The sequence below is a fragment of the Canis aureus genome, chromosome 28 (genome assembly GCF_053574225.1).
Source record: "Canis aureus isolate CA01 chromosome 28, VMU_Caureus_v.1.0, whole genome shotgun sequence".
NCBI classification, from domain to species: Eukaryota; Metazoa; Chordata; class Mammalia; order Carnivora; family Canidae; genus Canis; species Canis aureus.
The window spans coordinates 2,866,740-3,010,918 of record NC_135638.1 but is presented as its reverse complement, the minus strand read 5'-3'; the positions used below and the strand labels follow the sequence as shown (position 1 = coordinate 3,010,918).

Below are 144,179 nucleotides of genomic sequence, written 5' to 3'. Positions count from 1 at the left end.
AGCCCTAGAGGTTCACAACTAGACAAGGATCCAAGACCCTCAAGGTTCACAACAAGGCGAGGCCCCAAGACCCTCGAGGTTCACAACTAGACGAGGCCCCAAGACCCTCGAGGTTCACAACGAGACAAGGCCCCAAGACCCTCAAGGTTCACAACTAGACGAGGCTCCAAGACTCTCGAGGTTCACAATAAGATGAAGCTCCAAGACCCTCGAGGTTCACAACGAGACGAGGCCCCAAGACCCTCGAGGTTCACAACTAGACGAGGCCCCAAGACCCTCGAGGTTCACAACTAGACGAGGCCCCAAGACCCTCGAGGTTCACAACTAGACGAGGCTCCAAGACCCTCGAGGTTCACAACCAGATGAGGCTCCAAGACACTTCCCAGAGGATGCGACATCAAAGCTGAGTCCTGAGACAAGGGCCGGTTGAGGAGAGGGCTTGGGTGAGGCGGGCACAGGCAGATGCAGGCTGCAGGTGGGGGAGCCCCTCGATGGGAGCACTCAGAGCAGCAGGCGTGGCTTCGGGGAGCCCAACGGGAGGCTGGGGAGAGCAGGCAGGCAGCCACAGAGGACCTGGGTGCTGCCAGAGGAGCCCTGGCTTCCTTCTGAGAACCACGGGGACCTGAGCGGGTGTAAGCAGAGGGCGACACCCCAGCAACCTGGCCCTGGCTGGACGACCAAGCACCCAGAGCGCTTTCACCCCCACGGAGCTCGCCTTCTATCGGAGAGGGGGCAGGTGGGGGGGCGGCAAAGGTGGCACCCCGCTTCCCCAGGCAGGTGCCCGGGTGGCCGGCGGTGACGTCTTGTCGTTGTGGGGAACAAGGGAAGAGGAAATACATTTGTGAAACACATTTTTAAGGACAGTGTTGTGCTTTTACTAAAGGGAAGGCTCGCGAGCTACCTTGGGAGGGCCCCCGGGGCCCGATTCCCCATTCTCCCAGAAGAGCAGGCCCTCTGCCCCTCAGCCGGCACCGCTGCCCCGAGAAGCAGCAGAGGACACTCGGGAGGGTCCAGACTTGCCTGGACGCCGGCTGTGGCCCCTTGAGCAGGTTCCAGCCAGAGGTGTGTAGGTGCGAGCGACAGGTGCGAGTGACAGGTGCCACTCTGGGGCTGGTCCCAAGAGCGACAGCGGGCAGGGCCCGGGGCAGGGCCTGGGCGGGACAGCTCCACCGGGGATGAGGCCCTCGGCTCGGGCTTGGCGCAGGGGGTGGCGAGGGCCATCCGAGCAGCCTGGTCCCCCTGACTCCTGCAGCGGACCCGTCAGCCCCCCCCCGGCCGCGACAGGGACAACCCCGGGAGCTGCCTCTCCCTCTCCCACCCCCACAATGGTGGGACCCGGCCCCGGGGTCGCCAGGATCCCCCCAGTGCCCCCTGGCTGCCTGTAGCTTGGCCCGGGTCCCCGGCCCCGTCACCCCCTCACCGAGGCCGGCCGTGATCACCCGCACCCCCGGCCTTCCTGCCTCCCAGCCTCCGGGGCCGGAGGACCTTAACCGCAACCCCGAAATGCCAATGGCTAATTCCACCTCCATCGGGGAGCTACAGCCCGAGGACGAGTCAGGCGGCGGCTGAACGGGGGTGGTGGGGGATGCTATTGCCTGGGTGCGACCTCCTGGCCTCAGCCCCATTCATCAGATGGCAACAGACCTCGCACTGGCTTTCCCAGGATGCTTGTAAGCATAAAATAAGATAGGGGCGCCCGGGGGCTCAGCGGTGGAGCGGCTGCCATCAGCCCAGGGCGTGACCCCGGGTCCCGGGATCGAGTCCTGCCTCAGGCTCCCTGCAGGGCCTGCTCTCCCTCTGCCTGGGTCTGCCTCTCTCTCTGTGCGTCTCTCATGAATAAATAAAATCATAAATAAATAAAATCATAAATAAATAAAATCATAAATAAATAAATAAATAAATAAATAAATAAATAAATAAATCAAGATAGAACATAGCATTTAGCGCAGTTCCTGGAGGAGAGTGAAGGTCAAATCACTAGCATTGCTTCCAGAAAGCTGTATTTTCATCCAGGTGCAAGTCGTCCGGGGGAGCTGGTCGTGGATCCTTCTTTTCGAGACCTGCGGGGATGCGATTTCCACGGGCTCCCACGCTGTGAGCTTGCACACGTTTCCTTCTGCCCACCGAGCCTGCTCCGGGGCCACCGGGCCTCGGCCATCAGCCGTGAGGACACGTGGTCGGCTTCATCTTGGCGATTCTTTGACCTCGTCCTCTGCAGGTAAGAAGCTTCGAGCTCCTTATGGTTATACCGTGAGACCCCTCATCTATTTCTGTGATTATTTAGTAATTTCTCTTTTGAGGAGTCACAGTAAGGCTTCGGAGGTACTCAGCTGGGTGCTCGGAAACACACAATTTGGTTCTTTCGTTTGTTTTTTAGGATTTTATGTATTCATTTGAGAGAGAGAAAGGGAGAGAGAAAGGGAGAGAGGGAAGGAGAGAGAGAGGGAGAGAGAGAGGGAGGGAGGGAGGGAGGGAGAGCACAAGCACAAGCACAAGTGGGGGGAGCAGCAGAGGGAGAGGGAGAAGCAGGCTCCCCGCTGAGCAGGGGCCCAGGGAGGCTCCACCCCAGGACCCCGGGATCATGACCTGAGTCGAAGGCAGACACTTCACCGACTGAGCCCCCCAGGCGTCCCCGAAACACGCAATTTGTAAAAGAAAGCAAAATACGGCTGCATCACAAGCTGGGCTTCTGTCTGTGAAACGCTAGGCCAGTGATTTCCAGTGATACAGGGTTGCAGGCCCAGCAGTGTCAGCATCCCCTGGGAACTCATTAGAAATGCAGATTCTTTCTTTTTTTTAACATTTTATTTATTTATCCATGAGGGACACAGCGAGAGGGACAGAGACCCAGGCAGAGGGAGAAGCAGGCTCCATGCAGGGAGCCGGATGCGGGACTCGATCCCGGGACCCCGGGGTCACGCCTTGAGCCAAAGGCACGTGCTCAACCGCTGAGTCCCCAGGGGCCCAGAAATGCAGATTCTCAGGTCCCCCTCCTCCCGACCCATTGAATCACTCTGTCCCCCGCCCCCCCAAGCACATAATCTGTGTTTCAACAAGTCCCCTGGCGATTCTGATGCCGTTGGAGGGAGGGAAGCACCGTGTGCAGGGTGACAGAGAAAGGCTTGGAGAGAGCGGCCAACACCCGAGTCCTGGGGGAGTCCCTTCGTTTCCTCGGAAGTGCAAGCCCACATCTCAGGTCCCCCCTCCTCCTAGCTGGCTGCACGGCCCCACGGCCCCTAGGGGAGGGCGGGGGAGAGAGGTGCCCAGTCCCCCCTGAGCTGGCCACGACCCCAGGGCTCTCCCCGAGGACGGATGGGCAGGCCGACTGCTTCACACGGGGAGGGGGACACTGACTCCCTGCACCCTCGTCTCTGGGTGACCCCGTGGTCCGTGTCCTGGGACCTGAGCAGCCCGAGGAGCACCTCCCAGGGAGCGAGGGAGGGGGAGCCAACGGAAGGGCTTCCCCAACGGGGCAGGACGCGCCACCCGGCCCTGCCCTTCCGGGGAACCAGCGCTCGCTGCTTTCTCCCCCTGTCACTTTACCAGGTCCATTGGTTGTTTTTAATTAGTTTATTTATTTTTGGTAGGGTGAACTGAAGCACCCTAAGTTGTGTGGGGGGCTGGGTATGATGTGTGCTGGGAACTCCTGACCCATAGATGTAAACATTTTTCCATATCAAAACTTGGGTGTATTTTTTTTAGAGATTTTATTTCTTTATTCATGAGAAACACAGAGACACAGGCAGAGGGAGGAGCAGGCTCTTTGGGGGGACCTGATGCGGGACTCGATCCCAGGACCCCGGGGTCACACCCTGGGCTGAAGGCAGATGCTCAACTGCTGACCCCCCCAGGCGCCCCTTGGGTGTATTTCCAAGAGCAGAACTTTCCAGAGCAAAGCTTCATCTGTTTTCAGATTACTCTAGAGGTCGGAGGAAACCGGGTGGAGGACAGTTCGGAGGCAGCAGCACAGGCAGGTCGGGGCTGGCCTGGCGCCCGGGCCTCCAGCAGTGGTACAGGCCACGCTGGGGGCCTGCACCCCCAGATTTTAGGAAAATCCGCCAGTAAGGACCCTCCCTGTCTCATGTTCCCTCCCCGGCCCTCAGTTTCTTTCACAAGCCAGGAATATCCCAGGTTTGGGATATTTAGCTCTGTCTCCCCAGTGGCCGGAGGCCCTGCGTCCTGCACCTCCCCACGCAAAGCCATCGTGAGCGCACGAGCCGAAAACCACCTGCGTCGTCTAAGAGAGCGGTGAATATTATTCGTGTTGTTTTGAGGGGGGTGAGGGGAGCAAAACTCTGCCCTTTAAAATGCAGGCGGCATTAGTGAGAGGCCACACAGGGCCCTGGGCCAGGGAACCGCAGGCCGGGAGCCCCCCCGTTTTGTCACAGGACGTGCCTGTTCCTACACGACGTCCTCCAACCCCGCAGCAGCCTGAGTGCTGCAAACTAGCTACATTTTGAGGGACCTTTATGAACATGTGCTTCTTGTAAATCATGCCCCATCTTCCTGCTGGATTTGATGCCCACTGGCTCGTGGTGGCTCAGTGAGAGGGGCTGAGCCCCAGGAACGTGCCGGGCTGGAGCGGGGCGGGGCAGTGTCTGCCTTCTGGTTTGGGGCCTTTTTTTTTTTTTAGGATTTTGTTTGTTTATTTATTTATTTATTTATTTATTTATTTATTTACTTATTTAACAGAGAGAGAGAGAGAGAGAGAGAGAGAGATTGAGCACACAGGGGGAGCAGCAGAGGCAGAGGGAGAAGCAGGCTCCGTGCTGAGCCGGGAGCCCGGAGGCAGGACTTGATCCCAGGACCCTGAGATCACGGCCTGGGCCTGAGGCAGACACTGCACCCACGGAGCCACCCAGGCACCCCCATTTTCTGTTTTTAGAAAGGAATCCAAAGCACCAACCCTCACACTAGTCTCACCAGTGATGAAGGCCCCTGGCAGGTGCCACGGGCTCTGGGGACAAAGGCCAGAGAGCAGGAAGTCCCACTAACAGAGGCCTAGCCCTGAGCCGTCCCACGCAGGCATTCTGGATCAGCTCGAGTTCCCTGGGTATTTGGGCAGAGGCATCCTCCCACTGGGCTCCAGTGACGGTCGCCAGCTCTGACTCACGCTGAAGGGACCTGAGAGGTCACCAAGTGCAGACTGAACATTTCACAGATGAAGACAAGCCCAGAGAGGAGGAGAACCTGCTGACAGTAGATTCAGCTGACTGTTGGCTCAGAAGGAACTTCTAGCTCAGATGTCTCTCCTGCTGCGTCCCTCCCCCAGAAGCTTCTAGAAGACCTTTCATGTCATCTCAGCCTGTTTCCCTCTGGAAGAGATAAAGTTGCTTCTACCGAGGCACGTGGCCAGGACAAAAGTCCCCAGCACTCGCTCGACGGTCAGATGGGAATCCACAACTTTTCCCCAAATTTCTCTCAGTGAGGCTAAGAGACCCCAGTAGGCCAGGGGATGTTCTGGAGTCAGTTTCCAGGAAAAAGGAATGACCTTGTAAGCCACAGAGTAGGAATTCGATGTCCTGGTGAACCCACTCCCTTCTAAGTCCTGGGGAAGGTGAGGTCAAGCAGGCCCTATTCTATTTTATTTTATTTTATTTTATTTTATTTTATTTTATTTTATTTTATTTTATTTTTTATTTATTTATTTTTTTTAAGCAGGCCCTATTCTTAAAAGCAAAGAGTCTAGTCTAGGGGTGTCTGGGTGGCTCAGTCGGTTAGGCATCTGCCTTCGGCTCAGGTCATGATCCAGGGTCTTGGGATCGAGCCCCCTGCCTTCCAGTTCCCTGCTCAGCAGGGAGTCTGCTTCTCCCTCTCCCTTTGCCCCTCCTCTTGCTCTTTCTCTCTCTCTCTTGCTGTCACTCTCAAATAAATAAATAAACTCATTAAAAAAAAAATGAAGAAAGAGCTGAGTCTAGTGTGGGAGGCAAGAAAGGAGACGGTGACACTCTGCCCGGGAGAACACGCACAGCACTTCGGGGCCCCCGGGGGAAAGGCACCTTTCTTATTCCCCAAGGGCATCAGGTGCTCTGGATTCAGGCAGCAGCTTCCAGGGGGCCTGTGTGAGCTGGACAGGCAGGAGGAGGGGAGAGCAATTCAGACCAGCAAAGACACGCAACCAGTTGGAATTCCGGACAATTTCCAAGGTCATCGGAAATTGGAAAAAGAGTAATAAACACAGTCTTGGATTGGCCCAGATAGGAACCTACTCTTAGCTTCTGATACAGGGTGTGCAAGCCTACACGCTTCTCTCAGAGTGAGCCGACCACCAAAGGCTAGAGGAACTCACCGCAGACAGAACTCCAGCTTCTGCAGACTGTGTTCTGATTTCAGAAATAGGGTCCGTGGTGAGGATGGCCGCGCAGTTCACATAGCACTACCTGTAGGGAAGATCTCACCACGTCATGTTCATTGAACAGACAAATCACTTCTCCAGAATTCCTTTTTTTTTTTTTTTTTTTTTTGCTAAAATGTCATTTGGGAATTTTTGTTGTTCATTTTTGCTAAAAACTTAAAAAAAAAAAAAGATAATCGAAAAAGTCAAAATGACCTATGATCCCAATACCCAGACATACCTACCGTTACCTGTTGGTGTTTTATCATTGAGGTCGTACGATCTGACTTCTGCTTTACTTGTGTAGCAACGCGCCATAACCATCTGCAGGGTAATTGCAAATGCGTCGCGAAAACCATTTTCACGTCTAATAATATCCTATGACCTCTACAGCAATCCTTTGCTGCTGTACTTTTGGTTCTTTCTAAAACTTTGCTATTACACATATCGCTGGCATAAGACATGGAGGGTGATGTGTCAGGATGTCGGCAACTCACTTCCAAACAGGGCAAAATGTTACCAGTAGTTGAGTCCAGGTAGACGGCGTATGGGAGTGCGTTGTACTTTTCTTTCAACTTTTCTGTGTTTGGAATTTTTCATAAGAAAACATTGTCAACAATAGTGCGGTGATGAAAACTCTCATATGTGATTTTCTTTTTGAGCATTTCTCTGATCTAATCCTTTGATTTTTTGTGTTTCCGATGAGTTTTTAAAATCAAGCCATTGGATCCAAAGTCGTAAATATCTTTAAGGACACGACACATTCTCAAGCTGCCATCTTGGAGGGTTGCACCAACAATGCATGAAACTATTCATGCCATCCTCAAATTATATGAATTTTTATTAACATCTACTATTTTCATAGAAAAAAAACAACATCTCGTTGGATTTCTTTGGTGAGTTAGCTTTTTGTAGTTCTTTCTTGAATCATAACCTTGACCTCTTTTTCCATTGAAAGCTTAATGTTAAAAAAAAAAAGAAAAGCTTAATGTTGACTCATGTTCTTGAATGAATATTTTATTTTATTTTATTTTTGAATGAATATTTTAAATTTAGTTTATTTTTTCTGGGTAATATATAACCATAAATTAACATTTAATAGTTGATTGTAATATGAAGTCCTACTTCCTGTCCACCCCCCCATCATAACCACAGAATGCCTCTTTAAGAGATTTCTTTAAAGAGCCATTTAAAAAAAATAATAATAAAAATAAAAAAATAAAGAGCCATTTCTTCTAGTTTTCTCTAAGTACCATATTTTTTTTCTGCCTCTTTCAAATTCATAAAGCTATAATTTAAACACAATAAAATGCATATATTTTAACTGTACTGTTAAATTTTAACTGTTCAATGAGGTTTTTTTACTGGAGCAAAAAAATATATAAAATTTACCTTCTTAACCATTTTTTTAAAGATGTTATTTATTTATTCATGAGATACAGAGAGAGGCAGAGACACAGGCAGAGGGAGAAGCAGGCTCCATGCAGGGAGCCGGGTGCGGGGGACTCGATCCCAGGACCCCGGGGTCACGCCCTGAGCCAAATGCAGACACTCAACCGCTGAACCCCCCAGGCATCACCTTCTTAACCATTTTTAAGCACAGTTCAGTGATGTTAACTACATTTACATGCTGTGCGACGGATCTCTAGAACTTTTTCATCTTGCAAAACTTTAACTGTGTACCCCTTGAACAAGCCTCCATCTCTCCCTCTCCCCCATCAGCCCCTGGCAACCACAATTCTACTTCTGTTTCTATGACTTTGACTAATATCTTAAAAAGTAGAATCATAAAGATTTGTCTTTTTGTAACCAGTTTATCTCACTTAGCATAATGTCCTGCAGGCTCATCCGTGTTGATGCAAATGGCAATTTCCTTCCTTTTTTAAGGCCACGTCACATTCCACTGTATGTACACGCCACCTTTCCTTTATCCATCCATTCATTGAGAGACATTCGGTTTGTTTCCATGTCTTGGCTTGTGAATTGTGAATAACGCTGCAGTGAACGTGGGTGTGCAAATATCTTTTCGAGATCCTGCTTTCAATTCTTTTGAATATATACCCAGAAGTGGATTTGCTGGGTCATATGCTAACTCTATTTTTATTTTTGAGGAACCTTCATAATGTCAAATAACATGCTTTTACAAATATTTCTTATTTTTTCTTCTTCCAATTTTATAGACCTTATCTACTGACTTCATACTTTGGAAAATAAACTTTATTATACTTCTCTCCCATCTCAATTTCCCTTAACTACTGTCTTCCAAGTATATTTATATCCTACATTTTGGTTAAGTTATTATTTTGTGTTTATACTTTTTATGACTATGCAAGCGTTGTTTATTTAATTTCTTATAGAACTTCTTGTTTTTCCTGGAGTTGACAATCGTGCTATTTTTTTATTCCCTTAGGGCTTTTTTAAAAGTACTTATCAGGGATGCCTGCGCGGCTCAGAGGTTGGGCGCCTGCCTTCAGCTCAGGTCGTGATCCCAGGAATCTAGGATCAAGTCCCACATCGAGCTCCCTGCATGGAGCCTGCTTCCCCTCTGCCTGTGTCTCTGCCTCTCTCTCTGTGTCTCTCATGAATAAATAAATAAAATCTTTTAAAAAAAGTACTTATCATTCATTTATAACCAGATCCACTAACAAAACTGTAAAATCCCCTCGATATGGCCAAACACATCTTGACCTATTAATTACACTTTTCCTTTGGAGATGAGCCCTGTTCTTTTGCTGCATCTCCTCCAGTTTCTTTTAGGCAGAGCTGTTGTCCTGGAACTAACTGCTACCATCATGCTGGCTATTTCCTTCATTTCTTTCCTGTGTTGGAGGAAAGCCTGGAGCCCATGACTTAGCTCTCCTCTAGTCTGATGATCCTTGGCTGCCTATTTATATTCAAGAGTAGAAGCCGAATGTTTACAAAAGGATTGACAGTGAAAAGACTGATCATGTATCTTATCCCAGGAGCTATGGAGCCTGTGGGGCTTGAAAGGGCAATAAAACCCCAAAAGGAAATAAATACAAACACACAATGATAAATTGAGAACTGCTGATGTAACTACAGTATATATACAAGGATTAGTAGTTGCACAAAGGAAGGAGTAATCCGCCTGTCTCAGGCAGCTTTCCCTTCTCAAATACACTAACAACGATAACAACAGTGGCAGTGGCAATGCCTAACATTTGGTAAACGCCTACCCTTGTACAGGTTCCACCGAATATCTATTGAAGACCAAAACTTCCTTTGGTTTTAAAGTGATGACTTCTTCTGAATTTGCTGGACAGAATTTTATCACCTTGTGAAGAGTGAGTCATATATCAATAATATTTCAGGAATCAGCACAGGTTGACAAGTGGTATTTTGAATGTCTGTTTCTCCTTCAATCTGCATTCATCTTCTAAAATGAAACAAAAAAAATAAAATAAAAATAAAATGAAACAAAGTTACAACCTCATTTTAAAAAGTGCCTTTGGGGGACCTGGGTAGCTCAGTCTGTTAGGCGTCTGACTCTTAATTTTGGCTCAGGGTCATGAGATCAAGCCCCGTGGCAGGCTCTGAGCTAGGTGTGGAGTCTGCTTGGGGTTCTCCCTCTCCCTCCTCGCCTCCCACCCCCTGCCTCATGCTCTCGGTTCCTCAATTGCTCTAAGAAGAGAAAGAAGAAAGAAAAAGAGAAAGAAAGAAAGAAAGAAAAAGAAAGAAAGAAAGAAAGAAAGAAAGAAAGAAAGAAAGAAAGAAAGAAAGAAAGAAAAAGAATTGCCCTTATGCAGGGTAATACGTGTAAAAAGGGATGTATAATACATATTTTTGCATAAATTGCATGTTCGGCAAACTTTTCTCTAGAAGGACACACAATAGAACATGGTCAGCTCCCCGGAAGGACAGGCTATGCATGTATTCGTAAGTTGGAGGAGAGTTTTTCAATAACTTTTCTGTGCATCTGATCAGTGTGAACTTTAGATCATGTATGTTTATGTCGCTCTTATAATCAAAAACTAATTGAAAGTGAAATAATCATCTCATGTAAATATGTAACCATCACATGGTAGTAGAAGAATGATCCCAGCAGAAAACCCTCCACTAGCATAATTCTTGTGGGTGCTGTTTTCAGGTCCAAAGGGCTCACGCCATCGACCAAGAGCAGCGAGGAACACTGCCTTGTGGGGGGCGGGGAGGGCAGTGAGAGAAAAGGTGGGCGATGCCAGGAGGGCAGGGTTGGGGGGTCTCCACGTGGTGACCTGCCTGTCAGCTGTCCGGCCTGCACTGACTGCAGCCCACGGCGGGTGAGTCTCGGGTCTTAGCTTGAGTCAGTCCAGGCGGCCTGACCATCACCTCCCTCCCCCCCCTTTCCTCTGGAGCAGTGCTCACAATCTGGACTCGGGCCAGGGCTAGCTCACTTGAGCTTTGGGACTGGAAACGGGGTCAGGGGTGGAAAATAAAAACATCGTGGGCTGACCAGGCCACCGTGAAGCAACTGGCGGCAAGTCAGTTGCTCACAGCAGGAAGTCAGCAGCAGTTAAAGCCGAGGCCCCGGCCCCACTGGGGACGCGGGGATCCACGCAAGGGCCAGCAGCGAGGAGAAGCAATGGCATGAACCCCTCCTAAGGGTTCCTTAATCACCCCGACAGCTCTGGCACTGGTACCAGCCCAACCCTTGCTTTGCAGACGCAGGCTTACAGGGATGCGGTGATTCACCGGGTCATGCGGTGGTAGGTGCTCCAGGTAGGGCTTAAATCCTAGTAGTTCAGGGATCCCTGGCTGGCTCAGCAGTTGAGTGTCTGCCTTTGGCCCAGGTTGTGACCCCGGGGTCCTGGGATTGAGCCCCACATGGGGCTCCCCACATGGAGCCTGCTGTGTCTCTACCTGTGTCTCTGCATCTCCCATGAATAAATAAATAAAACCTTTAAAAAAATAATCAGGGGATCCCTGGGTGGCGCAGCGGTTTAGCGCCTGCCTTTGGCCCAGGGTGCGATCCTGGAGACCCGGGATCGAATCCCACATCGGGCTCCCGGTGTATGGAGCCTGCTTCTCCCTCTGCCTGTGTCTCTGCCTCTCTCTCTCTCTCTCTCTCTCTCTCTGACTATCATAAATAAATAAATTAATTAAAAAAAATCAATCCTAGCAGTTCAGCTATGAGCCAGGAACTAGGCTAATGTTAGAGATAAAACACTACATTAACTACCTACTTACCACCAATGAACATGTGATCACAAACTGTGGTGTGAAGAGAAGAAATGCCACCCGAAACTAAAAGACGTGACCTACGCCTCAGAGTAACATAAGGCTCTTCTGGTGCGGATGACGTGAGCACAGATCTAAATACTGAGTGACTTAAAAGGCTGGAGGGTGAGGAGTCACCAGGAGCGTTCCAGGTAATGCAAACAGCATGTGCAAAGGTCCTGTGGCAAGAGGGAAGAGCGCCGACCTTGAGGACAGCCAACCTAACAAGTGCTGACCAGTCTTGGGGACAGCGCGAGGCGGTGACGGCAGATCCTGGAGGTTTATGGAGATTGATTGAAACCTGGCCATCGCCTTCCCACCGGGGGCTTGAGGTTGAGAAGAGCCCTGGCACAAAGAACCCAGGCTTTCCGTGGGAGGTGACCGCGATGGTGTGGGTCGGCGTCAGGCACCCTGCTTGCCTGGGCTCCCATCCAGGAGCTCCATCCGCCCTCGCTCGGGCCCAGTCCTCCCTTTGGCTCCATCCTGGCTCTGAGGCTCTGACAGCAGCAGCCGGTTTGCACAGAGATCCGGGGTGCAGTGACCCCAGGCGGGAGGAGGGTGACTCGGCAGCGTGGACAGGCGACAGCTGAAGCGCACCCGGCGAAGAGCAGGAGCGCCCTGTGCCGGACGCCATGGGCTTCCCCAGGCCGAGCTTTCCAGAGCAGCTCCAGGAAGAGGGGGGCCGGGGGCCGGGGCACCAGCCAGCGTCTGCTTGACGAGGAGGGGGCGGCTGTGTCCCCGCTGGGCCCTTTCCAAGACGGGCCCAGGAGGGCGACAGAGCCGCCGCCGCCACCGTCCCCCTGGTGGCCTCGGGCTGTGCCTGGCCTTCAGGGCACGTTTCCCATCTTCAGGAGCAGGTGCTGCCCCTTGGCACCCAGAGGGCCACGCTTATGCAGGCACGTCCCACAGGTTCCCGGTGCAGCCCCCCACCCCGGGGACAAGAGGGGTGACGCTCCAGCTTGGGGGCCGCGGGGAAAAGCGGGCTGTCCGAGGGGCCGTCCCACACCCCCTGGGAGCCGGAGCTCAGGGCTGTCGACGGCAGAGCTCTTCCTCACCTGCGGGGACCCCAGACCCCAAAACGGAGGCGAGAGCAGTGGGTCCTGGGATCCCAGAAGGACGGGCTCCCGAGGCAATGAGGACCGATGGTGACGGTGACCTCAGAGTACCTGCAAAGACGCCCCTGGGGGCTGGCACAAAGCAGGGGGACACAGGCCCGAAGCCAGCCCGTTGCCTGGAGAGGTGGGAGCCGACCCCAGCGGGCGGCCATGGGGTCCTTACCCCCTCCTCCGAGGCTCCTCCTTGGGCTTCCCACTTCGGGGAGGCACGTTATGATTTGGGGTTCCCTCCTCGACCTCGGGAGCTGTCATCGCCGTTTCTGCCTGGGCCCCAGCTCCCCGAGCTAACCAGGAGCCAGTGAGGCCCGTGTCACTCGTCGTAGAACGAGCCCGGGGACAGCGCTTATGTCCAACCCCACCTGCGGGTATGAAATCCAAGACTGGGGGGGTTAAGGAGGACGCCCACCGCCGAGTGGGAGGCCCAGAGCAGAGGCCCAGAGCAGAGGCCCAGAGCAGAGGCCGGCTCTAGCCCGAGGGGCCGCCAACTCTGCTGCTGGGCCACCCGCGGCCCCTGCTTGTTCACTGAAATGAAGCCGTAAGTCTGTTTGCTGCTGGGACTATTGCGTGTCGCTGTCCTCGTGCTGCAGAGGCGGAGCTGAGTAGCTGGGACAGAGACCCGAAGGCCCAGAAAGCCTAAAATGTTTACTTTCTGACCCTTCAAAGTTTGCTGCTCTCGATCCCTGTGCTAAACAACCTACCTTCCGATCAAATCAAAGCCTCCCAGAGGCCACAGGCCGCCTCGTTCCTCCCGGGTGGCCCCTCCGCCTCCAACCTGGGAGATTCCATTATGGATGGTTATACTTCAGCAGACCTTAAAATGCTTGCTCAATGAGACCGATTTAATCTCTATTTAAGCAATCTTAAACCTCCTTCTAAAAATGTAAAAGTTCAGGCAAAAGTCCCATTTGCGGCAGCCTTCATCAGGTGAGACAAATCCCGGAGGTCCAGACAGATGGCTCTAAAGGCACAACAAGGACACCCCTAAATTAAAGTGCACGCTACACCTGCAGCAATCTCTTCGTAAGATGTGTTATTCCGTGAGTAGCTCTGCAAAAGGCTGCCCGGTTTGGGGAAAAAAAAAAAAAAAAGACAATATATCTCTCAGCATTTTAGAAACTGCAAAGTACACATAAGCAAAACCTCAAGGAGACAAGAATAAATAAAACCTAGACTAAGGCGCGGGTGTCTTGCAGGCAGCCCGGGAAAAAAGATGCCAAGGCTGAGGGATGAAGCGAGCGCTCCTTGCCGGCCCTGGGCAGGGGACGTGGCCAGGCCGACCTGGAAAGGGTCACCTGCGTTGGGGTGGTGCCTCTGAACCAGCTGGGACCACAGCCCTACTCAGAGTTTCCCATGGGGTTTGCTGGGTTTGGGGTCACCTGGGCAGCCGGGGTGGGAGGAAGAGCATCAAGCTGGCGTGGGCGACCTGGGGTCCCCGCAAGCCTACCCCCTGGCCACTTTCTGACCCAGAACCTGACCCCGAGCACATCGGTCATGGGTGCATGTTGGGTTCAGCGAGATGAGTGGGGCTCTGCAGCCGGAGAGCTCCCCATTTAAGTCCCCACCCTGCCTCTGCTTCCGGCACCTTCTATGAGTGGCTTCCTACTAGGCTAAAAATTCTTTGAAAAAGAGTCCTGCATCCTCGTGTTCCTGGCACCTAGAGAACGACTCATGCTCAACCCCGAATGGATGAGTCGCTTTGAGCCTCAGAGCTCCCGTGGACACGAAATGAGGTGGTGAATGTCAAGGCTAAGCCCTTCGCCAGCGTCAACAGGAGCACGGAGATGACGGTGGGAGTGACGACAGTGATGTGAGTCAGCCTTCCTCCTGCCTCCGTGGCCTCGACTCCAAAATGGAATAATACTACTTGTTTGATGGGATCACAAGTTTAGGAAGGATCGAGGGAGGAAGGATGCAGGAGCAGAGTCTCCCTCTCACAGCAGCTACACGACAATCACCCGTGGCCAGTTGTTTTCTCAGCACGGGAACTGGAAAATAGTAGGTGCTTAATAAACGCAAGCGAGGTTGATCATTTCTGCAATCGAGAGCCGCATAATCTCGAAAAATAGCTTCCAATTTCCACTGTACTGCACATTCCAGTAATGCTGTGAGGAAGCTTTATAAGCAGAAAGCAAGCGGCTTGCAAATTACCGATTTAATGCCAATGCACACATTTATTAGCATTCTCCCGTCCCTGCCAGTTTCTGGGGTTTTTCCCCACCTACGGAGTCAGCATCCTAGATCCGTGTGCCTTCCAGATATTGGTTCATATCTCTCCTGAAGTTGAAAATAATTTTTGTTTTGTTTTTTTTTTTTTTTTAATTTTTGGTTTTTATCCAACATTCTTCTTTCTCTGATATTATTTGAATTATTTCACCTTTGTCACCACCATCTCCAAAGGGGGTTAACTTCCTAACTCAGCGCGCTGACCTGCCAGGCCATAAGTGAAGGGGTTTCCCTCACTCGCACCTACTGAGCAGCTCGAGGCAGTTAAGACACGGCCGCCCATCGCCCTCACCTGCCCCCCTCCAACTGGTCGTCAGGTCCCATCACGTTTTTAGCTGAACCAGTTTTAGGAGCAAACGGATTCCAAGAATCCGTCTGGAACAAGATACCGCTCACTCAGAGCCTTCGTAAATTTTGCCAAAAAGTGTAACAGTTAAGGTCCTGCCACTGACAATAAAAGGTAGACATTTTAAGGACTGAGACTGGGGTGCCTGGGTGGCTCAGTCGATTAAGGGTCTGCCTTCGGTTCAGGTCATGATCTCCCCGTCCTGGGATGATCCAGCCCCGCCTCGGGCTCCCTGCTCAGGGGAGAGCCCGCTTCTCCCTCTCCCTCTGCATCGCCCCCCCCCCCATTCTCTCTCTCTCTGTCTCATAAATAAATAAAATCTTAAACAAAAAATAAAGGAATAAGACTGTACCAGACCTGCAGAAAATGACGGGCATGCTCTGGCGTGGATCAGCTCAGGGTCCAGGAGACCGAGGCCGAGCTTCCCGCCTCATTGCTGGTAGATCAATCGATTGATTGGTAGATGTCAATCAGTCCGACCAGACCAAAGCTCTGAGTTTCTGTATTTTCTAGGTGACACGAAACAGCGTGCGATTCCAGTTGCAATCTCTACAGCTCCACTGTTCCCCAACACCACCCCCCACCATCATCCTCCACCCCGCCACCACTCCTGAAGGTACTTCCAAATGCAATGGGTGAGAATAGCCGTTCTGCTGGGAGAACCTGGAGACCACTGTGGTTGACAAGCAGGCCCCGGCTGTATTAGTGCGCACTAGCAACAAGCCGCTAGGAGCTCATCACTCACCATCCATCCTGCCCTCAGTCGCAACCCACCAAGGTGTCATTACTCTGTACGAATCTTCCAGAAATGTTGAGATAATGGAATAGAGTTGACAGGCGCCTGGAGTGCTCAGCCTGCAGCCAGGCCATGGCACCTGGAGGCTGGATATTCATTTCCTCTAGGGAACTTGTTTGTCTGTTTTAACCCAGCGTGTAGTTTAAATTAGTGGTTTTGAAAATCCATCCGCCTTGCATTTTGTTTTGCAACCTAACCGCACTAGCGACCTCGGTGTGCATCCTTTTACTTGGTTTTTCAGGATCATCACAAGATATTATCATAAGCGGGAGGGAGTCAAGAAACTGAACCTACTCTATAACGTGAGTTTGCACGCCCCCGTGCCCCAAAAATCTTTAAATTGTATGACTTAGCTCTTGTTATGTAACGGACCACCCCCAAATTTGGTGGATTCGAAGAGCAAATATTTATTATTCCTCAAATATTTATCACCGGTTGAGTGGTTCTGGTCGTGGGGGCTGGCTCCACCGGACTTGATGGTCCAAGACAGCTTGACTCACGTCTGGGATCTCAGCTGGGAGGCCGAGGGTTGCGGGACAGCATGGGGTCTACCAGAAGGAAACAAAGCCAGACTTGGTTAAAAGCGCTGAAGCAGATTCCATTCAGTAACTCCGGCGGCGGGGAAAAGAGCAGAGCTTTCAGCTTAGGTTTGCACAGGGGTGACGGGGCATGTAAGAGGGAAAATGAGGGAGTCGGGAGGGGGAGCAAGTAGGGCCTAACCCAGAGCCAGGGGCGTGAAAGATCACCACAGGTGGGTAGGAGGGGTGGTCGGCGTAAACGTGATACACCCGGGTGTCTGCTGACCTAACGGAGACAGAGGTCCCCTCCTTCCTGGGGACTTCATGAGAGAGGAATGACTTTCAGGTCCTTGAGAAAGCTGCGCTCCAGTGGATGAGGTGCCTGCCCATCCGAAAGGGAGGGTGACTCACAGTCCCAGCTGTCTTAAATGAATGCTCTGAGAAAGGGCAGTCAGGGACCCATCCCCAGGTGTTGGCTGGAGCAAAGGGTCCCTTCTCTTGGCGGCCTTGAGCTTTTCCAGGCAGGAACTCCAGGGGACAGGGCGCCGCTGGAAGCCGTGCTGCTGCTTGGTCTCCGCCCCTGGTACCGGGGGTGGGACTGGGTGGGTTGTGTGGAGAGTTTCTGCAGCGGTCAGGTGACTCGGCACCTAGCACCCCATCCTCCAACGGGCTCAGCTGGCTTGCTCACGTGGCGTCAGAGGTCCCCAGGTGAGCGCAAAGGCACAGTTTAAGCTTCTGCTTGCTTCGTGTCTGCTGACGTCACTGGGCCAAAGTAAGCCACGTGGCCAAACCCAGATTCAAGGGGTGAAGAAATAGGTTCCTTCTCTAATGGGACGAGAAGCAAAGTCACAAGGCAGAGGGGCATCCATGCCGGGTGTGTCGGGGGGAGTCTTTGCAAACTATCTACCGAAGATTTTAGTGTATCACCAGCCTGATTCTCCCCCGAAGTTCCTACTCTTTTTTTTTTTTAATTTCTTTTTTTTATTTATTTATGATAGTCACAGAGAGAGAGAGAGAGAGGCAGAGACACAGGCAGAGGGAGAAGCAGGCTCCATGCACCGGGAGCCCGACGTGGGATTCGATCCCGGGTCTCCAGGATCACGCCCTGGGCCAAAGGCAGACGCCAAACCGCTGCACCACCCAGGGATCCCAGTTCCTACTCTTTAAGCAGGAGCAATAAAACACGTAATCATACGGTTACCCCAGCTTAAAGCTGAGTGCATTCTGGCCGCTGAAATAGTCCGGGGAGGGAGATTGAGTCTCTCTGCAATCATAATGCTTATAGATAGCCCAACTCTTCCTAATTCTAAGACGGTATCTGAGGAGAGGGATGCGGCACAGAAGAGGCGCAGGGTGGCTGCTGTGGTTGGTCCGCTTGGGTCTTGAACAGGGTGGGGTCTCATTCCAGCCCACGCCCTGCTTGCCAAGCCATGACCTGGCTGGAGCCACATCAGAGGAGGCACCTCTTTCCAATCGATCATCCCAGGGCTACCCTTAGTCTTCCCTCTGCCCGCAAAGACACCTTCTTCTACTGTCACCACATACGCTAACGAGGCCCAGGGTGTTCTCTATCTCCTCTAGTCCCTTGGGTGGCATCCTGCCCCCTTGGCTCTTATGGAAGCCCTCGCCGGAGAGCCCATGTGGTCATGACAAGGCCTCCCACAGCTTGCTGGGATGCAATGGCATGTGCCAGGCCGACCAGTCCCCCTCACCTCCTACATCACTGGAAACCTCACGGAGGCCTGGCTGTGATCCCCAATTAAACCTGCCCGGGCAGCTGCTCAAGGAAGTAATTCTGGGTAGTATTCTTGGACAAGCCATCTTGACCCGCTACAGGGCCAGTCCCTCATATATCTCTGGGTCCCGTCTACACCCTAGCAGAGCCACAGATGTGAGTACACGCCCCTAAGTCGATGCAGCTGCTCCTCCGACTATTCAGGGCAGGGCCCTACAGGTAGGTTCTTCCCAGGATCCCTTAAAAGCAAGATTCCTTGCCTTGGCCCCTTCTCTCCCTTTATCCTACACCTGAGGCTGGAGCTCTCAGCAAGGCACAATCAGGGACACACGTTTCTCTCATCTTCCATCTTCTTCCCACAACCCCTGGGCCTGGAAACAGGCAAGGCTTCCCTCTATCCTATCATCATTGCCCTGTGTTCCATCTGAGTCTCAGTGGCAGGCAGGGCAATTCCCTCTACCCTGTAAACAGGCAGCTCTGCTAAGTGCCTTTTATGTGCTAAAAGAAGAGACAAATTTCCAGATGTGGAAGATTCTTTCTTTCTTTCTTTCTTTTTTTTTAAGATTTTATTTATTTATTCATGAGACACACAGAGAGAGGCAGAGACACAAGCGGAGGGAGAAGCAGGCTCCATGCAGGGAGCCCGATGTGGGACTCGACCCCTAAACCGGGATCACGCCCGGAGCTGAAAGCAGACGCTCAACCACTGAGCCACCCAGGAGGCCCTGGAAGATTATTTCTTAAGCCCGCAGTATGGCTCGTAGGACTGCTTGCTGTCTTATCGCATACTTGTACTTCGCGTGGTGGGAGCTGACTGTAATCTTCCTCCAGTTTAATCTCTACTACCTTCCTCCTGGGAGACAGACGGGGGCTGGAGGAGCACTTCCCTAAGCGAGGTCCAGCGCCATCTGGGTCGCCTACAAACTTGTAAAAATGCAAATTTGCAAGTGCCACCCCAGACCTACTGAGTAAGAATCTTTGGGGATGGGGCCCAGGCATCTGTGTTTTAACAATTCTTTGGGGAGATTTTGATGCTCACTAAAGTTGGAGAAACACTAGGGCTTGTACTATACTCAAAAATGCAAATGAGAAAAAATGCATTAATCATGCAAATCAGGAGAGGCTGGCCACTCTTGTGGCGGCGGCGAGCCACCACTGCTCATAGTTATTCCGCAACTTCCCGGCCTCTTCCACTTAATGGAAGGAGCTTCTCCCCGGAAATCCAGGTCCCCCGAACCCTGGGCCCTCCAGTTGCCACTCTGCGCGTCTTGGGCAAGTGGCATGACCTTTCCAAATCCTGTTTTCACACCTAGAAAACCAGCATTTGGAGGAAATGTGAGAGCTCTCCAAACGTGACTGTTCCTTTTCAGGGCTGATGACAAACATATGAGGCTGAAGTTGTTGACTGACTTCCCTTCTGGTCGGTACCTCTTGACAATTCAGGAGAGCCTGAGAGGTTGGTGCCACAAGAGTGGAGTCAGGACGGCTGCCCCCGCCGTTGGCCATGGAACAGTTGGCCAGAGCGCTGAGCCTGACCAAGGGCTATAACATTCAGGAGTCAAGTCCAACCACCAAATGTCAGCGTTTTCAATCCAGTGACTCTGATACAAGACCCCCCCAAAAAAGCTTTATTCTGTATCCGCCTGCTTACCCTTCTTGGTCTTTCACAGTTGGAGTTGGGGAAATAACCGTCTTGAATTCCATGCCAGTAAGGGGTGCTCATCTCCGCTCCCGAGCTCGAAAGTCTTTAAAACTTTACACATTGCCGACCTATGGTTTACCCAAGCCATGCCACGCTCTGTGCTGCCAAAAGATCCTCAGAGACCTGAGAATGAAATAGGTGCTAGATGACAGAAGAGTGCCCCTCCCCCCCGCCCCAAGACCTCCCGTCCCAGTCTCTGGAACCTATGATTTTGTTACCTTCCATGCAAAAGAGACTCTGCAGGTCTGACTGAATCAAGGATTTTGAGATGGGAGATTATCCGGGATTATCCGGGTGGACCCAATGTAGTCACCAGGGTTCTTCTCGGTGAAGGAGGGAGAAAGAGTCAGAGAGGAGAGGAGAGGATGGAAGCAGAGTCAGTACAACGTCGGGCCCGGAGGAGGAACACGGGAAGCCTCTGGAAGCTGTAAGCGGCACGGAAATCAATTGTCCCCTAGAACTTCCAGAAGAACATCTTGATTTTAAGCCTTCTGGCCTCCAGAACTACAAGATAATACATTTGTGTTGGTTGAAGCCATCGTTTGGAGCAACGATAGGAAACTAATATAGTTGCCTCAACTCATTCTTGGTTGAGGGCCGACTGTGCCCCCAGTGTCTCCCGTGCTCGCTTCACACACATTATTCCTTTTCATTCTTAACAAGATGTCATAGCTGCCCAAGTCAACCACTAATCGTGTAGTCGGACCCAGAATCTGAGCCCAAGACCATTTATATATCACTCGTTTGCTAAAATAAATGCTTTTTGGGGGTGGCAAGCTTATGTTTTTTTTAAAAAAATTACTTTAAAGATAATTTTGTGAATAACTGAAAGTGAGCTCATCATAACATCTGCCATAGCACACGGAGAACGGAACACCTCTTAGACTTTCCATGTCCTTCACCCACGGTAATAGAGAACAAAATGAAATGCAAATTTGTCCAGGAAGGGCTACTTCTCTCTGGCTGATGTAATTAAGTGGATAATTTCCTTATTATCAGTGGAACCGGGGATTTGTTCATTTTCATTGAGATTATACATGGAGCCTCATTTCAGTTTGGTGCCTTAAAGAATCTCAAAAAAAAAAAAAAAAAAAAGAATCTCGTGCTCTTCTCATGGAAAATTCTGGATCATTTGCGATGCAGATCACTACAGTGCTGCTTGTTAGCGACTATCCCTTCAAGAGCTGTACCGATAATTGATTTCACATGGCACAGGCAATAAACAAAGGATCTTTCTCTCCCTTCTGGGTAATGGTTTCCTTCAGGATAAAAGCTGATACAGGAAAAGGAGGTCAGACATAATCCAGGGGATTTCAGTTTTCAGAGAGCAGATTATGCTCCCATGGTTATTCATTTGCCCTCCTACCCTTCTGTTTCTGTCCTACAGAATCCCGGGTGGGAGAGGGACAGGGGTTGGGGGTCATCAGGCCTTACCCAGTGCTTACCCAGAGCGTGTGTAAAGAAAAGCCCCAGGCCGAGCGGTGCAGCTGTCTCAGACCAGGGTGCTGCTTTTAAGCAAACCTAGTGGGCTTTTACCTGGATCCTGGTAGGTCTTTCAAAGGGGCGGGGGCGGGGGGGTGTGTCCCACCCCACCCACCAGAAGTTAGTTCTGCATCCAGCTGCTGCAATTCCATTTGGGATGACTAGAGAGCAGCAGAGAATCGGATGTCCCACAGATGCTAGGAGGTGAAGGACCACCCAGCGAGCAGGGAGTCACAGGCCAAGGTGGCAAGGTCAAGAAAGGTGACAGTGACAAACACGCCGAATATGACACAATAAAAACACAAGAATGAGTCAAGGACTGTTGCTGAAATATTTCTTGGAGGAAATTTTAGAGTCCAGAGGAAAAGCCTCTGAGTTAAGCAAAGGAGGTTAGACGCAGAGAGAGAAGATGAGAATCATCAGCTGGAAGGAGGCCAGGCCTGAAATAACAAGAGAAAAGTTAGAGAAGGAGACAAACTGTAAGAGACCCCTAACTCTGGGAAACAAACAAAGGGTTGCGGAGGGGGAGGTGGGCGGGGACGGGGTGACTGGGTGATGGGCACGGAGGACGCACTTGATGGGATGAGCACTGGGTGTTATACTATATGTTGGCAAATTGAATTTAAACAAAAAAAAAAGTAAAACAAAACAAAACAAAACAAAGACAGAGCAATCTAATTCTGATCCCTGGTGCTCGGCAGCGAGTGCTAGGGGAGGGACTTGGGGAAACCTAGCTGTAAGAGCATGTCCACTTCCTCACCTGGCCTCTGTCTCTGAGTTTATCCACCAGTTTTGCCCCTGACAGTCAGCTCTGTGCCCACTGCCAACTGGTCTACTGCACCACAGGAAGGCTAAAGACGAGTGCGGCCCCTCAGCAGGTGTGAAGTGGAGGTTCCACATTGGACGGAGGCTGTTCTGCGCCCAGAGGTACCAACATGGGGGCTGTCTTTGGGATTAGAGGAGAGACACCCAGGGAAGCTGTAGCTCTGCCATTTGAGAGGCACCCTCCGGGAAGGTGGCCCAGGGCCTACAGGACACACTCGCAAGGCTGGGGCGAAGACTCACAAAGTGCATCCCCTGCATAGCTGCGTTGCTGCAGTGTAGGGTAACGGGTTCTGAAGCTGTCTGTCCCAGGGCTGTGAGCACCGGCCTTCTCCATCTCCTTAAAAGGAAGGTGATCGTTCTTGTGCCAAAAGCTCTAGCAAACCCCATCTCCTGCTTTCTTTCCCACCCCCCCTCAACAGCCTAAGAATATTGTGGCAAGCAAGGGAACGTTGTTATCTTACACGCTGCGTAATAACACAGGGAGAGAACCCAGGAAGACGTCACCGCTAAATATTCCTGCCAGGAAGTCTCCTTACAAATGGCAAGAAGTTATTTCAGTGACAAGATCAAGGCTGTTCAGGGAGAGAGCCCTCTGAAGAGCAGCAGGCTGTGCGTGCGGCTCCACTCCAGCTCACCTCCCTCCCCCATCCAATGACATCACGCCGAGGCTGGAACTGGGAACAGGGCCCCAGGGTCCCCGTCAGTACCAGCCACGCCAGAGGGGAGGGGTGCAGGCAGGGAGATCTACACCAAATGTTTATCTAACGTTTTTGTTTAGCTTTTCTGGGACATTTCGGATCTATACACAGAACCTCAGAGCTCCTAACCAATGAAGTTAATGCTGGGAGAAAAAAAGCATTGGTCTCAGGGGCAAAGTAACCAAACCAACAACATTTATTTATTTATTTATTTATTTATTTATTTATTTATTCATTCATTCATTTATTTTAGTTTTTCCAACCAAGAGTTTGAATGTCTGTTTTGGTATGAAATTATCAGAACATACGGCACCTACCAAATTCCCCTCATTTTACATAAATCTGAAAGTAGCTGTAGCCACAAGTGGAATCCCAAGCTGTTATATCCACGAGTTCTAGTAGTGTATTTGCAGACATGGGAAAACTCCTAGCTGAATATTACTAAATGCAAAGAGAAAAATCACAAAGCAGTTTGCATCGTATGGACCCCGTGTAGGAAAACACAAAAAGATTTAGAAGGATCTGAACTCGTCTATTCATTAGGCGGGTGGGACTGCTCTTCTTGTTTTCTTCCTTCCACTTGTGGACTTCTAATTTTAATAAAATGACTGCGTATCCTTTTGTAAAGTTAAAAAAAATAATAATCATTTTTTAAATAGTCACACTATCAGGGAAAGGGCCGCTGTTACAGAATTTTCCAGTCTTGACATAGTCCAACATTGCTTCACAGACCAAGTCTCAACCATTAGCAGACACTTAGATATAAAGAATTATTTCTGGAATAGCAGGAATGCTTCTTGTTCTAAGCCAGAAGCTCAAGGATCCCTGAGAAGCCTTTGAGAGAGAGCGTATGTTTCGAAAGAAGTCAGACAGGAAGCATGCGCTCTGAGAAATATCTTCTGGAACCCACAGAAGGACACCTGAAGGACACCAGCCCAGCTTGTGTCCTGTCACTCTCTGGAGCCAACAGGGACTGGGTTCCCAGGACATGCCCTCGGAGAGCGTCTTCATTTTCAGTCTGTTCCTGATTCACGGTGGCAGTTCACTCTGTTGTTCTTACGAGAATTTTCCAAGACCAGGGCACTGGAAGCGCAGACAAAAGTGGTAATGCAATAGGTGGGGAGGCAGCAAAAGGGCCTAAGGTGGACCGAGCACCTCTCCGTGCTAGGTTAGGCCCTGGATGGGGCTCCTTTCCATATACACATTATTGAGGTCCATCCTTTTATGATCCTTTTATGGATTGTGTGGAGCCAACTGGCTTTTGCTTCCCCTTTCTATACTCCAAGAACGCTAGAGATGGAATTTGAAAATTGTTGTGTTAAAAAAAGCATACCTCGGAAACCGCTGAATGGACAATCCTAGAAGTATCTCAGAGAGGGTATGAGTACCTGCCTTGCAGGGATGTTGAGAATATTAACTACGTAAAATAAAGCATTTAGCATAGTGCCTGGCATAGAAGCCATATTATCGTAGATGTTAGCTGCTGTTAAACTTTGTTTAAAAGACAACTTAGGTGTTACAAACGCATTCTACTGAACACCTCATGAAGCGGTCAGTCTCATTTCCTAAGGGTTCAGAGAACTGCAAAATGGGGTGGGAAGCAGGACACTTTTATAGGATAAAGAATAAGAAACAAGAAAGAGAAAAATAGAAAATGAAGGAACAAGGAACTAAGGATAGAGCCCCGAGCTGGCTTGGCATTCAGGGATTGGCTGACCGGATGTATACGCTGAGTTTCTGGTCAAACAGAGTATGGACAAGGGCACAGAAATTATCTGAGTTTTGGTTTGTTGATGCAGTACCCCGGGGCAGGCATGTCTCCATCCTGAGCCTAGAAATTTATTTCAATGCTCTAATAGTGTCTATAACTCAATTTTTTTCTTTTTGTTTTTTGAACACAAAATACATTTTCTTAGATTCTAAATCATGCTTATTTTGAAGAGTTAAAATCTTAGTTTCATGGACTCTTGTCCTACGGAGACGGAAAGAAAATTCTCAGTCATCAAAGAGATGATGACTGAGCATCTCATTTGTGCTTAATTTGATTGCCCAGGCATAGATCCCTTTCTGTTTCAAACCATCACCCTACCTGATTTCATCCAGGGCTCAGAAGTTTGGAGAGTCCCTGCAATGCTACCTGGCTCTGCGAATCTTAAAGTGGGTCTTTGTGGGCTCAGAACGCACGAGATTCAATCCTACTGCTTTATTCCTTTCAATTGCCATTAGTGTCTTTCTTCCTTTTGAGATCCCGTAGTTGTAACCTGCTTCGATTTTGGATAGGTTAGCTCAGGACAGTTTGCTCCAGAAAAAGACCATTGTCGACGGTCTACTTTCTCCTACCTGCTGAATGATAGAGGAATGAAACTTCTAGCGACAACCAGGGAAGTCTATAAACAAGAAGGCTGGGCAATTACCAGCAGTGGCATCCCATTCCAAAGATGACTCCAAATGACAGCTTGGGCAAGTGATGGATATGGTTTTGTTGTTGTTGTTTGCGGAGGTCTCTTGGGAGAAACAACCCTCCCCATTCTCAATTCTTGTGGTTCAGCGACCCATGACTCGGGCCTGTCCAGAGTTCTCCACTCCCCTGGTCACAGTAATCGTTACCCAAGCAGGATAAATCAGAGCACACTGGGCTTTTTCTGGAACTAGTTACAAAAGAAGCGCTCCTTTCTTTTTTCATTAGGATCACTAACTGTGAGAATTATGTAAGCCTAGAACCGCAGGTGGCTCTCCTGGCCTTTACAAGGAGAGATGGGGGAGACCTATCCCAGAATGAAGCTAACACAGAACTGAGAAATGGTAAGACAGTCCCCTCAGAGAAACTTATGAGCCCCCAGGTCTGGCCCTACAGAAACAACCTCTGGCCCAATCTTCACAGTTATATGAGTCCGTCAAAGTAAGTCTGAGTTTCTGTTGCTTGACAACTGAAAGACACCTAATTACTACCAAGTTTATTGAGTAATATTTATTGAAAGCCATCTCTGTGCCAGGCATTGTGTCGGGCTCTATCTTGAGAAACCTCCATTCCGCTCAGAGGCAAATGAAACAGAAAGTTTTCAACAGTAATGAGTCAGCTTCCAAGAGTTCATGGAACACAGAAATACAGCTTGACCTAATCCCCGGATATTCAGTGAATCTTGAAATATCAAGGACGTACTTTTCCATGACACACTATCATATTATTCGGCTTAACCGAAAAAAGAAAATCGTATCTGAAGCATTGCTACTGCCACTGCAGAGCCTCTACATCAGTGCAGCTAGTGTGGTACCTTTTAGAATTCTCAGCTGAACCTTCTCCGTCGCCTTGATGTGGAGTTGTCCGGGAAACCATCTGTATTAGCTTCCTAGGGCTGCCATAACAAAGCAGCACAAACTGGGTGACTTGAGACAATGGAAATTTCATCTCTCACAGCTCTGAAGTCTAGAAGTCTGAAATGAAGGTGTCTGCAAGGCCACGTTCCCTCTGAAGGCTCTAGGGAAGTATCCTTCCTTGCCTCTTCCTAGCTTCTGGTGGCTCCCAGGAATCCTTGGTGTTCCTTGGCCTGCAGCTGCATCTTCATGTGGCCTTCTTTCCCCTCTGTATGCTTCTGGGTCTCACATGGCCTTCTTATAGACATACCCAGCATTGGATTTAGAGTCCATCTTAAATTGGTATATCCTCATCTTAACTAATTATATCCTCAAAGACACTATTTCCAAATAAGGTCACATTCTGAGCTTCTAGAGAGTCAAGGACTTTAAGGTGGAACTATACAACCCAGGCTACCATCCTACAAAAGCTCTCTGTCGAACCATTCTTTCCGATATAATGGCACAAGGAAAATCCCTTCTGGTGAGATTATTTGTTTACATGTCACAGAAATTAAAGGTAAAGCTTCTAATAGAAATGCTGTGCTCACAGAAATTAAAGGTAAAGCTTCTAATAGAAATGCCCTGGGTGGTGCAGCGGTTTGGCGCCTGCCTTTGGCCCAGGGCGCGATCCTAGAGACCCAGGATCGAATCCCACGTCGGGCTCCCGGTGCATGGAGCCTGCTTCTCCCTCTGCCTATGTCTCTGCGCCTCTCTCTCTCTCTCTGTGTAACTATCATAAATAAATAAAAAAAAAAAAAAAAAAAAGAAATGCTGTGCTCTTAGAGTGAACAAAGAACTCCCACAAACTGGGCCAGCAGAACCTAAGAAATATAAACTCTATTAGATATGTACTTATATTTGGTCAAAACTAGTTTCTGCTCAATGAATAAATAGTTCAGTTTGCAGATTGTGGAGAGAAAGGATAACCGGAGAGCGATTTTCATTCAACATAATTACTCATCATGGAATACGCACTGGAACCCCAATGAGATACCACTGTACGCCAAACAGAATGGCTAAAACCAAAAAAGAATGACAACACCAAGTGCTGACAAGGATGTGGAGCAACTAGAACCCTCAGTTGCTGCTGGGGGAAGTGTGTAATGCATAGCTACCTTGGGAAACTGCTGAGCAGTATGTACAGAGTCATACACATGCCAACCCTATGACCCAGCATGTCTACCCTAGACGTATACCACAGAGGAATGAATGTGTACATCACAAAAAGACTTCTCCAAGACTTTTCATAGCAGCTTTATTCATTGTAGCTAGAACTAGAAATGACTCCAAAGTTTATCAACAGGAGAATGGTACATATATTGTGATATTTTAGTATAATGGAATATTAAATACTAGTAAGGAAAAAAAAGCTAAAGACACAAAAAAGATATGAATGAAGCTCAAAAACATTTATGAGTAAATTAAAAAAGCCAGACATGAGAGAGTATACATACTGTATTTTTCCATTTATATAAAATTCAAGAACAGGCAAAATTAATCCATAGTGATACGAAATAGAAATATTACCTGGGAAGTGGCATAAAAGAGCTTTCTGGAGCAGTGAAAATGGCCTATATCTTAACTTTGGTAGTAGATATGTGGGTATATACCACATAAAAATTTCTATCGAACAAAAAAATTTCTATCGACCTACTTAAGGCTTGTGTATATTTATATGGGTAAGTAATACTTCACAAATAATAACACCAATGGTGAAGGATATGATTCTTGCCCTCTTGGGGCTTCCTGGTGGGCAGGGGAGATGAACAATAGCAAATTAGAGATTCAAGCATGTTATTAAAATTAGTATAAGTGCTATGATAGAAAAGATGGTGTACTTTGAAAAAGAGTAACAGAATACAATTTGGATTGGGGAATTATTTTCCAAATAACTCCACATGCCGCTATGTCTTCCTCAGGGCTCTCTTGCGATCTCAGATAGTATCAGTGATTTGCCAGTATACCAGGTAGTTGTTGAAATCCAACTGACCCCTGACTCTTTATTGGGCCCCAGGAACCCTGGATCGAAACACATGATCACTCCCAACAGTCAGTCAGCATTTCATTCTAGAAAGTTTAAGAAACTCGCAAATAAAGATATACCAATCGTCACTGGGACCTCTCCTTTCCTTGAGCCAAGATGAGACAAGAGGGAAAGGTCACTTGCCTGAGGGTTGCTATGTGGACTTCTGGAGAGAACTGGATGAAATGATGTGCATTCTTCTCTTATTAAACATGCTCATCTTTGCTCAACAAAAGGATTAATTTTCATGGAATTATTCATGGAACAAGCTTTTAAGATATAACTACTTAACAAGAATTTATAGTGGAGGTGATGAAGTGGTCACTGACTTACCTAATAGGAAGTTATTGATTATTAATTACATTAAGTGCTTAAAGAAATGAAAAGCATTACAGAATTGAAATTTTTAAAAAATAGTTCCTCTGAGGACCTGGCTGGCTCAGTCCTACTCTTTTTTTTTTTTTTTTTAATTTTTATTTATTTATGATAGTCACACACAGAGAGAGAGAGAGAGAGAGAGAGAGGCAGAGACACAGGCAGAGGGAGAAGCAGGCTCCATGCACCGGGAGCCCGACGTGGGATTCAATCCCGGGTCTCCAGGATCATGCCCTGGGCCAAAGGCAGGCGCCAAACCGCTGCGCCACCCAGGGATCCCTCAGTCCTACTCTTGATTTCAGCTCCAATCATAATCTCAGGGTGGTGGTATCAGCCTGGGTAGGGCTCCCACTCAGCAGGGAGTCTGCTTCTCTCCCTTTCTTTCTCTCAGATAAATAAATAAAAAAAAATACCTCCTCATAAAAGGTATATGAAACTAAAATGCTAAAACTTGAGAAGGTCATATCCTTGTAAAGGGTTTGGTTAAAAGAAAAGGAAACTTAAAATATCAGATAAAAAGTCCCAGCAGATGGGAGAAGTTTTGGAAAATCCTGTAGGCAGGACAGATGAAGTCTGTCTAGGAGAAAGGACCCAATCCAAAAATGCTAGTCTGATTACTAATGTCTGCGATGGAAGCAGTGTTGAACCTCAAAGGCCTATTATCTGCTAATTCAGCATCTCTGTAATCTCAGCTGTTCCAAGGCACCCCTCCGCCTCTTGGATTTGGTGAGTAAATCCTGTGAATTAACCAATTCAATATAACATATCTTCACTACTTGCTTTAGAAATGGGTGGTGGCTTGTTTTAATTTTGTGGAATCTGTAATTTGGTGGAATTTTTGCAAAGATTGAAAAGATTGGGTAATTGGAATGCACATGTATGTACATATATGTCTGATTATATTTATTGAGTTAAAAATGTTCATTAGCTACATCTAAGTGGACACCCTAAAGGGAAGCTACTGAATCTGTCACAGGGACTTTTGGGGCCAAGAAAGATGCATTCTGGGTGCTGTCTTGCCTATAAGATACTGTTTTTTTTCTCCTACAGGTATGAGGGCTTGTCCTTAACCATAGAGGTAGGTAAGAAAGAGGATCCTTGCCTCTGCAACCAATACTCCTGGCTAGTATTATGCAAGGTCAGAACACTGATGAGGATGTGTATCACCATAATGATCAACATCAAAGGCCGCAGAGACCTGCCCACAAGGGACCCCCTGGAAGCAGTGTATCTTGCTGGAATGTCAGTTAGTTGGTTGGTAGGTTTTGTTACATTTCAAAAGGAAGCCATAAATTTTTGAATACCTCTTCTCTCTCACCTGATACTTCTGTACTCCCTAGCATACCATCTACATAATTAGAATGAAATGTCCAATTAATAAGATTGGTTGCGCCTACATTCTTTTCTATTGCGTGTACAATCACTGTATTGTTGTCTTGGGAATAGATACATACGGCAGAACTAAACAACTGCACAACTAACGTCTTTCAGACTTCCCTTGAGCTCACCAGCTCTCACATCTCGAGAATATACTTTTATTTTAATGAACTTCCCTGCTTGCAGTGTTCCTCCACAGTGTCTGGTCTATCCTCAAATTCTCTCTTGCAACGAGACCAGGAGCCCCCAGTGACATCCCTAAGATCTAGGGTGCGGTGGAGGTCTCAGGGCCCAGGGTCTCCCCAATTCACCTGGGAAAAAAAAGATGCTGTATAACTCAAGACTGTTCAAGAAAGATTTCCCTAAGATGCATTTTGAGCTGCATCTTGAAGGAAGGGTGAAAAAAATGGTAGACAAAGAGAAAGCAAGGCAGGTGGAGAGAATGAAGAAACAATGAGACCAAGAAAAGAGTGAAGGAATCTACTGGGGTGGGTAAGAGGAGCTGCATCAGGAACTTATTATGGGATGCTGTTTTCCTTTACCCCCAACTGGGAAACATGAGGAATGTGTCTTAAGAGCAGGCATTTGGGCCAGATGGCCTTGTAAAAAATAACCCATTCTATGCTTTGGAATGTTCTAAAGTGGAAACCCATACCCAAGAATGGATTATGAAAAACAGTATTTTGCTATTTTTAGAGGCTAACGCCCTCTTTCTCTGAGTAATAAGCCTAATGCTCAGACTTATGAGTCAAGAACCACAGGCAAATGAAAACTGTATCAGATTAATATTTCCAAAATATTGTTCCTATTGCATTCGAAGTTCTGCTCGGGATGACCTTGCCAAAAAGGACATTGTGAATCATAAGCACACGATTCCATTTGCTGGATTTAGCAAAGAAAGAGGAGCAAGGGCCTTGGGGGTGGTGATGAAGGTAGAGAGAGCTCACCAGCTGCTGGGCCAAGCTCTTGCAGCTAGAGAACGACCTCTGAGGGCTGGTGCCAGACCCTCTGCTTCCCAAACACAGCAAGGACAGTGAGAGGCCCCTGGGCTGCTTCAAGGACACCTGTGCCTAATGAAGGTCCTGAGGAGAATTCGGGGTGGTTATGGTGAAGGGTTTTTGCCCCCTCTTGTCCCACAGTGCTGCCTGATACCAGAAATTGCCACATTTTTAGAATGTCCACATGATCACACATCTGGATCTTGAGGCAGCTAGATTCAGAATAAAGAGAGTTTGATGGGAAAAGACAATAAGAGAGCAGTAATACTAACGGGTGCCATTACTTAAGCACTCAATACCCGTGCTCTTGTGATACAATAAGAAATATGTATTTCTGGAAAAGAGCTCCTAAAAACTCTCAAAATTTCCTAAGTGGTAAGTGCTATAAAGGCTAGAGGGGAACTTTTTGTTATACATAACAAGCCCCTCTCAACTACATCTGAGTTTATGTTAATCAAGTGATTCTTGGAAAGCCCAAGAGAAGGGGGCCGGTTGCCAAGGAAACCAACCTTGTGATTAGAGGGTTGGAACTTTGAGCCCCACATGATCCCCCCACTTCCTAGAAGGGGAGAGGAGCTGGAGATTGAGCTTAATCACCAATGGCCGGCGATTTCATCAAGCCTGCCTGTGTAATGAAGCCTTTGTTAAAATCCCTAAAGTACAGGGTGCAGAGAGCTTCCAGTTTGCCGACCATGGAGGTGCTGGGAGGGTGGTGAGCCCTGAGTGCATGGAAGCTCCACAACCCTTCCCTCATACCCTACCCTGTGCATCCCTTCCATCTGCCTGAGTTATATGCTTCTATAATAAGCCAATAATCTAGTTTTTCTGAGTTCACTGAGCCACTCTAACAAATTATCAAATCCAAGAAGGCCATCATAGGACTCTCAGATTCATAGCCCAAAGGCACAGATGATAACCTGTGCTGGTGACTGGCATTCCAAGTGGAGGCTAAGGGCAGTCTTGTGGGACTGAGCCCTTCACCTGTGAGATCTGACGCTGTCTCCAGGTAGATAGTGCCAAAAGACTGGAACTGAGTTAAATTTGTAGGACACCCAGGGGGTGTCCACTAAGAATTAGAGACTTGCTTGGTATGGGGTAGGGAGGGAACCACACTTAATGAAAAAAATGAGCAAAGCTCTTTGCTCTCCACTAGTACCCTTAGGCCACGGAAGAAGATATTCCCAGCGTCTACCTCTCTGAGTAACTGGCAAAGGACCCATGCTGAGAAACCCTGTGTCATTAACCAGTGGAGAAATTCAAACTGTTGGTCCCCTAATATCCCTGGCTGAGGGTTCTCTTTGGTTGTTTATAAAGATGATTATAAATTGGGTTTCCTCAAGTAAGTACCCACCTACCCAGAACCATTCTGTTGTCTTCACTAGCAGCCATGTGCATTGGGGGATTCTGTGTAGAGCCCCTCCCTGACGTTGCCGTGGGATGGCGCTAACTCTGTCACCAGCCTATGTGACAAGGGTAGCAAGAGCCGATTTCATGGCAGATCTTGTTTATGAGCCACCAGCTATGCATCCATATTATGTCAGCACTCGGCAGAACCAGAGTTGTCAAAGACCTGATTGTCGAAGACCAGATCATCAGGGAGCTTCCAGTCCAGCAGAGACAGCCATTATGGCAGAGACTTCTGGTTGAAGTCCAGTATTCATTCTTCCCTCCTTGTAGAGAGAGAGAAGTTGTAAGTTGGTACATGACTACCAAGGTAAACACTATTTCTCAGTCTCCCCCGCAGCTAGAGATGGCCCTGTAACAAGGTTCTGGCCAACAGGATATAAGAAATGATCTGTGCAACTTCCTTGTTGGGCCTTTAAAAAGAATCAATGTCCTTACCCTTTCCCCTTCTCTTCCCTCCCACTGCTTGGAATGCAGACATGATGGCAGGAGTGGGAGGTGCCATCCAGAACCATGAGGTGAAAGCCACATAGTAAGGATGGCAGGGCAGGGGTGCCTGGCTGGCTCAGTTGGTGGAGGCTACATCTCTGGATCTCACTTTTGTGGATTTGAGCTCCACATTGGGTGTAGAGATCACTTAAAAATGAAATCTTTGGGGGAAAAAAAGTATGGGAGAGCAACAGCGTAGGAGGACTTAAGACCCTGATGATTACTGAGCTGCCATACCAGCCTTGGACCATCTCCCTGAACTTTTACCCATAAGAGAAATCAACTTTTCATTTACATCGCTGTTATTTATGTCTCTTTGTGGAAGAGGCCAATTTTATTTCCCAGTGACTATAGGTATGAACACAAATACACGTAAGCCAGTGTCTAATAAGACAGTAGCCCTGTCTGTGTAATAGGAGGACCTCAGCAAGATGCTCTCCATTTACTCCTGGGAGCCCTCAGAAGGGCTTCATAGGGGACCCACAATCAATTTGTTGATATGCATCCGTGGTCTGCTCTTCCCTTTCTGCTCCCTGTCATCCACTCTGCCTTCTGGGGGGCAAGCCTTGCCACAGTCACAGCCCATCACAAGAAGGCCACCACCCAGGTCAAGAGTAGTGTCTCATCCACTTCCAAACCCTTCAGGCCTCTGCGTGAAGAGAAGTCCAGAAGTTCTTTGCAGAGGCCAGAAGGGACTCTTATAATTCTGGCCACTCTGTGTCTCCTGGGAAGCTCCACCCAGAACCCCCTCCACACACTCATATTAGCTTTGGATCCTCCCTCTTCCCCATAGTGCACCCTCAGTCCACAGGGCCAGCCCTAGAGGAACAGATACCATAGTATCCTTTCCAAACTTCTCCTCCTCTTCTCCCTGCCCTCAGCAAGGCTCTCCCTCCTCCATTGCTCACTGACCAAAAGCTCACAACCATATGAATAAAGGCAAATAGACCCCAAGATGCATTGAGGGTGTGTGTAGGGGAAACACTGACAATGGGCAGCTGAAGTGAAACCATATATAAAGCCAAGATGTGTGTGTGTGTGTGTGTGTGTGTGTGTGTTGGGGTTGGGGATTTTGTATCAACAGGAGTAATCATGGAAGGTTTCATGAAGGAAGCATCATTTATCATTTCTGATTCAGGCCAGTAAAGGGGCCTCAGAGAAACTTCCAATTTCCATCCTCTCTAAATTGGTTTTGTTTTTTGTTTTTTGTTTTTTTTAGATTTTATTTATTTATTTGAAAGAGGAAGAGAGTGAGAAAGAGCATGAGTAGGACAGAGAGGGAGAAACAGGCTCCTCGCTAAGCAGGGAGGCCAATGTGGGGCTTGATCCCAGGACCCTTGGACCATGACCCGAGCCAAAGGCAGATACTTAACTGACTGAGCCCCCCAGAAGCCTGATCCTCTCCAAATTCGTAACAGGTATCCAGGTAACAGAGCCAGTAGATAAGTTGATGAACAAACTGAAGAGTCTGTGTTTCCTTAATCCAGTTGTTTTGGTTCATTTGTCACGAGTTCATAAAATTAAAGTGTCTAGAGGCACCATAAAGAAAATTTCAATGAGTAAAACATAAAACTGGGACACATGTGTCCCACCCAAGGGGACACTGGATGCTCAAATCCTGTTATTACCATGTAGGAACGGGGACCCAGACCAGATTAAATCAGAGCTATCAAAGAAAATGACCAAGAAATCTTAGTTTTTCATGTGAAGTATCCCAATTTTTAAAAATTGTTTGAAATATCCCAGTTTTTAAATGCTGATCATTAAAAAAAAAAAAAGAAAAGTAAATAAATGCTGATCATTAACTCAAATCTTTTTAAGTCACCAAGTGGGCTAAATTAAATTCATCTTCGGGCTGTAATCAGCCTGCATTCTGAGCTGAGACCATGTTTATATCTGCATTTAATGTTTGCTAAATATTGTCTTGAGCAGGGCACTGTGTCAGCTCCAGGTTGCGTGTGTATCTATGTGTGTGGGGAGAGGTATAAAAACAAGGTCTCTGGTCTCAAGGAATTTATACTCTCTAGATGGTCATTTATCATCTATCAGGACAGACGTGAAGATGTGACACAGGCCTATGGAATTGTGGGGAGGAGGAAGTCACGTGGTATTTTGGGAAATCAGAGAGAGCTGCCCGGAGGAAGCTCCACTTCCAGGAAGGGAAGGCATTCTGAAAGGGTGAGGGGGGTCACCAATACCAAATGTGGCCCAGAGATTAAGGAGGACAAATCAAGGAAGTGTATTGACTTTGACAATCAGGAGACCGCAGGTCACCAAGAGTAGCGTTTTCAGAGGGTAATAGGACCGAGGCGGTGGCACTACCAGCAACACCACTTGTTGGAGAGACTCGACGGCTGCAGGAAGGAAAGAGGAAGGCAGCTCAGGGGCAGCAAGACCAGAAGAGACAGGAAGTCAGTGAGATTGCGGGAGGGGACACTGGAGAGGGAGTCATGGGTGGGGATGAACGGAAGGCAAAGAGCGGACTCGACACGAAGGAGAGGATGGAGCCAAGGGCATGGGAAGGGGGTTAACCTTGGTCCGAGGAAGAAGGCGTCTGTGAAAGGAAGGAGGCTTTGCTCTGGGGACATCACAGGCGGCGAGACAGTCCCCAAACGTCCCGTTTCTGAAAACCATCAGAACAGAAATCCGTGCAGAAGAGTTTGTAGAGAAGAACCAGTGGGGGGGGGGGGGCTTGAAATGATCTCCACGGGGTTCAGTGAAAGACCACATCTTTTTGATCGCAGGAAACATCCTTGAGAAAATGGAAACTCAGTGACCAGTCTTAAGCAGAGTCGGAGGCAACACAAGTAGAGACGCGAAAACTTGGGCTGGGCCGCAGGACAGGTGCGGAGCGTCGGGCAGGCCCTGCGGACGGAGGCCCTGCTCGGGCCTGTGAACAGAGGGCGGCGGCGGCGGCGGCTCTCGGGCTCGGCCGGGCACACAGGAGGCCCCGGGCCTTAGGATGCTTTCGAAGGATGCGCGGCCGCCCCTCGCCCTCCCCTGAGGCCCCTGCCTGGCCCTGGGCGCTGGGCACCTTCCCGGCCCCGGAGCCCCCGCAGGTCCCGGCGCTGTTTGCGACCTGCTGCCCGGGCGAGGGTGGCCTGGCGGGCGGGGTGGCGGGCACAGGCCTCCCCTGCCCCCGGCGGGCCCGGCCCTCGGCCCCCCTGTCCCTGGGCGCGGTGGCACCGCGGGAAGGGCCCGGGCCCCTCTTCAGCTCCTTTCTCATCAAGTGCAGGAGCAACAAGAGCCCACGAGGGCCGCCGTCTCCAGGGGACTGGCCCGTGCGGTGGCCCGGGTCGGGGTCTCCGGGTCACGGGCTGCAGGCCGGGCTGGCGGGGCTCGGGTTGCCGTGTCTCGCCCGCTGCTCGCTCTCTTTCTCTCTTCAACAGATAAACTCTATTTTTTTCAATACTGTGTGGTGCGCGGGAAGCTGCCAGGGAGGGTTCGCGGTCGTCGCTCCTGAGGAGGCGCCGTGATCAGCCCTCATGCCCGTGAGGGACCCGGGGCGCGGCTGCTGCACTTCCCTGCCTGCGCCCACGGCGTCGCGGTGAGGCCAGCGGCCAGCGTCTGTGGACGGCAGCCCCGACGGAGGCCAGGCCGGGTGCCCAGGGCGCCGCCAGGCCCGGGTGAGCGGTGAGTGAGACCGACGGGGTGGCCCGAGAGGAGGCCACCAAGTTCCGGTCACTCGGTGTCAGCGGGGACGTCCACGCTGCGGCCGGCCAAGGTCCCCAGGACGCTCGGGGCGCGGGCCACACGGGCCCCGAGTGCCAGGAGCCGGGGACACCCTCCCCACCCGGCGCCGCTCCTCCACAGACGCTGACGACCGCCCTCCAGATGCCCGCGACCCAGCGGCCTGGCCTCCAAGGACCTGGCGACACCTTGTCGAGGCCCACTCCCCGTCACGCCTCCCCTCTAGGCAGGCCGTGGTCGCGCTGCGTGGGGCGGCCCCTCAGAGCCCCCTCACGGGTCCCCGCTCCGCGGCCACACGTCGGGCGCCGGCCTGTTCTCCTCACCGGTCCCCGGGGCCTGCGTGTGGCCCAGGGGACGGTTCCGGGCACCCCCGGTGTCCACGCCCTCGCTGGCAGGCGGTTTGCAGACTAGACGCTGCGGCTCTGGCGGGCCCGCGGTCACGGTCACGGCGTGGCCCAGGCGCCCCCGCCCCGGCTCCGGGCTCCACTTCCCGGCGGTGGGCCGCGGCCCGCGGGAGCAGCTGGGGGAGGAACCGCGCCCGGCTCGCTCTCCTCGTCCCCTTGGCTTTTGGAACATACGAGGGAGTTTACAAGTTGGCGACGTTCGTCCTAAATCTGCGGCCGGAGCGCGATTCCAGTCAGTGATCGCGGGCCTGGAACATGTCGGAGCTTCTTCCAGGGCACGACGCTTGCCCGCCCGCGGCTCCCGCACACGCTGGCCGGTCCCCGGGCCGGAGCCCCGACCGAGTCTCTCTGGAAAACTCCACACATCGCCAAGGGGTTCACAGGCCTTTTGTTCTCTTCAGACGTTTTCCACCTGCTCTTAGGATCTGGCCTGGTCATGGTAACGTCGCAGAGACGGCCGTGATCCCGGGTGGGGAGACGGTCCCGCCAACATCTGCTGAGTGATCATCTGGCGGGAGAGCCTGGGCCTGGAGTCGGGCAACGTCCAACATTCCTTCTGAAGACCTGACGGGGTTCTGTGGAGAAGAGGATTCATGGAGGGGAAGCCACATGGGCGACGGCGGTGGTGGACGTCACCGCTACCTCCCGCCGGCTCCTCAGGAATCAAGAAATGAAAAAAAACAAAAGCAAACAACAACAACAACAACAAAAAGGAATCAAGAAACGATAGGTAGTCCTTTGTGAATGATTCATGAACCTGAAGAAGACGGTTCTTGGCTAAGGCCAGAGCGTCTCGATTCTGGAGTAAACGTCACGTCGGCCACCAAGCTGACGCCTCCTATGAGCGTCTCGTTAGCACAGCAGGCTTTCCCGGGTAGGCCCAGGGTGGGCGCCCCCTCGCCCTCAACAAACGCCTTCCTCCTGCTTCTCTCCCCCTCCCCCTGAGCATTTGCCGTGCTTCTTTCACACGCTGCACAGGATTTTATCTCCAAAGCTATGAGCATTACTGACGTTAAGTTGTTTTAAAGAGCTGGACGCATGTCAAGAAGAAAACTATTCGGGGGAAGGGTTCCAGAAAATACATACCCAAGTGATTTCATTCCTAGCTCTGTCACATGGTGTTGTCCTTGGCCGAAACGTGGCGATTAATATTCCCCTCAAATTCCGAAATAGCTAGAAGCTTCTCAAAGGGTTGAGGTTTGTGGCGAAGAGTTTTGCTTAGATTTTTAAGTTGTTGTTCCATTATGGCAGAAAGTTATTTTTAGCTCATTCTTCTGTATTCTTGTTCAAGAACGTCTAACGCTGAGCAAGGAGAGGCTCCCCCAAAGGAAGTCACAGGTCGGTTAAGGCTAAAATGAGATTTCTAGGCCCTTTAATAGTCTTTGACAAGGAGGACATGGACCTTGGTTTGTACGGTTAACCGGTGACAACCTTGGGCTCGGGTGAATTGAGGCAAATGGCTCTGCTGAAAAGAGCAGAGAACTAAACTTCCAGAAGGTCTTGGAACTCCTCAGTTTAATTCCACTTTTACCAAGAAGTTATTTGATTGAAGATTCTTTGCTGTCAGCACAAATACGACAATAATAAGACACGGTCTGTTGCTCTAAAGGATCTGAGAGTGTGTGCTGGGTGGGGTGGGGTGGGGGGAGGCAAACACATGAGGCGATAATAAAAACAAGACTTGATACTCCAGAGACATCCTTCTGGGCAAGTAAGATAAATAGGCGTCTGCTGAGCATCAGGCACAGCATGCATAAAATGGTAGCAAGTCTGGTTATTTTTATTTATTTTTATTTTTATTTTTTAAGTCTTTTTTAAAATTATACTTTCTCTTTATTTTTCCCTTTATTTTCACACATAATATCATAATCTTATTTCCACCTTACTTTTTCTATTGTTCCTTCTAGCTTCCATGAATTCTATCTATACAGTCTTTTTTTTTTAAGTTTTTTATTTTAATTCTAGTTAGTTTGCGTACAGTGTTGTATTAAATTTTTTTTTTAATTTATTTATTTATTTATTTATGATAGTCACAGAGAGAGAGAGAGGCGCAGAGACACAGGCAGAGGGAGAAGCAGGCTCCATGCACCGGGAGCCCGATGTGGGATTCGATCCCAGGTCTCCAGGATCGCGCCCTAGGCCAAAGGCAGGCGCCAAACCGCTGCGCCACCCAGGGATCCCCCGTACAGTGTTGTATTAATCCCAGGCGAACAGTGTAGTGACTCAGCACTTCCGTCCATCACCTGGCGCTCATCACAAGTGCCCTCCTCAGGCCCCATCGCCTGTCCCATCCATCCCCCACCCACCTCCGCCCTGGTGACCATCAGTTGGTTCTCTGTAGTTAAGAGTCTATTTCTCAGTTTCCTTTTCTTTATCTTTTTTTCCTCCTTTGCTCATTTGTTTTGCTTCTTAAATTCCAGTGAATGAATATGATGAGTGAAGTCATATGGTATTTATCTTTCTCTGACTGACTTATTTTGCTTAGCATCATACCCTCTACTTCATCCCCATCTTTGCAAATGGCAAGATTCCATTCTTTTTCATGGCTGGTAAATATATATATTTTTTCTTTATCCATTCATCAGTCAGTGGACACCTGGACTGTTTCCTTAGTTTGGTTACTGTAGGTGTAATGCTGCTATAAACGTTGGGGTGCACGCATCCCTTTGAATTGATATTTTTGTATTCTTTGGGTAAAATGCCTAGTAGTGCACTTGCTGGGTCACAGGGTAGTTCTATTTTAACTTTCTGAGGAAACTCCACACTGTTTTCCAGAGTGGCTGCCCCGCTTGCATTCCCACCAGCAGTGTACGAGGGCTCCCCCCTTTCTCTGCATCCTCGTCAACACCTGTTCTTTCTGTGTTACTGATTTTAGCCATCCTGACGGATATGAGGGGACGTCTCATTGTAGTTTGATTTGTATTTCTCCGATGATGAGTGATGATGAGCATCTTTTCATGTGTCTGGTGGCCACCTTGATGTCTTCTTTGGAAAAATGTCTATTCGTGTCTTCTGCCCATTTTTAAAAATGGATTTTTGGGTGTTGAGTTTTATAAGTTCTTTATATATTTTGGATACTAGCCCTTTACCTGATATGTCATTTGCAAATATCTTCTCCCATTCTATAGGTTGCCTTTTAGTTTTGTTGACTGTTCCCTTCACTGTGCAAAAGCTTTTTATTTTGATGAGGTCCCAAGAGTTCATTTTTGCTTTTGTTTCCCTTGCCTCGGGAGTTAATATCTAGAAAGCAGTTGCTACAGCCAATGTCAAAGAGGCTACTGCATGTGTTCTTCTCTAGGATTTTTACGGTTTCAGGTATCAAATGTAGGTCTTTAATCCATAAGATGGTAACGAGTCTTGGCTTTAAAATGTATGGTATAAAAAATAAAATAAATAAATAAAATGCATGGTATGGAAATCAATGAAATTCAAAGTTCTGCAAGTACGTAATTTAGTGAGTGAATCAAGTTATGTACTCTATTATATCTACGTGTGGGGAAAAAAACAACCAGGAATAGCCGACTGAAGACACTGCAGTTGGTGGGATCTAGCTCTACTTCTAAAATTCTCAAAAGAATTCTAAGATATGGGCATTTGAGGTCTTTTCTGGATACTGGGAATCATTTGGTCCATGACATACAGTAAAAATGAGGACTGCATTGATGGTTTCCCTAAAACATCCCCAATCCTAGGCTGAGAAGCCATATGAGAGTTCAGTCCCAATATTGTGTTCAGTCTCCCAAGGGATCCCATAAAACCCCAAGGAATGAAGCCTGGACAACTGGCCATTGGGGCCTTAGCCTGTGTTCCAATAAGTAGAAGAAAGCCCAAGGGGTAAGGAAAGCTAGGATGATTCCAGATACTGAAAATGAAGGTGCTGCAAACCTGCAGGGAAGAGAAAACTATTTTTTGTTCTCCCACAGACTGGATTTTCTTCCCTCTGCCCACGGGTATTTCCTCCGGCGCCATCCCTTGATGTCCGAGTTCTGTCCATCTTGTTGGTGCATACACAGTCCCTCCATTCCCTGGGCAGCTGAGCAGCCAAATCTCTTCTGTGTCCTAGACATAGATCTTGGCTCCACAATCAGATCCTAGGCTAAGCCATTCGTCCATTCAGCAATGGAGCTTCTCCTCAGTGCCGGGCATCATGCTGATGACACGCTGGGACACAGCAGCCAACAAGGTCTCTGCCCTAAAGGAGCAGGCCAATAAAGGACACAATTATTACACTATGAAAAGTGCCAGGAAGGAAACAAACAGGCGTTAGGATAGAAAGTAACCGGGAGGACAGCTCAGAGGAGGCCATTTTTACGCTGCGAGCTTAGAGCAAGAGCAAAGGGCAGCCGCACGAAAGGGGCCAGGGGCCGGGGGGAGAACATTCCAGACAGAGGCACAGGTAAAGAAACCAAAGTGGAAGGAGTGTGGCCTCCTCGAGGAAAGTGCAGATGGTCAGTGTGACCAAAGCATGGTGAGCAAGAGGGAGGAGGCAGGAGGTGAGGCAGGAGGTGAGGCTGGAGGCCGGCAGAGGCCAGATCCCACAGGCCTACAGATGGACCCGACGTTATATTCCATTCATTCAACGTTCAGTGCTCAGTCTAGGACTGCCTCCGGCGATCCCCTTACATCCAGCACAGACCTGGAGGTTCAGCAAATACTCGACAGTTGACCACTGGGCCCAGGCAGGCGCTGGTGTACTCTCCAGGGACATTGAGGTCCTACTCTCTTAGCAAATTTCAATTATGCAATACAGTCTTCTCAAACTCATTGGCTTCTCCGAGGTGGTCCAGCAGGGCGGTTACGGCCTGGGAGCCTGGGATCCTGGGAGCCAGGCTGCCGCAGAGTCTTACCCTGGCTCGTTATCCACAAGCTATGTGCTGGGGGGAATCAGGTCACCTCCTGAGCCTCAGCCTCCTTTCCTGTAAAATGGGCCTATGGAGAGTGCTTTCTCCTGGGGTTTCTGTGAGGGTTGAATGGCACGATGCATGAAAAGCCCTTGGCACGGAGCCTGGCACACGATGGGCACCTAATAAGTGATTAGCTCTTGTTATTTTATTAATAGCCTTAGCATTATCAACCACGGTCCTTAAAATACCCCCAAGTTTCCCCAATTCCATCCTTCCATTTTCTATTTGGAGAAACCCAAGGACACAGCTGAGTGCCACTGCCCCTATGATGGCTTCTCAGACGCCTCGGGCAGAAACACATTGACTCACCCCTCTCCCTGCTGCTGCAGTGATTTGTGTGCCCCGCTTTGGTGACACGACACTATCACCACAGAGCGTGGCAATCGTCTGTCTCCGTCTTGTGACTGTGGAGTCATGAGCATGGAGGCCATGGCTTTGTGTAATAACTGTCGATTTAAGGTTCACATATTTTTTCACATTTTCACATCTCTGGACTCGAGGATGCATCTTACTAGTCGTGTCGTGGGCCCAGTTAACTGACGGTGCTTTTCTTTCTTAGCGTCACATAAGACAGTAGCGTGTCTTCCAAGGGATGGCACCTCACATTGGGTAGCTAGGCCGGCTTTGGGCCTGGAGGAAGACGGCGGGCGTCTCGTGTTTGGTATGTGGCCCGGCCCGAGTCGCGGGGCCTTTCTCTGGCAGAGTTTCTGATCCGTGCAAGAGGCACAACAGTGGCCTCCCCCACCCGGCAGCTGCAAGGACTCGGTGCCGTAACACTTGGCTAAGGCATCTAGAAGAGCGCCTGGCCCATTCTAACGCTGGAGGAAGGTTGGCTACTGCCCTTGGTGTTCCTCGTGCTCGGCTCCGTAATCGGCCAGACTGGGGGGCCCCGTTAATATGTGACCAATACGTGAACTAGCCAAAGAGCAAACCAACCTTGATGGGCTCCACTCTGCCGTTGAGAGGCTCCAGGGCCCCAACCTGGACCCCCACCCCCGAGATCACACCCCCAGCAGCGGCCGGGACAGCAGGGCTTCCCGGGCCAGCCTGGGCTCCGACAGACAAACAGCGTCACTCTGGGGCTCGACATGGGCCCCAGACTCTCAGGCCTCCCAGAGCAGGACCCTGACGTTCCGCCCACCTTCCCTCCTTCCTTCCCTTACTCAACAGCTCTCCGACATGCACCCCTTGGGGCTTCCCTGCACACCCCCCCCTGGGGGCACGGCCTGGGCTGGGATTCCAGGAGCATGCACAGGCCGCATCTGCTCACTGAGAGCCCATCCCCGCTTAGAGGTCCCAGGAAAGCTGGGACCCCACCGTCCAAGGCAAAACTGAGGGGGGAGCCTCCACCAACCCTCGCTCCTCAGGGCCTGCAGTGGGCCTGGGACCCTAGAGAGTATCTCCCTGGCTCTTTGTGTCCTCCGCCAGCCAGGCCACGCCTCCCCTGGGTGGTGTCTGAGCAGGGCCACCAGAAATCCTGTCCTTGGGATCTGTCCTCGGCCACAAGCCCGACAGGCCCAGTCTTAGACGCTGTTCCCGGGAATGGATCTTGTCTCCTCCCTCTGCTTGATTCAGGAGCCCCTAACGCGCCGGGTGAACAACCGCCCATTTTCACCCCACCTCCCAGGTGCACCCCCACTTCCCAGCGGAGCTCGTCCCACCCTCCATCCCATGTCAGCCCCGCGGTTGTGATGGGAAACCTGAACGTGCTGTCTCTCACTGAGGTGAGCATTGCCCCCACGGCCTGCGCCTCCTTCCCTTGTGCGTCCGTCTGTCTCCCCGACGAGGACCGCGGCGACCAGGAGGCTTCGGCTCCTGCCCAGAGAGGCCCAGGGCGCGTCCACGGGTAGCTCACGGGGCCCCAGGGACGGGGTGGCCCTTCCCCGTCACAGGGGTCTACAGAGGCCTCCGAGCCTCCTTCAGAGCCCAGTGGCTTACAGAGGACTAGCGGGCACTCGGGACACCGTGGTCAAATGTCAAATGGAGCCTGCACCACGCGTGGGCAAAAACAGCAAACCAGGAAAATGGAAAGCAAAGAAAAAGAAATGTTCTTTGTTTTCTCACATGGTCGATGATACTCTCTAAGTCGCCGACTTCCCAAGCACAGACGCCAGAGGGTCACTTCATGCAGACGCGCCTTTTAGGAGTAACTCCTGAGACATGAATCCGTGGTGAAAGCGCGGCATTGGCGCTCCTTGCCCAGCTCCGGCCTGCTCGGGCCCGTGTGACGGCGGAGCGGCCCGGGTCTGGACCCACCGGGCTGTTCTTAGTTGAAGGGCCTGTGGGCCAAGGACCGGCCCTCCCGCCAGCACCGGGACCCCCTCCTCCCTGAGCTCTGGGTCAGGGTCCGTGTTTGCGCTTGGGGAGGGTCTCAGCAGAGCTGGTTAGGATTCAAGGTGCCCAGAATGTTGAAAGCAGTGGGGAGCCAAGGTTCTGAAGGAGGACCCTGGTACTGACTGTGCCCCTGGGGATTGTCTGGAATAAGGGCTCTCAGCTGGGGTCACACATTAAGATTCACTCAGAGATATATATTTTTTTTTAATGCAAAAGTTAGAGTCCTCTCTGCCCAGAGATGCTAATTAATTTGGGAATGGGGCCCTAGAATGATATTTTTTAATTTAAATTCAATGAATCAATATATATAGTGTATTACTAGCTTCAGAGGTAGAGTTCAGTGATCCATCCGTTGCATAGAGCACCCAGTGCTCATCTCACGTGGCCTCCTTCATGCCCATCACCCACTTATTCCTACCCCCTCTCCTCTAGCAACCCTCAGTCTGTTTTCTATAGTTAAGAGTCTCTCAGTTTTCATCTTATTATATTTTTTCCTCCCTTCCCCCATGATCCTCTGCTTTGTTTCTTAAATTCCACATATGAGTCAGATCATATGATAATTGTCTTTGACTGATTTCACTTAGTATAATACCCTCCATTTCCATCCATGTCGTTGCAAATGGCAATATTTTAAATTTTGATGACTGAGTAATATTCCATCGTATACACACATCTTCTTCACCCATTCATCTGTCGATGGACATTTGGATTCTTTCCATAGTTTGGCTACTGTGGACTTTGCTACTATAAACATTGGGGTGCAGGTGCCCCTTCGGGTTACTATGTTTGTAACTGTTGGGTGAATACCTAGTAGTGCAATTGCTGGGTCGTAGGGCAGTTCTATTTTTAACTTTTCAAGGAACCTCCATACTGTTTTCCAGGGTGGCTGCCCCAGCTTGCATTCTCACCAACAGTGTACGAGGGCTCCCATTTCCCCACATCCTCACCAACATCTGTCGTTTCCTAACTTACTGATTTTAGCCACAGAGTGAGTATTTTTGTAAAACTGCCCCAGGTGATTTTAACCTGCACCCACTGAGAACCCCTCTAGTAGGCAGCTGGTCATCCAACACCTGGCCACACTCCTCGGGACTCAGCCAGAATAAGACAGGCTTTTCCGAGGAGAAATTTAGGAGTGATGCCAGGGAGTGTGGTGTTTGGGGAGCAAACATATCCATGATCAATTGTATGGATATCTTCACATGTGTGCAAAATGTATATTTAAGTGTATACAATGTGTGTGACACATATGAATACAAGCAAAATAAAAAAATAGCATTAGTTTTGAGATAGTCTCCTCCTGAGATAACTTCTAGGTTCGAATTCTATTTTCTTTTTTTTCCCGGTTACTATTTTAAAATATTGATATTATGGACAAACATGGTAGGATTCCATTTATATGAGGCCCCTAGAATAATCAAATTCAGAGACAGAAAGTTAGAATAGTGGCTACCAACAGCTCACAGGGAGGAAGGGAGTGGGGAGTTATTGTTCCATGGATAGAATTTCATTTGGGAGGATGAAAATGTCCTGGAGATGGATGTTGGTGATGGTGGCACAACCATGTGGATTTACTTAGTGCAAGTGAATTGTATACCTAAACACAATTCAGCCGATTTTTTAAAAGTTGAATTGTAAGATATTGTATCTTTTTGGATAACTTTTAAGATTCCGAGTTTAATAAGATCCCATGATGTATATAGCATTGCACAGAATCCTGGAAGTGCATCGGTTCCTTCTTGCATTAGATACATCAGAGGTCATCTCAGCTTCCTGCCTGTGGGTTGTTTAGACCGTGAAGCAACACCCAGAGATCTCTGCTCTTAATTTACTGCTTCCCAGAAATCTCTGAGACATTCTACAGAGCTGCTTACAAAAGTTGCTACCCATTCCTCCCATCTCCATCGCTGAGACCCTCAGTCTCACAGCTATTTCTTAACCATGCAGAGATTCTCAGGGGTTTTTTAATTCACAGACCAGCCAGCTCTGAGGACATCTGCATGGAGCATCGGGATTTGTATATAGGGGAACAACGGTGGTGTCTTTGAGGATACAGTAAGTGAACACAAAGAATGAATTCATTCCAATTTTGTCAAATAGGTGGCACTTGAGTGACAATAGCATAAGCGACCAAAATAAATCAACTATTTTACTTATGCATTTTTCAAAAAAACTATGGAGGAGCCACTATGAGCCAAGACTTGTCATAGTGGTGTTGAAAGGATTCTGAGAAGTCCCAGACTAGTTGCAGAGCTCATATGGGCTCTAATTGCAGAACATGAGAGGGACCATATGCAAAGTTCAAATACCACTCTTCTTCTTGCAAGGGCCAGAAATCCATTGAGGTTTAGGTATTAAAAAAAAAAAAAAAAAAAAAAAGGAATGTACTGGCTCACAGGATAGAAAAGTTCAGGGCAAGATTGCCTTCAAACACAGTTGAATCCTGGTATTCAACATCTTTCAAATTTTCTCCTCTTATCTCTTGACTCTCTGCGGTCCTCATTCAGGGGCAGGCTCACCTTTTGTGGTGCTCAGAATGCTCTAAGCTTACTTCCTACTGGGTTAGCAAATTCCATTTAAAGAGAGCTATTTTTTGAGAGTTTCAACTAGAATTCTAGAAGTCTTAGTGAGATAAAGTGCCTATCTCTAAAGCTGGGAAGGAAACTCAGGGGATTGGCTCTACCCAAACTATACAGGTAGGTGAGGGGTGGAGGAAAGGTTTCCCAGTGGAAATAGAACTACTCTAACCAGAAAAGGAAATGGATTCTGGCCAATTTTTTTCACCACAGCATGGCAGGTTAGATGAGGTAATGGCCTGGTCTCCTGTAGGAAATCAGAGATGGTTTCCCAGACGGACCAGTATTTAAAGTGGTCTTTAAGATCTTAAGAATGGGTAGGTTCCAGATGTGGAAGGAAGAGAAAGTTGAGAGCAGGGGTTCACCCCAGGGGGAAACAACAAACAAAAGACAGCAAGAAAAGTAGGATATTAATTAATCAATGATTTTAGATGAGAGGTTCTGTGTGATCAGTCTATTTATTACTGGGTGGTATAAGTTGGTCCAGAGAGAACAATACTGAATTGAAGCAGGATAGACCCTTGAACCCACCTCAGCAGCTTTGCCTTGGAACTGCTTTCATCTTTCAATAATGATAATAGAACTAACTCAAAACTAAGCAGGGTAAGCAGGGTAAGCAGTGATACAGTTTTATGTGACCTAAATGTCACATCATAGTCACTCTTGCTCAAAAACACACAAGTAGGGGTGTGGAGGATGGCTCAGTCAACTCCTGGCTTCAGTTCAGGTCATGAACTCAAGGTCATGAGATAAAGCCCTGTGTTGGGCTCCATGCTCAGTGGGGATTCAACTTGGGATTCTCTCTCTCCCTCTTCTCCTGCCTCCTCTCCCATGCATGTGCTCTCTCTCTCTCTCTCTCTCTAAAATAAATAAATCTTGGGGAATCTGGGTGGCTCAGTCGGTTGGGCATCTGCCTTTGGCTCAGGTCATGATCTCAGGGTCCTGGGATTGATCAAGCCCTGCACTGGGCTCCCTGTTCAGCAGAAAGTCTGTTTCTCCCTCTTCCTCTGCTCCTCCCCTCTGCTCGTGCTCTCTCTCTCTCTCTCTCTCTCTCAAATAAATAAAATCTTTTTAAAAATCTTAAAAAAAGAACCACACAAGTAAAATATCTATAGAAGATACTGAAAAAGACTATGCTTTAGGTTGAGGTATAATTTGTGAAATAAATTTGCTTTTGGTGCTCTTGGATTTTGTTTTATTTTGTCTTTTAATGTACAGTGAGACAGGGAGAACCTTACCCATTATGAGACTCTCAATGAGCCTCATGTAAAAGAATAGGAAAAAGAGTCTGAAGCACAAGATATTAGACAAGAAAACAATACTGAGGTCTTAGAGTTTGTACATTTTCTTTTGTTTTACTTTTTCGCCTGTAAAAAATATAATGGAAGTCCACAAAAAGGATTATTTATGAAAAACAGAATACCAAAAAAAAAGAAAAAAAAAGAAAAACCGAATACCATGGCCTGCTTCAGCTCCATGGTAAGAGTACTTTTTCAGGTACAAGTTCTTTTCTAGAAAATTCTTGAAAATTCTGGGAAGTTTTGTGATGCCAAATGTTTTTAAAGCTCAAAGCATGAGCCAGACAATAGCTCCAGATTTAAAAATGCTTCCAAATGTCTAAGGTTCTCTTATTTAAAATATCTGTCTTGAGCCCAACCCATGGTCCTGAAAGCAGTGAATTTTTATTTCATTGCAGACTCCGCCTTACAGACCAGTTCTACATGGGATGTAATTCTGACCAATGGTAAGTAACTATTGTTACCCATATCTTTGGTCAACAAATGCAAAGAACCAGGAAGCAGAGTCGAAGACCCCAAGAAACCTTAAACCACAGGCAACACTTATTCTTGATTTTTGTCTCTACTTCTTTCATGCATTATTTTCTTTCACTGTTAAATATACAGAAAGTGAAATAAGTCAATTGGAGAAAGACAATGGTCATATAGTTTTACTTATATGTGGAACATAATAGTACAGAGGACCATAAGAGAAGGGAGGGAAAACTGAATGGGAAGAAATCAGAGAGGGAGACAAACCATGAGAGACTCTTAACTCTGGGAGACAAAATGAAGGTTTGCTGAAGGGGAGGTAGGTGGGGGGATGGGGTAATTGAGTGATGGACATTAAGGAGGGCACTGGGTGATGAGCACTGGGTAGTATTAGCAACTGATTAATTACTGAACACTACATCTGAAACTGATGATATGTTGGCTAATTGAATTTAAATTAAAAAAATACACATAAGGAAAACATGTGCAGAACATACTCATGGTAGGTAGAACCTGCTCAGTGGGTGGTTTCTGCACCAAGATTGATGAAAGTGGGCCTGTGTGGCCTGCAGTAGGCTTGTGCCATTCCCAAGTGGAAGACTCTCAAATGAAGAGCAATATGAGCCACCATGAGCTGAAGAAGGCTAATAGCACAAAAGAGTTTCTGTTCACACTAAGGGACAGGCTTCTATTTTATTTTTTTCCTGAGACTTCATTGTGTTCTTTTCTCCAACACATGTTTTAAAATTAGTGCAATACCAAATGAGACATGAGGAAGGAGACACAGGATGGAATCAGAGTTATTATAAATGGCATCCAGGAAGCTCTGTGGTAGATGACTGATATATCTTGATAAGGAGAAAATGAACAGAATATTTCATAAGCCCATCTTTCCCTAGAGGGGAAAAGCACACACATTTTTTGTTTTGGATAAATAGCTAAAGCTTTTGCAGAGGGGAAAGAGTCATGGGAAAATGAAAATGTCTCTATGTCTATAACACAAAAAATATCAAAGTAATAAAATATTAAAGGGCAAGAGGGTATATCTGTAAAAAATCATGGTACATGTTGGATAAAAAAGTAAAATTATGGGATTAAATGGTTGCGTTACTGAAATAGCACTTGGTACATAAACTCAAGCATTCCTTTTCAAATTCAGTTTCTCAGAGGCTGGGCTTCACATGCCTGAGCAATTTCGACATTATCTTTGCCTTCATTCTTCTTTATTCGAATAAACACAACTGCTAAAATTATACCTAAAAGAGAAAACTCAGGGTCAGGGAGATGGAATCTTATAATGTATTATCACATTCGTTTATAAAGCAGTATTCTGGTAGGAAAAAATGACTCATGTGACTTCATTTCTTTTTGTGGTTCAACAAAGTTTTGTTGTCCTGGTGAATAAGGGATTCTAGGCATTGGCTTTCTTGGATTCGTAAGCTTATCATTTATCTTGTTGTTGGTAAGTGTGTGTCAAGTCCCAAACCATATCTAAGCTGGTGGCTGGGTCTTTACCAAGGAATATAGGACATAATGCATGCTGAAGACTAAATGTGTAAGCATCTGATAGAGTTCCTGACATTTGGACGTATTCAATAAATGTCTATTCCAGTCCTTCCTCTTCTCTAGAGGAAATAGCCCGATCAGAACAACTAGAAAGCTGTCCTCTGACCTGTTCACCTACCTAAAGTTTAGATGTGTCCACACCAGATACCACATTTCCTTTGGTGCCTTCCTCATGGCTCTAGCTCTAGTAGACTCCCTAACCTTTCTGGTTTCTCTTACCTCTGAACTCCTGCAAAATTACCTTGTGCGTTTTAGCTCTAATTGTGTACTATAAACCAAAGACCGATGTGGAAAAAGGGAGTTGTTTTAAGGAAATCGATCTGGCTGTAATTTATGGGAGGATTCGTGGCAAAAAAGATCGGATGCTCAAAGACTGATTAAGCAGCCCGGGTGGCCCAGCAGTTTAGCGCCGCCTTCAGCCCAGGGCGTCATCCTGGAGACGGGGATCGAATCCCACATCGGGCTCCCGGCATGGAACCTGCTTCTCCCTCTGCCTGTGTCTCTGCCTCTCTCTCTCTCTCTCTCTCTCATGAATAAATAAAAATGTTTAAAAAAAGAAAAAGAATCTTGCCCCAATGGGTGCCTGGATGGCTCAAATGGTTAAGCATCTGTTTTTGGCTCAGGTCATAATCTCCAGGTCCTGGGATCGAGTCCAACATCAAGCTACACATTGAGCTCCACATCAGGCTCCTGGCTCAGCAAGGAGTCTGCTTCTTCCTCTTTGTCTGCCCCTCCCCCCCGATCTTGCTCTTTCTCTGTCTCTCTCTATCTCTTTCTCTCATCTTGCATGAATCTCAACCTTATTTTGAAAAAAGTAAGGGTATAAAACTATAAGATTCTGTTACTTCTATCTAGATATCACCAAATTTACCCAATTTTTATCGTGTGGCAAAATTGTGGGATTAAATGGCCATGGAAGAAAACTGCTATTTGGTGCATAAATTCAAAAATCCTTTCAAGATGGGAGGGCGAATAGAGTGAGAAAAGGCAAAGAGGCAGAAGGGAGGTTGGTAAGTGAGTGAAAACTCAATAGGACAACTCAATTAGTATAAAAGGTGTGTACCAGCAAGTGGTCAGGGAGAAAAGAGATCTCCGTGCACATGTGAAGATGGGTAATGGCTATGTGACAAAGGTCCTTTTCTGTTGTGATAATGAGGAATTTGGAAGGAGTGGTATAAGGAAATGAGATCCCTTTTAGACCTGTGAATCAGAGTCCAGTGTGACAGACTGAGTCATGGCCGAAAAGACCAAATGCCAAGAGAACAATTAAGAATTCTTAGAAGAATCCCAGCCCTCCTTGTCAAAGAGAAAGGACGTGAGGTGGTGTAAACCCCTTAGTCAGGTGGATCTGACTTGATGAAGGATCTATCTTTAATATTTAACTTATGGTGAGGACAGCAGTTGAAAGAAGACAATTACCACAGCAAGCACTGAGCTTTCCACAAAAAAGAAGATGGCTACACGTGGGGACTCTGCTGTGTAGCCTGGTCAGGGGTGAAGGCACTATAAGGCCTGTGATAAGATCAAATTGTTCTGGGGTAATAAAGAATCAGAGTCTAGAGTCATGAAAATATGCAAAGGAAGGTTCAGCAACGTTCCAGGTGTATGAGCATCTCCACCGGAAGACTGATTGTCCCTGTTCCAACGATGGTAGACTACCCTGTAAGCTCCGTGAGTGTGGGATCTGTGTGTCTTGCCCATCACTGTGTTCCCATATCGAGCATAGTGCCCGGCACGTAGCAGGGCACAGCTACTGCACTTCTTTCTCCTTCATCACAAAACCTTGGTAACTAGGCCCAAAGTATAACAATGTATGCTTTAAAGCCTCTTGTGTTATATTTCCCTACTAACCAACAAGGCAACGATAAGTAAAGGCTGGTACGAAGGCAGCAGCTCTCAACTAGGAGAGATAGTTTGCTAATGATCTATCTTCCTGGCTATTGCGGAGTTGCCAGCGAGCAGCCACCAGCCCAGCCCTGAAGAGAGATCCTGAGGTAAGGGTTTCAAAGGTCCAGAGCGGGAACCCTCGAATCTGAGAAATTATACTCACCAATAACCAAAAAGGTGGTCAGAAGTATACCAACTGCCATGCCCACAGTGGGCATCCCCGACTGGTGACCGGCTGGCCGGAAACAACTTCCTTCCACACACTTGCAGAAAGTAACTGAAAAGCAGAACCGTATTCGGTAAAATACATTTTCAAGAAAACCGTTGCAGAATTCCTTATCAAAGACAAGAATTCTCTCAAACTACCTATGGTGACAGACATATTCCAAGTTGCCTGTGGGAAAATACCTACCTGGTAACGAGACTGTTCCCTTCAATTCTGGTTCACCGCCATCACTGATGTGGATTGGGACGCTGTAAACTCTCTCCTCAAAGTTCGTGTGCTTGGTGGAGAGTTTGGCATGAGATCCTGTCAGGATAGGGGAAAAAAATGAATGACATGAAAACACGACCTCAGAACCATATATCAGTAAGAATAAGGCTCGTCTTAGTATATACTAAGGTTGACCAAGAAATGATTATGAGTTAAACTTTCCAAAGCATCACCACTCTTCATGTACCTTCCATAGTGTCAAAGAGGATGCCAAAGCATCCTGAGATTTCCTGATGGTGATTTCTCTGTAGAATGAACACTACTGAATATAGCTGGTAATCATTATTCCCTATAGCTATGTTTTATAAAGTTAAACTGAATTAATACCGAATCAGAAAGAGAAAAACTATTTGAAGAAATAATTGCTAATTGTTTTTCCAAATTTGATGAAAACTCTAAATCCTCAGATCCCAGAAGATTAGTAAAGCCCAGGAAAAAGAAAAGCAAACAAAACTACATTAAGGCACATAATAATCAAAATGCTTAAAACTATTGGAAAAAAATATCTTAAAAGCATCCAAAAGGGGAAAAATATGTTACATTTAAGGGAACAAAGAACAACGCAATCCGGAACACGGTAGAAAAAATATCTTTAAAGTACTGAGAGACCAAAGTCCCCACAAATTTAAAAGTATTCCAGTCAAATGCTCTCTGGTCACTACGAAATTAAGTTAGAAATCAATAATCAGAAAGCGGTGGGAAATCCCCATATACTTGGGCACTATATAATACACTTCAAAATAACCCATGGGTCACAGGAGAAATGTAAAGGGAAATTAGAAAGTATTTGGAACTGAATGAAAATGAAAACACACATCAAACCAACATGACACCGAGAGAGAAATTTATTGCACCAAATGTCTGTGCTAACAAACCAAAAATTTCCAAATTAATTGCCTCAACTTCCACCTTAATAAAAATGGAACAAGAAGAACAAATTAAATACAACATAAGAAGAATGAGGGAAATAATAAAGATCTGAGCTTTGAAACACAAAACCAAAAAATTGAGAAAAGTCTATGAAATAAAAGCTGGTTCTTTGAGAATATCAAAATTAATAACCTCTAGCCAGGCTGATCAGGGAAAAAGAGATAATTTTTCAATATCAGAATGAGGTGATGATATCACTACATATTCTGTAGATATTAAGAGAATAATAAAATAATAAGGTAAATAACTGTGCCAATAAATTAGACAAATCAAATGAAATAGACAAATTATTTAAAAGATACAAACTAACAAGTTCAATCAACAAGAAATCTATAACTTAAATAGCCCTGTATCTACTAAATAAATTAAATTTTTAATTAAAACTTCCTATAAAGACAGCTCTGGGTCCAGATGGCTTCACTGGTGAATTCTACCAAACTTTAAGAGAGAAATAAAAAACAATTTTACACAAAGCTTTTCAGATAATTGAAGAAATAGAATACTTCCTAACTCAGATTATGAGGCCAGCATTACTCTGATACCAAAACCAGACAAAGCCATTAAAAGGAAAAGAAAAATATAAACCAATAGGCTCAAGAATGTAGATGGAGAAATCCTTAAAATTTTAGCAAAGCAAATTCAACAATATATAAGAATATTAATATTTCACCACCAACTAAGCATTGCAAAAAAGGCATGTGAGAATTTTGGTATCCGTCCCTAGTTAGCAAAAAGAAACAAACGCCTCTCTGCAAGTTAGCAATAGAAGATAAATGCCTTGATCTGATAAAGGACATGTACAAAAACCTAGAGCAAACTTCATACTTAATGGTCGAAGACTGAATGCTTTCCCCCCATATTAGGGACACTACTTTCATTCAACACTCTACTGATAGTTTCAGCCAGTAATAAAACAAGATAAAGAAATAAAAGGCATCCAGTTTGGAAAAGATATTAAAGTGATACTATTCACAGACAACAGGATTGCCCATGGAGAAAATCTATGGAGTCATTAAAAAAGGAAGAGAGAGCACAGCAAAGTGAGGTCAGCAGTGTCATAGGATATAAGATCGATACACAAAAACCATCAATTATATTCCCTTATCCTGGAATTACTTAAAGATTAAATTTTTAAATACCACTTAAAATAGCATCAAATATATAAGATGCTTAGGGGAAAATCTGCAAAAACTACACCCTGAAAATTAAAACACTGCTCAGAGAAATTAAGGAAGACCTAAATAAATGGATATATATCATCTTCATGGTTTACAAGATTCCATTTTTTGGTTAAGATGTCAATTCTTTCCCAAATGCAGGTAGAGATTCATATGATCCCAAATCACAATCCCCATAGACTTTTTTGGTACAAATGGATAAGCTACAGTCTAAAATTTAGATAGAATGCAAAAGACCTAGAATAGATGAAAAAAAAATCTTGAAAAAGAACACAGTTGGGAAAATTACATTACCTGATTTTAAGTTTTATTCTAGTGCAACAGTCATCAAAACAGTGTAAAAGTCTATAAAGGTAGGCAGATGAATGAGATGGAAAAGTCTAGAAATGGATCCATATACATGTGGTCACTTGATCTTTGACAAAGCTGCCAAGACAATTCAATGTGAAAAGGATATTTCCACTGTATAGTGTCAGAACAATTAAATGGTCTTATTAAATATGATGAAACTTGACCTCAACCACATACTACATGCAAAACTTAACTTGAGGGGCACCTGGGTGGCTCAGTCGGTTAAGCATCAGCTCTTGATTTCCACTCAGGTCACCATCTCAGGGTCGTGAGATCCAATCCCACAGCAGGCTCCACACTCAGAGGGGAGTCTGCTTGAGATTCCCTCTCTCCCTCTCTCTCGGCCCCTCCCACTGCATGCTCTCTCTCTCTCTTTCTAAAAACAATAAATAAGTAAACTTTTTTTAAAAAATTAACTTGAGAATGGATCATGGAGCTAAATGTAAAAGCTAAAACATAAAACCTTTGTTGGGGGGGGGGAATTAGAAAATTTTAGCAACCTTGGGTTTGGCAAAAATTTCTTAAATATCACAACAAAAAAAGTCACAAATTACAAAAATTCTAAAAATTGATAAACCAGATGCCATCAAAAACCTTTCAATTCGTTCTTCAAAAGACAATGTTACAAAATGAAAATGGAAGCCATGGTCTATGACAAAATTTCTGTAAACATACCTGACAAAGAATTTGTACCTAGACTATAGAAAGAATGCTAGGAGTCAACAGTGAAAGCCAGTAGCCAGATTTTTCAGATGGGCACAGAAGTTGATCAGACACTTCACCATTGAAGTCACACGGATGGCAAATAAGCACATGGAAAGATGCTCAACACCGGTAGTCTTTAGGGGAAACATAAATCAAAACCATAATGAAATGCTGAAATGCCACTGCACTCCCACTAGAATGGCTAAAATTAAAAAAAAAAAAAAAAAGACTAAGTGTAACAAGAGATGGGGAGCATGTTGAGCAACTAGGCCTCTCATGCGCCAGTGGGAATGTAAAATGTCACGACCTGGAAGACAGTTTGCCATTTTCTTAAAAAGTTAACCACGTGGCTACCATTGGATCCAGCCATTCCACTGCTAGGTATTCAATCAAGAAAAACGAAAGCAAAAGTCTTGCTCACAAATGCTCATAGCAGTCTTACTTGTAACAGCAAAAACTGGAAGCGACCTACACGACAATCAGTATGTGAAAAGCTAACAGACCGTCAGAGCGGCTGATCACGGAATACTCCTCGGTAATAACCAGGAATGAGGTATTGAGATGCACAAAAACGTGGATAAACCCCAAAATAAATATGCTAGGTGAAAGTAGCCAGACAAAGAAGGGTACACACTGTATTACTGTATTTAGATAGGACTCTTGAAAATGCAAACTGATCTATAGGGACAGGAGGCAGATCAGTGGTTACCTGGGGATGGGGGACGGAGGATGGGCAGGGTGGGGTGACAAACGGGATTTGCAACTGGAGTGTGAGAAATCTTGGAGGCCACTGAAACTGTTCTTGTCCCTCTTGTGCTGATGGCTTCAATGATGCCTACATTTATCAATCTTTATAAAATTGTACACTTTAAATATCTGCTGTCTATTGTATGACAGTTGTATTTTAATGGGGCTTGTTTTTTTTTAAAAAAAAAACATTATGAAATCCATTTCTCAGCTACCATTGGAAATTTTGCAAATGCTGTCTACATTGTTCGATTATCCAATCGTCTGACGTGTACTAAGGGGGATGCCGTGTGGTCATCTTTCCTCCCTCCAAAGCCCAGGGCTTTCTCCCCTCTGAAGAGCTCTTCTCTACAAGTTTTCAAAGCACGAACTTCCTGCCTGCAGCCCGGGAGCCCTGCGTTGATGCTGCGAGCACACCACGGCCCATAAAATCTCACTGTAACCTCTCATCGGCCAGGGTTTGTTCTATGTCCTTGGACAACTCACAGTTTTTTGTTTTTGTTTTTGTTTTTTGACAACTCACCGTTGATTCGCTTAACTTCCCAGTCATTTTCTAAGACTTTGCTGCCAAGAGAAAATGTAAACCGTGGACCCCGAAAAAACTGCTGATCGTCATCAGTGGCCTCAAAAATGACACTTCCAGGTGCTTGGAGGGGGTGGCACAGAAACAAGTGTGGGTGGTCCGTGGCTAGCCGAGGGGGGTTATCGTTCACATCGGACAGGGCCAGGTGGAAAGTGGCTACGGAGCTCAGGGAGGAGCCACCTAAGGAAGTGAGGGATTGAAACATGGTATCAGCGTTCTCATTTTCCTCTTAACGTGAAATAGATACTTCCTTGTCTTAAAAAAAAAAAAAATATATATATATATATATATATATACACAAACACACACAAAATAAATATTTATATATATACACAGACACATAAGGTAGTAGAAAGATAATAAGCTTTTAGAATCAGACTTGTTTTCACTTCCTGGTTAAAAAGTCTTAGTGATAACAATAATAATTAAGATTTACACACTAATTTTTTTAAATTTAAATTCAAGTTAGTTAACATATGGTGTAGTATTGGTTTCAGGAGTAGAATCTAGTGATCTATCACTTACGTCTAACACCCAGTGCTCATCCCAACAAGGGCCCTTCTTCATACCCATCACCCATCTAGCCCATCCCCACCACGTCTCCTCCAGCAACCCTCAGTTTGCTTCCTATAGTTAAGAGTCTCTGATGGTTTACCTCCCTCTCTGTTTTTATCTTATTCTGTTTTTCTCTCCCTTCCTCTATGTTCACGTGTTTTGCTTCTAAAATTCCACATATGAGTGAAGTCTCATGTGTCTGACTGACTTATTTCATTTAGCATAATACCCTCTAGTTCCATCCACCTCGTTGCAAATGGCAAGATTTCACTCCTTCTGATGGCTGAGGAATATTCCATTGTATATATATGTACACACCTCATCTTCTTTATTCATTCTTCTGTGGTGGACATCCGGGCCCTTTCCATAATTTGGTTACTGTTGATAGCGCTGCTATAAACATCAGGGCGCATGTGTCCCTCTGAATCAGCATTTTCATGTCCTTTGGGTAAAGACCCAGTAGTACAATTGCTGGGTTGTAGAAAAGTTCTATTCTTAACTTTTCAAGGACCTTCCATACTGTTTTCCAGAGTGGCTGCACCAGTTTGCAACCCCACTGACCCTGCAGAAAGATTCCCCTTTCTCAGCATCTTTGCCAACACCTGTCTCCTGTGTTGTTAAGTGTAGCCATTCTGACAGGTGTGAGGTGACATCTCATTGTGGTTTTGAGCTGTATTTCCCTGATGATGAGTGACGTGGAGCATCTTCTCATGTGTCTGTTGGCCAGTGTATGTCTTCTTTGGAAGAATGTCTGTTCATGTCTTCTGCCCATTTCTTAATTGGGTTATTTATTTTTTGGGTGCATGCATTCCTTTGAATCAGCGCTTGTGTATCCTTTGGATAAACACCTAGTAGGGCGGGGATCCCTGGGTGGCTCAGCGGCTTAGCACCTGCCTGCTGCTCAGGGTGTGATCCTGGAGTCCTGGGATTGAGTCCCACATCGGGCTCCCTGCATGGAGCCTACTTCTCCCTCTGCCTCTCTCTCTCTCTCTCTCTCTCTGTGTGTGTGTGTCTCATGAATAAATAAATAAAATCTTAAAAAAAAATACCTAGTAGGGCAATTGCAATTGATTTTGATGAGTTCCTCAAAGATTCTGGATCTTAGCCCTTTATCTGATACGTCATTTGCAACTATCTTCTCCCATTCCGTACGTTGCCTTTTAGTTTTGTTTATTGTTTCCTTTGCCGTGCAGAAGCTTTTATCTTGATGAAGTCCCACGAGTTCATTTTTGCTTTTGTTTTCCTTGCCTCCAATGATGTGTCTGGTAAGAAGTTGCTGGTGAGAAGATTCATTCTTCTGCACGTGGCTGTCCAATTTTCCCAACACTATTTATTAAAGAGACTGTGTTTTTTCCAGTGGATAGTCTTTCCTGCTTTGTCGAAGATGAGTTGATCATAGAGTTGAGGGCCCATTTCTGGGTTCTCTGTTCTGTTCCATTGACCTATGTGCCAGGACCATACTGTCTGGATGATCACAGCTTTATAATACAGCTTGAAATCTGGGATTGTGATGCCTGCAGGTTTGTTTTTCCTTCTCAACATTCCTTTGGCCATTTACAGTCTATCCTGGTTCCATACAGATTTGGGGATTGTTTGTTCCAGTTTTGTGAAAAATGCTGGTGTTATTTTGATCGGGATTGCACTGAATGTGCAAATTGCTTTGGGTGTCCATTACCTCAAAACAACTCTGATCTGTGTCTACTGGTGACAAGACTGATGTTCAGAGAAGCCGGGTGGCTTGTTCAAGGTCACACAGCAGTAGAGAGGCTTCCACCCCAGGAAGTCTGACTCTAGAGCCCACAACTTCTCCTCAACACTGACCTAGGCATGTTGGTTAAGTGTCCTACACCTCATTTCTTCCACTGTGAAACACGTGACTCTGTGAGGCTCCCACATGTGGTGTTCGTTGAAAATAACAAAGGGCTTCACAAGCATCATTTACTCCGGTGGAGCAGTGAAAGCTGTGGAGTCTGTACCCTTCATATTCGGAAGCCGTGTGATTCTGAGCAAGTTGCTTAACTTCTCAGTGCCTTGATTTCCTCGTCCATAAAATCTGGTCAATAACAGCACCTACCCACAGTGTTGTATGAGGACTAAGTTATTATACTAGGTGCTAAAATCGGGGCTGCCAACGCAATGCAAACACTGACTCCTCTCACCCTCCCCGACATCAGTCACAGGTACCAGTTCCACAGTGTCCCATCCCATCTTGCTTCAAATCCAGTGAACCTGGTCTTCTCGCTTTGCTTTTCAACTGTCTGCTAGGGCCCTGACCCCACACAACCAGAGGAGGAACAGGCATGTGCTCTCGAAGTCGTTCCATCCATCTGCATCATTTCAGAGCTGACAAAAGGCACAGGACTTCGAATCCTGGTTTTGATTCATGGAACTTCATGGAACTTCAAAAACGTGAGAGGTCCCTGGGACACATCCCAAGCGGCACGAAGGCTCAGCCAGGATCTGCCTACTGATTATCCCAAGCTTTTAAGTCAAGAGTTCAATGTATACAGTGTGATAGTGGAATGTGCTCCTCTGGAGACAAGCAAGGGAGACAAGGCGTATCCACTTGGGCACAATTGTTCCAAATTGGGGACACACTTCGGCATTTCTACCCTCATTGGCTTAACTCGACTGGGGCACTTTTGTTTTTCTTAATCCTTTCGCATGCAGGGACTATTTTGATGATTCCCATGCATTGGAATGGTCCCCAGTCCTCCCAATCTTGGGCCTCCCATTTGGAAGTTCATTTTTTTGGTTGAGAACGTATTCATGTAGTCCTAATTTGTTCCGTTCTCATTTTTTGGTAAACCAGGCAGATACATTTACTGTTTAATTAGAGGCTTCAACTGGCATAAGAGCAACAGAATTTCTACGCTAAGTTGGAAATTTTCATTTAAACGCAAAGAAATGTAATGTTGGAAATGCCAGCTTTATCACTGGTAAGCATACTATTCCTATCAGTGTATGTTTATTTTAATTTTTTAAGTTCCCTGGAACTCCACCTTCAAAGTCGGTGTGGGGATATATATCATCACAACCAGATTAAATGGGATGCAAAGATTATACAGGATGATTCAAACATCTTGGCTTGTCTATAAAAGAAATCTTTCCTTTCAAAAGCTCACCCAGTTTCAGCAAAACTGAGACACCCGGGCTGGGGGAGATGGGCAGGGGGGACACCCAAACCTTGTGAATCAGAATCTCCAGAGATGAACTCCTCGTATCTTACTGAACAAGCTCCCAAGTGATTCTGGCGTAAGTTGAGAACATGGTATAAAATGTTTTCTGGATCAGACCCGAGCCATTGCAATTTAAGGCTGAAGGAGCAAGTAAGGGTCTGGGTCAACAGGGCCGTGGTTTGGCCCTGCTCTCAGGAGAAACCCACAACCACTTTGGAGGAAGGGGAGGTAGTTCAGTGGGGACAAGGAACCTTCCCAGAAGCCGTAGCACCTACGGGGAAACAAGAGTGAGCAGCAGCAGCACCCCCCAGCCCAGCCGGCCTGCAGGTGTGCCCCCACCTGAGAGGCGCCAGTGGGTCCCACCCTGCACAAAACCAGGGAGGTATGAGCACCTCCCTCCACTGTCGTACTCTTATCATCCTCCTGCTATTAGGTATTATGACAATTGGACCCCGTAAAGTTTCCCACCCACCTCACCTTCCCTCCCGTCTCCATCGATGCATCCCCTAATAATATGTTCCTTTTTTTTCCTCACCTACTTCAGTTGCCACCACTTGCACCCGATACACACTTTCGGCTTCCCTGTCCATCGGAGCCATGGTAAAGATCTCGCCAGTGACGGGGTCAATTTTAAGCCAACCTCTCTTGTTGTTTTTCAGGGAATAACTTCAGAAAGTGAAAAGAGCAAAAGAAAACTCACATTACTCTGTGTGAAAGCGTGAAGACAGTTTAAGATCGTTGTGCTGTTGACATCAGCCTTATCCCTTGCGTATCACTCGCCATATATTTAAGGGATCATTATTTAGTATTAGTAATGCTTTACTTGCATACCATCTATCTTCAAAAGGATTTGCTCACCCTTACAGAGTTGGAGTTAGATTCGTTTCATTAGGGAAGGTATAGTCGCAAACTCCAGAGGAAAAAGGTTAGACTTTTCTGGAAATCAAAGGATTCCCATTAACACCACCTGGAAGCATCTTTTAAAACTGATAAGCGGACCACTCCCTCTAAGAAAACTTGAACCCCCAGGGGTGGGGATGTTAGGTGAGGGGGTGGATACTCCGACCCGCTGGTGGCACCGTGAATTGCTCATTCTACAAACACCTATTGAGTGCTTAGCAAATATTAAGCAGTAGAACAAGAGAGGAGATTACAGGAAAGGGAAAAAAAAAGATGGGGCTCTCCGTGACAGAGATGGACACAGAAAGAGATCATCCCAATAAACTGTGGTAAATACCATGAGAGGGGCCCTGGGGTGTCCAAGAGAAGTCTTTGTGAAGCAGGAGATGTCTAACTAAGGCAAGAAAAAGGATGCTTCAAGCAGAAGCAGTTGCATGAGCTGATGCAGAAAGGCCTGGGAAGAGCCTGGGGGTGTGGGGCAGTCGGGCACGCCAGCCCTGTGGGATCAACGTGGGAAGCAGTGGATGGCAAAAGATGAAGCCAGGGAGGTGGAAAGAGTCAGAGCACCAGAAGCAATGGGCAGTGGGACAGGACAATGCTGCTAAGCAGGAAGGTGATCCAGCCACATGTGTGTTTTCAACGGAACTCATTGGTAGGTGTGTGAGCAATGAATCCGAGACAAGCCTAGAACCACAACAGGTGCGGCCCTTTGGGAAGCAGCACAACGTGGCCATAAGGATGTCCACATCTTCAGACCAACGAATACCACCTCTGGAAATCTTCCCCGGATAAAAACAATTTAATTGAAGTTAGAAAAGCATGACATTCATACATATATTCAAAGTATCTTATTTAATAAGAATATATATACTGGAAACAACCTACATGTCTAGAAGCAAGAGAATGACTAAAAAAGTCAGAATATGTTCATCAAATTAAATTTTTTCATGATAGTAGTATGCTCTCATATGCCAAGCCCTGCAGGCTGGCTGTACGGGTGATGAAGAAGAGATCCTGTCCTTGGGGTCTCATTCTGAGTAAGATGGGAACTCTTTGGAGGGTTTTCAGAGGAGTCCCATGATCTGATCTACTTTTTTAAAAGACCACTGAGTGCCAACAGATCATGAGCTTGCAGAGCTGAAAGAAAAAGAATGAACTCAGACCAAAAACTTTCCATTCATCCTTACTTCTTACCCGACATACTACTAGCACCAGAACTATTGATTTATTATTTCTTATTCTTGAAGCGCTCTTTTTACTTGTCTTCTTATAGGACGCTCTCCTTCTCTGTCTTCCTCCTCATCTCCCTGATTCCAATTTAGTAGTATTTATGTTACACATTTTCCTTGATCCATGGAGGTTTTTTTTTCCCATGGAGTTTTCTTACATGATTTTGTTTTCCTCACCCATAAACTCAAATTTTTATTCACTCACCTTTGACTGATGTTCTTCATAGCATTCTCATGAAGAAGGCAGAAGCTTTTGTTAAACAGCGAATGGTTGTAATGATCAACATTCTGTGCCCTATCATAACTTGTGACTGATGTATATATACAGTAGCATCTACGCTCAACCACACAGGGTAGCCCCCGCTGTTCTTTCTCTCTTAACGTTTGTCTTTATGGAACACAGAGAGTGAAACAGTAGGTGGCAACCTGACAAAGGAAAAGGTCTCAGAGGTGATTCCAAGCGCCTGAAGGATGGCTCACTGGGGCGCAAGTCTCCCTTCCAATGTTTGGAGAAATTGAAGGAATTGTCATACGAAACCACATGCAATGGTTTAAGCCATGCTGAAATATTTGCTATGCCTCAGACAACAGTGCTAATGTGATAAAAGCAAGAGATCCGGACTCAAGGCCCATCTATGTGCTTACTGACTATACATAACCTTAAGAAGTTATAGATATTGATACAGATACGGCTATATACACATACTTACATATCTTGGGCAAATAATCATTGTGCATGTTTAAGGCAAATCTGTGGAGATCTTACTGCACTGGGGAATAAAAGTGATTGAGAATTGCAAAGACGGAAAGATTTGCACATTTTGTTTAATCCCTTCAGCCTGAGCACCAGCCTCTCCACAGGTGGGCTCTAGAAGGAGTTTTGTCGCCCCAGACCTGCTGTCTGGAGAGCCAGGGAATGTAGGCACTCTACATCCAGAAGATTCCCTTAACCCTATCAGGTGGGTGAGTCTGTCCAGTTGGCCTTTTGCTTCATTCTCTCTGTCTAGAAAGAACTTCAGTCCACCTCTGGACCTCAACTCCTGAACTCACCGGCTCTCAGTTGGGACTGGTGGTGAGTGGGCTGGAATGGAAGCTGACCTGCTTCCCACTTAGCTGAGCCTGGGTTCTCACTGATGTCCCCAGGGTACTGACAACTGTTGGAACCAAGGTCAAGTTCACCGTGTACCCCGGATCCAGCTTCGACCTCGGGCTGCTTTCTTAAGGGAAAGCCCTGGAGTCAGACCAGCTTCTTTATCCCTCCCAGCCCCTCTCCCTCCCCACTGGCCGTGGTCCCAGCACAGCGGGGCCTGCCCAGCACTGCTCTCCTTTACCTTATATCCAGATTTTCCGGATCCTTGGCAGTCACGTTGCCTACTTTAGTGCCTATAGCCACATCTTCTCGGACTTTTGCTTGGTATATGTTCTGGGTAAATTGGGGTGCTTCATTAACATTGGTCACAATAAGCTTGAATGTAGCAGAAGAGCTGCTGTTATAATTTACACCATGCACCAGAGGCTCAGGATTTTCCGCTTGGAACACAAGATTATGAACGGCTACTGTTTCGAAATCAAGAGGCTGTGTGGGGAGGGGGAAAAGAGGAAAAATTAATTTGGGGAATGATTAGTTCCCTCAAAAGATTCATTCCCAATAATCTCTTTAAAACGTTCTTACAGGGGCACCTGGGTGGTTCAGTCAGTTAAGCGTTTGACTCTTGATTTCAGCCCAGGTCATGATCTCAGGGTTGTGAGGTGGAGCCCCGTGTTGGGTGTGGAGCCTGCCTAAGATTCTTTCTCTCCTTCTCCCTCTACCCCTTGCCTCTACTCTCTCTCCCTCTCTAGAAGTAGATAAATAAATAAATACTTTCTTATAGAGGAGCAGTTCCCAATTTGGTGTCAGCAAAAATCTACTTCTCAGGGTAACAGAGCCAAAGTCTTTGCTGCAGGACTCAACAGAGCTATTTATTTATTTATTTATTTATTTATTTATTTATTTATTTATGATAGTCACAGAGAGAGAGAGAGAGAGGCACAGGCAGAGGGAGAAGCAGGCTCCATGCACCGGGAGCCCGATGTGGGATTCGATCCCAGGTCTACCAGGATCACGCCCTGGGCCAAAGGCAGGCGCCAAACCGCTGCGCCACCCAGGGATCCCCTCAACAGAGCTTTTAATATGCTATATGCATTATATATCCTCTCCTAGAAGAGGAAATCAATGCAGCATCCCTTAAATTTATGTAACCCTGGGATACTTCATTCATTCAGTAGAAACTTACTGATTCTCTCAAGAAAATTCTCAGAAGACAGCTGGGGAAAGGATGGTAAAGAGATGTCCACACTGTATGGAGAATGATTTCCCAGGGACCTCAGGATCCAAATCCCAAAATAAAGGACTTACCCTCACAGAGAGGTTAGCAGAGAAAATTGAAAGATAGAGGAACTGCTCTTGTTCCAGACCATTCTAGACAGAGGCAGGAATCAAGAACCAAGAAACCGATTTGAGTGTAATATGAGGAAGAATCTAACAGGGTTCTCCAAGACAGAAGAGGTGGTTTCAAAAAAAATAGTAAATTCCCAACTCTGGTAGCTTTCAAGAATAGGCTTAACCAACATGTGACAGAAAGGACTTACACAGCATTTCAGCAACTGCTCTTATGTGACTTTTAAGCTCTCTCTCAAAGCACTGAGTCCATGATTCTACAAGGGGAGAGAAACTCTAATCCCAAAGGCCTGCTGAAGAGGACTAGCCCTTACAGTTGGGCTTCTCATCTGGGATTAAGAGGCTTCTGGGAATCTGTAAAGCCCTAGAAACCAAAATCTAAATATTTATATTATGTACACATGTGAGTTCTTTCCTAAGGAGAGCATACAGTCACAGTCCTGATGGTACCCAGGACCTCAAAAAGAGAGGAACCAAAGCAAAACCCAAAAGGTACGCTGCGGGTAATGGAAACTATCCTACTTGATTCACTCTCCCAGGTCTGGAAGACCCAGGACCTCGTGGGAAACTATCAGTCTTTTAACTTTAGTTTATATCAGTTTCTCATCAGTTAAATAAAAATGGTAACATCCATTCACAGAGAGAAAAACTCATGGAGGGCTTGATACATGATTGCATCAGCTTCCCTGCCATCTCCTACCATCTGAAAAAGTTCTTCCCCTCAGTCAGGAGTGGGCTCAATGCTCTCCTCTCTACATCCAGTCCCTACCTGCTATCCTCAAATGGACAAGCTCAACGTCCTCTATAATCTCTCAGTATCTGATGCAGGATTCTCATTGTTTGGTTACCTATTTTATTTATTTTTTATTTTTTTAATAAATTTATTTTTTATTGGTGTTCAATTTGCCAACATATAGAATAACACCCAGCGCTCATCCCATCAAGTGCCTCCGCCCAGTGCCCATCACCCAGTCTGAGCATAAGCTCTCTGAGAGGAGAAATTGTGTTGTACTCATCTTTGCTTCCCCTCTCTTCCTTGGCACACGGTATCGATCGTGGGTCAGTCAAGACATAGAGAGATGAGAAGGACTTGGTCCTTCCTGGGCCTGTGAAGGCCCCAGTACAAAAGAGTTTCTGGAGAAAATTCCCACTCTCCAGAAACCCCTCTCCTCCTTGCACACACAAACACACACATCACAATCCAATTTCTAGTTCAATAGAAAGTATGATAGAAAGGTTGTTCATATGGAAAAGAAAGAATTATGTATGAAGACTCACGGCCACTCAAGATTGAAAATAAGAAGAAACAGGATATAATATAAAGGATAAAGAAAAATTTTAAGCCAGATGAGATGTAAAAAAGAGGTTGTTCACAGACATAAGCACCCACTGTCTGCAGGCCATGGCCCCATGATGACATTTGATCACCACCAAGCAGTCTGATCGGTCTCCCTGCCTGGGGATGGGATGCAAGCTGGAGCTTCTGACACTCAGAGACCCACTCCTAATCTCAGGGGGTGAAGGCAGGGACAGCAAACTGAGAAAGCCTGGTGGTTGGAACAGAAAAGCAACAGCCCCCAGAGCAAGCCTGCAAAGTGGACCAAGGACGCACTCTTTGTTCCTTGCTGGTCCAGCCAAGTGCAGGTTCAGGCAGGCAGCACCACTCTCCGTGTGCTCACCCATCCTCACACCAAAGAGGCCCTCAGTGGCCTCCCTGGCTTTCCCATCTCATCACTGCAGCCCCCAGAGGTTGGGGGGGAAGGGTGGGGGTAAAGAAACAGGCTACTAGGTCTGCAGATGGGAGGCAGCCGGTGTTATCAAGATAGAATGCACGAGGCTGAGAGTAGAGATAGATGACTGTGCATCCAGCTAAGGAGCTGGAACTTCATCCTTGAGGAGCAGAGGGAGGCATTAGGCACAAGACTGACAAGGGCAGATTTGCGTTTTAGGAAAATAACTCTGGGAGCAGCCATGTGAGGGTGCCCGCACCGGACAGGGAGACGAATTAGGAGAGGGTGTCAGTGGCCCTTAAACACATACTGACTGAATGGAAGAGCAAACGAGAAAGGAGCAGCCTGCCATTGATCAGAGTGCTTAACTTTCACACCAGAAAAAGCACTGACCCAGATCTTCCAGGGGGAAAAAAAATCAGAAATGAAAGATGCTAAATTAGCAAATGATAATCAGCAAACCTTAATCGAGGACAAGCCTTATCAAACCCTGTGTATCGTCCTCCCTAACACGGGGCTGTGCCTGCAGAGCCAAGTCAAGAGACCTATCCTAGCCTCTTGGGATGGTCATGGGTCCTGTCTGATGAAGCAGATTCATCAAATGAGCTGAAAAAACATGCTCAGGCCGCAGTTCCTTTTCACGCAACTGCTTGAAAGGTCAAACTCGGTGAGTTAGATTCAACCTGGAAGCAGAGATAAAGGTGCCGAGGGAGAGGAGTTGAGACGTGGGACATGTAACATTTTCACCGGTGATGGGAGAAAGAAGTCTGTGCGTTACTTTTCCAAATGACGCTTGAGCTAGTTAAAAATAGGTCCGGCACTGAGAATTCAAAAAGACCAGCATGATAGAGAAGGGACCACTTTTGCATTAAAAAAAAATAATAAAGCTGAAATGAAACCCTGGATTTCTAAAAGGGGATCCCAGGAGAATTATTGATAAGCCAGGCAGGACCCAAAGGAAGAGACTTCCTGCTCCGAACACTCTCTTGGCCCAAAGACTCTCATGTTTTACCACGAGAGACAGGCCAGAGCTTTGGGTGGCAGTGAATACTGAGGAGGAGAGCATTTCCAACACTTGCTTAATCCTCAGCATCACGCTGGCATGTGAAATAATAGAAAATATATATGTTGCTCTCCACCCCTGGTTCCTGGTTCCTGACACTGAGCCCCTAAATCCTTTGGAATTTCCTGGGTGAGAGGAGAGCCTTTTGTTCTAATGAAGCAATTCTTGATGGGCTCCTGGGTGGTTTCAGGAGGGAGGCTGCTCCCCAGAAAGATCAAGCCATAATTAGAAGTTCAGCACTTCCGGCCCCACCCCCAACCTCCCAATCCTCCCAGGAAGAGGAGAGAGAGCTACAGATTGGGTTAATGATCAACCCTGTCTGGATGATCAAGCCTCCATAAAAATCCCACAAGTTCAGAGAGCTTCCAGGTCAGTGAACAGATCTGAAGTCTGGGAGAGTGAGTCACCCCAACTCAATGGGGCAGGAGCTCCTGCACCGGGCAACACTTCCAGAGCTGGCCCTGTGGCTCTTTTCGTCCGGCTGTCCACCTATATCCTTCATCATATCCGTGATACAATAAACTAGTAAATGAACGTTTCTCTGAGTTCTGTGAGCTGCGTTAGCAAGTGGTGGCACCCAAGGAGGGAGTCCCATGGAGCCAGTGTATGGCCCGCCGCTCCAGAGTACAGGTGACAACCTGCGGTCTGCAATTGGCTTCTGAAGTCAGGGCAGGCCAGAACTGAGCTAAATCCTAGGACTTCAGGCTGGCATCAAAGAGTCGCTCGGTGCGGAAAACGCACACCGGTAGGGTCTGAAGCGCTGTGTGGTGGGAGTAGGAGAGGGGAGGAGAGAAACAGGAGGCCTTCTCCATGTGGCCCAGCACATGTTGAAATGAGAGATTTCCAGGCCCTCTCCTGGAGAGGCTGAGTCAGCAGTGCCTGGTCTGCACCCCTGGACCCTTGTATCCAGCAGGTGTGGCCCCCACAGCAAGAGGGGAAAGCACATCTGCCCACACACAGAATCCTGGCTTCTGTCCAGGCTCCAATTAATCAGAATTAAAATAGTGCTGGGCACGTTCGAAGTTTGCTATGTGCTGCGTCCTGTGCTAAGGGCTGTATGTGTGTCTTCGCGTTTAATCCCCCAACATCGTTATCAAGATCGTGCCACCAATTCATCAATTTTTCCAGATGAGAGAACTGGGCCTTTGGGAGGTGACCCCACTTGGTGGCAACACCAGAACCTGAGAGGAGCCAGGGGCCCCTGGGGTCAAGTCCCCAGCTCTGCCATCCTAGTCCCCTAGTTCTGTTCGGCAGGGGTCAGGGTGGGCACCTAAGGAGAAGGGGTGCAGCCACGCTCTGTAAGGTGGAGCTGACTGCACTGGGCGGGAGGGCCTCTGAGGCCAACTGTGCCTGCGGTTAGCACGTTTGTAATTCAGACGAACAGCTGCTGATGGAGACGTGACTAAGAAACTTAGTTTCTGGATATGACACCCAAAGCACAGGCTGTAAAAGCAAGAGTACACCAGTGGGACTACATCACACTGGTAGGCTTGGCAGAGCAGGGAAAACCAGCAGCAGCATGAAAAGGCAAGAATGGGGGAAACTATTTTACAAACCATGTATCTGATGAGAGGTGATATGCATCCGATAAGAAGAAACTCCCGCGATTCACTAGCATAAAAAAAAAAAAATCACCCTTGGAGCCACAGTGACTCAGTCAGTTAGGCATCTGCCTTGGCTCAGGTCATGATCCTGGGGTCCTGATATAGGCCCTGGGTATCAGGCTCCCTGCTCAGCAGGGAGCCTCCTTCTCCCTTTCCCTTCTTCCTGACCCTGGTCTCTCTCACTCTCTCAAATAAATAAAATCTTAAAAATAATAATAACAACCTGATTTGGAACCAGGCAAAGTATTCAAATAGACATTTCTCCAAAGAAGACCCACGACTAGCCAACAGGTATAGGAAAAGATGCTCAACATCACTAATCATCAAGGAAATGCAAATCAAAACCACACCTGTCAGGACGGCCGTTATAAAATTTAAGAAAAGAAATAAGTGTTGGCGAGGAAGTGGAGAAACTGGAACGCTCACGCACTGCTGGGGGGAACGTAAAATGGTACAACGCCTATGGACAACAGCCTGGAGGTTCCTCAAAAACTTAAAACTAGAGCAACTGTATAAACCAGCAATCCATCCCTGGATATTTACCCCAGAGAACTGAACACAGGATATTTGCACTCCCATGATGATGCAGCATCATTCACGACAGCCAAGAGGGGATACGACCACGGCGTCAATCGACGAATGAGCAAGGAAAACGTGGTATAGACACACACGATGGAAAATTACGTAGCCTTTTAAAAGAGAAGAAAATCCTGTCATATGCTGCAGCATGGAAGAAACTTGAGGACATCAAGCTATGTGAAATAAGCCAGTCGCAGACGGACCGATAATGCATGATTTCACTTCTTTGAGCTACCCGGAACAGTCGAATTGACAGGAATGGAAAGTAGAATGGTGGTCGCTGGGAGCTGCAGGATGGGGGAAACGGGGAGCTGCTGTTCAAGGAATGTAGAGTTTCACACATGCAAGCAGAAGGAGATCTAGGGAGGCTAAACGACAGTGTGCATACAGCTAAGGTACACTAGGAAACATAAGAGGATAGATTTCATGTTATGCGTGCTTTTTAAGAACTAGTTTTAAGCATTAAAAAATGATTAACACAATGGTTCAAAAGCAATGGTAGTCCCCTGGCAGCTTACAGGGGAGGGAGTTAGAAGCCCAAGTCATACACAAGTAACCACAGGATAGAGCCTAATTGATTGAAAACACTAGCAACAGTACAAATACATACACGCGTCATAGTAAATACAGACATCTAAGGGCAGTTGGTTAACGTTTGGCGTACCCTCAACAAGAATCTACACCTTAGGGTTAGTTATTTAAGAGATCTTACTCAGAGATCCACATTCCAGAAGCATCTAGAATTCCAGGTCTGTTCTGTCTCTATCTACCATTGCTTCTCTTCGGACCGTCAGACAAAGCCTCTCACTAGAATACTGTTATCACAGTGCCCGAGGGACAGAGAGCTAGGACTTCTTGGCCTAACGCACAAGTTGGATGATTGTTCTGTGCCTGGCAGACTGTTAATAACTGTACATAGTACAGAATTTAATTATTTATTCAGCCAACCAATATCTATCCGACTCTACCCTATGCCAGGCAGTATTCCACACACTAGGAATACACCGGCAAAACAAGAAGGATATAACAAAGACTGTGGTCAGGGGCCTGCTCGGTTGTAACGTACCTCCTCATGTCAAGGCTGTGTGCAAGGATACTCACAGCTCACTGCCACCCACTCACTAATCATTTGGGGTCATCTGCATCTCCCTAAAGGTGCCCATTAGCCACAAATGGGCAAACTAACGTACGTTGGCTCACAACAAGCCACCACGAGGAAATGCTGACACGTGGGAATCATTCGTGCTGACATGGGCAGGTCTCTGTCTTCTCTTACAGGGCTAGAGAACTCTGGTCCTGGGAGAAACTGGGACCTGTCTGCCCCCACCCTCCGCTGGGAAAGAATCCAATGTGCTGCCTGGACCACCCATCGCCAACTCTGAAAACTGCCCTTTCCTTTATCCGATCCTTCTCCATGTGGACGTCCATGGACCCGGCGTGGGGAGTCATCCCGACTCCTTTTCCTATGTCATATTGACACAGGATGCTAATGGTTCCAGTTGGTGCTCACGCGAACCTTGCTGCTGGATCCCCCAGAGGCCCTTTGTCCAAGGTAAAGTTCATGGTAATAATAATCGGATCAGAATCCCTACACTCTGCCCCCAGGGCCTGCTTTGGCGCTAGCACTTTTCTCCCCCTGCTTCTACCCATTTTCTGTGAAATTATTCTACTTTTGTCTTCCTCTTCAGCGTTCCTCAATTCTGGTCCAAAACTTTCCTCCTGAGCCTTTTTTGCAGCCTCTGGCACACCACACTGCAAACCGTCACCCATGCCTACAACCATGTAGGCATGCCTACAGACCCACTATTGCTGTAACTCTGACCCCTTTAATTCCAAACATATCGGATGACATTCCTATCGAGTCATCTGGTGAACCATTTACATGCTCTAAAGCATCGATGAGGCAGCCATGGGAAAAAAGGTCAAGATTTAGGTGAATACAGTGGGGGGGGGGATAAGAAGGTTGGGGGGTAAGAGTAGATTGAGGGAGGGATGGGGAGATCCTGCACAAAGAAGCAGGTACCTTGGTAATCATGACTTTGGCTCTAAAGACTTCCGCGTCCTTACAGAAGGAAAACTGAAGCGAGAGCCAGTGAGCTTAGCAATATCACAAAGGATAAAGGTAGGGGGTTGGCAAGAAGGATGGGATGAAGGATAAACTTGTCTATTAAACCTTGAAAGGAGAGCTACCAATTCCCAGAAGAGTTTATGGCCGACACATTAGAATAGAGGGTCCACAGCCGTAAGAGCTCACAGGGCCCACCCAGTGTCATACCCCACTTCTGCAAAGGGAGAGGTAAAGTCCTCAGCAAAACCTCCCCCCTCCCAAGATTTAACAAATAAAAATATAGAACACCTAGCTAAATTTGAACTTTAGGTAAACAACAGGGATTGTTTTTAGCCTAAGTATGTCCCAAATATTGTATGGGACATACTTATTCTAAAAAACAGTTTATATTTTATATATTGTAAATGGCAACCCTACCTCCCTCCACAAAGGTCACTTGCTCAGTTAGCAACAGACACAGAACTAGATCCTAGGCCTGCTGTCTTTTAGGAGGATGAGAACGAACGAGGGCTCTAGAAGTCCCTCACCACACCGAGAGGCCACTGCTAACCTAGGGCCTCCACTTACATAGATCCTTGCACCGTCATAAGAAACTGGGTTTTTAAAACAGAAAAATCCCATTCGAGGGGCTATTTACCTTTTTAATTATGACATATCCAGCGTTGGTTTGGGGATCCGTGTCAATCCCCAGCCGTCCCTCACTGTCTCCCTGTGTGATACGATACAGGATTTTAGAACTCCCGGTGAGTGGCTCATCAGCATCTGTGGCCTGGATGGTTAAGATGGTGGACCCAACCGCTGTGTCTTCAGCAAGAGTTAGGTTTCCATACTAAGAAAAAAAAAAAAAATGGGAAGGAAATGAGAACATCCATTGTCATCAAGCATAATTGTCAAAGGACGAATCTGTCAGTGTGGGTTCACGATGAACACGGGTCATAGTTTGCGCCAATACTGACCACGCATCTTTTCCCACCGATAAATATGTGGCAGTTGATTTTGACATCAGTCATCCTCATAGACTGATATCCATGGCACCAAGAAACGCGTCTTGGGGAGCTACAGATCGGATTCTAGAACAGACTCCCCTTCCCACATCCAATATGTTTATTAACTCCAATTGCTATCACAGTGATGACATAAATAAGCAGCTCCTGTGTATGAAGTACCTCATGATGGCAGGCACTTTACATATATTATTTTCCTTAATCTATAATCCACCAAGGAAGAGAGGGTAAGAGCCTGAACTTTGGAGTCAAACAGCCTGGGGATGAATCCTCGGCTTGCCACTTAGCAGCTGGGTGACTGGAGGTCAGTCACCTCATTTCCTCAACTCTCGGTTTCCTCATCTGTCTAATGGAAACAATAGCCATACAACCCATGTCCTGTTTGCTGTGGGGTTTAAGAGAGATAAAGCATGTAAACCCCCTGAATGCCCGACCCAGGATAAGGCCTCAGGAAAGATAAGCAACAAAGCACCCTATCAAGCAGCTCTACTGTCACCTCCATTTGGCAGAAAAGCAGAGGATTGAGGTAAACCCCACCCATGGGCACACGGCCAGTGAGTCACAGAATTGGGCCTCAAGCCCACGCTTGTCCAACTCCAAAGCCCGTGTCTGTAATCATTGGCCCAGACCACGTCCCACCCCTCCACCGAAGCCCCCCCAGATCATCTCTGCGGGCATCATGACCTTAAAAACGGTAGCAGGCAGGGCCTGGGCAAGGCCTGGGGCAAGGAGAGAAGCCCACACACTCTCTCTGGGGCGCCGTTCACATTTCCAACTCCCAAAGTAGGATGTTCTTACCCTCAGTGTAAAACCACCATCCAGATGGGACACAAGCAACCACAACCCAAGGAAGGCTTTGTGGAGACTGAGAGGGAGTGGGCTCCTCCTCCCGCGCTGTTGGGGGAGTGGGCTCTTCCTCTCATTGCGTTCGGCCCACCTCTTGCCATCCAAACCCCCTCATAAACCACTCCCCTTTCTTCGCCACGGCCTCATTCCAATTTTGATTCGCGATCACCACCACAGGGCTCTGGGTTGTCCCACAACTGGCTTTAAACGTCACGTAACAGTCTAGTCAAAAGACTAGACTCTGTGCCCCAGAATCCATACAGATGGATTCCCCTCTCTAAGGGAAGCAGTGGTCAAGCCACTCCCAGGTGCCAAGCCCACATCGAAACGGGTGGATGCTTTTCTTGATGTTCTCAACTGATCTTCTTTCTCCTGCTCTTTATGCCCAGTTTTCCTAATTCTTGCAAATGTCTTAAGCACATTCTTGTCTGGCTTAGCCGAGAGGTCAGCTCCTCCTTTCCTTCCTCTTATCCAGTTATTGCAAAAGGAGTTTAAATCACCCCCATAATAAATCTGACTAAAAATGCTTGCTTGAGGGACGCCTGGGTGGCTCAGTGGTTGAGTGTCCGCTTTGGCTCAGGTCGTGACCCTGGGTCCCGGGGTCGAGTCCCACATTGGGCTCCCCATAGGGAGCCTGCTTCTCCCTCTGCCTGTGTCTCTGCTTCTGTCCCTCTCTCTGTGTATGTCATAAATAAATAAATAAATAAATAAATAAATAAATAAATAAATAAATAAAATCTTTTAAAAAGGTAATGCTTTTTTTTTTTTTTTTTTTTTAGGTAATGCATTTAAATGCAGATGGGTAGATGGGTAAGGACACCTGGGTGGCTCAGCAGTTGGGCATCTGCCTTCGGCCCGGGGCGTGATCCTGGAGACCTGGGATCGAGTCCCACGTCGGGCTCCCTGCAGGGAGCCTGCTTATCCCCCTGCCTGTGTCTCTGCCTCTCTCTCTGTGTCTCTCATGAATAAATAAAATCTTTAAAAGAAAAGGTTTGTTTGAAACCTAGCAGTAATCCATTCATTGTCACAAAACACGTGATGGCAAAATGCAAGTAGCCACTCAACTCCTTCCAATTTGACAAAGATTGTGGTTGCAGCATTTAAGCAAGCCCTTGGAAGAAACGAGCCATTGGCAGAAGTTTGTAACGGATGTTCCCAGATACGATAGCAGTGAATCGATTGTTCCCTGAGGATTTCCACTGAAGGTGGTGTCTGGCTTTGTCACCAGTGTTCTGACTAAAGCTACCTTTAAAGTCTGGGATGTTTCCTAACCGCTCGTTACACCTTTATCCCAGAAGCAAGGGTCAGGGTCAAGTAATACGAACGAAGGGAAAACAACAGATGGAAACTACTCACGTCTGATTTTTCAAAGATGGGGATCTGATCATTGATATCAATAACGTGGATCTCCACCTGACACAGGGTGTTGAAGTCTGAAAATCAAAGTCACATCACAAACATTTCGTTAAACGGCGTGCATGAAGAGCAGAAGCCTGCAAGAAACACCTTGGCAAGTGAAGCGACAGTCACGGCCACGATTCTGCTGACGACGTGCAGCTTTTGTGGGGATGGGGCTCTCTGCTCCCCACCTGCACCCACAGGCGGCCCCCAAAAGGAGGCTGCAGAGAGCCCTGAAAGGAGACCCTGGGCGCCCCCTGTCCCCCAACTACCCCCTCCCAGATAAGGCTTGTTCCTGCTCAAGACTGGATCTTTTTATTTTTGCCCCTGTGAAGCAAACTCTCTTTCCCAACTAGCAAAACTTATGTAGCCTTCCAAGCCTAGCACAAAACGACTTCCAGAAAGCCTCCCTGGAGTAGCGCAGCCGGCTGTCTTTCCTTCTCTGAGCGCTTCCACACTTACCGTCCTGCGTGTCCTCTGTCCTCTGTGGTGGGAAGGTCGGGTGCGCATCCCCTTTCCCCCAAATCAGGGAGGAAGTGGGACGGTTAGCCCCCTTCAGGAGGCCTGGCTACCCAGACCATAGGAGGCCAGACCGGGTCAGAAGTGGCGCACGGAACCCAGGGGAAGTGACACAGGCTTTGAGGGGTGGGTTTAACAATTCCAAGACGTGCTCTAGGTTGCAGGTGCACACTGGGTCCAAGAGGGGCACAGCCTACAGTGGGGAGGGGGCGCCGGGGAGCCCCAGCAGGAGAACCGAGGTGCCGGGCCCTCTGCGCCGAGGCTTAGAACGGCTGGGCCTCGGGGCTCCGGAGTCCCACTCTTGAGGTCTGCCTCTGCCACTCATCGGGTGTGTCAGAGCTCGGTGTGTCACTCAAGGCCTCGTCGCCTCAGCTAGTTCATATACAAAGCCTGGCCAAGCAGAGCCGCAGTTCCCGTCAGGATCCCACCCGCCACCCCGTGTGCCAGGCTCCGAGTGAAGGGCCTCACCTCATCCTCATTGACTCCATCTAGTTCGCCAACGAGGAAGCCGCTGGGGACAGCAGTCCAGCAACCCGGCCAAGGTCACAGGCAGGGCGGGTGCGGCCGGGCCTCCACCCCAGGGGCCCCGAGGCCTCACGGCCTGTCCCACCCTTCCCCTGCCCATCCCAGGGGGGCAGCCAGGAGCAGGGGGACCAGCGGGACGACAGAGGTGGGGGCAGGTCCCCTGGCGGCAGCCTCGCCTACAGACCAACGTGCAGGCCTTGCTCTTCGGGGTCTCCTGGGGATCGGTCAGTCCACTGTACCCCACACGGTCCATTGACCCCCCAGCCCCTGCCCACAACCTTCTGGGTCATTCTCCTTGAGGAGCTGAGCCCTCCAGGGTCCTGACGGCGCCCCCAGGCAGTCTAACCCCACAGAAGGCGTCCAGCGCACCGGACGTGAGGTGGGCTTCTGATCTACCAACAACTGAATTAAAACAGTGGGCGCTTATTAAAGCCTCCGTCGATCCCCAGAGCATTTGCAGACAACAAGAATGGCCAACTATGGGGGAGAAGGGTCCCAGGGCCTGAACACACTGGCTCCCTGCTCTGCACACCTCACCTGGGCCAGTCGTGGTCTCCCGGGGAGCGAGCCCTCTCTGCTTTTATGTAAAACTATGTTAAGCCTAATCTCTAGGCTGCCGTAGAGCACGGCTGAAGGTTGAATTCCACTCGCACACATATACACACATATATCTGTGTGTAAATCTGCTCTACGATCTGCTCCGTGTTTTCTGTAGATGTGTCATGAGCATAGACAGTTTCTAACCTGATTTCCACCTGATGCTCTTACAGCCTTCGATTGCTTCAGGTCTCCGTGCATTTGCAGATGGAATCCCTTCTCCTTTCTAAGCCCTGCACTATCTTGTGACGGGTCTTATTCATCTTTCCAAATTCAGCTCAATGACAGCGCTTCCAGAAAGCCTGCTCTCTCTCCCTCCGCCCAGTCACTCATTTCCTTCATGGGCCACCTTGCTCACGGTTCTTGTAATTTCTTTATTCACGCATCCATCTCCTTCATCATGAATGCTCCTTGAGGACGGACACTAGCTCTCATTCACCCGAGTAGCCTCAGTACCTTGAATGGCATCTCATGCAAGGTAAGTGCTCAGTAACTGTTGGCTCAAAGAATGGATGGCTAATGGTGGGAAATTGCTAATTCATCACAGGGATGATTTGTTACACTCACTTCCGTTGTACCTCGTAACAAAACGCTAGACATATATTAGCCCCTCAGTATTTGCCAAATGACTAACCTCTTAAAGGTCTGTTTTTGGGGGCCCGTTAAACTCCAATCCTCTTCAGTATATCAACATCTTTACAAAGGGAAATGTGAGAGGCGGTGTGAAACAATGCTCTTTTCTTCTCTGTACCTATAAAATCTAGGACCCCTAGTGTAATGATCACTGAAGTCTTTGGTCATCTGAGATTGGATGCTAGTTAACTCAAAGAAAGATTCTTAACCTAGGAGTGTGTGTGCCCCTAAAATCAGTCTGATTCTGAATATGTTCTGAATGTGTTTTAGGGTGTCTGTGCACAACTGCCCAAAAACGTGTGCACTTGTTAGAGAATGCACAGTGTTCATCAGATTTTCAAAGGGCTTGTGACCCAACAAGGATTAAGAATCACTGCTTTGAGATTGTATAGGTGTAAGGAACAATGTCTCCTGATGTCAAATGGCCAACTGGAAGCTGATAGAAGACAGAACTTTCCCAAAGATGCATTTCTCCTCCACTTTCATACAATAGAGTCCTTAGAGTCCAGAAGGGGGAATTGAAAAATACAATTAATATTCTGGTTCATGATCACAGTGGCCATGAGAGGCCTTGTTGAGGCCTTGCTGACCTTCAACAACAAGGAACTCAATTGATGATGGCCCCACTGCGGTGCTCTGGGGTCTATCAGCCTGTTTACACTGAGGCCTTGCTTTTCATGCTCAGCCAGTGACCGAGCAGGGCAGGCATGCCAAGACAGGCATGTTCTAGGAGAGCATAGACTCCTCCGATGGACTACTTTGGACCGCCGTGACCTTGGCCGACTTGCCAACTTTTTTCTTGACTCTTAGTGGTCTATCGTACTCCCACCAGCCTTCCTTCACTCTGGTCTGATGGCTCCCCCAGGCTTCCCTGGACACTAGCCCACCCCCAACATTTTTTTTCTCATAGGCCTTTCCCCTAAAAAATCCTCATACATTTAATCTCCTCTTGGCATCTGCTTCTCAGAGGACTGGAACCGATATGATAATGTTGCCCGAGCTATAACTCTGGCCTCGACCATGTTGGCCCAACTGCCTCTGTTTTCCGTGTGAGTCTTACAAAGGAAGCAAGAACTCTCAGACGGCATCCTGTAATACACCCAGGCATCAGAGCAGCCTAACAAAGCACATCTCAGAGGAAAATGGGTGTTTTCCCTTTTGACAATGAGTGTGATACTAACCTTTGTCAGACACCTGTACTGTCAGGTTGTATTGTGGAGTGTCTTGCTTCTTCAAGGACTGCTTAGCCAACTGGAACACTCCTGTGTAGGCTTGGACCAGGAAGAGTCCTTCCTTGGGAAATGCAGGGATTTGATCCACAATTTTGTATGCTAAAACCGTGCTGGCAGTGTTTTCTTCATCCCTGTCGTGGGCAGTAAGAGTCCCGATGTTGCTCCCTGTAGAGAAGGAATAAAGGGAATCCATCCATTACAGGTTCTATTTAATCTACTGTATTCAAATGGCTTTACTGGATACCCAGGTTCCTAGAAATACTGTAAATAACTTTGAGTAGCAGACTAAAGTTCTTTCATTTATTTGGTTCTTCTCTTTCCATAATGCAGTGTGTTGAGCAGTATATTAGTCTGATAGGGCCAGTATAACAAAATACCACAGATTGGGTAGATTTAACAACAGAAATGTATTTTCTCACAGTGTCTAAAAGCTAAACATCTGAGATCAAGGTGTTGGTTTCTTCTGAGACTTCTCTCCTTGGCTTGTTGTTGGCTATCTTCACATGTCTTCACACGGTCATTCCTCTGTACATGTCCGAGTCCAGATTTTCTCTTTTTAGTCATATCAGATTAAGACCCACACTAATGACAGTATTTTAACTTGAATACCTCTTTAAACACCCTAGCTCTATAATAGTCCCTCTTTGAGGTACTGAAGGTTAGGATTTCACCATATACTTTTGGGAGGGGAGACACAATTCAGCCCATAACAAATAGTGTCCTACAAAAATTCATGTCCACCTGCAACCTTAAATTTGGCTTTATTTGGAAATAAAGTCTTTGCAGATGCAATTAGTTAAGGATCTTGAGATGAAATCATCTTGGATTTAGGGTAGGCCTATATCTGGGATTTAGGGTAGGCCTAATCTTGTCCCTATTAGAAGGAGAGAAGGCACAAGATACACACGGAGGAGGTGGCCATGTGAAAGGGGAGGCAGAGAGCAGAGTTAGGCCATAAGCTGCCAAGGAATGCCAGGAGCAACCAGAAGCTAGAGAAGACATGAAGAATTCCTCCTAGCTATCACTTTGATTTTAGATTTCTAGCCTCCAGAACGGTAAGAAAAGACATATCTGTTGTTTCAAGCCAAGTCTGTGGTAATTTGTTACAGCCATCCTTGGACACTAATGGACAAGACAAATGTAACTAGACGAGGACAAGCCAACCACAGCTGGCTTCTAAGCAACTTTATGCACCACCAACCACAGAGGCTGACTCCACCCCAAAGATAACACAGGGCAAAGAACAGGCACACATCCCCTGCCTTGCTGTGGTTTATGACCCCATGTATTTTATCCCTGTGAGTGTTTCAGTCCGGGGAGTTCCAAGAAGACAGAGGCTATGACTCACTACTCCCTCCAGTTCTGGGTGAGTTGTAATAGGTTCTGGATCATCTTGCTCTGCGAAATGAGAATTGTGGCTTTCTAACAGGCAGCAAAAATCCCCCCTTGGAGCTAAAACTCGACTACATCCCAGTTGTGGAGTTAGGTTTCACCCCTTCCCCAGTCAATTTGCAATTTGCATCCACTGACTTATGTGGAAATTTGAAGGCATTTTATGGAGTTAGACGGTAAGCCCCCAAAGGGCAGGGACATTGTTTTGTGCCTCTTTTAGGCTAAATATAAAGAATAGACTCAATCTCTGTTATAATAATTCCTGGTCCATTAAGTCTACTACCTGACACCTTGTGAAATACTGTCACAAAACAGATTCTCAACTTTAGAGAAGCAAATAGCTCCCTGGGCCCCTGAACAATTTATTCTACCAACAATGACCCCTGGCCAGTTTCAGAACACTAGTACTATCCTCTTTCCAAAGGTAGGCAGCTTCTAAAAGGGTTCCTAATAATCCCCACCATACTGATGCCTTGGTGTAACCCCCTCTGTTTGAGTGTGGGCTGGGTCTAGTGACTCACTCCAGTCAATGGAATATGATGAGAGTGATGGATGCCGCTTCAGAGATTAGGTCATAAAAATACTGCCTCTCATCTTACTCACCATTTTTCAAGCTCTCCGTGCTCCCCCAACCGCCCCCCCCCCCAGTTTTCTCTCTGAATCATAGGTCATATCCAACTGAGCTGCACCCTGATTCCTGACTCATAGAAACTGTGATATAATGTTTGTCTGAAGCTGCAAAGTCTGGGGGGGTTTTGTTATGCAACAATAGATATCAAATACACCAAATGTTAGGCCATATACAAAGAGACTAAGGGACCATCTGGAAGGTTCTTCAAAGATCCTCTGCCTTCATTCAGCATCACAGACCAGAACTCTGTGAGGTTTTCAAAAAGGATGATGCCACAAGTATTCCTTGGCTATTGTCACTCATTCCATTGTTACACAAGGTCACTGTTAGAAGATTCTTCCTTGTAATTAACTAAAATCCTTCATGCTGTCTTTTAACCCTTCCTGCTGCAGCAAGCATTAGAATAAATGAAAACGACAGGCCCTACACAGAACACACGGACGATAGGTCGCCTATACAGAATTTCTGGCAGCAAGAAAAACAAACAAAACATGCACATTGAGCAAACAAGCCACAGGAGCAGTGCTCATCATGCTGCCAGAATGGCACCCACTGTGTCAAAAATGTGTAGCAAGAAGAGTAGAGAGATCAAAAGAAAATGATGAGAATGTCCACAATGTATGGGAGGATCTGCCTAGAAGGACAGCAAAGCCCTAGGAGCAGCAGTCGTAAGAGACTGCTGACCTTGTAAGCCTCTGAAACTTGCACAAAACAAAAAACACATTTCAAGAAATGCCAGCCTGTTCGACCAATGGGCTCATCACCACGGAGTAATAGCCAAGACTTGTTCCGAATCCAGGGAGGTCATAAAACTCCCAGAAATCCTAATGTTCTCGTAGTAGTTGCCCCTGTACAAAACTGAAGCTATCATTCAACATAGTAAAGGGAAATAAAGCAAGTCAAGAACAAAAGGACAAAAAAGTTAGGACTTGAACTTTATCAACCAGCTTCATGAACTATTATTTGATTCCTAGAGAGGGAGGATCAAAGGTCAAAAGTCAACTTCCATTTGTAGCGCTTACTTATAGCAGGGTATCTGATACTGGAGGTAAACGTTTATCTAAATTCTTTAGCAAATTTGATGAGATTTTACCTGTTACTGAGATTTTCAGAAGGCAAATAAGAATCTATGGGAAAACCTTGCAAATGAGATAACCTTATGTATGTATATAGGATACTGGCATAAGCGGTTATGGTGCCAGTGGTGGTGGTAAGGGCGGAGAAGTAATAGTAGTTAATAGTAGCAGTAGTAGTAGTAGTAGTAGTAGTAGTAGTAGTAGTAACAGTAATAAGTGGTGGTAGTAGTTATAAAAGCTCCAGTTTAAGAACATTATACAGACCTTGTTTGAGTTGAAATACTGTACGGTGTGATTCCCAAAGTGTATTCAAATCTCTACGCTGTGCTAGACACGCACAAGTGATCCCTGCCCATGCTTACCTGCCCACCTCTTACCTGGTAGAGATGCGAAAGGGATTGCAAAGGTAGCATAAGGAGGGCAGTTACCCGGCTTTGAACACCTCTCATTTCTTACCTATGTTTTCATTCTCCTGGACCTCAAATACAGTCACGGCAGATGGACACGTAGGTGGATTATCATTAATGTCTTTAACTTTCACACCAATCTGCAGTGGGATTGAAAGCAGTTCTCCATTCTCATCCTTTGCCACAGCATAAAAAACATACTACAACAGAAAGATCAGTGTTAAGATAAGACTCCTCCATCATCCCCGTTTATCCCCGTTTAAAAGCGGAGAAATCAGCTATTTAATTTACCCCTTTATTTCCAATTTACTTAAAACAGGGAAACGAGACAAAATGAAACAGGTCCGGTCTGTGGGGGTGCTCTCCTGTCTCCAAAAGCAATAATGTACTGGGGTTCAGAACACAGTTTGGCATTTGGGGGCATTGTTTTTAAGTAAAATCGAATCTGTGCTTGGTTGTCCGTAGGCACAGGACTCTGTCTTTGTTGCCTGTGAAACTCTGCCCAGATTTACTCACCGAATCCTTTTCTTCTCGGTCCAAGGGCTGAGTCACATAAATATTTCCTTCCTGGTCAATTGTAAATGGGAATCTTGGCAGCTTCTCCTTGTCAACCAAGGAGTATTTCGCACCTGGCTCATTCCACTGCACCTGCAAGGCCCAAAGTGAATTGTCAGGAAAGATAGGTCAGGACCAAGAGAACTGGAAAGGCATAAACAATTTTCTAGTTCTCAGTTTGAAATTTCTGACAATCTTGTTTGTATGTCTGTGGTTTTTTTATGACCACTTCATATTCAACCAAAAATAAGCCTTTTTTCTTCTTTTTTCCACCAAGTTACATTGCTCAGAAAAAGTACACACGGGTATTTTTCTCCTCTAAAGCAATTCTTTGTGAACCCTCTAAGGAGGCTGTGGGTTGTTCTTTTGGAATCTGACTGTGGAGCCTTCATATCCATGAAACATCAATTTGAGTAGCAAAATGTACTTTGCAGCCGGTAGTATCTGAGGACAAAGCCATGATGGATGACAGGCTTCTAAAACTCACCAGTGAAGATGATAAGAGTAAGAGGAGACACTGTAACCTCTTCTCCACTCTGTATTTAAGTAAGACAAATAGTACATAGATAAAGCACATTCCTCTCTTAAATACTTTTTTAATTTATTTTTTATTGGTGTTCAATTTGCCAACATATAGAATATTTAGTCTTAAAGACTTCAGAGATAAGAATAATTGCCAACTCCTAGTGTTGTTTGTAAACAACTTAGCAAAAAAAGAAATAAACTCAATAGTAAGACCAGTCCACTTGCTAGAGACAGAGCCCGGCCTCTCTGATATTCTAATACTATTAATAACACCTGGGGGGGTTACTGGGGGGTTGCCACATGCCAGGTGCAATTTGAAACACTTTCAAGTGTTATTTCATTAAATTCTCAAGGATTTCAATGAGGTAAAGCAATGGGGACTATTGTTATACCCATTTATGAATGAAGAAACCAGGGCACAATGTTTAAGGGACTTGCCCAAGGTCCTATGGCTATCTGACATTTCCAGACTGAGCTATTCTCTTAGACCAGCTCAGGAAGGGTATCAAGGAGCCACCCTGGTCCCTTGTTAGTTATTTAAGTACCACCCTCTTGTCCAAGGTAAAGACTATGTTCTTAGTTCTAAAGGAGCTCCCCTGTGTCCTAAAAAATTCAGTCTGACTTCTTTTCTCTTGAGGTGTCCCCCTCCATTTTTCTTCCTGGGCTTCAAGACACCCAAAGCACTTTTCCCAGGCCTGGGTATTAGGTGCAGCACGCTAAAATTTCTCTACTTCAACAGCCCTGAGAGCAAATAAGTGTGTATATTCTTTTTTAGCATTTATAAGTCCTTATGGGGATAACCTAAATAATAAATAAGACTTTGCTAAAGGCCTAAGTCTGAAATTCTCCTGGTTGGTCCTGACACATTTTCTTAGCTGGGAAAGCAGGATACATCTTGCTTTCATTCTTTTTTTGTCCTCCCTGAAGGTGAAGTTCATTAATTCAGCATTTCAACAATTAAACGCCCTTTTAAGATAGACAATAGATACAATGGGATGGGCCATTCCAATGCCTCTTAACAACAACACTCATTCAGAAAAACCTTATGGAAACTACAAACTGAGACTTGTAACATTAATGCCTTTTATCCACTTTCACAGATACTACCTCTGAGTTAATCTCTACAACAACCAGAGAGGTGTTATTATCCCCATTTTATTGATGAGAAGTTGGGGCTCAGAAGAATTAAATAGCTTACTCATGATCGATCATTAAAATAATGGAGCAGGCACATGGATTTGGTTATCTGCTTCCAAATCCAGTGCTCTTGCACTAAACCCACAGCTTTCATGTCAAGCAACCTCCTGATCTTCCAGAAAAGGTAGAGCTGAGTGGAGCCAAGGGCAGATTTTCAGGATCTAAGGTAGGAGGAGATCCTAGGGTAAAAGCTTCAGCTGTGGGTGGAAAGAGGGGGATATGTGAATGAAGAAGAGAGGCACATATAGGACATAGAGTTGCTCGAGGGTGATCTCCAAGGGTACAGGTTGCCTGCTTGACTCCTACTCTTAGCCAGTCCTATGTCTGTCCCTCAGTCTGTGATGGGATGAGTATGCTGGATAAAGATTCTCTCATAAGAAAAAGAAGCAGCTTTTCAAAAATATTTACTATTCCTATTCAAAGCACGTACTTACACATGATCTGTGCATCATATACAACCCTCTCCAGTACAGCCATATCCTGTTCTACTGACAGTAACAAACATTCGTGGTATCTACTGGGAAAGGGAAGGCGAACAAAGTTCTCTTTTAAAGCTTGTGTGCGTGTGTGTATCTGAATCCCAGCTGGTAAAGTCCAGAGCCTGCCCATGATAATAAACTAATAAACTCCAACACTTGAGGCCAGAAACTTTATCTACTTAGTTTGTCTTATAATTATACTGTGTAAAAATGTACCAAATAAATATATTAGTGAAGACCAGGAGGGTGGGCCTCTACAAAATGAGGCCATTTATCTAGTAGTCTCAAGACATGCTTTGGGTACTACCTGAGTGATTTTGAGGGGGTGAGGATCAGTTGAGTTTTCTACAATCTCCAATAGTTCTGGTGCTTTCCAAATATTCTCCTTCACCATAATATCCACAGATGTGCTGTCACTGAAAGAATTCTCATTCTGGCCTCCCATGTCCTTCACTGAGACCACCAGATTGTAGTTAGAATTCTTAGTGGGATCCAATTCCAGAGCTCCTATGGGAAGTAGGAGAAAAGAGAAAAGGAAATGTCTCCAAAGTTGACACAGATCTAGGTCCCTTTTTTCTGACTCAGACAGTCCTGTGAGGGCATCACTTGACTTACCATGACGGGTAAGTGAAATTCCCCCCGTTTTGTTGTTGATCTGAAAGTACATGACGTTGTTGATCTTGGGGAGCTGGATGACAATTTCATAAACAAGCTGACCATTGGGTGTGGCTGGATCATCCAGGTCTGTAGCATTGACATACATGAAGGGCTTTCCTGTTTAACAAAATATACCCAGAGGGGGAAAAAAGGGATATTAATTGAAGTCCAAACCAACCATAGCCACTTTTATCTTCTACAAGGCAGAGAGAAAATGGAGGAATTTATACCACTGGAGAAATAAATCTTTATTCTACTTCCTTCAGCTAAGATGGTGTTTCTCAAAGTATGGTCCAGGGACTTGTAGGGGTCTTAGAGATTATTTTCAGGTTGATAGAGTCAAAACTCATGCATGTATAAAAGATCCACTGAAGCACAAGATAATTCAATGGATTTTAGCATAAAGGAGTATCAAAAAAAGATATTGATATAGTTTCAGGTTTCATATCGCCACCAGCCTTTAGGAAACCACCACTTGTGAAGTTCTGGTGTAGTACCAAAGAATATCCACAATTATTTGAAAATTCTATTACAATACTCTTCCCTTTTCCAACTGAATTTCTGTGTGAGGCCAGTTTTTCTTTATATGCTTCAACCAAAATGGCACATGCCAACACAATGGATGCAGAAAAAGACACAAGAACTCAATTATTTTCAGCTAATTGATCCAATCATTAAAGAGACGTGCAAAGATTAAAGCAAACTCATTCTTAATTATTCCTTTTGTCTTTGGAAAATAGCTAGTTTTCATTAAAATATGTTTATAATTACTTACAATGAATTAGATTTTTAAAACTCTAATAAAATAAATATTGATAGATATAATCAATGATGTACTGGAGCCAGCTCATGAGAGCCAATGGTTGCATTTCTAAAACTTTGTCAGCTGATCATTAACACTATTGGTAGCTTAAAATAAGCCATGGGGGAGCATTTATACTACAGAAATTGGAAATTCCTACAAATCAGAGTTTTTTCCCTCAGGGAAATAGCTATCAAACATTTACCAGCACATCATTTGGTAAAACCCATATTTTTAAAAGAACACAGGAACCCTGAGACCAAAAAGTTTGGGAACCACTGATCTAGAAAAGATCTAGTAGAGAAAGAAAGTGTAAGACTTGGAAGATTTTTACTTCGCAGAATTTATAAGTGAGTCTCTGGTTGTAATCTCAGGGACATAGATGCTCCAGGTAATAAAATGGAAGGAATAGGGATCCCTGGGTGGCGCAGCGGTTTGGCGCCTGCCTTTGGCCCAGGGCGCGATCCTGGAGACCCAGGATCGAATCCCACGTCAGGCTCCCGGTGCATGGAGCCTGCTTCTCCCTCTGCCTATGTCTCTGCCTCTCTCTCTCTCTCTCTCTCTCTCTCTCTCTGTGTGTGACTATCATAAATAAATAAAAAAATTTAAAAAAATAAATAAATAAAATGGAAGGAATAATCTTCCTGAGTTATTGGAAGTGGGCATTGAAGAGAAAGAGAGAGAGAAGATTAAGTAACATAGAGGGAAGTTTGACAGTGAGTTGGTAGAAATGGCCGAGAGTCTTTCTGAGAACTCAGAAATCTAATATTCACATATATCATATTCATATTATGACATAATGCTCCTTCATCTCCCCAGATCTTCAATAAAACCATATGTATACCTATGCCTTGATGAGGGACTCTTATGGAAATGAAGGATAGAAGCAAAGAGAAGGGATGAGCTGTAAGCAGAAGTTGCAAGTAAGAGAAGAAAAGGTACTGGGAGCCAACAGTGACCATGAGCATGAAGATTTCTGAGAGAATTTAGGAGAATGTGCTCACCTTTCCGGGGTATTCTTCAGTGTCCTAAAGCTGTAAGGTGTTCTAAAGCTCCTTCTAGAATCATAGTTCTCAACTGAGGTGACTTTGTCCCCCCCAACAAGTGACATTTGGCAATGTCTGGAGGCACTTCCCCCCCAACAAGTGACATTTGGCAATGTCTGGAGGCATCTTTGTTGTCACAGCTAGGGGGTAGGGGTGGCCACTGGATCTGGTGAGTAGATGCCAAGGATCCTACTAAACACCCTATAGTGCACAGAACAGCTCATGACAAAAAGAGAATTATTGGGTCCAAGATGTCAATAGTGCCAAAGCTGAGAAGCCTTGTCTTAGACCAATGAGGATAATAAACTAACTCCTGGAGGACTGCTGTGAAATTTAAGCATGACAGGAAGTACTTAATGAATGATGCTGCCGCCCTCAGCACCACAAATCTGCCCCTTCTGCCTCACACTCCTACACCTTTCCACAAGTATCTCTGGACTCCTGCCACTTACCTGGCCGAGAGTTCTGTCTTACTGAGCCTTCATACTTTAGCTGGAGAAATGTGGGTCGATTGTCATTGATGTCTTTCACTTCTATGGTGATGGGAACTGGGCCCTGCACTGTAGCTCCTTGAGCGTTCAAGGCTGAGACCTGACGTAGAAAGGAAAAGGAAACCACCTTGAGAAGTCCGAACTTCATATCCTATGCCCGAAAGTCAGTTGAAGGAAACGAGAGCTCCAAGATCCAAAAACCTGGTGACTGTAGGGGAGAAAGATACCTATAAAAGCCCCATATTGGGAGCTACTAAAATAGGGACCCAATCAGTTAAACCCCACTAATTATGGCCGCATTTTCCCAGTAGTAGGGTAACGCCGGACACTGGACATGCTTCTTTTCTAAATAGTTAGTCAGTGAAATAAGAACACTTCGACCCTTAAGGGTATGGAAGTGCCATGTCCAAGCAGTTTAGTGGCCAACTTGCAAAGCCAATAGAAGTTACCAGGTGGGAAGCTTTTGCTTGCTCTTCTGTCCTACAATTAGCTCTCTACTATTGCTGTGTATTCAGATACCAACCATGAAAACCTAAGGAGGGCAAAGAGAGAGAAGGTCTCTTTAGTCAGAGCCTCTGACTGTTGATTACTTCTGCTTCTTGAAAGGCCCATCCCAGCACCGATGCTGCCTTCTCTCTGGGTCCAAAGTCCACGCAAGAGTCACAGGCAGATACCACCGAAATATCAGAGAAGTATTGGCTTGGTTTGATCCAGGTGCTTACGCATGCCCGTACTTAAACAAGTAATGCCAGCTGAGGGCCTGGGTAATTTAAATTGGGTTATGCTGGTTAAAAAGCCTGAGGAGGAGGGTATCTTTGCCACACCCAAAGGGGCATCCCTTTGCAGTTGGTAGAAAATGGACAAATGAGGTTTACAAAGCATGTCATTAACGTCAAGAGAGCCGTAACAGGATTCTGTGACAGAGATGAAGGTGCCAGTGACACTTCCAGGACGAAGCTAAAGGATGCTCAGAGAGGTTGGAGTTAGGTTCACCTGGAGTTTGTGAACAGCTCTTGTTTCTCTATCCAGGGCTCCGTTATGATACAGAAGTCCATCTGGTTGTATCTGAAATATGCCATCTGTCTCTCCAGTTAGTTTGAAAGTCATAGCAGGAGGACTGGCCTTAAACTGGGAAAAAGCAAAAATCAGATTAGGTTGTAAGGACAAACAACGTTGTTTGTAGAAAGTCACCAATTTCAGGTAACATTTTCATTTGTAAAATCACTAAATAAGATTCGAGTTTTAAAGTGATACATTCTAGGGGCGCCTGAGTGGCTCAGTCGGTTAAGCATCTGCCTTCTGCTCGGGTCATGATCTCAGGGTCCTGGGGTTGAGCCTCATGTTGGGCTCCCTGCTCAGGGGGGAGTCTGCTTCTCCCTCTCCCTCTGCCCCTCCCCACCCCCATGCTCATCCTCTCTCTCTCTCAAATAAATAACTAAAATCTTTAAAAAAATAAAGTGGTACATTCTAAAAGTTTGCTCAAACATTAACTATTTAGCCTTTAAAATACATTCCCCTCAAGAAACAATGTATGATATAATTTAACACATTGACAAAAGCCGACCGATCTTTAAATTGTAGCTGGAGTTAGATGAGATTTTTCTGAGAATATCTGAGAGCTTTAACGTTGCTAGCTTCTAAGGAACATTAAAAGAGATAACTTTATTGCTAGGATAAAAAAAAGATGTCATCCAGTACTTCTAAACATTGTGACATAGATTAAGAGCTATTTTAATATTAAGGAAAAGAATTTTAAAGTAGCTTTAACTTGATAAAATTCTATATTACAATCTCTTAATTACATTTTCAAAAGTGAAGAAAATATCAATAATTATTCATGGAATAGTTATAGCACTTTTAAGACCACAAGAACAGAAAAGTCATATATAAAAATCAGATATAAAAAAGCAGATATAAAAGTTTGTTCAACCTCATTAATAATTTTAATAAATATTTTTATATCTTTATTGACGAATTAAAAATCAGTAACAGCCAATATTGTAAAGGATGTAAAGAAACACATGTATTAATGATGGAAATTAACACAAATTTCCCTTTGGAAATAACTTGAGGCATAGAATGTAGCCTTTGATAGCAAACATCACTAAACAGAATTTATCCGAAGGAAATATTTTTCAAACAGTAAACTTCATGTGTGTAGTACTAAGTAGCCTTCTTTACAATGCTGGAGAGTAGAAAACTTGTAAATGATCAAAAATTAAAGATGATAAAATGATTACAGCACATAAAGTTGACAGAACATTAATCACTAAAATGTTCATTCTATAAATTATGAAGCAGCATGAGAAAAAAAATGATATTATGGAAAATAACAAAAGGAGACTGTAACAGCAAACCTAAACTATGATTGTAAAGTACCAAAAGGTTTCATGTCAGTGGGCAAGATATGGAAAAAAATAATTAGTATGTTAAGTGGGTAGAACTGTGGGTGAATACTTTTTTGTGTTTGCTTGTTGATATTATGTTGTTTATATAACAAATGAAAGTATTACTATTTTGTGTTTTAAGGATATCAGTGGGAAAGTTGGAATGAGGATCTGAAAGAAAAAAAAAAAACTTTCCCTCCATAGAAGCAATGAGAAACTGGAAAAAATTGTAAATAAATATCAACTTTTTCAGAACCTTGGAAAGTAACCAAATGCTTCCAAAATCCAATGAGTGTTTATTTAAGAAAATTACTACCAATAAGAACCAAGCTGTGTGATTACATTGACTTGCCTTAATTCCATAGTCTTCTCTTAAGATATGCAGTAGCCTTGAAACCCAACAGCCTCACAGCCAGAGTATATGGAGGGGGAAGAAAGGGTTTGGAGTTCCCCCAAACCCCCATTCCCAGACAACTGCTATTATCCAACTTACTCGGAAGTTCCCTGGAAACACCTACTCAAAGAGCTTGTCTCTATTTGACCTCAGAGTTCACGCATTACAAGCAATTTTTCTCTTGGGGAATTTGTCAAAAATAATCTCAGCAATTGTTTAACATTGCAGCTACCTGAGGCAGTGGTAACAATTGCTGCAAACAAGAAACTGACCACTGACCAAAATACTTAAAAGAGTTAACCTAGGGAGTAAGATGACCCTAGGGGGCATTGAAAATGTCCAATATAGGGGCTCCTGGGTGGCCTCGTTGGTGAAGCATCCAACTTTTGATTTCAGCTCAAGCCATGATGTCAGGGCTGTGAGATTGAACCCTACATCCATATCCACACTCGGCAAGGAGTCTGCTTGAGATTCTCTCTCTCTCCCTCTCCTGCCTTTCCCCCCTGTTTGCACTCCCTCTCCTGTTCTATGTATAAAATAAATAAATAAATCTTTAACAATAATTAAAAAATAAGAAAAGAACAAGATCCAAGTAACTGAAATCAGGAATGTAAATGGGATATCACTACCAACACCACAGAGATAAAAAAGGGTTAATGAGTACATGATAAGTAATTATTTCCCCCACAAATTAAACAACCTCAGTGAAATGGATGAATTCTTAGACAGGTGGAAATTATCAAAACTGACTAAAAAATAAATAGGAAATCTGAGTAAAACTATAACAAGTAAAGAGATTGAATTAGTGATCAAAAAACTTTTATACAAAGGAAGGTCCAGTACCAGTTGGCTTTTATTGGTAAATTCTACTTAACACATAAAGAAAAAAAATAACACCAGATCTTCACAGATGCTACCAAAAAGTAGAGTAAGGAATACTTCCCAATTCATTCTAGGAGGACAGTATCATCCTGACATGCAAATCGGAAGAGACAACCCAATAACGCTGCCGACCAATTTTCTTATGAATATAGATGCAAAAATCTTCAACAAAATACTAGCAAACTAAATTTAGCCACATAGAAAAACAATTATATACCATGACCAAGTGGAATTTACACCAGAATATGAGGCTGATTCAACATATGAAAATAAATTAATTTAATACTCTATGTTAATAGAATAAAGGACAAAAACCAAATGAATATCTCAATAGAGGCAGAAAAATCATTTGACAAAATCAACATTCTTTCTTGATTAAAAATAAAATACTCAACAAACTAAGAATAGAAGTTCATTTCTTCAACCTGATAAAGACATCTAAGAAAAACCCCACAGCTAACCTTATAATTAAAGACTAAAAGCTTTCCCCAAATGATTAGAAATAAGAAAAGAATGCCCAATCTTGCCACTTCTATGTAACACCACACTCAAGAGCCTAGGCAATAAAAATAAAAAGGATCTAGATTAGAAAGAAAGAAGTAAAACTATCTCTATTCATAGATGACATGATCTCATATATGGAAAATCCTAAGGAATCTAAAAAATTTAATATAGCTAATATAGAAATCCAATAAGTTTGCATAATAAAATATTAATATGAAAAACCAATTGTATTTCTATATGTTAGCAAAGAACAATCTAAAAATGATATTTAAAAATAAAATAAAAATGATATTAAGAAAACAATTCTTTTTAAAATAGGATCAAAAAGAAAATAACACACTGTGGGATAAATTTAACCAAAGAAACATAATATTTGTAAAGTGAAAACCATAAAATGTCACCAAAAGAAATTAAAGAAGATCTATATACATAGAAAAACAGCCCATCGGGGATCCCTGGGTGGCGCAGCAGTTTGGCGCCTGCCTTTGGCCCAGGGCGCGATCCTGGAGACCCGGGATCGAATCCCACGTCGGGCTCCCTGCATGGAGCCTGCTTCTCCCTCTGCCTATGTCTCTGCCTCTCTCTCTCTCTGTGTGTGACTATCATAAATAAATAAAATTCAAAAAAATATTTTAAAAAAAGAAATTATAAGACTTTAAAAAAAAAGAAAAGAAAAACAGCCCATCAAAATTAAAAGCTTTTGCACTGCAAATGGCACTATCAAGAAAGTGAGCCAATAATCCATAGAATGTGAGAAAATATTTGCAAATCATATATCTGATAAAGAGCTTGTATACAGAATACAAGGAGCTCTTACAACAATAAAAGACAAATGACCCAGTTAAAAAATAGGCAAAAGGTTTCTCCAAAGAAGATACACAATTAGCCAATAAGCACTTGAGAAAGCTACTCAACATCATTCGTCGTTAGGGAAATGCAAATCCAAACCACATACCCCCAAAGTACCATTTCACCCCCACAAGGATAGCTGTAATAAAAAAACACAGATAATAACGAGTATTGGCAACAGTGTAGAGAAATCATGATATGTAGAGAAGTCATGGAGAGAAACCTGTATACGATGTTGGTAAGCATGTAAAATAGTTCAGTTGCTCTGAAGAAGTTTTACAGTTCTTCCAAAAGTTAGAGTCTGAATGAACTACGATCCAGCAATCCCACTCCGAGGTATACATCCAAGGGAATTGAAAACATACATGTCATCACAAAAAGTTGTATGTGATTGTCCCTGATGGCATGATTCATAGTAGCCATAAATGTCCAATGATTGATAAATGGCTATTCAAAACGTGGCATATACCCATACAACGGAATATTATTCAGCTACACGAAGGGAATGAAGTATTAACATCTGCTACAATATGCACAGACTTTGAAAAACAGGCTTAGTAAAACAAACCACACACGAAAGGTCACATGCCTGACTTGATCTACGTTAAATGTCCAGGTAGGCAAGTCTACAGATACTGAATGTAGATTTGGGTTTGCCAGGGGCGAGGAAGGGAGGAGAACAGGGACGGCTAATAGATACAGTTTTTCTTTGAGGCTGATGAAAATGTTCCAGAACTAGATAGTGGTGATGCTTGCACATCTTTGTGACATATTAAAAATCAACAAATTGTGGGAAATATCAGAAAGGGAGACAGAACATAAAGACTCCTAACTCTGGGAAATGAACTAGGGGTGGTGGAAGGGGAGGAGGGCGGGTGGTGGGGGTGACTGGGTGATGGGCACTGAGGGGGGCACTTGACGGGATGAGCACTGGGTGTTATTCTGTTTGTTGGCAAATTGAACACCAATAAAAAATAAATTTATTATAAAAATTAAAAAAAAGAACGCAAAAAAAAATTTGTGTATTTTAAAAGGATGGATTTTATGTGTGAGCTAAATCTCATGACAAAGAAGAAAAAAGAATGACCTGTCTCAGATTTGTCTTCTACTGTCTTATGACCTGGAAACACCTAGACTACTGAGCAGGGGCTGGTTGCAAATCCTCAATGAAACAAGTTTACGGCTGTTTAGTTCTTTAGGTCTTTTTGTTTGTTGTTTGCTTGTTTGTTTTTAAGATCTATTACTAGGCCATGGACCAGCCTCATGGGGCAGTGAACTTGCTTTGCGGCTCCCAAACCCTGGCCCCGAACACTCCAAGGGGCGCTCAGAAAAGGGATCTGCACAACTCCTCCTGCCCCCGCAGCACAGAGCCCCCAGTGCACCTTCCCGTGAGGGGTTTGCTCCCTCTTCTCCCCGTACAAAGATAGAGACCTGTTTTCTAATCTCTGCTCTGCCATTAATTTATTTATTTATGATACAGAGAGAGAGAGAGGCAGAGATACAGGGAGAAGCAGGCTCCATGCACCGGGAGCCCGACATGGGATTCGATCCCGGGTCTCCAGGATCTCGCCCTGGGCCAAAGGCAGGCGCTAAACCGCTGCACCACCCAGGGATCCCTCTGCCATTAATTTATTGAAGCCTCAGTTTCCTTATCTGTAAAGCAAGCCGTGGGTACCAAAAGTTCTAGGGCTTTTCTAACACAGAGATTCTGGGATCTCAGGAAGGACATCCCCTTCATCCCCAACTCCTCTGCTCCCCATAAATAAGAAATAAGAAACAATAATCCCATAAATAAGAAATGTTCAGCTGCAGCAACAGAGTTGGCCAGAAAGATAGGCCCTGTAGGGTGGCTGCTGGACAAAGAACAGAAGAAGGAAAGCATCCCAAGGAATGGGATCCTCAGAGACTTAGCTCACGCCACCCAGGCAGTTTTTAGGTCAATGGGGTTGGTAACTCGGGGGCTGCGTCTCTATGGTCCCAACTTGGTTCGCTAGCTCGGGACCTGGGCTCTCGGGACACCTCCTCTGCACTCTCCGTCCTCGCTACTCGCTTCCCTCCGGTGGCTCAGGCAGGTGTCCGTGCTGCGCCTCCGCTGAAGCCTCTTGTCCCCTCCCGGCGTGACCTCCTCCGTCTGCAGAGCTCTCAGAGCATTTGCTGTCCCCGCGTGCATGACCTCTGTGAGCAGGGGGCTCAGGGCCTCTATCGCCCCCCACCAAGCCGGGGGTGGGGATAGAGATCCACGGCCCCACTGCGGCCCACGCTCTGCGGCCTCCTGTCTCTGCTCCGTACACGGGGACTGTCCCACGAAACAAATGCTTGGCAGCCGACAGAAGGCATCCCCCCCCCCCCCACCGAGGAAGGAGTGCAGCAACCCTCCTTTGCTCCCCCGGCACGTGGAGGGGGGGTCACGGGCGTACCCCAAAGGGGACCATCCTCAACCACTCCAAAGTCAGTGGGCTTCCCCAGCAGATTTCTGGTAAATTCAGGAGTATTTTCTCCCTCCGCATGATATTTCCAGAATGTTTTCAGTGTCCTTTATAGCTGGAGTCTCCTACTCCCATCTACAGGCCTCCCCTCAATCCAGTGCTCTTCTCAAGGACCCCCCTATAGGAGATGGCCACCTTGCAGCATGGCCCGCCCATAGGCAAGGGCCCGGGGGTGGCTTGGGAGGAGGCACCCAGGAAAAGCCCACATTCCAGCGCCACCCCAGAGAACCGGCTCCTTCACGGGTTTCAGGCAGCATGCTCGTTGGAGACAGGCAGTCAGAGGGCCTTCTGCTCCAGAGGCTGGTCCCCTCCCTCCCCTGTGGGAGGCGCTGAGCTCTGGGCACCACACTCCCCAGCCCAGGGACGGGAGTACTATCCCCCGCCTCCAAACACATAAAGTCTGGCCGAGAATGTCCCGCACACCCCTCGCAATGCCAAGGCCACCCATCTCTCTGTGTCTGACTTAGCTTCTGAAATCAGTCTCGACAGTGAGATCTGCTGTGCCTCTATTTCATTTCCTGCTATCCGGTAGATGAAGGAGTAAAGTCCACCGAGAGAGCCCGTAACATCAAGAAAACAGTGATCAAGAGGAGCCCTTACCTGGAATATGACTTGACTCCCTTGTTGGCCTTCGAAAACAGAAAATGTCATGGGCTGCAGGGGTCCACTAAACTTCCCCTCGTGGCTATATCCAGTTGCCTGTCGAAAAGGGAAAGAAAAAGAGAAAATTGGCGCACCCCTCATCACGAACGTGCACGTGCCTCTTGCTGGGTTTCTTATGGCTTTTCCAGGACTGACGCGCGGAACACAGGATTCTAACCTCGCTCGGAGCAAGGCTAAACAGAGTCAAAGCAGGGAGGAAGGTATTTTTGATAGTTTTGAGCCTCGACTATGTCAAGGTGGCTCACCATGAGCCTTGCACAGCTTTTCTCACTTGACCATTCAAGCAACCACCCCGTGGGGAGAACATGAACACTCCCGTGTCGCAGATGAGGCTCACTGAGGGGAGGCTGCCGGCCCAGAGCAGGGCACACACGCTGGGATCCAACTGAACGAAAGCTTCTACCTTCCCGCAATGCCATCGAGCCTTCCAGGGACCACACGGGTTTACACCAGCTTCTCAAAACACCTGTCCTCTACTCCCAGCGTTTGTAAGGTCTACGGAAGGTTCCCAGCGCCCTACAGTTCACGGTCACTTCAAGGACAACTGAATTCATAAGGAAGAAAAATACGTGGCTGCGTTGAGTACGGTGCTACCTGGCACCTGGGTACATGACTAAGATTTGACTTTAGCTCTCCCAACCTGCATTTCGACTGTGACTTCCAGGAACGCTCACTACTTTGACATTTGATTAGCATCTGTACTCATGGGGGACAGAAGAGAACAAAATGTTTCCTTCGAGCAGGAGTCCGGCGATGCTTCTAAAACCCGGAGGCCCTGAACCTGGCAGGCGAGCAGGCTCTGCAGACACCCAAACCCAGGCTGGAAGAGCAGCGCGGTGGCCGGGACAGTGAGGACCAGAAACCGCCACGTGCTGAGCTCGGTCCTAAGCACTGTCAATCCCGACGACATCCTGGGGGCAAAGTCTTACCCGCAGCTCAGTTTCACAGGCAATGAGGCTACGATGCTGTGCTCCAATTGAGCCATTTGGCCGGGTAGTGACAGGAAGCAGGACTCGAACCCGTGACTCTGCAATGGGTGTTCTCAGCACTATGCCCCACTACCCACCACAGGGACCAAAACTGGCCGAGGCAACCTGGCAGGAAACAGGGGCACCAAGGATGTGCAGGGGGGCGTGAGTCCCACCGTTCCCAACCCAGGAGCCTGCAGCAGCCCCTGCCATCCCTCTGTCCTTCCAAAGCCAGGCAGGACACGGCAGGTGGCACACAGGGTGACGGCCAGCCACCAGCCTACCCATGGAGGGTGCCCTCTAGAACGAGGGACGCAGCACCCACACATGAGGCTGCTGTCCCGTCCTTGTCACATGGTCCTTCGGGTCTCCTCCTTGTGTAGAAATCAGAGGTGTGCTACGGTAGGATCGACGTCTGGTAAGTACGAGCAGTAGATGGTTTGGGGGGTGGGGAGGCCCATCCGAGAAAGTAAGAGAACTGGGGGGCAGAGGACTTGTTTTCCACTCCCTCAGGAAGTGGGAGAAGCAAGTACACTCTGGGGATGGACGAACGGAGAAAACCCCAAAAGCCAACCATGTAAAAGTGTAGGGGAAGGGCTTCCACCAACCCCGTTGGTTCACTGAGTCTGGACTAACTTGATGCTGGTTGTCTGGTGAGTGAAAACCCAGAGGGCTTTGGGATTTGGCCCCGCCTGCCTCGGGGCCCCGCTGCACCCAGCCACCGCCAGCCTCCCTCCTCAGCCAGAAGCTATGGGGTCCCTTTCCCGGACTCCCTTGCAGCTATCAGGGAGCCAAGTGCCCCGGCTTCGCCGCATGAGACTAACGGGGGGTCTGCTGGGGTGGGGTCTGCTCAAGCTTTCCTTCTTCCCGGTGAGAAAGGCCAGAGGCACTGGCAGGGCCACCCAGCTCCCTGCTCATGCCCACCACGGAGCCCTGAGGGGCCTCAGGCCGCCCACATCGGCCCCTTGGTACCTGGAAAGCGAAGCTGGGCCTACTGGAGCCACCCCAGAGCTGCACTTGCTACCGCCCGTCCCGCAAGCATCCTTCACCCACGGAATAACCTCACAGGCTTCTCCTAGCTCATCACCTCCTTTTCTTAGGAGTATCTTCCTCTGGGGACTCTGTCTCCCTGCACCCCTTTTGCACATCTTCTCCTCCAGGGAGCCAGACACAAGGACGGGGCGCAGATGTCCAGGCATCACCACAGTTGGTACAGACGCGGGCGGTGCCTTCTGCGTAACAGCAAACCGCTGTCGTCCATCTTCTGCTCCCTTCAGCCAGCAGCCAGCCTTTGAGCTGCTCACACGGGCGACGGCACCCAGACGACACCCCCGTTAGTCAGTGTATCTCGGTGCCAAGGTTCAAAGTTGGGTTCTCATAACAGGTCAGCAACTCTCGCTTTGGGCCCACTATCATGGCTCTGTGGGCTACAAAGATCTCAAATGCACGTGTGTGTCCTGACTCATCCAGCCATACTCCCAGGACTGGGAAGGTTATGGGGGGAGCTTGTGAAAGGAAAAGAGGGTCCAGGGACGCCTGGGTGGCTTAGCCGTTGGGCGCCTGCCTTCATCCCGGATCGAGCCCTACATTGGGCTCCCTGCATGGAGACTGCTTTTCCCTCTGCCTGTGTCTCTGCCTCTCTCTCTCTATGTCCCATGAATAAATAAATAAAAATCTTTAAAAAAAAAAAAAAAAGAAAAAGAGGGTCCCTGCAGGAGTTGGAGGGATAACACCCGCCGTCTTGCACAAAGAATAAAAGGAAGGGGAGGGAACTGACACTTTTAATGCTTCCTGTGCAACAGCTGTGGGACCAGACCCCCCACACACACGAGTTCTTCTGATCCTCAACAAGATCAGAAAAGTATCTCCAGAGAAGTCCCATGGTAGCGACGTGGATAATGTGGGGTGAAGCCAGCTCAGCTAAGCCACCAAGCCCCAACTCTGAGCCACACTGCTCCTGTGCCTTCCAGCAAGGACACATGCGGCAGCCAGATCGGCCTGCCCGGCGTGGCGCTGTGTGCTGAGGCTACAAATGTGACTCAAAGGTCCACGTGAGTGTAGACACTGAATATTTAAGACGCTATAGTAAAGGGGTGTCTGGGTGGCAAGTCAGTTAAGTGTCTGACTCTTGACCTCAGCTCAGGTCTTGATCTCAGGGTTGTGAGTTCAAGTCCTGCACTGGGCTCCATGTTGGGTGTGGAGCCTATTTTTTTTTTAAGGTAAAAATAAAATGAAATGTCGTAGGAATAATTATAATAACCAACAACAATAATAATAGCCAATATTTATCCAATGCTTAGACTGTGCCTGTCACTGATCCAAGTCACTTTATCCCTAAAATAAATGCATTATCTCATTCAATTGCCACAACAACCAATAAGGCAAGCCCTCTTATTAGATCCATTTCACAGGGCAGAAAACTGAGGTTCAGAGCTTAAGTAGCCCACCCAAGTTCCTATCACTAGTAAGTGAGAGTGCCAGGTTTGTACCTCGCTCTGACTTCAAGTACAACCCTGAGATAATATAGATAGCAAAAGACATTTGACAAGATAAGAAGAGGAGACAAGTCAAGAGGAGACGTTTGACTTGTCCTAGTGACAAGCTTTGAGGCCTCTGGTCTGTGTAGAGGCAACTTGCTCATAAAATTTGACCTGTGGCTTCCTTCCTTCCCCCAGGAGCAAGGCTCTAGTGCGTTTACAAGTGTGGCTCTATTTCATTCCGTAAATATTCTGAACTGTGATGGCTCTCGGGGGACTCAGGAGGTTAGAATTCGATGTCATTTTTGGGTCCCAGAAGCAAAGAAACAAGGTTTTGAGGTGTGAGGACCTAGTGACTTCCTTCCAAGGAGAAAGCCAATGCTTCCCCATAATCTTCCTTCATAATACAACACATTGTTAGGCAAGTATATGAGCCTCACTAATAAAACAAAAGTCGGCCCCCCACTATGTACCCAAGATCGAGGACTGGGCCTCTCCAGATGCCACCCGGCAACATCCTCTAGAAGCCTGTCAGTTGGAGAGGGTTGGCTCACCAAATGCCTAAGACAACTTTGACCAGAAAAGCCCAAATCTTATACTGGGGGGAAAAAAAACTACAGAGCAGAGCAGAGTTGAAAATAGAGAAAATGGCTTTCTTAATATTTCAGTGGTAATTTTTCGTGGTCAAAGTAAAAAGAAAGTCATGATTAAGGGACGTAGACTAATATATACATACACACATAGACTATATATACATATAGACTATATGCACATAGTAATATATGCCTCAGGATACTTTTCTTTCCAGATTCCCCGAGCTATGCATGAAGGCCTAAGCATGAACACACGGAATTGTTTTAACTCGTGCCCACTAAGTGGTATTGGCTTTTAACAGCTGGGGAGAAAGTACCTCCTCGGTTGAAGGGTAGACATCTGACTTGTAGCCGTTTCATTGAGAATATCACCTGAGGGCAAACTATGTGTCCTTCGTATACAATTTAATTCTGATAGACTTTTTTTTTTTCAAGTCATGATAATCATTGTTTCCCTGGTATGAGGTAGAAAATGGCAGAAAATAGTCTAGCAAATAAATAAAGAACATCCTCTTACCAAATGAAGTATAAGGAGACACAAGCAACGCAGTTGGGCTTGCATCATTGTGGTTTTCTATATTGAAACTCCTGTAAATAAACCAGAGAATAGAAGTGATCAGTTAGCAGTCTGTTAAGATCATGTCTTTCCAACCAGAAAGGATCATTGGATAATATCCAGCCATAAACCTAGTAGAACGGAATCACTGAAGGACAACTTCTCTGTAGGGAACAGCCCAGTCTTCCAGAAGCTTCAGGGTACCTCATCCACAGCAACATACAAGTCAACATCTCAAAAAGAGGCTCATGGTAATTCCATGTCTTTAACTGCTTCTCTTTATTTTCCTCTTCTCCACTCACGGGTCTTAAATTATAGAAAATAAGTATAGTTTTCACTTGTATTACCTGCATGGGAAAGCTGGGTCTTGGCATATGCTGGGGTCGCTAGATACTAAAATTTCAATGGTTCTGACTCAAAGCTGCAAAGACACGAGATTCCTCAAGCAGAAAGAACCCAAGAATGCTCACAGTCCTTCATTCGGAGACCTCACGAGCCCCCTTTGGTTTTCTAAGCATTGTTGCTAAAGGGGCAGTATGCCTAGGGGAAAAGTGTTGTTCTTACTATCCCAAAAGCAACCAAACCAGAATCCGAAGTCTTTCCTTATTCTCTCCTGTTCAGTATTATTTTTCCTTTCTTTCTTGTGCCTTCACTTTTTTTTTTTTTTTTTTTTTAGAAATTATGACTTTCACCCTGAGACACATCATGACTAACTGATTTTAAGATGTGATATACAGTTTCCGCGTGGTCTGTAAAGCAGGGTTGTTGCCTGTCACAATGCTGGACTGCTAAAACAATACCAAAAGACTGACGAAATGAAAAATGCATTCATTTCACTAAAATATTCCAATCACTTCATAATCTCTGGGGATTAAGGGCAATCCTGGTTTGCTGTTTCATCTTTTCCTTTTTTCACATTTTTCTACGTTGAATTCATAGCACTAATAGAATCAGCATGTATGAAAAAAATGGTTATTGAAATTCTAACCACTCTAAAGAGGTAGTGCCTGAAATTTCTTAATTTCTTACATTTAGATAGCTTGTATTTGAACTTTAAAAAAGGTAAAAAAGCGCAGGATGAGCACTGGGTGTTATGCTATATGTTGGCAAACCAAACTCCAATAAAAAAAAATATACAAAAAAAAAAAAAAAGGTAAAAGCATGGTCCCATTTTAGCCTCACAAATGCCACAAAGGCCCCGCGAGATAAAGATAGAAACAAGCATTTGTTAAGTAACATCTGGGAGGTAGATTTGGGGAGGGGCCTTTACAAACAGTGTAACAGTGACGTAGACGGCAGACTCTGAGTCAGAGAGCCTGGACCGGAAACCCAGCTCTACCTTTTACTAGTTGGGCTGCCATAGGTATATTACGTACTTTCCCTGTGCCTCAGTTTCCTCAAACGGAAAATACACAGCAACTGCTCAATAATAAACACGTGCTCTTAGGAGTTTCTCACCGACATAATGAGTTAGGAAATGTTATTTTATATAGGAGGGTGTGGAGGTTTGAAGTTAAGCCATTTGCCTAATACCTAGTGTGGGAACTGCAGAGATTCGGATGTGGGCACAGAGATAGGTAAGGTGCATATATGGTTTCTACTCGCTGAATCAATGAAGCAAGCTTTCTCAAGGTTCTCTAGCTATCTTAAGGAAAAGCTAGAATTAACACCCTTCAGGTCCCTGGGTGGCTCAGGTCATGATCTCAGGGTCCTGGGATGAAGCCCTGCATCGGGCTCCCTGCTCAGCAGGGAGTCTGCTTCTCCCTCTCCCTCTGCCTCTGCCCCTCCCCCTCACATTCGCTCTCTCTTCTCAGATAAATAAATAAAATATTTTTTAAAAAACCTTCAAGACAATCAGATTCATAAATTCTGTGAATGTGTAGAAATTAGCTATTGCAACAGAATTAATTTGGTCTTTGTGTTCAAACATCATTTTAGAATTGACTCATTATCTTAAATGCAAACAAGGCATTTTTTCTACTGCCTTAGACCGCTTATGTGGTTTGCAAACGTGGAAATAAATAACCATGCCAGGCTTAGCCTATTGCAACATGAAATATATAAATGAACAAATTATCAAGTCTAACTAGCTTTTTGTTGTTGTTTTTTTTTTTTTAACCTAGCAAAATGCACATGATCAGCTTGTAAGAGCAGTAGAAACATAGACGGTAATGACACATTTGGGGATCGTTCTCCTCAAGCTCCCTGGCATTCAAGAGCTTTCACATACTGATCCCCAATTTACTCTTCCAGCCTTATCTCCCACTCCCTTCCCACACTCGGTGACGCTGGATACCGGGATGGACTCTGTACCCTGAGCCTTCCTGCCTCCATGCACTTGCTGCCCACCCCACCCAGCACAAGGCCGGTTGGCCTAAATGGACGGTCAATATTTGCATCAGGAAATTAGACTGAGAGTGTCCTTCCTCATCTCTGCTTGTCCCCCTTGTCATACCTTACCATCCAGGTCCAGCTTTTTCACTTATTTTAAAAGCACTGAGTTATCACAAGAAGCTTCTCCTCTGTGCCGGATCCTGCGCTAAGAAGTGGGATGACCAAATAAGGGGTACGAAGTCTGCCTTCCTGGAGTGAGAACCAAAACCCCACTTCCTTCATGCATCCTTTCCTGATTTCCAGCCGGAAGTGCCTTCCTCTCGAAGCCCCTCCTGCCTGCATTTTAGTTTATTTACACACCTGTGTTATCGCCTATACTAGGAAACAAAATCTCTCCAGGCAGAGGCCTTATTTTTTTTTTTAATGTGTTTGACCTCTCACAGCTTGTCACGTGATGCCTTGCATATATTACGCCCTCAACCGATGGTTGTTAAATTCGAAAACATTCTAATTGTCTCACAGCGATACCCCATGGATTTGTCCAATCTGTCAGAGCTTCCAGAGAAAACACAAAACGGTAGAGGAAACGGATTTGAGATTTCAAGATCTGTTCTGATGCAAAGTAACACGTTTTTATTGTCCATGAAAAGAGCTGTTTCTCTTTTAAATACACTAACAGATTTCTGCTCAGTAAATAGGTCAGGAACCGGCTGATGCACACCATCTCTCCTGGAACTTTTAGTGCTTTTTGTCTTCCGGAAGGCATATAAGGTAAATGATAGAAGAGCAAAAGAAAATGAAATAAATGCCTTATTTAAGGCCGATGCTCAGGCCGCCACCTGGGATGTTTTAAGGAGTCGGAAAAGTTCAAAGCAGCAAAGCGCTTATCCTTAATTTTGTCGTTTAGTTAGTCCTGTCCCCGTCACAAAGGTTTTCAGGGGGACAGAGGCATAGTGGCTTTCCGCTGCCCCGCCTAGGGCTCTGAGATTCATTCGCAGACCAGTCTACACCGCGGTGCAGGTGTTGGGAGCACAGACCGGAGTCGCCCGCTGGCTCCTCTGGGTTTGCGCCTACCCACCTGGAAGCGGGGATGATCACAGCACCTGCCTTTGAGATGTAAGGGCTCCAATGAGTTACTATTTCGAATGGTGCTTGTTAAATGAAGCCTCACGGGGCCACGTGCCTTCCTGCCCCCGGCACGAGGCCGCTCAGGAAGCCGCCTTCGAAGCAGCACCCTCGACCGGGCGAAGCCTTCATCACAACGCGGCTGGGCAGGCCGCATGGCTGCCAGGATGATGCCAGAAGGGACGTCAGCCCCGCAGACCGGTCCTGCCCATATGTCCTCTTTGCATGGACGCAACGCTACTAACGAGCATCCCGTCCTCGGTCACGACCCGGCCGCAGGGGAGCGCAGCCTACGACCAAGGCCACCAAGACCCCAGGCCGCACCCACTTGCCAGGTTTCCTCACGGGCACCACTGGGGAAAGGACTGGTGTACGTGTCTAGATAATTCCGTGACATTTTACCTGAACTACCTGCAATGGTTGATCCAACTATCTGCCTGGAACTTTTGCTATTTGTTGGGGTTTCCCTCAAGCACAAAGACTAAATTCAGACAGTTTCCATGGCAACTATCTGAGAGGCCAAGCACATCCTTAGCAACACAGGTCAAAGGGTTTTGGGGGGATGGGGGAGGAATTTCGAAAAGCCACCACCACTTGCTTTAACCATGGACCATTGACTGACAAATCTAGAGTGGGACGGCTGGCCTTGCGGCTAAGGACTGATGCCTTGATTCAGCACAGCCCACAGAGCAAAATCCTTCCACACCTTGAGTCTGTGTCCAGCCAGAAGAACAACACGAGGGCAGCTAACGCTTACTAAAAACAAATTTGCCGTGCACGTGTCAAAACATCTGTATGCATGACCTTACTGATTTCTCATAAGGACCCTATGAAGCAGTTACTATTAAAACCCACCTCTTAAAGATCAAAAATCAGAGGGTCAGAGAGGTTAAGAGACTTGCCCAAGATCGCACCGTCTGGCTGATTCTACACCTATGCTTTCATTCAGAAACATAACAAGACACTTAGTATCACTTCACCCACTATGCATCTTCCCAAAATTCAAAAAAGCTTTTCTTTTTTTCCTTTCTCCTTTTTTTTTTTTTTTTTTTTGAGAGAGAGAGAGACAAATAATGCAAGTAGGAGAGGGGCAGAAGGAGGGAGAGAATTTTAAGGAGACTCCACATTCAGCGCAGAGCCCAACACAGGGCTCAATCTCATGCCCCTGAGATCATGACCTGAGCAGAAATCAAGAGCCGGGTGTTTAACTGACTGAACCACCCAGGCATTCTTTTTTAAGATTTTATTTATTTATGAGAGAGAGAGAGAGAATGAGCAGTGGGGCAGAGGGAAAGGATAAGCAGACTCCCTGCTGAGGAGGGGAAATTTGGACATAGAGACACACCAGTGGGGAAGACGATGTGGGGCCAGCTGGCCATCTACAAGCAGGAAGGAGGAGCCACAAACAGACCCTCACAGTCCTCAGAAGGAACCAACCTACTGATACCTTGACTTCGGATGCCGAGCCTCCAGAACTATGAGTCAATACGTTTCTGTTGCGTAAGCAACACCCGGCCTGTGGTGCTTTGCTACACTAGCCTTGCAAACCAATACACCAAGGAACTCTGGTTTTGACTGAAGAAGGCACTGCCATTCCACGAGAGAGGTGGGCTATGTTCAGTTATTAAACATGCAGTGCCCATGGCATCTCAGGGGCCCACTCGCAGCTTGATTAATTCTCCTGCTGGGTTCCAATTCCTCCCAGAGGCATCTTTAGACACTTGTCATTTCCCCATCTGTCTGAGTAAAAAACTTCTATCTCCAGGTCTCCAAATCTTCAATAACTCAACGCATAAGCATTGATTTTTCTCCCCCTTGCAAAAAAAGCTCAGGGATAGGCAGATCCTATATGGAGTCAGTCATCTCTCATCCATTAAAAAAAGAAGAAGAAGAAGCATTAAGAGCTTTGAATTCAATTAATTTGCCCTGCTCAGAGGTTGAATTATGCATTTCCAAAGAACAAAGAAGGTGCAAGAGGAGAGGACTAGGAAATTTGTTTTCAGATATCATGGGTGATGTGGGCAGGAAAGGATGTGACTAGAATGCATAATACCACCAGGACCAGACAGCACCACATGCCCTGCACGCCATTTATTGCACCTCTGCACTGTATACTGCTAAGAGCGGCGTAAATCATGAAGCAAGGCCAAAAATGAATAAAGATCAGATTAAAAGCCTGCTTGCACCGTTGTTCATCAAGTAATGGTCAAATCAATCATGCCCATCTTTTTGGCCTCCCTCACAAACCTCTGGCACCAATTACATCTCTTAGGGTTTAGAAAAATCACAAGACGATCTGACCGATTTGCCCTCTTTACAAATTAAGGACCCAATTAATGTGGTCGTTAATAAGCTAGAAACAAACACGTAGGCATAAAAGCAGGGCTGCTGCCTCACACTTCAGACTGATTCAGGAGGAAGGAAGGAAGAAAAGGCGGGATGGACGTCCCCCATCCCAACGCACAAATATAAGCACGTTTATTTCTCACTAAGCTTCGTAATATAGATATGCCAATCTCTCGTATATGAAAACCTGGATTTACACATATACAAAATTGAGGGTGGTTATTTGTTGCATCAATAGGTTCATGGTCAGATAAGTGGGTTCGTGAAAGACACATCCCCTCCCCCCAGGACTTAAAATGGCTTAAATTTATATGATCAATTAAAATACAAATTACTACCATAATTATTCTTATTAAAGAAAAAATGAGCTCTAAGGAATGTTTTGAGACATGTGCTGATGCTTATTCCCGGCTAGCTCTCCTTCCACCCCACACTCCCCAGAAGAGAGTAAGGGGAGGGGAAGCTCCCCTCAGAGCCTTGCACAACGCCCAGCTCTGGATGAAAGGGTAGTCAGGGTCGATCAAAAGGAAGAGAGGCAGCCTCACCGGAGCAGATGGATGTCTAGCCAGGGTGCTTCCCCCACGTCTCAAGCAGGTTGGCAGTAGGACGTCGGTGCTGATATCCCCGGGGTATGCAGGTTTCCAGCTCAAAACCCTAGGAGGCAAGACAAGAATTTGTTTGCTTTCCCTCATATCTGTCAGGACATCATAAGGGCCTTCCTTGGCCTGAAAAGGAGGATAAGAATCACCATTTCTCATAAAAGATGGCTTCATTATTTTTGACAAAGTGTTTCCTCATGTCTAACAGTTGTTTGTGTATTATAAAGCATCCGGAGGAGCACTTTGTCAAGAAATTAAAATCACACATCCTGGCCTTAGGAATCCAGTAGGAGGTAGACTAAATTAGATTTAAATTAGATTTTCCCATCAGGTTTAGACATGGAGATTAAAAAAAAAAAAAAAAAAAAAAAACAACAAGACAAAAAAACAAAAATCCCCAAAACACCTGCTGTCACACCAGCGCATTTACAAAGTGCCCGGAAGCACTCAAGACAAAATCGTACACTCATACAGTGTGGCAGGTTCACGTTCTGAGCCCTGTAATTAGATTATAATTGACAACTGGGATGGGCAAGAGAGTAAAGGAAAAATGAATTTAATTCTAAATAAAGAATACCATGCCACTGTGATATCTCCCTCATGAGTTAGTTTTGGATAGTTGGGAGGGTTTTTTGTTGTTGTTGTTTTTTGTTTTGTTTTGTTTTGTTTTGTTTTAGTTAGCTAGCATTTTATGAGCATTTACTAAGTTAAGCACTTTGAACATCTTATTTCATTTAAATAGCACAGCAATCCTGGAAGGTAGGGCCTGTTGTCATCCCACAGGGAAGGAAACTGAGCTCAGAGATGTTGAGGAAGGGATGCCAATCCGACTGCAGAGACCAAGCACAGAGCCCTCCCTCAGGAAAAGACGTTCATCCTTAGTCTAAACATTCTTTATGAGCACAAATCTACCAGTTTGGTTTCTCTTTGTCTCTTTCTCAAGACCACAAGTCTTACTGTTCAAAGATAATTAAAATTCGGTAAGAAATTATTGATTCAGAATATCATGGATGAGAGAATTCAGTATGTCAGGCTTACAAAATCTTCTAAAAGAAATTAAGTTTTCTTTGTGCCTTCGACACGACAACCAGACATAGCTTGGGCTGTTATATATGCTTAAGTGAAAAATAACCTTTTTATATACTTCAACCACTAAGTAAACATGTTTTTATTACATTCGTATTTGTTGTACCTCAGTAAACCCTACTGTTTGTTCTTGCAAGTAACAAATAAGTGGACAGATATTCCTGTAATGAGCTGAGACTTTTCTTTTGTTGAATCAGTGAGGAGACCACAGAATGAGCCCCAATCTAGCGTTGAGACCAGGGGTTTCTGAATGAATGCAATATTATGCCAACAATTAGATCTGCATAGGTCTCTCCATGTAAACTTAAGACCCATTAAAGCACTTAATTGTGGGCCTTCGGAGAAAGGAGGATGATGATTCAGGCTCAGCTTTACTTCTCAGAGTCATCTCTTTTCACCTGGAAGGTAAGTGGGGGCACATTGTCCTTTCCAGAGAGTTCTTTTGACAACAGAACAGGAAGTTGAGTTTCTGCCAGCATGTATTTTGCTTTTTTACAAAAGAACGGAGGAGGGGGCACCTGGGCGTCTCAGTCGTCCCACTCTTGATTTCAGCTCAGGTCATGATCTCAGGGGTCCCGGGATTAGTCGGGCTCCACGCTCAGTGGGGAGTCTGCTTGAGGATTCTCAACCTCTCCCTCTGCCCCTCCTCCCCCTTACATGCTCTCTCTCTCTCTCTCTCTGTCTCTCTAAAGTAAATGAATAAATCAGAAGAAGAAGAAGAAGAAAAGAAGAAGAAGAAGAAGAAGAAGAAGAAGAAGAAGAAGAAGAAGAAGAAGAAGAAGGAAGAGGAGGAGGAGGAGGAGGAGGAAGGAGGCACAGAAAATGCAACCTTCACCTTGAACAATAATGACTTTTCCCGGGAGTCATCTAGGCAAGTTTCAAAGGACGCCACACCCAGGCTTCGCCAGAAGACTTACACGGTTGACCCTTAAACAACTCTCGAGGGTTAGGGGCACCTAAACCTGCATACGATTTCTGGCTCTCCAAAACCTTAATGACTAATAGCTTACAGTTGATGGGAAACCTTACCTGATAACATAACCAGTCATTTAACACATATTTCCTATGTTATACATATTATATATTGTATTCTTACAACAAAGCTGGAGAAAAGAAAATGTTAAGAAAATTATAAGGAGGGGAAAATACATTGATCCAACTGTGTTGCATTTATTGAAAGTATTTGCTTAGAAGACCCGGGCAGTTCAAACCCATGTTGTACAAGGGTCAACTGTATGTGAAACATCAGGGAGCCTTTTAAATGCCTCTTAAGAAAAAAAAAGCCGAACTGTTTTATCATTCTCTTACATTGTTGGATTCCATGTCTTTAGCAGAGTCTGTTGCTCTCTTGCACAACGGAAGATGCAATTATTGTAACGTTACTGTTCTTTCTCCCTAGAAAATGAAACAACCTCTCAGTCTGACCTAAGTGACCTATTTGAACTTTCTTCCTCTTTTTTTTTTTTTTTTTAAGATTTATCTATTTATTAATGGAGAGGGAGAGAAGGTACGCTCATGAGTATGTGAGCAGGGGCCGGGGCAGAGGGAGAGAGAAAGGGAGAGAAGCAGACACCCGCTGAGCCGGGAACCAACGCGGGGCTCCATCCGCCTGGCATCCCTGAGATCATGACCTGAGCTGAAATCAAGAGTCGGAAGCTTGACCAGTTGAGCCACCAGGTGCCCCTGACCCTTGAACTTTCTAATGGAGAGGAGAGCTAACGTTCGCTGAACATCTACTGTGTGGCAAGCAATAGACCGAAGACTTTACAAGCGTATCTAATTTACTCTCACAAAGGCTTGGTTAGGCGAGTATCTCCATTTTATAGATGAGAAAATTAAGATTCAGGGAGCTTAAGCAATCTGTTCGGTGCCCGCTGGCTGGTCGATGATGCAACTGGCCTAACCCATCTGCCCAACCCTGAAGACTCATAAACTCTACACCCTGCAATTCGCAATAAACCCTCACTCAGCAAAAGACTCCCTCCGTTTCCTGGTGAGAGCTGAATGTCATCCATTTTCCTTGCCACCTAAACATGTGTCTTCTTTTTCTTTTAAACTACTTTTCACTTGCTAAGTTTTTGAAGAAAAATTAAAACAAGAACATATCAGAGAATGGACAGCCCTTCCAATCTCCTGCTGAGCATCCCCCGTCAACGGAGGGGCCCCTGTCCCCAGATAGTCACCCATGGTACAGAAACAAACCAAGGCCGAGGCAGACATGGGACCTCTGAAGACGCAAAAAGCTGTACACGACTTGACGTCTCAAAATGGGCACGGCCAGCAGATGACATCCCCCAACGAGCGGGAGAGAAGCACCCAACACCAACCAACACACCCGGCAAGTCTTGCTCTCCCCATCGTGCAGGCAGCTCTGTCTCTCTTTTCAGATTCTATTCTCCAACGCTTTTAAGAAAAGGGTTTCTTTTCTCCTATGCATTTCCCCTCCCCTGCTGTATCCCAGACCGACCTAATGATCCTAAATCGAATCTCATTCTCTGAGAAGCAGATAAAATGCTCACTTGTTGAAGCCCCCATCTGAGAGGTGACGCGTTATAAGACTCTAACTCTGATTTCTAGAATACAGGAGCCCCAGAGCATCTCAGGACGAGGCACTCGCATATTTTAATCACAGGGAACAGGTGTCATACTCACTTAAACACCCCACACCTGCATCTTCCCTTTAACTCCACTGTCAACCTTGATTCAACCGGAGCTGCTTTATTTAAAAAAAAAAAAAAAATTTATAAAATGGGGACGGGTGAAAAGAAACCGAAAAAGAAACTCTGCTCTGTAAGCAAAGCCTGTCCCACCAAGAACAAACTTCCCTTCCCTTCTCAGCCCCGCAGCTCCCGTCACGGGGGAAGTCTGTCCCGCAGCCTCTCAAGTGCTCCCCCCCTCCCCCTGCCACCTACTTTGTCAACCTTGAAGAAGCGCACGACACAGTTGAGACAGGTCAAACTTACCTTTCCGTAAGTAAATAACAAAAAGGCTTTCAAAAGTTATCTTCTTCCATTCAGCTGCCGACACTGTTGCTGGGGCTCGAGAATCTCCCCGGAGCACACTCCCCGCGCCCCGCTCCGCTTCCCCAGCCTCTCCCTTCGCCTCCAGTCAAACATTAACCATCCACTGGTTTTATTGTCCCCGGGACCCATCAGATGTCATGAAAGGCACCGTGACGTGCACTCCAGAAAGGCGGTGGCTTTGCACCAGAAGTTCGCTCGCACCCAACCCGTCTCAGGCAGGTGCTGAACTTCTGAATGCAGAGAAGTAAGGAGACGGGAAGGAGTTCAAGTGGACAACCTCGGCGCTAGGGTACTGGCTGGGGCCCCTGGACCTGGATGGGGCTCCTGGACCTGGTTGGGGCCCCTGGACCTGGATGGGGCTCCTGGACCCAAATGGGGCTCCTGGACCTGGCTGGGGCTCCTGGATCTGGATGGGGCTCCCAAGACCTGGATGGGGCTCTCAGACCTGGATAGGGCTCCAGGAACTGGATGGGACTCCTGGACCTAGATGATGCTCCTGGACCTAGATGGGGCTCCTGGACCCTGATGGGGCTCCTGGACCCGGATGGAGCTCCCAAGACCTGACTGGGGCCCCTGGACCTGGATGGGGCTCCTGGACTCGGATGGGGCTCCTGGACCTGGATGGGGCTCCTGGATCTGGATGGCACTCCTGGACCCAGATGGGGCTCCTGGACCTGGCTGGGGCTCCTGGATCTGGATGGGGCTCCTAGACCTGGATGGGGCTCTCAGACCTGGATAGGGCTCCTGAACCTGGATGGGACTCCTGGACCTAGATGATGCTCCTGGACCTAGATGGGGCTCCTGGACCCTGATGGGGCTCCTGGACCCGGATGGGGCTCCCGGACCTGGATGGGGCTCCCGGACTCGGATGGGGCTCCTGGACCCGGATGGGGCTCCCGGACCTGGATGGGGTTCCCGGATCTGGATGTGGTTCCTGGACCTCGATGGGGCTCCTGGACCTGGATGGGGCTCCCGGTCCACGCCCTGCACACCTGCCGCTCGGCCCAGCATCTGCCAAGAGGGCCCCACTGACCCGGCTTTGGTCATTCCGTCTCACACACGGGACCGGGGGCGCCACCCGTGATCCATTAGCCACCTGGAGACCCCTAAGGAACGACTCAGAAAGCACAGCCCACGGTGCACCCCGCGGCGCCCGCCCTCAAAGTTCAAGTCCCTGCAGCCCCCACGAAGCGACGGGTGGTCGCCTCCCCCCAAACACAAACACGCCCTTCACGATCCCCAGAGTCCATTTCCAAAGAAGCAAGTCACTCCCTGCCCTCGAAAACAGGCCTCCAGCTAAACCATCAAAGCCAAGAGGCCCAGACGTCCTGAGCCAAGGTGTGTGGGACTGACTCGGGTTCCCCGCTCACATCCTCCGGACATCCACGGGAGCATCCGTGTCACTGGTGTCGAAGCAGGGCCCACTTGGTCCTGTTTCCCTTGAACCTTCTGATATTTATTCCTTTCTGGGCTTGCTGTGCTTTCCGTCTGTCCCCGAGTGTGCGTGTCGCGGTGAGAGGCCAGAGCCAGGCCGCGGCCTTGGTGGCCCCCTCCCACCACCCCCCCCCCCGCCCCGGCCTCGGCCTCGGCCGCCCTCCAGGCCCCTGGGAGCCAGGCCACCCGGCCACACGCGGCGGTCTGCCTAGTCCGTGCATCGGCGGGTCTAGGGGAGCTGCTGCCCGTCCCCAGCCGACAGCTGTCTAAGGGGAGGGGGTCAGCGGGGCCAAGCAACCCTCCAAGCCCTAACGCCTCTGCCTTCCCATTAGTCAAATAAAATGCCCTCGTTCTACAAAATCAAATAGCTTCCATGTGCGTTTCATTTCCTGAAGTCAAAGACCAGCTCTCGCCGGCGTTGCTCTAAAAGGATTTTGCTTCTTTAGGAATTTTTAAATAATGTATGTGAAAAGAACTTTTAAATCTATAACATGGGTTTTTTTTTTTTTTTTAGATTTTATTTATTTATCTGAGAGAAAGTGATTGCACACACTCGCACAGGCAGGAGCAGGGGCAGGGGTGGGGCTGGGGTGGGGGTGGAGGGGAGGAGCAAGGGGCACCATGGGGACAGGGGGCTTGAGCCCAGGACCCAGGGATCCTGACCTGAGCTGAAGGCAGGCGCTTATCTAGCTGAGCCACCCAGGCGACCCTTTATAAAGTGTTTTCTAAAAGTGACATATATATACATGTATATATACATGTATATATATGTCACTTTTAGTCATTCCTTTTTAGCAACATTATACAACTATGTTCACGGCATATTAGTTTTCAGTTTGAAAATATGTTTTCTCACCTTATCTTTACCCGTTCACAAAGTAGATTCCATCTGATAGAAAACCAAAGTTTTACCTTTTGCCCAAGTCATACACAGCCTGTGATTACAGAATTAGGGCTCCAGCCCCGGCCTGTCTGATTCAAAGTCCAAACTATTCACCACGCCTCTAGAATCTGCCAAATAACTTTCCTTCTAGCTTCATGTGGGTAATAGAATCCATAGGAAAAGAGGTGTGACACCTTTCCTGATGGAAGGTAGCCAAGTTCCTAGATTGGGTTTCCCTGTACATTTTATGCTACTTCCAGCCTCTAGCTTTCAAGTCAGAGAATCAGATTGATTAAACTCTAAAAAGGCAAAACCACCCATCAGGAAAATCAACAGGTGATTGCATCTTAGTATAAAAATTTTTATATTATAAATTATAATTATAATATAAATTATATATAAATATAATATAAATTATAATATAATTAGCTTTCCCCGTGCTCTCCAGGATGACAGGTTCTGAGAGCTGCATGTTTTATCATTAATAAATCATCTACTTATAATTTTTAAAAGCGTCTGGATTTTATCATTTCATGTGTTCCGTCCTGTGTTTCAGGATGAACACCACTGCGTCTTAGGAATTCGTTCTCATGCAAAAATGAAGCATTGTTAGTTCCATGGTTTAATACTGACTCAGTAATAACGGGAATAAAGGAAATTTAATTGATAAATTACTGATTCCTTTTATCAGAGCAAAGGAGATACGAATGATTTGTATGATGGAAACAAATGAAGAATTGAAAATATTTGGGCAGGGACGCCTGGGTGGCTCAGTGGTTTAGCGCCTGCCTTCAGCCCAGGGTCTGATCCTGGAGTCCCGGGATCGAGTCCCACGTCGGGCTCCCTGCATGGAGCCTGCTTCTCCCTCTGCCTGTGTCTCTGCCTCTCTCTGTGTCTCTCATGAAGAAATCAATAAAATCTTTGAAAAAAAAAGAAAGAAAATATTTGGGCAGATACATCTAACTAACAGATTCATAGTGTTTAAAACACCTTAGCACTTCTGTCTATCATAATGTCTTCGCCATTCCTCCAACATTAGCCCTAGAAAATGTACAAGTAATGGTGTAACTTATCAACAATGCTAGTTAACCAAGGGTAAAGTTAGGATCGCTCCCCTCCCCCAGATAAAAGCCCCATGAAAACTTGGAATTATTCTTAAAATTCGAAGTATGTTACATTTCTATATTTTTTCTCCTCAAACCTCAAAGTAAATGAAATCTATGAATGCTAAGGTTTTCCATTTTTCACGCAGTGGCATTTTAACATCTACTTTGTGTGTTGTGCAGCATGTATTTTGAGAACATTTTATCATGAGTTTATCAACACATGAGCCTCACCGAACAGAAGTGTACAAAAGTTTTCTTAATTACTTACTTGCCATCTGTCTTGCTCTTGTTAACGATGGCACAAACGTTGTCTTCCACGGGCACCCGGTGAACACTGTTTAGAATCAAACTCATTTCAGTTGCTTAATTCAATAATTCCAAATAGTCAGGATTACATGCAGGCTGCGCCAAGGCTCACGGGAACCCAAACAAGTAAGTGATTTTGCAACCCCTCAAACCAATATTTTACACCTTTGTTTCTAATTTATTGAGTGGAACGGGGAGAGATTGATATTCTGTTAGTGAATGTTTTAGGTTGGAGCCAGATTTTTCCCTGGTTACTGTCACCGGCCAGGTAGCAACCCTTTTCTGATAAATTTAAGCCACACAAGCTCTCTTCGATGTAGAGCTCTTACGCTTGGCTCTGGGTTCGTTTTTGAGTCCGGGTTTTTGTGTTGTTGCTGTTGACAGTGGCGCCCGGTGGGGGGCAATTTTCCAAAGCAGGATAGTTTAGGGAACTGTTAAAAGACTCCGCTCAAATAAATACGAATTTCCAGAAAGAAACGTTAAGCCACACGTAATGGCTGTTGCAACACTTAGCTCACAGCCACGTATGCTCATCCTCAGCATATTCCAGAGAAGACAATTGGAGGCTAACAAAGGTTGGGGGTTTTCCCCTCACTGCTTTGATAGACGTGGACCGGGTGTGCAGTTGCTTCTTCCCAGTTACCTTAACTCCATCTGTAGACAGTTGCTCCAGACGACTGCCCAGTAGGCGAGGTCCCTAACCTGGCCCTCGTTATCCTTGTTGGAGCCCGTGAATGGAACGCTTGGTAAATATCCCCATCATCGGCCATACAGTGGATAAATGTCTAAACATGGGGAGTTTATTCAAATGGGGCCTCACACCATGAGATCCTAGCTCAGGAGGTCTGGGACGCATCCCAGGAATGACCATTTTTAAAGCACTCGAATTCTGATGCAAGAGATGACACGAATCCTTTTGTGAGAAACACAAGCTTAGGATTCTGAGCTTTATCTACCAGTAAATATTCTTTAGCAGAGCTCATACTTGAGATTAGATTTCCCTCACTATTTAGGGTCCATTTCTGCAGGATCTGTCTCAGACAACAATGCAATGGGTTTGATGTTCACGCAGATTGGATCCAGCAGATCCGAATAAGCACATCTTCCCTCAGAAACTTTTTCTCAGTCTATAGAACTTACTATTTGATCTCAGATTTTCTATAAATTCCAAGAAATTACAATAATCTTGTTGGTTTCCTAAGACCTGTCTCTATCTCTCTTACCAGATTTCACCGACGTGAGTCTTCAATCACATTCAGTTCACTGTTCAGACACGGAGGCCGGCTTCCACCTCCCCTATCTCACTGAAAAGCACTCACCAAGGTGGCCAAGAACTCCTTCCTAATAATCAGAGACACTCTCTAATCCACATCTTACCAGATTTCTCCCAACATTTGATACTCTCAACAGTTTTCCCTGAATCACCCTTTCTCTGCAGTTTCCCCACCAGGACTCTCCCCTGGCTTTTCTTCTTTCTTTCAAGCCAGTCCCTTCCAGTCCCACTTGGGTGCTCATCGAATGTCCTCAGGTCAATCCCAGGTTATCCTGCCCTGTTACTCCCTCCAGGGGGTTGGATCTGTTCCCCTTTATATGCCGAAGTCTCAAGTGTCTCTCCCTCTCTGGCCCTTGGCCTGGACCTTCATATCCAACCACCTATTACCACCCATGTACACAACAAACTCAACACTCACTGTATTAATCCCTCCCAAACTGATCCTCCCGGGACACCACTCCTTCGTGTCAACCCTGGCAGTCATCAAGGCTCAGCCAGACTGTGCTGTGGTTGATCCATAATTTCTGTCATAGGTACAAATGGGAGACTGGCAATGGATAGGCCTGGGGCTCACCAAGCTTGTCCGGAGGACTCGGTGTCTAGGATACTGGGGGCTCAGTAAATATCAGTGTCCATTCTCTGCTTATAGGTCTCTCATTAAACACCAAAATGTTGGGGCTGCCTCGAACAATTTTGTCCTTGTAATGAAACAACTGGATATCCACATGCAAAAGAGTGAAGTTGGACCCCTACCTCACACAAGTCAGAAAGATTAACCCAGAATGGATCAAAGAACTAAATGTAAGAGCTAAAATCGTAAAAGTCTTAGAAGGAAACAGTGGTAAACCCTCATGACATTGGATTTGTCGATGGTTTCTCAGATATGACATCAAACACACAAACAATAGAAAAAAACAAATTGGGCTGATTCAAAAGTAAGAACTCTTGATTCAAAGAACAGTATTAAAGTGAAAAGAACTCACAGAATAGGAGAAAATATAGCAAATCTCTTACTTAAGAAGGGAATGGTATCTAAAATGCACTTTAAAAAATCCTATAATAAAAACCCAATAAAAAATGAACAAGGGGGCAGCCCAGTTGGCTCAGCAGTTTAGCACCTGCCTTCAGCCCAGGGCGTGATCCTAGAGTCCCAGGATCAAGTCCCGCATCGGGCTCCCTGCATGGAGCCTGCTTCTCCCTCCGCCTGTGTCTCTGCCTCTCTCTCTCTGTCTCTGTCTCTGTCTCTCATGAATAAATAAATAAAATCTTTAAAAAAAAAAAAAAGGATAAAGGAGTTGAACAGACTATTTTTTAAAAGAAGGTATCAAATAGCCAGCATGCACATGAACTGAGGCTCAACATCATTACGCATAAGCAAAATGGAAATCAAAACCACAATGAGATCCTAGTTCATACCCATGTGGATAGCTGTAATGAGGAAGGCAGAGGACACTAAGTGTGGGAAAGGCTATGGAGAACTCAGAATCTTCATACACTCCCGGGGGGGATGTAAAATGGTGCGGCAACCTTGGAAAACAATAACTAGTGTTTCCTCAAAAACTTTTTTTTTTTAAGATTTTATTTATTTTTTTATGAGAGACACAGAGAGAGAGAGAGACAGAGACACAGGCAGAGGGAGAAGCAGGCTCCACGCAGGGATCCCGACGTGCGACTTGATCCCGGGACCCAGGATCAGGCCCTGGGCCAAAGGCGGTGCTCAACCACTGAGACACCCAGGGATCCCCTGTTTCCTCAAAAATTTAAACATAAAGTTGGCATATTCACTCCAAGGTTACATCCAAGAGGGATGAAAGCATATGCCCACACAGCATCTGCTACACCAGTGTTCACAGCACCATTTCTCAGAATAGTCAAAAGCCAGAACAACCCAAATGTCTGTCAACTGATGACTCTTAAATGACATATGGCACATCCAAATAATAGGATATCATCACCCACAAAAAGGAATGGAGTAGTGACATGGGCCATGATGTGGATCAACACTGCAAACATTGTTCTGGGTAAAAGAAGCCAAACCTATGAGGCCACATACTATAGGAATCTATTCATAAGAAATGTCCAGAATAGGCAAATTCATAGAGGTAGAGGGTACATTAATGGTTGCACTGTTGCTCGGGGCCAGGAGGCAGGGCGTGAGGTTGGAGGGTTATAACTAAAGGGTTTGGGGTTTCCTTATTGGTGATAAAAATGTTCTAAAGTTCTTTGCAACGATGGCTTCACAACTCTGTGAATATACTAAAAACTACTGAATTCTATGCTTTAAATGGTGAATTTTATGGCATATGAATTTTATCTCAGTACACACATTACCCAAAGAAGGAGGTATTCTCCGCAACCCATCCCACCGTGATCCGGAGATTCAGAGGCTAACCATTACCTCACTTCAATCCAATCCCTTCAAAGCAGATCCTTTGTGTTCTATTATCTCCGATACTTTGGGATTTTTTTTTGGGGGGGGGGAGATTTTTTTTAAATCATTTTATTTTCTTTTAAATAGATCTGTTTTACTTATTATTTTATCTCCTCTTTTACATAAAGTCTTACTTTCCAAAATGTGAATAAGGGACGCCTGGGGGGCTCAGTGGGTGACCATCTGCCTTCAGCTCAGGGCATGACCCCAGGGTCCTGGGTTCAAGTTCCGCATCAGGAAACCTGCTTCTCCCTCCGCCTGTATCTCTGTGTCTCTTATGGATAAATAACATCTCTAAAAAAAATAAAATGTGAATAAAAGCATTTCACTACTTGAAGATTATCTCAGCCCTGAGCAGAGCGGAAAGAGGCCCACCACAGCTGTACCTCCCCGAGGTCACCGCCCGGGGCAAAAGAAAACCAGTAACGGTGAACAACCCAGGACTGGACACAGAGTCAGCCGAACCCCTCCATTCTTTTTTACTTCCTGAACGACATTGCTGAACATAAGAAAGGAATTGGGGGGGTGGGCACCTGGGTGGCTCAGTCGGTGAAGCAGCCGACTCTGGATTTCAGCTCAGGCCATGATCTCAGGGTCCTGGGGTCACGCCCCACACCAGGCCCCAGCTCCGTGGGGAGTCTGCTTCTCCCTCTCCCTCTGCACCTGCCCCCCCCACCCCTGACTCTCTTTGTCTGTCTCTCAAATAAATAAAAAAGTCTTTAAAAAGAAGTTGACAATAATAAACTTATAGTGCAGGGGTTGGTTCTCAGACCTGGCTGCATAGAACCGTGGGGAATCTGGTTGGTTGGCCTTGGGTGAAACCTGCCAGCAATGGTTTCTAGAGTTCTCCGTGGGGCCAGGGCACAGCCAAGGTGGAGCTCCACGGTCTCAGGTCTGCCACTTGCGGGACCTTCCTTTCCTAATTGTTCTCTCTCTCTCTCTCTCTCTCTCTCTATATATATATATATATATATAATATATATTATATATAATCTCAAAAAAAAATATATATATATATTATCTCACATAATCTTCACAACAACCTTGAGGTAGCTATTATTATTTTACAAATAAAAAAATGGAGGAACAGAGAAAATAAAAATAAACTCTCCACAGTTTGAATCCAGATAAGAATAGAAAAAAAAAATATATATATATATGCATATGCATCTGTCCAAGCACTAACAGCTGCCCTGGGCCTACGGTGCAGCCCGCAGGCTCTACTCACCCACAAGGTACAGCAGTCAGACGGGGCGGCTCACGGTCACCCAGCACCTGATCAGCTCACAGGTCCACAGCCAGAATAGCACCCCTTGCACCCCAACACAGCTCCCACCAGCCGGCTCCGCCACACGACCCTTCCCGAGGGTGGCTTCGGAGGGAATCCTGTCCCAGCCCAGCAACCCTGCCCAGGGGTCAGAGCGCTGCCCCCCAAACCCTCTGCCCTCGGATGGCCTCTCTGGTTCCTCCTGGCCCCCCTTGTCAGGGAGCAACGGGGAGCCACAGCATCACCCCGCAGGCTGGGACTCAGTCGCTCCCTCTCGGGCTGCTCTGGGGGAAGGGTCACCGTCTCCCAGAGCTAAACAGGAAGTGGTTAGCTTTGCTGCAGCTCGGCCCACGGGCCAGGCCTACTGGCCAATACTGCTCAAGGACTTCCGTGTAATGCCAGGCACACCTTGCCCCCAGCAATACCTGAGCTCTCCCTGACTCGGTGGGCTTCCTGAAATATACCCTCCTTTCCATAACTGAACATTCCCTCCATCACTGGGCTGTCGTGCGGCTCCCACCACGACCATGCTGACCTGTGGTCCTTGGTTCTGGAATTTAACATTAGTCTGCAGGGACCTCGGACTTCGAAAATTAATTTCCTTCTATCTTTAGAATATAAAGCTCTTTGATCCTTTGCTTTAATTTTTTTTTTTTTTTTTTTTTTTGGTCATGAAACAAAGGAATGTGGGGAGAATTAGCAGGGAGTCTGTCCTGGGGTCACAGTGCCGGCACATTTCCCAAGCCTGACACAGGCAGTGAGAAGGTACTTCTCCCCATCTGATCCAGCTCCATGATAAATTAGGGCATTATTCTTTAAAGCAGAGTGTTTAAGTCCATCTGGAGATTGGCAAGTTGGGATCTGAATCCCAATTCCAATGCTATTCTTTGACTTCTATAGGTATCACCAGCATGAATTTGGAAATCTTACAAGAGACCCTTGAGACCACACCCCCTACTCCATGCTCATCCCTGCAAAGGCCCAGTCAAGGGAGGGTGGGGGGAAATGCTAAAGTGCATGAGAGGTCTTTGCAGAGAGCTCTGAACTCTGTCTAAAAATGGTACCATGATATTTAAGCATATACTGAAAGTGGAAAGGGGAGATTCCCAATATTTTCCATTACTTACTTTTCTGAAAAGGCTTTCAACTCTACTCCACCTGCCTTAAGCATCTGCTCCTCCCAACCACACTCAGACCAGAAACCAAGAACAAACAGCCTCATCTGTCACAAACCTAAGTAACTAGGAGCCTAGCCACCTTATCTCACAGTATTACAGAAGTTGCTAGACAACTAAAATTAAAACCTGGTGTCTTTACCACATCAAACCAAATACAAAGGAAGCCACAGAAAGTTAGGTTCAAAGCCTCATGTAAGTTTCTGTTTTAAAAGCTAAACTACAAAAAAAGCACCTAGCTAACCTACAGCAAACATCATAGAGAAAGCTCGTGATGTATCGTTAGACATCATAGTGGACACAATTTGGACATAGCATCTCTCACGAAATGATTTCTGGAAGTATGGCGAGGACTCTGGCTTCTATTGGTAGCTGACTAATAGTTGCCCCGACTCTAGGGCCCTGCAGCAATGTCTTCATCTTCATGGAGCCTTCAATTCTCCCCATCAGGAGCTTTGCACAATTTTCAAGCGTAACCCATCTGATTAGTCCGAAAGTTATTTTGCCACATGAAGTGTTCATCTACTGGATTTAAGGATGAGTCCTGGTTCTTGTTCAACTATTTACTCTGAGAAACAAAGTTAATTTTAGTTATCTCTATTTAGTGAATTACCTATTCTGTGCCAGGCACTGGGCAAAGTGCTGGGCCTATGTTATCTCTCGAATGTGTGCAAGTCTGAAAAATAGACCACACTCTCCAATCCCCATGTACAGATGAGGAAATGGAAGCTCAGAGACGTCAAATATCTTGCTCAAGAGCACACAGCTGATAGATGACCAAGCTAGGATTTGAACTCAGACATGATAACTCTGGATCTTTGCCACTGCGTACACTGCTCCTGATTTATAGGGATGGCCTAGCTACAGCTTCTACTCGGACATCACGACCACTCTCTTTCTCTTAACACCTGGCCTTGCAATGGTTTTACTGCCACTAACCAGAAGAGGCCTCAGTATACAACCACCTCTGTTTTATAACCATCTAAAAAGCAGCTCTGGGGAATTACGCCAAAACCAGAATTGTTGCTTTTGGCCAACTCTCTAATGTTTAAGTAGGTGATGTTAAGCCAGTCCTATTTATTCATATGCTCCTATATTCTGTCCAAGACATACTGATATAAGTTCATCCAGAGCTTTCTGTCCAACTTCAGAGCTCTCCATCTTGGAAGACTCCTGGGCTCAGTAAGATCCTCCTGAGGTGGTAGCTACTGGTGGTTGCTTCCTTTCACGTTTTCCAAGCTTAAGTCATGTCTGCCATGCTGTGCAGAGAAGAATTCTAGGGTCACAAGGTAAAGTTTCTCTTATAGACACCTTTCAACCAGTAGATGAAGTGAGAAGGGTAGATTTCGAATGCGACCATTTTTCCAACTCTACCGAAATAATGCATGTAGGCTAAGACTATCAATCGTGCCGCATCACAAGTAGACAAACTGGTCACTATGGGGCCCCTGGTAGAAGTATGCAACACTGTCTGTGCAGGATTCCTGTTGGAAAAAAACATACCTGAATCAGATCAAACCTCCAACATTAGAATGTAGATCCAACAATGTAAGATTTCTTTGCATTGATTGTACAGAAGATGCAGAAATATCCCTGTAATGACATTTTTATACCACTATTGATAAAAGTAAAGGATATAACATTAAAATGTAACTTAATAAAGGCTTTTCTACAGGGGTTTAAATTAACGAAATCCATCTAAGACAACTTTCTGCTAGTGATACCAATACAGGAGTATCTGCAGTCTGTACTGAGATACCAAATGCTTCATCCTGGCTACGTGTGTGTGTGTGTGTGTGTGTGTGTGTGACTTGAGTTTTCTCACTTTAACATTTTGTAATCTCAAACATAAACAGAAGTAGAGAGAATCCCATGTACCATCACCCAGCTTCAGCAGTTATCAGCTCATGTCCAATCTTGTTTCATCTACGCCTCCCATGGACCCCATGGTGCCCCACCCCAGAGCATCCAAATTGGCTTTGTAGAAGAAGAAAATGGTGGTCTTGGTCTGAAAGCAGCCCTCTGGTCAACTCTGCTGAAGGTATGGCAATCCTTCCTTATCTAGATCCTTCCAAACCTAGGCCAGGCTTGTCAATTCATAAAATCATGTCATCTTTGCTCTCTGTCTATTAGCATCTGACGTATAGAAGCTCTTCTGCTTACAGACAATTTGGATGCTTGGAGAGTTTTTCCAACTCTATTTGTGCTCAATACCATACCAATTACTTTTAACATCTCTAGTATGTGTGGCAGACAATTTTGAGGAATCTTTGCTCCCTTAACTGCAAACATTCATGAGTCTGGCTCTTAACCACAGAAGCTTGGGAGTTTTGACTCTGAACCACAGCAGTTCCTGAGCTGAAAAGACTGTATCTAGGACTTCCTCGTTCAATCAACAACTCAGAATCATCACCTTCCAATTCCTATCCAAATAGCTGAGTCTTTGCCTACTACCCACTTCTGATAAAAAATCTGCATGAATGTGAGAAAGATCCATTCCTCATACCACACACCAGAATACATTTCAAGTAGATCAGAACTTTCTTTAAAAAAAATTTAAAAATAAATAAATAAATAAATAAATAAATAAATAAATAAATAAATATAAATAAATAAATAAAAATTTTTAGGGGAACCATACAAGTACGAAAAGAGGAATTCCTCTACAGCCAGGGAATGGAAAAGTTTTCCTAACTCAAAACCAGAAGCAACAATTAAAGCATTGAGAAACTTAATAATATTAATTAAAAAATTTTTTTGCGTGGACATGAACACTAAGAGCAAATTAAAAAGAGATGATGAACTAGGAAAAAAACATATAACTGTAATAGAGGGTCGATGTGTTTAATGTATAAGAGCTGCTAAAAATAGAAACTAAAAAGACCAAAAAGAGGTAGACAAATGGATGAGCATTATGAACAATAGGTCCTAAGAAAGGAATGCAAATGGCCCTGAAACATATGAAGAAAAAAAAGTGTGCCTCACTAAAAATGAGAAAAATGTAAATGTTAAAAGGAATGGGGATGATTCCTTTGGAAACTATGTGGAATAAGCTCTAAGATAAATAACGTGAAAGCAGCAATAGTTTTAAATAGTGTATATAGTACACTAGTATTCATCTAATGTCTAAGAAGGAAAAGATACAAATACATATATTTGTATGTGTGTAAACTTATGTACATATATAAAAACATACACGTGGCATTTGGTTATACAGATCTTCTTTGATTTATAATGTGGTTACGACCTGATAAGCCCATCATAAGTTACAAATATCGTTAAGTGGAAAATGCACGTAATACACATAACCCACTGAATACCATAACTTAGCCCAGCAGACGTTAGACACGCTCAGAACACTTACATTAGCCTACAGCTGGGCAAAACCATCTCCCATGAAGCTTAGTTTATAATAACGTGTTAATATCTCATGTAATTTATTGAAGATTATACTAAAAATGAAAAACAGAAAGGTTGTATGGGTACAGAATGGTTGCAAGCATATTGGTTGTTTACCTTCACGACCTCCCAGTTGACTTCCCCTACTCAGCAGCACGAGAGGATAGAACCACATATCGGGGTAAAAATTCCAAATTCAAAGTGTGAAAGATGGTGTCTACTGAATGTGTATTGCTTTTGCACCATTGTAAAGTTAAAAAGTCATTAAGTTGAACCATCATAGGTCTGGAACCGTCTGTACTTTAGGAAATAGAAGAATAAACCACATTTGTTCAATAGTTACCATGGTGGGGGTGGGGGTGCACCCCGCTGGCTCAGTCGGAAGAGCATGGGACTCTTGATCTCAGGGTCATGAGTTCAAGACCCACATGGGGTGTAGAGATTACTTATAAAAAAATTTTTAAAGCCTTAAAAAATTAGTTACCACTGTGGAGGAGAAAGTCAAATTAGAAAGGATGAGGACAAGAGCTAAAAATTTTTCTCAATGTAACCTAGTATATAGATTTGACCTCAGAACCACATCAGTTCTTTACATAGTTAAAAAACAATCTTAGATCAAAATGAAAAGAAAGCAATTCCTAAAAACTGAAAGCCAAAGAGACAAATGAACTTCACTATGTATTGAGGTAGCAGCATAAAACTGAGGGGAATTAATCCAACTAATTTTAAAACAGTGATTTGACTGTATATCCCTGGTGGGATAGAGCCTAAGGACAAAAATAACTTTAAAGAATCTTAAACTGTTTCAGATATCATACTGTTAGAAATGATATTGTCATTTTTCTGAAAAATAGCAGAGCAGAAAGTAATTATGTTAATATTGTTTGGAACCAGGATTTTAGGCAGACTATAGAAAATATACAAATACAAAATCAAAGAAGTTAAATAAAAAACCTTACATCGCTAAATCCAAATTCAAAATATTAGCTGAAATTCATGATGTATTTTATCCTAAATACTTTTTTTAATCAATCTGTCTACCAAAACAGCCTGGAAACAATGACCAACTTGTAAGCAATGGGCAGCCCTAAAACCAGTTTGTGATCTTTAAATATTGTTTTTCCCAAAAGGAATTAAGCCTCCTTGGAGAAATTGCTGATTCTAGGTCTGCAGAGGAAATCTACAAAATGTGCCTAGAACATTTGTCATACCAGACAGCAAGGAAGCTATCAGAAACTACTGGACTTGTATCAAAGATTAAGAAGACAACAGGAAGAGGCTCTCAAAGGCAAAAGATGGAAAATTTTGAGAACCAGTAAGAATAATGACCGCAGTATGAAACACACAAAATACGCGAGATCCATGAGGTCACGATTATACTCTATGACAAAATGCACTCATCACCTTTGGAGGATGTAAAGAACCAATCTATTTCAATCACACTGAAAACACATAAATAGAGGGCAAGAATAGAGGCTTTAACCTGCCCTTCCTATACAAACTGAATCTCAGGTTAACCAAATAATTTGTAAGGAAAAGTTTCTCTTTAGAGAAGTCTTCCAGTGATTGGATGAAGGAATGTGATCATTTTGCAATCCACACTGAAGTAATGGATCTCCACAAAGACGAACAGACACCTGGTCCCTATGTGCCTCCTGAGAGAAGCTGTACAATCCACTTACAAAGAATTCTTGATGAAAATTTGTACCTGCATCAGATCAAATCTTTAATTCTAGAATATAAGCCCAACAACTCGTTTATGGGAGATGCTGGTCAGAGGAACAGTTTATGGATGAAATGACACCTCAGGTTGCAAAATATAAATGTGAGACACCACAGGACAAAAGACTCTGGTTCTCCCATATATACGTTGAAAAGGAGGGAGGTAAAGGGAGCTCCGGAGTTGGCCTGTGTAACCAGAGGGCTGGGACAGCAAGAACTCTCCTGCCGCTGGGTGCCCTTCAATTTGTGCAGATCAGGGCCCCCATGCCTGCCCCTGGGAGCACCTGGGTCAGTGTGGACGGGGAGACTGCGGTTCAGTACTCAAGGGGAGCTCTTGGCTCCAGAGCTGCAGACCTGGCCCCACCAGTTTTACTTTTTTCTTCTTTTCACCTTGCATCTGGGAGAGACAGGACCTCTTACCAATTCTTTGTTTTTAAGTTTTTTCCTTTTTGACTTTCATATTTCTACAATTACATGTCTTAGATATATTCTTCATTTTTTGATTCCTCTCAATGTATTCAATTTAATTTTGGTAGATACATGAGTTATAGGTTTTTGCTTTTTGTTTTTTGTTGTTGCTGTTTCTTTCGTTTTATACTGGTGGAAGTTAGTACCTTCTAACACACGGACCAAAACACACCCAGAACCAAGTAGAACACTGTATTGGTTCATTCTGCAAGACTATAATCTCCCTTCCTTCCCATTCTGCACTCCTCTTTTATCTTTTTTCTGTTTTTGTGGTCAATGTTGGGTCTCTATATAAGTTTTGCTGATTTATATAAATTTGAAATTCAGCATCTTCTAACACACAGAACAAAATACACCCAGAACCAAGAGGATCACTCTCTAGGTCCACTTGGTGAGCCTATCTCTCTCCACCACCACTTCCTCCCTACCTTTTTTTTTACTCTTACTTTTTTTTTATTTGTTTTTCACTTTCATGGTCCTTTTGCTTTATTTTGTTCTGTTCTTTTTCTTTTACTTTCTGGTCTCCAACCTCTTAGGAATCGTCTAGGGTATATTTTACTTAGGTTGTGGTTGATATTTTTGACTCTGCTTGCTCATACAGCCACTCTGAACTGGATAAAATGACTAGAAGGAAGAATTCACCACAAAAGAAAGAACCGGAAATAATACTCTCTGCCACAGACCTGCTAGATATGGGTTTAAGTACTATGTCAGAGATACAATTCAGAAGTACAATTATAAAATTACTAGTGGCTCTGGAAAAAGCATAAAAGACTCGAGAGACTCTCTCACTGCAGAATTGAGACCTAATCAGGCCAATATTAAAAATACTTTAACTGAGATGCAATCTAAACTGGATGCTCTAACTGCTAGGGTTTTAATGAGTGGGAAGAGAGAGTGAGTGACATAGAAGACAAGTCGATGGAAAGCAAGGAAGCTGAGGAAAAGAGAAAAACATTTAAGAACCATGAGGAAAGGCTTCAGGAAATAAATGATAGCTTGAGAAGGAATATATGTCTTATTGTAATTCCAGAAGAGGTAGAGAGAGAGGAACACAAAGTGTAATTGAAAAAATCATAGCTGAGAACTTCCTTAATCTGGAGAAGGAAATAGACATTCATATCCAAGAGATATAGAAGACGCCCCCACCCAAATCAACAAAAACCAATCAACACCCCAACATATAATAGTGAAACTTGCAAATTTCAAAGATAAAGAGAAAATTCTAAAAGCAGCTTGAGACGAGAGATTCTTAACCTATATGGGGAGACATATCAGATTAACAGACCTATCTACAGAGACCTGGCAGGCAGAAAGGGCTGGCAGGATATATACAGGGTACTAAATGAGAAGAATATGCAGCCAAGGATACTTTATGCAGCAAGGCTCCCATTCAGAATAGAAGGAGGAATAAAGAGCTTCCAGGATAGACAGAAACTGAAAGAATCTGTGACCACCAAACCAGCTCTGCAAGAAATACTATAGGGGACCCTGTAAGAGGAGGAAACCCAAAGAACTGATCCACAGAAAAAGGGACTCTAGAGGTAATATGGTGACACTAAATTCATATCTTTCAATAGCTATTCTGAACATGAATGGGCTAAATGATCCCATCAAAAGATGCAGAGTATGGGACTGGATAAAAAAGCAGGACCCATCTATATGTTGTCTACAAGAGACTCATTTTAGACCTAAGGACACCTCCAGCCTGAAAATGAAGGGGTGGAGAATCATTTACCATCCAAATGGTCCTCAAAAGAAAGGTGGAGTAGCAATCCTTATATCAGATAAGCTAGATTTTATACCAAAGACTGTAGTTAGAGATGAAGCAAGACGCTATATCATACTTAAAGGGTCTATGCAACAAGAAGACCTAACAATTGGGATGCCTGGGTGGCTCAGCAGCTGAACATCTGCCTTTGGCTCAGGGCCTGATCCTGGAGTCCCAGGATCGAGTCCCACATCGGGCTCCCTGCACGGAGCCTGCTTCTCCCTCTGCCTGTGTCTCTGCCTCTGTGTGTGTGTCTCTCATGAATAAATAAATAAAATCTTTTAAAAAATACCTAACAATTATGAATATTTATACTCTTAATGTTGGAGCAGCCAGGTATAGCAATCAATTAATAATCGAAGTAAAGAGACACAGAGATAATAATACATTAATGGGAACCCTGGGTGGCGCAGCGGTTTTTGGTTTTTTTTGGTCTCAACAGATACCAAAAGATTGAGATTGTCCCCTGCATATTTTCAGACCCAGTGCTTTGAAACTAGAACTCACTCACAAGAAGGGATGTGGAAGAAAATTAAAAAGGAATGTGGAAGAAAATTAAACACATGGAGGTTAAAGAGCATCCTGCTAAAAGATGAATGGGTCAACCAGGAAATTACAGAAGAACTAAAAAGATTGATGAAAATGAAACTCCAACTGCTCAAAATCTTTGGGATACAGCAAAAGTGGTCCTAAGAGGGAAATACATTGCAATACAAGCATCCCTCAAAAAATTGGAAAAAACTCACGAACTAACCTCACACCTAAAGGACCTGGAGAAAGAACAGCAAATAAAGCCTAAACCAAAAGAAAAGAAATAATAAAAAGAAAAGAAATAATAAAAATTAGAGCAGAACTCAATGAAATAGAGACTAGAAGAACTGTAGAACAGATCAACGAAACCAGGAGCTGATTCATTGAAAGAACCAATAAGCTAGATAAACCCCTAGCTAGGAGATTCCTGGGTGGCGCAGCAGTTTGGCGCCTGCCTTTGGCCCAGGGCACGATCCTGGAGATCCGGGATCGAATCCCACGTCGGGCTCCCAGTGCATGGAGCCTGCTTCTCCCTCTGCCTGTGTCTCTGCCTCTCTCTCTATCTCTGTGTGACTATCGTAGATAAATAAAAAATTAAACAAACAAACAAACAAAAAAACCTAGCCAGACTTATTAAAAAGAAAAAAGACTCAAATTAATAAAATCATGAATGAAAGGGGAGAGACCACAACCATTACCAAGGGAATACAAACGATTTTTAAAAAGTATTATGAGGGATCCCTGGGTGGCGCAGCGGTTTAGCGCCTGCCTTTGGCCCAGGGCGCGATCCTGGAGACCCGGGATCGAATCCCACGTCGGGCTCCCGGTGCATGGAGCCTGCTTCTCCCTCTGCCTGTGTCTCTGCCTCTCTCTCTCTCTGTGTGTGTGTGACTATCATAAATAAATAAAAATTTTAAAAAAAAAGTATTATGAGCAGCTATATGCCAGCAAATTAGGCAATCTGGAAGAAGTGGATGCATTTTTGGAAACACACAAATTACCAAAACTGGAACAGATAGAAATAGAAAACCTGAACAGGCCAATAACCAAGGAGGAAATTGAAGCAGTCATCAAAAACCTCTCAAGACACATAAGTCCAGGGCCAGATGGCTTCCCAGGGGAATTCTATCAAACATTTAAGGAAGAAATGACCTATTCTACTAAAGCTGTTTCAAAGAATAGAAATGGAAGGAAAACTTCCAAACTCATTCTATGAGGCCAGCATTACTTTGATTCCAAAACCAAAGACCCCACCAAAAAGGAGAATTATAGACCAATATCCTTGATGAACGTGGATGCAAAAATTCTCACCAAGTTACTAGCCAAAAGGATCCAACAGTACATTAAGAAGATTATTCACCATGACCAAGTGGGATTTATCCCCAGATGCAAGGCTGGTTCAACATTCATAAAACAATCAATGTGATAGATCACATCAACAAGAGAAAAAGCAAGAAGCATAAGATCCTCTCAATAGATGCAGAGAAAGCATTTGACAAAATACAAAATCCATTCCTGATTAAAACTCTTTACAGTGTAGGAATAGAGGAAACATTCCTCAATATCATAAAAGCCATTTATGAAAATCCCACAGCAAATATAATTCTCAAGGGGTGGAAAACTGAGAGCCTTTCCCCTAAGATCAGGAACACAACAGGGATGTCCACTCTCACCACTGCTATTCAACATAATACTAGAAGTCCTAGCCTCAGCAATCAGACAACAGAAAGAAATAAAATTCATTCAAATTGGCAAAGAAGAAGTCAAACTCTCCCTCTTCGCAGATGACATGATATTGCACATAGAAAACCCAAAAGACTCCACCCCAAGATTGCTAGAACTCGTACAGCAATTCAGCAATGTGGCAGGATACAAAATCAATGCCCAGAAATCAGTGGCATTTCTATACACTAACAATGAGACTGAAGAAAGAGAAATTAAGGAGTCAATCCCATTTACAATTGCACCCAAAACTGTAAGATACCTAGGAATAAACCTAACCAAAGAGATAAAGGATCTGTACTCAGAAAACTACAGTAACACTCATGAAAGAAATCGAGGAAGACATAAAGAGATGGAAAAGCATTCCATGCTCATGGATTGGAAGAATAAATATTGTGAAAATGTCAATGCTCCCCAGGGCAATTTACACATTCAATGCAATCCCTATCAAAATACTGTGGACTTTCTTCACAGAGTTGGAACAAATAATCTTAAGATTCGTATGGAACCAGGAAAGACCCTGAATGGCCAGAGGAATGTTGAAAAAGAAAACCAAAGCTGAGGGCATCACAAAGCCTGACGTCAAGCGGTGTTACAAAGCTGTGATCATCAAGACAGTGTGGTCCTGTCACAAAAACAGACACTTAGATCAATGGAACAGTATAGAGAACCCAGAAACAGGCCCTCAACTCTATGGTCAACTAATCTTTAACAAAGCAGGAAAGAGTACCCACTGGAAAAAGGACAGTCTCTTCAATGAATGGTGCTGGGAACATTGGACATCCACATGCAGAAGAATGAAACTAGACCACTCTCTTGCACCAGACACAAAGATAAACTCAAAAGGGTTGAAAGATAGAGATGTGAGACAAGAATTCATCAAAATCCTAGAGGAGAACACAGGCGACACCCTTTTTGAGTTTGGCCACAGCAACTTCTTACAAGATACATCCATGAAGGCAAGAGAAACAAAAGCAAAAATGAACTATTGAGACTTCACCAAGATAAAAGCTTCTGCACAGCAAAGGAAACGATCAACAAAACCAAAAGACAACCTACAGAGTGGGAGAAGATATTTGCAGATGACCTATCAGATAAAGGGCTAGTTTCCAAGATCTATAAAGAACTTATTAAACTCAACAGCAAAGAAACAAGCAATCCAATCCTGAAATGGGCAAAAGACATGAACAGAATCTCACGGAGGAAGACATAGACATGGCCAACATGCATATGAGAAAATGCTCCACGTACTGGCCATCAGGGAAATACAAATCAAAACCACAATGAGATCCCCCCTCACAGCAGGGAGAATGGGGAAAATTAACAAGGCAGGAAACCACAACTGTTGGAGAGGATGTGGAGAAAGGGGAACCCTCCTGCACTGTTGGTGGGAATGTGACCTGGTGCAGCCACTCTGGAAAACTGTGTGGAGGTTCCTCAAAGAGTTAAAAATAGACCTGCCCTGACCCAGCAATTGCACTGCTGGGGATTTACCCCCAAAGATACAGATGCAGTGAAACGCCGGGACCCCTGCACCCCGATGTTTCTAGCAGCAATGGCCACAATAGCCAAACTGTGGAAGGAGCCTCGGTGTCCATCGACAGATGATGGATAAAGAAGCTGTGGTCTATGCGTACAATGGGATATTCCTCAGCCATTAGTAACGACAAATACCCACCATTTGCTTCCACGTGGATGGAACTGGAGGGTATGATGCTGAGTGAAGTGAGTCAGTCGGAGAGAGACAATCAGCATATGGTCTCACTCATAGGGGAATATAAGAAATAGTGAAAGGGATTATAGGGGAAAAGAGGGGAACTGAGTTGGAAAAGTTAGAGACGGAGACAAACTAAGAGAGACTCCTAACTCTGGGAAACAAACACAGGGTTGTGGAAGGGGAGGTGGGGGGGGAATGGGGTGACTGGGTGACGGACACTGAGGGGGGCACGTGATGGGATGGGCACTGGGGGTTATACAATATGTTGGCAAATTTAATTTAAATTAAAATTTTTTTAAAAAGAAAGAAAGAAAAGAAAATATTACAGTGAGGAGTGCCTGGGTGGCTCAGTCGGTGAAGCGTCTGCCTGCAGCTCAGGTCACGATCTCGCAGTCCTGGGTTTGAGTCCCACGGGCTCCCTGCTCAGCAGGGGGTCTGCTTCTCCCTCTCCCCCTGCCCCTGCTCCCTCTTTCCCTCTCTCTCCCTCTCGTTCTCTCTCGGGCACTCTCTCTCTCTCCAATAAATAAATAAAATCTTATTTAAAAAAAGAAAGAAAGAACATGTTATGATGAGAAAATTCAAGTCACACCCGCACACCCTGACCTTCCCCAACTTCTGGTTCTGGAGCAGAGGATCTGCGTCAATAATGGGGTGGGCACGTTTGCTTGTTTGTTTGTTTAAATAATCAAGACCTTTAGTTCCTTAAAGACCCTCATGAGTACATTGTGCCGGGAAAGCTGCCTGAGCAGGGACTATTCAACCCGGGACCTGGCCTTCCAGGAAATTTAAATGAAGCCTCCAGAGCCAGAAGGTAGAGGAGGAGGTCAAGGTCCTACATATTAGTATTGACAGTAACCACCCTTCTCCCCTGTTAGCACCTAAAGTCAAAGGCTGTTGCGGGCAGGCCGGTGACCTGGGGCTCGGGCTGTGCGGCGGGGTAGCCTGTCCCTGAGACCAGGCCCCAGGAACCTGCGACCACTGTGGGTGCGTCGTAGGCCTCCCCTGGCTCTGTGATTTGGAGCTCTGTGTCCCCAGGGGTCAGGGACCGGGGAGCCGGTGGCCAGGGGGTGCAGAGAGCTGGAGTCACTCTCCCAGGGTCACACAGCTGGGAAGGGACTCAGCTTGTCCTCCAACCTGGGGAGTCGGCCTGCAAAAGCCTTGCCCTGCTGTCCAGGTCTGGGGCCCTTCACAGAGCATCTCCCGGGGAAAAATCCTAATCCTTGAGCTGAAGGTAACGGCCGGCTCTGGGACGGGGTGAAGGCCTCGTTAGAGAGGCGAGGGAGGTCCCAAGAAGCCTCAGGCCTCCCTCATTTCTCTGGGCAGCACGTCATCCAGTGCCAGTGCTGGTGGCCAATGAGTACAGAGGAAGCGGATTTCAAGCTCCTGGATTCCATCACCTCGTATCACTTTTAAATAGATCACAAATGATATTTTTATGGACAAACGCAGTCCCTTTTCCCCTGTGACAACTAACGCAATCAGAGCTCATTTATTTAGCATCCTATTGATTAGAAAGTATCGATGCAACCCAATGAGTATTGATGGCCCGAAAGAAGGACCCAGAGGCAGGTAAATATCCTGAAGAGGTTTGTGACTCATCAAAATGCAATTATATTCCAGAGAGGCAGAGCTTCAAATATCTCTTATTGAATTAAATGTACCTGATAAATGTTCAGCGGCCGAGAGCCACGCGAGATCGCTGTCACCAGAACACTTGCTTACCCCGGGATAACACGCTCTCCGAGCACGCTGGCTTTCCTGCCACCGGATCCGGATGGATGGGACCTCTGCCAAAATATTTACTCCATCACATGAAGACTCTGGAGCAAATAGACTTAAAACTGAATTGGAAAGAATATGGTAGAAAAAGATTGCCCCGTATATTGGGGGAGACATGCTGCTATCATGTGCAAGGAACTCATTAATAAACGCCAAGTCCAACGTATGCCAGGAATCAGTAAGGGCACCTAGGTGGCCCCTGTTGTCATTATTGTCGTGTTATAATGATGAACATCATACCCCATACCCCACACCTTGTTGGTCCTTAAAATAGAACTACCTTGATGCAAACTGGGTTGTGTCCCCCGAAGAGGAGTTGGGGGTGTGCCTTTGGTCTCAGATTCAGCTTGGATTCACTTGAACACACCGCAATCTAGTAACCATTGTGCTATTCCTTGTTTAGTGCTTTTAATGTATCCCAGGTAAGCAAATACATAAAACGCCAGCACGAGACAAAAAGACTATCCCTAAAATGCAAACTCTTCCTGGAAATATGCTGTGAGCAGGGTTGTCAAGTGAAGTCCCTCGGCTGACGGAAAGTTGCAGAGAACACTGATGTTTTTGCTGTCTCTGTACCCCTCTATTAGTCAGGGTTCTCCAGAGAAGCAGAACCAACAGGATGTGCATCTATACAGAAAGAGATTTGTTTTTAAACAATTGGCTCATGCAGTCATAGAGGTTAGCATGTCCAAGATCTGCAGGGTGAGCCAAAGGGCTGAGAGCCAGAAAGAGCCAATGTTGCAGTTCAAGTCCAAAGACCATCTGTTAACACAATTTACTCTTGCTTGTTGGGGGGGTGGGGGTGGGAGGAATCAGTCTATTGTTCTATCCAGGCCTTCAACTGATTGAGCGAGGCCCACCCACATTAGGGAGAGCAATCTGCTTTATTCAAATCTACCTATCTAAATGTTCATTTCACCCAAAAACACCCTTACAGAAATATCCAGAAGATTGTTTGACCACATATCTTGGCATCATGCTCAGCCAAGTTGACACATAAAATTAACCCTCACAATCTCTCTCTCTCTCTCTCTCTCTCTCTCTCACACACACACACACACACACATTTCTCTTACATCTTGAGTAAGATCCATCATGAGGTGAGGAAGGACGCATCTAGGTTGTGATGCCAAGCACCAGGGTTATTGTAGAACCCTTCAAAGAGGCCACATGCCCGGTGAGAGCATCGCTGCATTGATTCCAAGGTATGATTTTTATCCCTTCTTCTCTAATGAGAAAAATAATCCATTGATTGAGAAAATAGGCATTATTTATCTAAGAGGCTATTTGTCAAATCTGTGAGCTAAATATTGTTATATTGAAACTACTGTTATATTCCCATCTACAGATGGAGGCCTTCTTTTCAATTAAGTGATTTGCCTTAACCTCTATCAGCTAATATGAGACACAGGTCTTCAAATTCCATATTACTTGTAACTTCTCTTTATGCTGTGCCGGAAAGAGGGAACACACAAAGTCCGGACAACATGCCTATGACAGAAGAAACCTCTGACAGTAAGTCTGTAATACTGCGTGCTCTTCTGTGGTGTCATCTGTTATCAGGGGAATTGCGGAGAGGACTACCCGTGCAGATGTACATCCAAGCCGATATGCTGCAAACCATACCTCCTCTTCTAAAGAGGCGTGGGGATGCTTTTGGTAGCAAGACAAACCCATATTTCCCGATCCATCACACCCTCTTGATGGTCATCACTTGGTATCTCTTCTAACCCCAAACTTAGACTAGTGGCAACTCACAGTTTGTGGGAGAGAGCCACTGAGATGCAGGCAGCCAGTACCGAGGCTCCACTTTGATCTCTAGTGGGTCCCTTCTAGCACCCTGAGTGACCTACTCCAGGGCTCCCCTTAGGGAACCAGGTCTTTGGCTCATGCTCAGATCCACCCTGTTTATGGCTGGGTGTCTCAGGAGTGGAAACGCTGGGCCAGAGAAACACAAGAACCTAAGAAGACTGTAATAGGATCCCTGTGCCATTTGCTTTTAAAGTTTGTGTTAGTACTTGGGTTAGGGGGAAAAAATCTATTTCTTCCCCCCATGCCCCCCACCCCGATAACCCTACTCTTGTTTAGTTAACTGTCTGATCTCAAGTAGGACCAGGAGCCTGGGGAGTGGGCAAGAGGCTGAGTGCTTGGCAGAGCCACAGACATGCCCACCAGGTGCAGAGATGAAAAACAACACACCCGTCCATAGGGTATCACCCAACGGGCATGTCCGGGACAAGCCACATCTGCCACGGCCGACTTCTGGAGACAGTGACCAGGAGAACCTGCCTTTCCTTCCACGGGGCCTCCTGCAGCAAACGGTGAGCCACTGAGTGCATGTTAGCCAAAGCTCTGAAAATCATGGCTAGTTTGAAAAAAGCAATGCAAGAGCAGTCAGTCTAAGCCAGGGCAGCCACGTGCAAATAGTAAATAAGCGTAGGCGAGACTGCCCTGTGCAAAGACAACGACCAGAAACCAGGAAAGTGTTTGCCTTAATTCAAAAAACATATTACTGGCAATAAGGTAATACGTGGAGAGGATTCCTATAAAGAGAAGAAAACAATCCATTAACACATTCAGATCTCAATGACACTAGGAGGTACATCTACAGTCGTTCCGACTATTTTTCTAGGTAAGGAAATGGGCCCAGAGCCGCTGAGTAAACTCACACAAAGTAACACAACTAGTGAAGTGGTCCCACCAGGCTTCGAACCAGGAAGCTTGCCTCTCCCGAGTTGAAAATCATAACCGACCGTTCGATTACACCACAGGCTACCTTTGTAATTGTTTTGTGCTTATGAGACAGTTATCAGGATTGTTGAGATTTATCATTTTTTAATTCTCACATTTTTGCCTAATAATATCAAGTACATTGGTTTATAATAGAGACCATTATGAAATTGTGCATTTTCTAAGCATTTCACAAATTGGACTTTTTTACCTCCCCCACCAAATAAGATCTTGTCCGTGTCATTCCTCCAGCATTTTCCATATACGGGGGTGGGCCAAGTTTTAGGCCAAAACGGTTATTTAAAATATGAGATCATGCCACCATACTACCTTGTTTCATTCAGGTCACATTAAATTTTAGGTTCTTTCAAGAATGATTCCATTTTATGAAATTAAAACCTTACATTGAGCCCTAATTTCTTTTCCACATATCCATGAGTACGATGACAGGAAACCGAAGTGAGATTTGGGTTTTCTGATTTTCATTTTCTGGAAAGATTTTATATTTTTTTAATTTATGTTACTTAGGGTCGTCCTAAAACCATACCATGGGGATAATCTCATTTGGTGTCTGGTGACAGGTGAGTTATCTGTTTCAAAGTGAATAAGACTTTTATAGGAGTTTTTTTTCTTTTTTTTTGATGATGTCATTCCAATGCCTTAAACCATTCTTGCGATGTCACAGGTCGTGCTGTGACCTAACTTCTTAGTTGCTGTGACGTCATAACTCCTTGAAGACTCTGTTCTCTCAACTGCAGAAAGGAGCCCAAAGCCCTCCTTCTTGGAGTTACGAGATACAACTAAGTAGGAAAGATAAAGACCCAACACAGCCTCGCACAAGGGGGACACAGTGACAGTTAAAATCCCCATGGATCCCCCAGGTCTGAGCTCCCCCCAGTCAACGGTCCTCACGATCCATTGTCATCACGTTTGATTTAGAAACTGGGCCAAAGAGAAAGCAGATTGAGGGTGAGCTTAGCAAACTCCGGGGGCGCTGAATGAATCCAATGATGACTACATACTATCCGCCACTTACTGAACACTTACTTTGTGTCTAAGTACGATCATTAAGACATATTAAATAATACCCACGACCATACTGTGAGGTAGGTGGTATTTATGAAGAGGAATTTTAATTATCTTCATTTCACAGACAGGAAAACTGAGGCAGAGAGGTAAAGGGCTCTGACTTAGAGCCCACATTCCTCACCACCACACTGCGTTGCCCGGGATGGAACATGTGCAATGCACTGGACACTTTACAAATATAACACAAAGAGGGAATTCGCTTATTTAAAAAAAAAAAACAGCTTCTAAAATGTCCACATTTTAAGGAAGGAGCAAAATTCATCTCAGAGATACATGGTATTGTTTATTCCAGTGGTTTTTCTACCCTAGTTATGTGTTAGAACCACCTGGAAGGGATCCCTGGGTGGCGCAGTGGTTTGGCGCCTGCCTTTGGCCCAGGGCGCGATCCTGGAGACCCGGGATCGAATCCCACATCGGGCTCCCGGTGCATGGAGCCTGCTTCTCCCTCTGCCTATGTCTCTGCCTCTCTCTCTTTCTCTCTCTGTGACTATCATAAATAAATAAAAAATTTAAAAAAAAATTTAAAAAAAAAAGAACCACCTGGAAGTTTTTTTTTTAAATACCAATATCCAGGGGTACCTGGCTGGCTCAGTCGGTAAAGCACGTGACAATCGACCTCAGGGTTGTGAGTTCAAGTACCACGATGGGCATGGAGCCTACTTAAAATTTAAAAAGGAAGAAACCTCACAATATCCAAAACCTATCCCCAGTCCTGGAGATGGGACCCAGGCATTACTCTTTTTTTTTTTTTTTTTAAGAGAGGTAGACTGCCACATGAAACACCTTATTTCTGGAGTCTTGGAAGCTTGATGACCCTACATTCTCCTACAAATGGACCCTGAGATCTTGTTTCCAGTTTGTGGGAAGGGAGTGGAGCTACTGGTATACCACTGACCAAATAATGACCCTCCTCTATTGGGAAAGGTCATCCTTTTGGACCAAGCGTGCAGTTTCATGAGGGATGTACGAGGAGTGGTGAGGGAGGAAGGGGACTCCCACCTCGCCAGCCAGATCAGCCAAAGCCACAATGGCGGGCAACGGGGCGACAGATGTCATAGCCAGATCACCCTCACATCCAGGCATCAGTAATTTTTAAGAGCTTTGCCAATGAGTCTGATGCCCAGGCAGGTTGAGAACCACTGATTTATTTTTATTTTTATTTTTATTTTTATGTTTTTAAGTTGATATCTTAATTTAAGTTTTAATTTTTAACATGGTATCTTGTTGGCTTCAGAGGTAGAGGTCAGTGATTCATCGGTCTCACATAACACCCAGTGCTCATCCCATCACGTGCCCTCCTTCAAGTCCATCACTCAGTTATACCCCCGCCCCCAGCCCCCTCCCCTCCGGCAACCCTCGGTTTGTGCCCCACGATGAAGAGTCTCTTATGGTTTGTCTCCCTCTCTGATTTCATCCACTGGTTTACTTTCATCAACACACTTAGGGCCATTTTTGGTGTGAACATGACTGGGAAGGAAAAAGATGTCAACAGAGAAGAAACACATTCTTAGGAGACTTTGGAGTCTTCTTCAGGTGGGGGGAAGAGTTGGGAACCTTGAACAAGGAGAAGAGAATATTTGGAAAGAGACCTAGACAGGCCACAGGAAAGACTAAAGATCCACCGACAAGACAACAGGCAAGACCCAGGGGAAGGTGGCAGGCTGGGTTACAAAACACAGATGCAACACTTCACTCTCCCCTGGATGCACTCTTCCCCCTTTGCAATATGACTTGGCAACATCCTTCATCCCAAAGTAGAGTCCTTTTCCCGTGCTCCTGATTCTGAGCTAGTCCAGTGGTTTGCATTGACCTCCAGCAGGAGTGACGCCGATTGAGAGCCTAGATCTCAGAGACCTTGCATCCTTCCGCTCGCCGCCATGTGCATGAGCCCACATGAAAGGGGGCCTGCGTGTCCCCAGCCCAGCCCCCAGACACGTGAGAGCTCAGCTGAGATCGGCCACGTGACCCACAGCTAACTCAAGCTCCACATGAGAATCCAGCTGGAACGAGGAGAGCCTGCTAGTGGACAGCGTAGTGACCACTATGCTTTGGGATGATTTGTTACGTGGCAATAGCTAACTAACACAGGGGACTAGAGGATGGCCCATGGAGGGGCGGAGGGCCACTAGATGGTTGATGCCTCATCCCCAGTTTCACGTTGTTGTCTGGTCTGTGCTATAAACCCTCTTGCACCACCCCCAGCAAGGCCCAAATCTGAAGGAGACACGACCTCCTCGGTTAAAGGGCCGGGGGGCAGGTGGTGAGTAACAGGAGGACAGTGACAGCAGGAGAGGGGTGGAGGGGCTTGAGAATCCTGCAGAAGCGGGAAATCTGAGTGGCGGACCCTAGAAGGAACACACCCCCCCGGCCGCCACCACTAAGAGCTCGGAGCCATGCAGGAGGAAGATGGGACAGTGTGGAACGGGCTCAGGTGAGCCTTCGGGGATAGCGGAGGAAAGGTGAGTCTGTTGGGCTGGTGGGCTCCGGCACACACCTGCGGCAGGTGCCATTCCGTCCCATCAGCCCTAACCGGGGACAGTTCTGAGCTTCCTGTCGTAAGGGCAAGGATTACAAGGTTACATAACCTCCCCACGATGACTCAGGGGAGGGGAACCGGGTCTGCCTGCCTGGAGAGCTCTCCGGGTAATCAGGCGGTGAGAACCCTGAACGCTCATTCCAGAAACTCCAAGCCTCAGCCCACCGGGGACGTGGCCCACTGGCCTTATTTGACGATGGGGTAAAGCGACTCCGAACTCCAGATTCAAATCCTCCCAACCCACCCAGACGCTACCCCGGCCACTCACCTGGGACTTTTTACTCCAGTGAATTGTTCCCCATTGGCTTCCCCCCACCCCACCCCGTGTAAAGCAAGGGCCAGGGACACCCGGGTGGCTCAGTGGTGGAGCATCTGCCTTCGGCTCAGGTCATGACCCCGGGGTCCTGGGATCGAGTCCCACGTCAGGCTCCCTGCATGGAGCCTGCTTCTCCCTCTGCCTCTGTCTCTGTCTCTGTCTCTCTCTCTCTCTCTGTGTCTCTCATGAATAAATAAATAAAATCTTTTAAAAAATAATAATAATAAAGCAAGCGCCAGTGCTCAGGGTCCCTGTGACCACCCTGCCCTCCCCGACCCGGCGGGGCTGGGAGCCTCCGCTCCCCCCAGTGATCCATTCCGAGGTGTGGCCTGCTGCCCCAGGGCCTGCGCTACTAGGAGGAGAAACCGAGGCAGGTGGCGTGGCCCGCTCACGGGCCCGGCTCCCAGACAGAGCCCCCCCATGGCTCGAGCCCCCCCAGTGCAGGGTCAACCCCATGGCGTACACTTGAAGCTGCCCCCCTTTAAGAATTATGCCTTTTTGAGAAAAAGAAAAAAAACCTGTGCCCCCTGATTTCTCTTTCAGAATCCGAAAGGATGGGTTTGCTCTTACCTCCCCGGTGCCCGGGGGGTGGGAACGGGGGCCGTTAAGCCTGCAGGACCCCCATCTGCCCGGTTTGCACACCCCATGGATGGTAAGAAGCTTTCACCATCATCACCCGAGTGTGTCACGGGAGGGCCGCGGTGGAGCAGGCCCGCTCGGGGTCCCCGGGGTTCAGGATGTGCCTGGGCCTCCCCTGCGGTCACTCACATGCCGCACACTCCTAAGAGCCCATGACTTTGGTCCGTCAGCATCTGTCACCTGGGGGTGACCTCATCAGCCTTCAGAGCCCCCCCGGGGCCCTGCGGCCTGTGGATTCACCTGTGCTTCTGCTGCCCGAGGCTGTTCCCAAGCTGCCGGCCACCTTACGAAAGGTCCCCGGGGGCCTCTGCACGTCCCCGCACCTCCTGTTGCTAACAACTGAGTGTAAGAGGATCGGAGCAGCCTGCAAGAGAATTCAGACCCAGGGCTGGAGGGTCAGCGATCAGTGGGCAACGCGACCCCGGTGACCAGCCACCCACCATAAAGGACCGTCTGTCTGCGCCTCACTCACATCCAGTGAACTCACCCGAACTCTGAACCCTACAAGCAGAGAGGAGCACAGGTAGCAGGAGGGGGAGAAGGCGGAGCGAGATGCAGGTGGGGGAGCAAGAGGGCTTGAGTTCGAGTCCTGCCCTGTGGCCCTCTGACCCACGGGCCTTGGGCAAGTTATTCAGTCGCGCCAAGCTTGAGGCTCCTGCTTTGTACAGTGGAGACACGACTACTGCCTCACGGAGCTGCCGTGGGGAAGACAGAAAGGGGCGAAAAGCAAACCGCGGGTGCGAGCAGCGCTTCCCCGCGTGGCTGGGCCAGCTCCGCGCTGCCCTGGGGAGCGGCAAGGTCAAGGCCTCGGGCCCAGCTCCCTCCGTCAGCGGTGGGTCAGGGGGCTGGGCTCTCTCCCCTTTAAACCTACGCTCCCCCGTGCACATGAGGGGTGCCCCCTGCTCGGTTTGGGCCTTCCCACAGAGGCGAGAGGCTGAGCAGAGGCCCCGAGGGGATGGCACTGCCTAGCCACAGGTTAACTTGTTTTCAGACTTCCAAGCACTGGGTCAGGGGGTGCACAGGCAGGCTTCAGGAGGAGGGAAGGCCTTGTGCTTGGCCTGACTGGGGGAGCAGGGAGCCCGGGCGAGGGACGGTCTCCGCCCCGATGAGCGGCTTCCCCAGCCAGGGCACAGCATCTCTCCTGCAAAAGGCCAGGGTGCTCCTGCCTGTCCTGAGTCCTATTAGGACATCTGGGTCTGTGGGGCCCGGGATGTGTCTGAGGCCTTTGAGGTCTCCCCCAAGAAGCCCCCAAGAGCAGGCCCTGGCCAAGGCTTCATCACAGCCAGCTCGCTGGAGTCTTCTGGCTCTCTCCCCATCCTCGGGGGGGAGCCCAGGAAGGACCCCATCACCCGTCGGCCCCCTGGGCTTCCCGTCATCTCTCTCAATGATTCCAGAAGGCGGGGTAGCATAGCAGCCCCAGAACAGACCTGGGCTCAAACGCCGCTGACAAGCTGCATGACTGCGCAAGGCCCTCAGCCTGTCTGAGCCCCGCGTCGTCCTCTGTAAGATGACAATAATAATAATAGAACCTCGTGAGGTTGCTGTGAGATGTCCGCGGGAAGGCGCGTAGCAGGACCTAAAGGAAGCGCTTGGCAGGTGAGAGCTGTGTTTCCACTGGGTGGAAAAATCTGGGAGGTGGGAGCGACGCAGACAGTGGGGAAAGTCATAGACAGCAGGCTGCAGAGCCGAGAGCACGGGACTGAGAGTCAGATCTGGATTCAGATCCACTTCGGCTGCTTAACAGCGGTGTGACCTCAGGTCACTTGAGCCCCACGGGAGGGCGGAGGGCAACACCGGTCCCTGGGCAGCCGCGCCCGCACGTGTGGAAGCAGCGCGTGGGGGCCACCGTGGGCGAGGCATTATTTTATGGATCAGACGAGATTATTCATGGAACCGCCTTCACGAGGCGCGGCGCCCGCCCTACTTCACGGCCATCCCTGCAGCGCCGAGCCCGGCGCCCGGCGGAAGCTCAGGAAACGTCTCTTTTTGAATGACTGGATGTAGCTCAACCTCCTCGCTCCACCAAAGGAAAGATCCTGAAGCACAGAGGTGACCAGACATTTGTGGAAGAACCGAGCAGGTCCCGTGTCTCCGGTTTCCCGCCCCCATCGCCCGTTCACATTCTAGAA

General features: G+C 46.2%; 1 protein-coding gene and 1 long non-coding RNA gene across 7 annotated transcripts; both read right to left on the bottom strand.

Annotated features, from left to right (window-relative positions):
• Positions 1 to 18,878: 18,878 nt before the first annotated feature.
• Positions 18,879 to 22,929, bottom strand: LOC144300159 (uncharacterized). The gene is made up of 4 exons (XR_013366753.1): positions 22,755 to 22,929; positions 22,534 to 22,630; positions 20,205 to 20,490; positions 18,879 to 20,109 (listed from the first exon to the last, which is right to left on the bottom strand). It is a non-coding gene; the product is annotated as an uncharacterized LOC144300159 (long non-coding RNA).
• Positions 22,930 to 48,849: 25,920 nt separating this feature from the next.
• Positions 48,850 to 111,855, bottom strand: CDH17 (cadherin 17). Of its 6 annotated transcripts, none has more exons than XM_077876249.1 (20): positions 111,697 to 111,846; positions 111,386 to 111,449; positions 107,594 to 107,702; positions 101,205 to 101,275; positions 96,587 to 96,685; positions 89,478 to 89,612; positions 88,446 to 88,584; positions 86,104 to 86,262; positions 85,796 to 85,995; positions 83,249 to 83,380; positions 82,782 to 82,932; positions 79,176 to 79,391; positions 75,679 to 75,755; positions 73,110 to 73,301; positions 64,323 to 64,567; positions 61,398 to 61,528; positions 57,069 to 57,308; positions 52,554 to 52,670; positions 52,305 to 52,418; positions 48,850 to 49,944 (listed from the first exon to the last, which is right to left on the bottom strand). In XM_077876249.1, exons 4-20 carry the CDS (start codon positions 101,250 to 101,252, stop codon positions 49,844 to 49,846), a joined length of 2,496 nt encoding a protein of 831 aa, XP_077732375.1. In that variant the 5' UTR covers positions 101,253 to 101,275; positions 107,594 to 107,702; positions 111,386 to 111,449; positions 111,697 to 111,846; the 3' UTR covers positions 48,850 to 49,843. The 6 variants fall into 6 exon arrangements, with proteins under 6 accessions (XP_077732375.1, XP_077732376.1, XP_077732379.1 ...); XM_077876250.1 differs by having other exon boundaries at positions 111,386 to 111,446; positions 111,697 to 111,795; XM_077876253.1 differs by lacking the exon at positions 111,386 to 111,449 and having other exon boundaries at positions 107,589 to 107,702; positions 111,697 to 111,855.
• Between the last annotated feature and the right edge of the window lie 32,324 nt (positions 111,856 to 144,179).

Coding starts and splice junctions, on each gene's coding strand:
- CDH17 (XM_077876253.1), bottom strand. CDS start 101,252: ATGATGCAAGCCCAACTGCGTTGCTTGTGTCTCCTTATACTTCATTTG. Junction 96,686..101,204: donor GTCTCCTTATACTTCATTTG/GTAAGAGGATGT, acceptor CCTTTTCGACAG/GCAACTGGATATAGCCACGA. Junction 64,568..73,109: donor GATATGTCATAATTAAAAAG/GTAAATAGCCCC, acceptor CTCCCCACACAG/CCTCTTGATTTCGAAACAGT.